Source organism: Bombina bombina, chromosome 1, assembly GCF_027579735.1.
Source record: "Bombina bombina isolate aBomBom1 chromosome 1, aBomBom1.pri, whole genome shotgun sequence".
Classification (NCBI taxonomy): domain Eukaryota; kingdom Metazoa; phylum Chordata; class Amphibia; order Anura; family Bombinatoridae; genus Bombina; species Bombina bombina.
In genome coordinates this window covers 272,040,333-272,184,511 of record NC_069499.1, presented here as the reverse complement: position 1 = coordinate 272,184,511, position 144,179 = coordinate 272,040,333, and the positions used below count along the sequence as shown (strand labels likewise).

The 144,179-nt window shown below is 38.9% G+C and overlaps 1 protein-coding gene across 2 annotated transcripts; it reads left to right on the top strand.

Annotated features, from left to right (window-relative positions):
- Positions 1–36,173: 36,173 nt before the first annotated feature.
- GPR176 (G protein-coupled receptor 176) lies at positions 36,174–137,977 on the top strand. 2 transcript variants are annotated; one of them, XM_053697983.1, is made up of 4 exons: positions 36,174–36,546; positions 86,187–86,223; positions 129,577–129,798; positions 136,788–137,977. In XM_053697983.1, exons 1-4 carry the CDS (start codon positions 36,348–36,350, stop codon positions 137,896–137,898), a joined length of 1,569 nt encoding a protein of 522 aa, XP_053553958.1. In that variant the 5' UTR covers positions 36,174–36,347; the 3' UTR covers positions 137,899–137,977. The 2 variants fall into 2 exon arrangements, with proteins under 2 accessions (XP_053553958.1, XP_053553957.1); XM_053697982.1 differs by lacking the exon at positions 86,187–86,223 and having other exon boundaries at positions 129,546–129,798.
- Positions 137,978–144,179: the final 6,202 nt, after the last annotated feature.

Sequence of the window (144,179 nt, the reverse complement as noted above, 5' to 3'; positions counted from 1 at the left end):
CTTAATCCTTATTTATTCCTATTTATTCAGTCCTCATTTTTTATAAATTCATAAAAACAAAAAAAATATTAAATAACAATTTTTTATTCAGTCCATTTGTGGATATCGTATTTAGGTTATATCCACTTTGACTAATTTTGTAAGAGTATTCTTCTATCAAGGTTGCCTCCTCTCACTCTAAAAATTCACCTGTTCTAGTCCAATATGTTTAAAAGTTTTTGTTAAAGAGTTATGATGTTCTTGGAAGTGTGTGGCTACAATTGATATACTTTTATTTTTAACCTTTTAACGCCGTTATGCCGTTCCATTCCGTCATAATTACACTGGGCTTTAGAGCCGTTATGACGGAATAGAACGGCATAACGGTTTTCAGCTCCTGTGCCCCCTCCGTTATTTTGTTTGTTGTGGATCCGGTTGGGGGATGTGCCTAGCACCTCTGGCACTCCCCCAGGATCCAATCAGCATGGAGGGGGTGTATCGATTGTCCCCTGTAACACTGTAGCAGCCAATGAGTGGAATCATTGGCTGTTACAAGTGTATCCGCTTCCTCTCTGCTCTCAGTGCGATCTGAGAGAGAGAGGAAGACAGTTTAGTGTTGGTGTGTGCTGCAGAAAGCTAGAGAGGGAGAAAAAATATAGTTACAAACAATATATATATTTTTTTTGCTGCTGATCACAGAGCTGCTACTGTGATCAGCCTAATATAACTTGCTTAGCCTGTTAGGGCTTTGATCAGTGTTGATCAAAAGCGTTGGGGGTTTATTTGTGGGGGTTACAAATATATATATATATATTGTTTTTGCTGCTGATCACTGAGCTGCTACTGTGATCAGCCTAATATCACAGTGATCAGCCTGTCAGGGCTTTGATCAGTGCCCAAAAGTTTATTTGTGGGGATCTTTAGTTATTATTAACCCCTTCCCTGCTGTTCCCAATCACTACCCTTCCCAGTTCCTTTTTTTTTTTAGTTTATAAAAAAAAAAAAAAAAAAAAAAATATATATATATAAAGAAAAAATCATAATTTAAAAAAAAAAAAAAAAAAAGGGAATAGGGTGGGTGGGAATAGGTGGGTGGTAATTGGGAGGTGGTAATTGGGGTGGTTTAGTGGGATTTTGGGGAAGGTGAAGTGGTAATTGGTGGTGGTGAAGTGGTACTTTGTACTGAAAAAAATCCCTTATGGCACGCTATTCAGCAGAAGAGGCTTATGCCATTCTTGCCGCAGATTCAGGGAGTGAAACCCTCTCTGCTCTGTCTGACAGCGCAACCCTTACGGCATCAGATATAGAGCCCCTGAGTGATACATCTGATGCTGGTGCTCCCTGCCCGCCACCTAAAAGGAGGCGTCGCACAAATGACCAAAATTGGATACCCCCAAATTTCACTGCCCCAGAAATGCCAGAATTTACTGAGACTCCTGGCATAACAAGTGATGTTCCAGTATGTGAGCCAATAAACTATATGTCACTGATTCTGACAGATGCTATGTTTGAGCATATAGTTGCTCAAACAAATTTATATGCCAGCCAGTATCTGTCCAAAAATCCCCAATCTCTGTATGTCAGAAAAAATACCTGGCATCCCACTGACATACCAGAGATTAAAAAGTTTTGGGCCCTGACATTAATAATGGGGATTGTGAAGAAACCCAGCATTCGTTCATACTGGAGCCAGAACCCCATCCTGGCTACCCCTCTTTTTCCAGGGGTTATGAAGAGGGACAGATATGAACAATTGCTGCGGTTTCTCCATTTTAATGATAATACCAAGTGCCCCCCCAAAAATGACCCCCTGCATGACAGGTTATATAAACTAAGGCCCCTGATAAGCCACCTGTCCCAAAAATTTAAAGAAGTTTACATACCTGAGCAGGACATTTGCATTGATGAGTCCCTCATGAAATTTAAGGGGAGATTGCTTTTCAAGCAATATATACCATCCAAGAGGTCCCGCTATGGGGTAAAATTTTATAAGCTCTGTGAATGCAGTACTGGGTATACCTGGGCATTTCGCATCTACCAGGGAAAGGATAGCCACTTGGATCCACCTGGCTGCCCAGATTCAGTTGGCACAAGTGGGAAAATTGTGTGGGATCTCCTACTACCCCTGCTAAATAAAGGGTACCATTTGTGGCTCGATAATTTTTACACCAGCACAGAGCTATTAAAATTTTTGTTTTATTTTGAAACCGTGGCCTGTGGCACAACAAGAAAAAATCGCAAAGGTTTCCCCCAGAAGCTGACATATGGAAAAAAAAGTAGGGGCACAACGTCAGCTTTACGCCACAATGAGCTACTGGCCCTTCGGTACACTGATAAAAAAGATGTGTACATGCTCTCCACAATGCACGATGAAGCTACAGTGCCAGTGTCTGTGAAGGGAAGATCTGCACAGATCCGAAAGCCAAAGTGCATTGTGGAGTACAACAAAAACATGGGGGGGGGGGTAGATTTAGCTGACCGGTGCCTGCAGCCATATCTAATTCAAAGAAAAACTAGAACTTGGTACAAAAAAGTAGCCTTTTATATTATGCAGATCGCAGTATATAATGCATATGTGCTGTACAAAAAAACAGGCACAGGGAAAACTTATACTTTTTTGGAATTTGTGTTAAATGTAACATCTGATATTTTGTTTAACCAGACCCCTAATCCTCCCACTGTTCAATCTGAAAATGTTGAGTGACTCTGTGGCAGGCATTTTCCCACTAGGATCCCCCCCACTGCCTGCAAATGAACACCCCAGAAAAGATGCAGAGTCTGCTATAAAAAAGGAGGGAGGAGGGATTCTAGTTACCATTGCCCTGACTGCCCCTCTCAACCTGGCCTCTGTATCACTGATTGCTTTCGAATATATCACACAGAGTTAAACTTTTAATTTGAAAGCAATCTGTATGTGTTCCTAATTTATTTTATTTTATTATTCTGTATTCCTAACTTCATAAATCCCCTGACCTTGTCCTGTCCCTTTATAAGTCAAGCCCATCCACTCTAAGGCCATTATAAGTTATACAAAACAACTAAAATACTCCTTTTAGAATATCCTGAGTTATCTACTTTTGCAAATGGTATGTCATGAGGGGGGTAATTTTCATTCCTGGGCTGCCATACTGTCTCAAAGGCAACATAGGGCCAGAAAATCAATGTGCCAAATTTCTATGCAGACCCTATATTGGGCCCTGTAACTTCCTAAAACCACATAAAACCTGTGCATAGGGGGTATTGTTGCACTCATGGGAGATCACTGAACACAGATATGGGTGTATTATAGCAGTAAAAAATATAATGATGTTGATCTAAATAGAAAACATGCAAAGTCTGTGTGAAAAAAGCAAATAAAAAAATATGACCACTAAATTTGACCAGGTTTTGTGACTAAGTGGCTACAAAAAAAGACTAAACATAGTCCTTTTTTAATACCCTGGGTTGTCTACTTTTGCAAATGGTATGCCATGGTGGGGTAATTTTCATTCCTGCGCTGCCATACTGTCTCAAAGGCAACAAAGGTCCATAAAATCAATATGCCCAATTTCCATGCAAATTGGCAGACCCTATATTGGGCACTGTAACTTCCTAAAACCACATAAAACCTGTACATAGGGGGTATTGTTGTACTCATGGGACATCGCTGAACACAAAGATGGGTGTATTATAGCAGTAAAACATAAAAGGATGATATAAACAGCAAAAAGGCAGTGTTTTTGTGATAAACTAAAACTGAAATATGAACATTACCTTTGGCCAGATGTTGTGACTAAGTGGCTACAAACAAAGACTAAACATAGTCCTTTTTCAATACCCTGGGTTGTCTACTTTTATAAATGGTATGCCACGATGGGGTAATTTTCATTCCTGGGCTGCTATAATGTCTCAAAGAGGACAAAGGCCCATAAAATGAATGTGCCAATTTTCTATGTAAATGGGCAGATCCCATATTTGGCCCTGTAACATCTGTAAACCCCATAAAACCTGTACATGGGGGGTACTGTTTTACTCTTAGGACATTGACAAACACAAATATGTGTGTTTTATAGCAGCAAAACATAAAAGGTTGATGACAGAAACAGCCAAAGGGCAGTGTTTGTGCAAAAAACGCATACAAAAAAAAGGAGCACTACATTTGGCCAGGTGTTGTGACTAAGGGGCTTCACAAAAATATGTGACATGGGCCTTTTGAAATACCCTAGGGTGTCTTCTTTTGAAAATGGTATGCCATGATGGGGTAATTTTCATTCCTGGGCTGCTATAATGTCTCAAAGAGGACATAGGCACAGAAAATTAAGGTGCCAAATTTCCATGCATAAAAACTGAAATGGGCAGACCCCATATTTGGCCCTGTAACTTCTGTAAACCCCATAAAACCTGTACATGGGGGGTACTGTTTTACTCGTAGGACCTTGACAAACACTAATATGTGTGTTTTATAGCAGCAAAACATAAAAGGTTGATGACAGAGACAGCCAAAGTGCAGTGTTTGTGCAAAAAACGCATGCAAAAAAAATCACCATTACATTTGGCCAGGTGTTGTGACTAAGGGGCTTCACAAAAATATGTGACATGGGCCTTTTGAAATACCCTAGGGTGTCTTCTTTTGAAAATGGTATGCCATGATGGGGTAATTTTCATTCCTGGGCTGCTATAACGTCTTAAAGAGGACATAGGCACAGAAAATTAAGGTGCCAAATTTCCATGCATAAAAACTGAAATGGGCAGACCCCATATTTGGCCCTGTAACTTCTGTAAACCCCATAAAACCTGTACATGGGGGGTACTGTTTTACTCGTAGGACCTTGACAAACACTAATATGTGTGTTTTATAGCTGCAAAACATAAAAGGTTGATGACAGAGACAGCCAAAGTGCAGTGTTTGTGCAAAAAACGCATGCAAAAAAAATCACCATTACATTTGGCCAGGTGTTGTGACTAAGGGGCTTCACAAAAATATGTGACATGGGCCTTTTGAAATACCCTAGGGTGTCTTCTTTTGAAAATGGTATGCCATGATGGGGTAATTTTCATTCCTGGGCTGCTATAACGTCTTAAAGAGGACATAGGCACAGAAAATTAAGGTGCCAAATTTCCATGCATAAAAACTGAAATGGGCAGACCCCATATTTGGCCCTGTAACTTCTGTAAACCCCATAAAACCTGTACATGGGGGGTACTGTTTTACTCGTAGGACCTTGACAAACACTAATATGTGTGTTTTATAGCAGCAAAACATAAAAGGTTGATGACAGAGACAGCCAAAGTGCAGTGTTTGTGCAAAAAACGCATGCAAAAAAAATCACCATTACATTTGGCCAGGTGTTGTGACTAAGGGGCTTCACAAAAATATGTGACATGGGCCTTTTGAAATACCCTAGGGTGTCTTCTTTTGAAAATGGTATGCCATGATGGGGTAATTTTCATTCCTGGGCTGCTATAATGTCTCAAAGAGGACATAGGCACAGAAAATTAAGGTGCCAAATTTCCATGCATAAAAACTGAAATGGGCAGACCCCATATTTGGCCCTGTAACTTCTGTAAACCCCATAAAACCTGTACATGGGGGGTACTATTTTACTCGTAGGACCTTGACAAACACTAATATGTGTGTTTTATAGCAGCAAAACATAAAAGGTTGATGACAGAGACAGCCAAAGTGCAGTGTTTGTGCAAAAAACGCATGCAAAAAAAATCACCATTACATTTGGCCAGGTGTTGTGACTAAGGGGCTTCACAAAAATATGTGACATGGGCCTTTTGAAATACCCTAGGGTGTCTTCTTTTGAAAATGGTATGCCATGATGGGGTAATTTTCATTCCTGGGCTGCTATAACGTCTTAAAGAGGACATAGGCACAGAAAATTAAGGTGCCAAATTTCCATGCATAAAAACTGAAATGGGCAGACCCCATATTTGGCCCTGTAACTTCTGTAAACCCCATAAAACCTGTACATGGGGGGTACTGTTTTACTCGTAGGACCTTGACAAACACTAATATGTGTGTTTTATAGCTGCAAAACATAAAAGGTTGATGACAGAGACAGCCAAAGTGCAGTGTTTGTGCAAAAAACGCATGCAAAAAAAATCACCATTACATTTGGCCAGGTGTTGTGACTAAGGGGCTTCACAAAAATATGTGACATGGGCCTTTTGGAATACCCTAGGGTGTCTTCTTTTGAAAATGGTATGCCATGATGGGGTAATTTTCATTCCTGGGCTGCTATAATGTCTCAAAGAGGACATAGGCACAGAAAATTAAGGTGCCAAATTTCCATGCATAAAGACTGAAATGGGCAGACCCCATATTTGGCCCAGTAACTCCTGTAAACCCCGTGAAACCTGTACATGGGGGGTACTGTTGTACTCGTAGGACATTGACAAACACAAATATGTGTGTTTTATAGCAGTAAAACATAAAAGCTTGATGACAGAAACAGCCAAAGTGCAGTGTTTGTGTAAAAAACGCATACAACAAAAATGACCACTACATTTGGCCAGGTGTTGTGACTAAGGGGCTTCACAAAAAGACGTGACATGGCCCTTTTGGAATACCCTAGGGTGTCTACTTTTGTAAATGGTATGCCATGATGGGGTCATTTTCATTCCTGGGCTGCTATAATGTATGAAAGGCAACTTAAGCCCAGAAAATGAATGTGCCAGATTTCTATGTAAATGGGTAGGCCGTATGTTGGGCCTTGTAAATTCCAGAAAACTCAGAAAACCTGTACATGGGGGGTATCGTTATACTCATGGGACATCGCTTAACACAAGTATGGGTGTTTTATTGCAGTAACATATATCAGGATGATGATATTCACAATAAAATCATTTGGAAAGCTTCAAATTTCTTAATTTCTCACACTTACTTTGATTTTTTTTATATAAAATTATAGTTGAGAAATAAATCTTTTATGCCAAAAGAAAGCCCTATCTGTCCTCTAAAAAACAATATATAATTAGTGTGGGTGCACTTAATGTGAAAGGGGTAAATTATGGTTGAAAAGACATATAGCTGAAATTCAAGGTTTCGTTTACGTTCAGAACTTGAACAATTGCCTATGTCATGAAAGGGTTAATATACCTTACATATTCTTAAAGAAATAATAAAACCATATTTTTTCATGATTCAGATAGAGCATATCATTTTATGAAATTTTCTAATTTGCTCCTATTATAAAAATGTTTTCGTTATCTTGGTATCTTTATTTAAAAAAGCAGTAATGGGGGGGCGGAGCCAACAGCCGAGGAAGGCAGACATGTGCAACCAGGGCTCCTGACTTACGAGCACAATAATGGAATATAATGCAAATTTATGAGAATGGTTATCTGCCTAATCCCTTTCATATGTCAAGCTGAACCTTCCAAGCGAGTAAAAACGCTACTCAAAAGACGCATACAGAACTTTAACCCTGTGAAGTTGCCACACGACATGAGCAGCTGCTCCGTATACTGGGCCTATTAGTTTGGTAACCTTTTCGCATAGAGGAACTGCCTAACTGTAATATCTTTTTTCATGGACCCTCAGACTGCCCTAACTTCTATATCGGCAAGGAGTAGATACTTATATACTGCCGGTTAGTTCCTGAGGAGTAATTTCGACATGGAGGCAGTGGAGGTGTGGGAACTCCGCGCTCAACAGCTTATCGATGCCCACTTTCTCACTCTTGAGACAAGCCTCACCTTGTTATTATCCTCCCTTGAGCAGCGACTGTTACCGGTGGAGGATTTCTTGGAGGAGGAACAAATTGCTGCAGAGAAGGTCACGGCTGTAGTTCTGTCACAGGAGATACGAGACGCTCCCTTAAGCAGCGCATGGCGGGAACCCTTACTGAACTCCGATGATCACAAGCAAGCCCGGCTGATTCCTATATTGATGCCTCTACGTAACTTACAAAATAGGGGCGCTCCGCATCATCTGGTCAGTCGGGACGTCTACCCTGCAAAGCTGGTAATAAACCTGCAGCTGGCACAAGAAAAGCCCTCAGCCTTGCGGTCCGGAGTCGGGTAAAAGATTCTCCTTCTTGGTATGCTGCGCCACGGCGGTATCCCTCATCCGGACTGCAAATTACTTAGCGAGATCATACGTGAAAACTGACACTGTACCTTAGCTACTCAAAACTGACTTAATAGTCTTTCACTATGGCTTCTCACTTGCAGAGAACTCTACACCTGTTTTTCTCCGGTTTGTGTGGTTAGCCTGTTTTGGGCACTAGATGTTAGGCCTTCCTGTTATACCTTACATATTTTGCATGTTGGTTGAGTCTGCTATTTGTTTTTAAAAATGTTCTCAGCTTGGCATCACTAATTACTGCATATGGTTCATTGCTTTTGTTCTAGTATATTAAGCCTGGCGCGGCAGCATAAATACATGATGTTCTCTACTTGTCCTTTTAGCATACCCCTACAGTATCTGGGCATAAATCTACAAATATAGACACTAGCAGGGTCTTCAGGTTTCCAGTACTCAAAACATCATAATTTAGCATTAGCATAGCGCAGAACCACTCCCTGTGCTATACTGGCTTTAAAAAGTTATGTCATTCAGTGTGGGCTCAATTGTATGTTATATTTCTATAACTAATAATGCAGGGCATAGGGCCCATGCCCTGAGGTAGACTCATTCTCTATTTGTCCACTCATGCCATCACGGATTAGACTCTCAGGGATTGTCTCATTTGCCTCTCTTTTGAACATTCTACATATGTGTCATGGTGTTTGAATTGATATATAGTCAAATATGTTGATCCCAACCATCTTAAATGCTCCTAAGGCTTGGGTGTCCGCGGCCGAGACACCTGAACCTTCTCATTCTTAGCCTCACAGCCGGGATTGACCACACATATATAGATAAGAGACCAAATAGTTAGAGGGGAAATATTATTATTCACCATCAGCTATATGCAAAAGTCCTTACAATTAGCCCCAGATTTTTGCTCACCTTCAAAATCTATACATCGCTATGTGTAACCTCATATCTAAGTATTTAATATATGCATTAAAGCAGGCTGGTCCTGCATGCTGCATAGTTGCCCTCCTCTTGGTCTCAGAGCTACACTACATAATTCTCACCAAACCCACTCATTAAGAGTTACTGGGCTCTGATATGTTGGGGTCTATATTGATCCAATGGGCACTTAGTCCTCTTTACCCATACAATAGCGACCCATGTGTTTAGATGACTCCTTACATAGATACGGTGCCTTGTTTCATTTAAGCATGCTTCCCTTGCATTTTGATATTACTGCTACCCTTGTCTCTCCTGGAAGATATGGCCTCTAGGCATATTTGGCTTATCCTACTTAATTAACCACCTCCTCCCCCCCCCCCCCCCTCTTAATACACCTCCCTAATTGGGAGAGTTAACTACGCGGTTTCTCTTACCTATACCGCACCCTAACTACCCTCTTTATGAGAATACCTTATAGCAGAATAGTCCAGTGACTTTATTTCCCCCTTCCCAATTCCAACTGCCAGACAAAATAACAAAAATTTTGAGGTTTCATCATTGAGATCCATAAGCGGTCTCCTCTAACTCAGATAGCCCTCTGTAAATCTCATTATACTACGTGATGTGGGGTCCTGGAGAGGCCTCCTTAATGAAGTAGAGGGCTTTGTTCTTTTTATTGGCATGTCCTTTTTAAATTGTTTGATTTTCTACAGCAAACCCATAATGTACTAACCTTATTCCTTATAGCCAGAATATATTGGTTACTGTGTATGTACCTATAATATGCAACTTAAAGGGACAGTTAACTCAAAAAATTTCTCCCCTTTAATTTGTTCACAATTATCCACTTTACCTGCTGGAGTGTATTAAATTGTTTACAAGTAGCTCCTTTACCCTTATATTGGCATTTGAAATTGTTGATTTAGTATGTGGTATCCCCACCTATTCAGAAAGTTTGTGGCCGCGCGTACCAGCTATAGATAAGCTTTGTAAACACAGCCAGCAGAAGAAATTACACTCCAAGTCGAATATAGCAGAGATAAGGTAATACAATGTTGATTTTCCTTTGTTCTCTCAACGTACTAGTGATTGTTTTAAGGACAGATATAAGATAAAGAAGCAGGTATATGTACACAATGTGATACAGTAATGAGATCTGATTATACCTACAAGCTCAACCCATTTTATTAGGTTGTGGCTTCAAAACACAAAATCAGAGCTTTAATATACACAAATAAGCCTTAAAAAGCTAATTTTCATACATTTTTTACTCTGCAGTTGGTAAAAAAAGCAATTGTAAACACATTAAGGGAAAAACTATTTTGCAGTGTACTGTCCCTTTAAGGTTAGCATTTGTGTTCCAATTATAACATATACCTTATTCTATGCATCCTTGGAATGCAACTGTATGATGCTGTAATGCTTATTATGTATGCCATTGTTCCTCAATAAAAATATAAAAAAAAAAAAAAAAGCAGTAATGAAAGCTTAGGAGCAGGACAAGTTTTGGTTCAGTACCCTGGATAGCATATGCTGATTGGTGGGTACATTTAGCCACCAATCAGCAAGCACTACCCAGGTGCTGAACCTAAAATGCTTTTCAAATAAATATATCAAGAGAATAAAAAAAAATTGATAATAGGAGTAAATTAGAAATTTGCATAAAATTAATTAATTACTATAAATCAGCACCCTTAGCGATCTATCCATTAGTGTCATTCCCTTTGACTCTTTCCAATTAAAATGTATTATTTAAATGGGACTAGACTTAGCCAAACAGAGGAGGAAAAGGATTGTAGTAATAGATAACAAGCTAAAGACGGGTGTACAATGCAGGGCAGCGGCTTCTAAGGCCAGTAAGTTACTATCAAGTATTAGAAGAGACATTGATGCAAGGGAGGAAAGCATAATTCTGTCACTATATAAATCCCTGGTAAGACCTCACCTTGAGTATGGAGTGCAGTTCTGGAGAACAATCTCAAAAAAAGATTGCGGACTTAGAAAAAGTTCACAGAAGGGCCACAAAGCAAATAAGGGGAATGGAGAATTTAAGCTATGAGGAGAGGTTAACCAAACTGGGTCTGTTTTCTCTAGAAAAAAGGCGATTGAGAGGTGACATGATTACTTTATATAAATATATTCGAGTCCTATATACAGAGATGGCAAGAAAATTGTTTGTAACAAGAAGTCTCACAATTTAAGACTGGAGGAAAAATGTAATCTCCTGCAAGGAAACATTTTTTCACTGTAAAAGCAATAAAATTGTGGAACTCATTACCAAAGGAGGTAGTGAATGCCAACACCTTAGATACATTTAAAAATGGATTGGATACCTTTCTCGCTAGAAACAGAATTCAGGTATATGATTGCTTGGGTTAAATGGGTCACCTTTAAATGTGATTAATTTAAAGAGATAGTAAGCCCAATTTTTTTATTTCATGATTCAGATAGAGCATGCAATTTTAAGCAACTTTCTAATTTACTCCTATTATGATTTTTCTTTGTTCTCTTGCTATCTTTATTTAAAAAGCAAGAATGTAAAGCTTTGAAGCCGGCCCATTTTTGGTTCAGAACCTGGGTTGCACTTGCTGATTGGTGGCTAAATGTAACTTACAAAAAATGCAGCAGCACCACTTCTCATCATCCAAAAAAGTTCCTTTATTGTCACATAGTGGGAGCAGGTTATAGAAAGAACAACGTTTCGGGTAATCAACCCTTAGTCATGTTCACATAGTGTTTTTATAGCCTAATCACCCTTACATACCTACAGGCAGGTAAGACCACACCTTTTCACTAAATTACCTAAACATATAGGTCTCATAATCTTTACTGACATCTAGTGGTCTAGACCTATATCAAAAAATAAAAATATATACAAAAAATACTTTTAATAAAAACACAGACACATTTGTTGAAAGTCAGATCTAAAAAAACAGAATACAAAATGCAATGCTAGAAAAGGAAATTTCATATGGTATTAATAGTCATCCATTTCTATAAAAATATACTCAAATCTAATTCCCTATTCATACCATTGGGGGATAAAGTATCTAATTTATTAATCCAAAATGCTTCACGTTTTTGAGAAGCAATTCCCTATTGCCCCCATGCCTAGGACTCTGTATGAGGTCTATTATCTGAAATCTTAATTGTGCAATAGAGTGGCCTTTACTTATAAAGTGGTGGGCAACTGGAGCATTCAGATCACTTGTTCTAATCTTAGATTTATGTTGGACTATTCTATCCCTAGCCCTCTGGGTCGTCTCTCCGATATAAATAAGCCCACACGGACACTTGATCAGATATATCACAAAATTAGCATTGCAATTAAAATAACCCTTAATCCTGAATTTCTGTCCCGTAAGGGGGTGGATAAATTCATCACCTTTTATCATATTATTGCAACTAGAGCAATTCAGGCAGGGAAAGCAGCCATTTTTCTCAGAAGTGATATATCCCAATTTAGATTTCTTTTTAGAGCCAACATCAGCCTTAACAATTTTATCTTTTAAACTAGGAAGTCTAGTATAGGCTGGCATCGGCGGTTGGCGGAATGCTAACACCCCTGGATTGCACTCTCTTAGGACATGCCAATGCTTCCTAACAATCCTTTGAATTTCTGTACTGCAGGCACTGTACTCAGACACAAAGTGTAGGAGGCTATTCCTATCAGTATCTTTTCTGTACAAATCAGTTTTTAACAGGGAACCCTCTTTATAAACTTTGGTATCAAGGAAATTAATTGACTCCTCGCTCCAAGAAATTGTGAATTTAATACATCTTGATGCCCTGTTTAATTCCCTCACAAACTGTTGTAGGGATCCAACGTCGCCCCACCAAATGCCAAATATATCATCTATGTAACGCCACCAGGTGGGGCCACATAGAATAAAAAGTTAATTTTCATATATAAATCTTTCTTCGAAAACATTCATGAAAATATTGGCATAGGTAGGAGCAACGTTGGACCCCATGGCAGTACCCTGTTTTTGTAAAAAATAGGAATCCTCAAAGAGAAAATAGTTGCAGTACAGTATAATTTCCATTAACTCAACAATAAACTGTTGTTGTATAGCAGTGAACCTATTACTCTTTCCAATGACATATTTAATAGAGTCTAACCCACTACTGTGGGGTATAGAGGTATAAAGGCTCACGATATCTAAACTACACTGTGTGCAGAATTATTAGGCAAATGAGTATTTTGACCACATCATCCTTTTTATGCATGTTGTCTTACTCCAAGCTGTATAGGCTCGAAAGCCTACTACCAATTAAGCATATTAGGTGATGTGCATCTCTGTAATGAGAAGGGGTGTGGTCTAATGACATCAACACCCTATATCAGGTGTGCATAATTATTAGGCAACTTCCTTTCCTTTGGCAAAATGGGTCAAAAGAAGGACTTGACAGGCTCAGAAAAGTCAAAAATAGTGAGATATCTTGCAGAGGGATGCAGCACTCTTAAAATTGCAAAGCTTCTGAAGCGTTATCATCGAACAATCAAGCGTTTCATTCAAAATAGTCAACAGGGTCGCAAGAAGTGTGTGGAAAAACCAAGGCGCAAAATAACTGCCCATGAACTGAGAAAAGTCAAGTGTGCAGCTGCCAAGATGCCACTTGCCACCAGTTTGGCCATATTTCAGAGCTGCAACATCACTGGAGTGCCCAAAAGCACAAGGTGTGCAATACTCAGAGACATGGCCAAGGTAAGAAAGGCTGAAAGACGACCACCACTGAACAAGACACACAAGCTGAAACGTCAAGACTGGGCCAATAAATATCTCAAGACTGATTTTTCTAAGGTTTTATGGACTGATGAAATGAGAGTGAGTCTTGATGGGCCAGATGGATGGGCCCGTGGCTGGATTGGTAAAGGGCAGAGAGCTCCAGTCCGACTCAGACGCCAGCAAAGTAGAGGTGGAGTACTGGTTTGGGCTGGTATCATCAAAGATGAGCTTGGGGGGCCTTTTCGGGTTGAGGATGGAGTCAAGTTCAACTCCCAGTCCTACTGCCAGTTTCTGGAAGACACCTTCTTCAAGCAGTGGTACAAGAAGAAGTCTGCATCCTTCAAGAAAAACATGATTTTCATGCAGGACAATGCTCCACAACACGCGTCCAAGTACTCCACAGCGTGGCTGGCAAGAAAGGGTATAAAAGAAGGAAATCTAATGACATGGCCTCCTTGTTCACCTGATCTGAACCCCATTGAGAACCTGTGGTCCATCATCAAATGTGAGATTTACAAGGAGGGAAAACAGTACACCTCTCTGAACAGTGTCTGGGAGGCTGTGGTTGCTGCTGCACGCAATGTTGATGGTGAACAGATCAAAACACTGACAGAATCCATGGATGGCAGGCTTTTGAGTGTCCTTGCAAAGAAAGGTGGCTATATTGGTCACTGATTTGTTTTTGTTTTGTTTTTGAATGTCAGAAATGTATATTTGTGAATGTTGAGATGTTATATTGGTTTCACTGGTAAAAATAAATAATTGAAATGGGTATATATTTGTTTTTTGTTAAGTTGCCTAATAATTATGCACAGTAATAGTCACCTGCACACACAGATATCCCCCTAAAATAGCTATAACTAAAAACAAACTAAAAACTACTTCCAAAAATATTCAGCTTTGATATTAATGAGTTTTTTGTGTTCATTGAGAACATGGTTGTTGTTCAATAATAAAATTAATCCTCAAAAATACAACTTGCCTAATAATTCTGCACTCCCTGTATACAAAATACATTTATCCATATTCCCCGACAGACCCTCAATCTTTGTCAAAAAATCATTAGTGTCCTTCATATATGACATAGCCTGAGCTACAAATGGCCTCAGGAGTCTAACAAGGTATATGGATATGTTGGTAAAAATAGAGTCAGTGCCCGCCACTATGGGACGCCCAGGTGGGGTCCCCAGGTTCTTATGGACCTTTGGGAGACTGTAAAACACTGGTATAGTAAATTCCTCTTTAATAAGATAGTTCCTAGTCTCATTGTCAATAATCCCATTCTGGAATGCTCTCTGTATACATCTCTTTATGTCACCTAAGATTTTAGAAGAGGGGTCATATGTTAAAGGCATATATACATCAGTATTGGCTAATTGGGATTTAATTTCATCAATATAGTAACCCCTATCCAAAATAACTGTAGCCCCGCCCTTGTCAGCTTGCTTGCAAATTAATTCTTTATTGTTGCAAAGTGCTTGTAAGGCTTGGCCATCTTTTTTTGACATATTAGGCAAAAAAACGTTGTTTCTTGTTACAATACTTTTTCTTTAAAGTATCTAGATCAGACTTAACCAATTTCATGAATACATCAATGCTAGAATCATATATAGTTGGAACAAATATGCTCTTATTCTTTAAACCTAAATTCTTAATTGCTAATACATTAGCCATGGTAGTCCCAAGATTAGATTGTGTTTTAAACCCACAGTTTAAATCGAAGAAAGATTTATATATGAAAATGAACTTTTAATTCTATGTGGCGCCCCCTGGTGGCGTTACATAGATGATATATTTGGCATTTGGTGGGGCGACGTTGGATCCCTACAAAAGTTTGTGAGGGAATTAAACATGGCATTAGATGTATTAAATTCACGATTTCTTGGAGCGAGGAGTCAATTAATTTCCTTGATACCAAAGTTTATAAAAAGGGTTCCCTTTTAAAAACTGATTTGTACAGAAAAGATACTGATAGGAATAGCCTCCTACACTTCTCTAGTGCCCATGCACCTGCTTTGGTGAAATCATTACCATATAGTCAGATGTTGAGAGTAAAGCGGATAGTAAAAGATGAAACTTTGGCTTTACAGAGACTTCAGGAGATGGGTAACAGATTTGTGCAGCGAGGCTATCCTCCTAACTTAATTCAGGAAACTATTGATAGGGTGGTACAGTTACCTGATGGCAGGGTCAATAGTGTAAATACCCATAAGAGAAAGGATCCTGACAGGATGGTATTTGTGTCTGAGTACAGTGCCTGTAGTACAGAAATTCAAAGGATTGTTAGGAAGCATTGGCATGTCCTAAGAGAGTGCAATCCTGGGGTGTTAGCATTCCGCCAACCGCCAATGCCAGCCTATACTAGACTTCCTAGTTTAAAAGAAAAAATTGTTAAGGCTGATGTTGGCTCTAAAAAGAAATCTAAATTGGGATATATCACTTCTGAGAAAAATGGTTGATTTTCCCTGCCTAAATTGCTCTAGTTGTAATAATATGATAAAAGGTGATGAATTTATCCACCCCCTTACGGGACAGAAATTCAGGATTAAGGGTTATTTTAATTGCAATGCTAATTTTGTGATATATCTGATCAAGTGTCTGTGTGGGCTTATTTATATCAGAGAGACGACCCAGAGGGCTAGGGATAGAATAGTCCAACATAAATCTAAGATTAGAACAAGTGATCTGAATGCTCCAGTTGCCCACCACTTTATAAGTAAAGGCCACTCTATTGCACAATTAAGATTTCAGATAATAGACCTCATACAGAGTCCTAGGCATGGGGGCAATAGGGAATTGCTTCTCAAAAACGTGAAGCATTTTGGATTAATAAATTAGATACTTTATCCCCCAATGGTATGAATAGGGAATTAGATTTGAGTATATTTTTATAGAAATGGATGACTATTAATACCATATGAAATTTCCTTTTCTAGCATTGCATTTTGTATTCTGTTTTTTTAGATCTGACTTTCAACAAATGTTTCTGTATTTTTATTAAAAGTATTTTTTGTATATATTTTTATTTTTTGATATAGGTCTAGACCACTAGATGTCAGTAGAGATTATGAGACCTATATGTTTAGGTAATTTAGTGAAAAGGTGTGGTCTTACCTGCCTGTAGGTATTTAAGGGTGATTAGGCTATACAAACACTATGTGAACATGACTAAGGGTTGATCACCCGAAACGTTGTTCTTTCTATAACCTGCTGCCACTATGCGACAATAAAGGAACTTTTTTGGATGATAAGAAGTGGTGCTGCTGCATTTTTTGTAAGTTACATATTCTTGGGATTGTTGCAGTGATCCTGTGACAGCGTGCACACACCTGGGTCTGAGAGCTGGATATTGACTGTGTTTATTTGGTGGCTAAATGTAGCCACCAAACAGCAAGCATTATCCAGGGTGCTGAGCCAAAATTGAGAAGGCTCCTTAGCTTAGATTCCTGCTTTCTAAAACAAAGATAGCAAGAGAACGAAGAAAATTTGATAATAGGAGTAAATTAGAAAGTTGCTTAAAATTGCATGCTCTATCTGAATCATGAAAGAAAAAGTTAGAGTTTACTAAGCCATTAAGCTCAACTGGAGCTTTTTTGTAAGTATATTAGATTTGAATAGGTTGAACTCAATGGACTTTAGTATTTTTTCAACCTCATCTACTATGTTACTATGTTACAGAGAAATAGTTTGATCCTAAATTATTAAAGTAACACAGAAACTTTTTAAATCCTAATCAGAATGAGTAAAGTCACAATATAAATATATTAAAATGTAAATGAGAAAGTGTTAAAGCTTAATTGCAATAATACTGAAAGAACCAAATCTGAAATGTATAGTAATATAAAATGTAAAGCATAAAGTGTAAGTATAATTGTAAGGCTTGTTTCTGCTTCACATAAATAAATGAAAGAGATCTCCCCGTGCTGGAGAGTTCCGCCCTTAATCTTTTGAAAATTCAGTGAGTTCAGACCTACAAACTACAATTTCTCTCCAAGCTGGAGAAGCTTTGAACATCAGGGCCTTTGTGTACTCTCTGATAAGGGGGCAAACGTAGTAATTTTGGGTGCAGATAGTTATAAAATACAGTACATAGTACTTTCTCCTCACAGTCCTTTAAGGCAATTTGATCAAATCTTTCCTCATGGTGTATAGAACAAACTCTTTTAATCCTTGAGCGCTGCTTTCTGTTTGGGAAAGTGTTCCGTGTAAATCACCCTTTAGTAAGAGAAACAAATACTGAATAGTGCAGCCTCAGCTTCAGTGGGCACTGTATAAAAGCATAATTCTCTCAGTGGTTCAACCCTTGAGGCAAGAGAGATCCGTTACACAGAAGTACGCTAAACATGCGCCTATGCTGGATACAGGTAGTCCGGATAGTTAAAATTGTATGCTCCTACTACGGGCACCAGATTTAATTTTTTTGTGCATTCCCTTAATGATGCCCCTCTGAACTTTAGGTTCACTTTGATAATGGATATTTCTAAGATCAATTTCTTAGACCTTAATATTTGCAAAATAAGTGGATCACTAGAGACAAGTGTCTTTCACAAACCCACTAATAGTTTAGTTAGAGCAGACAGTCCCAATTCTATACCCCTCAAGAGAGGTATTGCTGCTGGTTAATTACTAACAGCTAGATTACGAGTTGTGCGTTAAGGTAAAAGAGCAGCATTAAGAGGTCCTAGCGCTGCTTTTTTATGCCCACTGGTATTACGAGTCTTGCAGGTTTAGGGGCACCGCACACTTCTTTGGCCTTACCGCAAAACGACTTACGTAAACTTCGTAAAGTCTTTTTTCTATGGGACTTCCATAGCGCCAGTATAACGAGTCTGTACTGGGAGGCCAAAAAGTGAGCGGTACACCCTACCCCGTCAAGAGTCCTAACGCATTTAAAAGTCAGTAGTTAAGAGTTTTACACTACAACGCCGTAGCATATAACTCATAACTAAAGTGCTAAAAAGTACACTAAACACCCATAAACTACCTATTAACCCCTAAATCGAGGCCCTCCCGCATCGCAAACACTATAATAACATTTATGACCCATAATCTGCCGCTCCGGACATCGCTGCAACTATAATAAACATATTAACCCCTAAACCGTCGCACTCCCGCCTCACAAACACTAGTTAAGGTAGAAAAAATGAAGGCAGAAAAAATCCTATTGGCTGATGAAATCAGCCAATAAGATTGAGCTCACATTCTATTGGCTGATTGGAAAAGCCAATAGAATGCAAGCTCAATCCTATTGGCTGATTGCATCAGCCAATAGGATTTTTTCTACCTTAATTCCGATTGGCTGATATAATTCTATCAGTCAATCAGAATCTAAGGGACGCCATCTTGGATGATGTCACTTAAAGGAACCGTAATTCAGTAAGAAGACTTCGTTTGAAGAGGATGCTCCACGTCGGATGTCTTGAAGATGGACTTGCTCCGAGTCGGATGGATGAAGATAGAAGATGTCGTCTGGATGAAGACTTCTGCCCGTCTGGAGGACCACTTCGCCCGGCTTGGATGAAGACTTCTCCCAGCTTCGTTGAGGACTTCGGCCCGGTTGGATGAAGACTTCTGCCGCTTCCTTGAGGATGGATGTCCAGTCTTCAGAGCTGTAAGTCGATCTTCACAGGGTTAGTGTTAGTTTTTTTTAAGGGTGTATTGGGTGGGTTTTATTTTTTAGATTAGGGTTTGGGCCGCAAAAGAGCTAACTGCCCTTTTAAGGGCAATGCCCATCCAAATGCCCTTTTCAGGGCAATGGGGAGCTTAGGTTTTTTTAGATAGTATTTTATTTGGGGGTTGGTTGTGTGGGTGGTGGGTTTTACTGTTGGGGGGGTTGTTTGTATTTTTTTTTTACAGGTAAAAGAGCCGATTACTTTGGGGCAATGCCCTGCAAAAGGCCCTTTTAAGGGCTATTGATAGTTTAGTTTAGGCTAGGTTTGTTTTTTTTTGGGGGGGGGGGGCTTTTTTTTATTTTGATAGGGCTATTAGATTAGGTGTAATTAGTTTAAATATCTTGTAATTTGTTTATTATTTTCTGTAATTTAGTGTTTGTTTTTGTACTTTAGCTAATTTAATTTATTTAATTGTTGTTAATTTAGTTTATTTAATTATAGTGTAGTGTTAGGTGTTATTGTAACTTAGGTTAGATTTTATTTTACAGGTACTTTTGTATTTATTTTAGCTAGGTAGTTATTAAATAGTTAATAACTATTTAATAACTATTCTACCTAGTTAAAATAAATACAAACTTGCCTGTAAAATAAAATTAAACCCTAAGATAGCTATAATGTAACTATTAGTTATATTGTAGCTAGCTTAGGGTTTATTTTATAGGTAAGTATTTAGTTTTAAATAGGAATTATTTAGTTAATGATAGGAATTTTTATTTAGATTTATTGTAATTATATTTAAGTTAGGGGGTGTTAAGGTTAGGGTTAGACTTAGGTTTAGGGGTTAATACATTTAGTATAGTGGCGGCAACATTTGGGGCTGCGGATTAGAGGTTAATAAATGTAGGTAGGTGTTGGCGATGTTAGGGACGGCAGATTAGGGGTTAATAATATTTAACTAATGTTTGCGAGGCGGGAGTGCGGCGGTTTAGGGGTTAATGTGTTTAATTATAGTGGCGGCGACGTTGGGGGCAGCAGATTAGGGGTTAATAAGTGTAGGTAGGTTGTGGCGACATTGGGGGTGGCAGATTAGGGGTTAATAAATATAATGTAGGTGTCGGCGATGTTGGGGGCAGCAGATTAGGGGTTCATAAGTATAATGTAGATGTCGGCGGTGTACGGAGCGGCAGATTAGGGGTTAATAAATATAATGCTGGTGTCGGCGATGTCGGGGGCGGCAGATTAGGAATCAATGGGGCTGCGTTACTGACTTTTACGCTGCTTTTTTGCAGATGTTAGACTTTTTCTCAGCCGGCTCTCCCCGTTGATTCCTATGGGGAAATCGTGCACGAGCACGTACGACCAGCTCACGGCTGACTTAAGCAGCGCTGGTATTGGAGTGCGTTAAGGAGCAAAATTTTGCTCAACGCTCACTTCTTGCCTTTTAACGCCGGGTTTGTAAAAACCCGTAATACCAGCGCTGCAGGTAAGTGAGCGGTGAGGGAAAACTGCTCGTTAGCACCGCATAGCCTCTAACGCAAAACTCGTAATCTGGCCATTTAAATGCAAAGAACTGCAATGATGATAATGAATTTAAAATACACTCTACGGACTTGATCAAAAGGTTTAGGAATAGAGTATATAACAAGAAAGCTATTAACCAAGGATTTGAGAGACTACGTAATATGACACAAGCAGAGGTACTGTTCATTTTAATTCAGGATGGAGCTAGTATCAGACATACTCAACATAGGACCCTGGTGCGAAATGTATTTTGGTCCCCTCCAAAGGTAAATGAGTAATAAGCATTAGTAATAATATACATGCTTTTCTGTACAATTATTTTGAATATGTATAGATTGGTTTATATGGGCTCTCAGCACTTGCTGCACCTGCTGCACCAATGGTAGTTCTGCCCCTGGGTGGAGAAATATAAATAGTAATCTTAAAAAACGAAATCCTTCCTAATACTAAATTGGCAAATATACTAGGACCTTACCCACAAATGACTACCAGGAGGGCACCTAACTTAAAAGAAAAGCATGGCTGGCACAGAGACAGCAGTTGGCTCACAAAAGCCCAACAGGAACAGGGCTGCTATCCATGTAGAAACTGCAAAGCAAATAACTAAATTTAACATGCCAGGTACTTCTCAGGGGCAATTTATCTGACATAATGTAGCTACCCAATGACCTATGTAGGCAAAACTACCAGACCACTATGTGAATGAACTTTAGACTTTGTAAGGGGCATTGAAAATAAGAAAATAAAAAATATATATCATAAGTGTAACCAGGCACTATCAAGAACATAATAACTTAAAGCAGGCATGTCCAAAGTCCGGCCCGTGGGCCAATTGCGGCACGAGTACCGGACTGATATGGCCCCACATATAATTTTACAAATATACATTATACGGCCCCCCAGTGAGTCCCTCGCTCAGTTAAGTCCCAAACTGCCTTGAGTAGTGTTATTTCTGTCTCAGTGCATGGCAATTGGCCGTTGTCCGTCCTCTGACAGCACATGCCACAGGAAGCTCAGCCGTACTGAGCCACAGGAGTACTCCTCCATCATCTTGCTGATCTCTACGGAGTTTTTTTTGTTAAATCCTGTCGAACAGTGATTCCTACAAGGTAACCTCTTAAATAACTTTTGCTGCACTATAATTACTGCCATTATCGTAACCTTGTGAAGTGATTATGAATAACTTTTGCTGCACTACAATTACTGCCATTATCGTAACCTTGTGAAGTGAATAAGAACTGTCTTTAACGTAACCCTGTGAAGAGAACTTTCATATGCTTTAAGACAGTATTACGATATCAACATCTGACAAGCATTTAATTCCATTGTACATCATATAACTAATTGCTGGAACTACCTGTCCTATACCTTTTTCTGAATGATAATTCTAATACAATATATACAATATATACTCTTAATAGAGTTCCTTGTTATATATCCCTGCTGGGACACTTCATATACAAAAACATAATTTATGTAAGAACTTACCTGATAAATTCATTTCTTTCATATTGGCAATAGTCCATGAGCTAGTGACGTATGGGATATACAATCCTACCAGAAGGGGCAAAGTTTCCCAAACCTCAAAATGCCTATAAATACACCCCTCACCACACCCACAATTCAGTTTAACGAATAGCCAAGAAGTGGGGTGATAAGAAAGGAGCGAAAGCATCAACAAGGTATTGGAATAATTGTGCTTTATACAAAAAAATCATAACCACCACAAAAAAGGGTGGGCCTCATGGACTCTTGCCAATATGAAAGAAATGAATTTATCAGGTAAGTTCTTACATAAATTATGTTTTCTTTCATGTAAGTGGCAAGAGTCCATGAGCTAGTGACATATGGGATAGCAAATACCCAAGATGTGGAACTCCACACAAGAGTCACTAGAGACGGAGGGCTAAAAATAAAGACAGCCAATTCCGCTGAAAAAAGAATCCACAACCCAAATCAAAAAGTTTTAATCTTATAATTAAAAAAACTGAAATTATAAGCAGAATAATCAAACTGAAACAGCTGCCTGAAGAACTTTTCTACCAAAAACTGCTTCTGAAGAAGAGAAAACATCAAAATGGTAGAATTTAGTAAAAGTATGCAAAGAAGACCAAGTTGCTGCTTTGCAAATCTGATCAACAGAAGCTTCATTCTTAAAAGCCCACGAAGTAGAAACTGACCTAGTAGAATGAGCCGTAATCCTCTGAGGCGGGGATTTACCCGACTCCAAATAAGCATGATGAATCAAAAGCTTTAACCAAGAAGCCAAAGAAATGGCAGAAGCTTTCTGACCTTTCCTAGAACTAGAAAAGATAACAGACTAGAAGTCTTTCTGAAATCTTTAGTAGCTTCAACATAATATTTCAAAGCTCTTAAAACCAAATTAAGACTCCAAGGAGGAGAGATTGACTTAATGACAGGCTTGATATGAACCAAAGCCTGTACAAAACAACGAATGTCAAGAAGATTAGCAATTTTTCTGTGAAACAGAACAGAAAAAGCAGAGATTTGTCCTTTCAAGGAACTTGCAGACAAACCCTTTTCCAAACCATCCTGAAGAAACTGTAAAATTCTAGGAATTCTAAAAGAATGCCAAGAGAACTTATGAGAAGAACACCATGAAATGTAAGTCTTCCAAACTCGGTAATAAATCTTTCTAGACACAGATTTACGAGCCTGCAACATAGTATTGATCACTGAGTCAGAGAAACTTCTATGACTAAGCACTAAGCGTTCAATCTCCATACCTTCAAATTTAATGATTTGAGATCCTGTAGGAAAAACGTGCCTTGAGATAGAAGGTCTGACCTTAACGGAAGTGGCCAAGGTTGGCAACTGGACATCCGAACAAGATCCGCATACCAAAACCTGTGTGGCCAAGCACAAACTTACTTCACCACCTCCATAGGAGGCAAAGTTTGTAAAACTGAATTGTGGGTGTGGTGGGGGGTGTATTTATAGGCATTTTGAGGTTTGGGAAACTTTGCCCCTCCTGGTAGGAATGTATATCCCATACGTCACTAGCTCATGAACTCTTGCCAGTTACATGAAAGAAACACCTAATGTTGTTAATACTTCCTTATAGTGTTAACTTATAAAGGGTGTAACAAACACAATTGTGTTCCAGTATTTAATTCACTTTGAGTTTAAAATAAGAACTGTGAGTTTATACTAATCTACATTCAGATTTATATTTAAGTGTTATATAACATTACAGACGTCATCAGCCGGCACAGGAAGAAGGGGAAAGCCCAAATCTTGTGAGATCTCTGACACATAGGAATCTGGCCAATTTTCATAATAGCACCAAAACATCTCACAGGAATAAGCAAGAAGATATTTCAAGGTATAAAAAGTTCAATTTATGACATGTCATCCAATGTAAAAATGTAAAAGGCACAGCATACACAGCTTTTTCTTGGGAGAAACGTTATGAACATTCACATACCTACCCTGTGTACTTTAACCGCATTAGTGGGACTCTGAGGAGAGTAGTATTCACAGTTGCATATTTGGTTGCATACATAAGAGATCTATAATTACATACACATAGTTATATAATACTGGACTGTATCCAATTTTAATAATGGCAACTATAAATAAGAAAAGAAAAGTTGACAGTGAGGGACGCCGCTTCCAGGACGGGTGGAAAATTGAATATTTTTTCACTGAAATACAGAATCACTGTGTTTGTCTGATATGCCAAGGAATTCAATGTTAAGAGACACTACCAGTCGAGACATAGCACAAATTATGACAAGCTAACAGGGCGTGACCGCAGTGAAAAATTGAAGCAACTTGAAGCTGTTTTAATGTCACAACAGCGATTTTTTACAAAAGCCCGTGAGTCAAATGAAAATGCCACAAGGGCTAGCTACGAGGTGGCAATGTTAATTGCTAAAAATTGCAAATCTTTTGCTGAGGGTGACTTTATCAAAGAATGCGTTATGTAAATGGTGCAGAATATCTGTCCCGAGAAGAAGCAAGAGTTTTCCAAAATTTGCCTGGCTCGTAACACTGTAGCACGGAGAATTGAAGAAATTTCATCAGATATTAAGAGACAGTTAACGTCAAAAGGAGTTGAGTTTGACTTCTTTTCAATAGCCTGTGATGAAAGCACGGACCTCCCTTTTCTGAGAGCGGTGGACGATGAAATGAATATGACTGAAGAGCTACTTGACCTACAGAGCCTTAAATAAATAATTTCCTCTTGTTTGGTCCTTGTTTCTGTTAGTTCTGCCATAGATGACGTGAAAATGCCTTGGAACAAAGTTACTAGGATTATTACTGATGGGGCACCTGCCATGGCTGGTGAACGAAGTGGATTATCAACCCTAATCTGTAACAAGGTGATCGAAGAAGGAGGGAAAGCTATTAAACTTCATGGTATCATTCATCAACAAGTTCTCTATGCTAAACATCTCAAATATGATCATGTTAGGAAACCGGTGCAAAAGACCATTAATTTTATTCGCTCTAAAGCCCTGTGCCACCGCCAGTTTAAACAGTTTCTACTGGATATCCAGGCTGAATACGAAGATGTTTTATATCATAATGATGTAAGATGGCTCAGTCGGGGATCTGCACTGCAGCGTTTCTACGCTCTCAGAAAGGAAATTAGAGAATTCTTGGAAACAAAGGGACAACCAATGCGTGAACTATCTGATCCTATTTGGCTGGCTGATTTGGGGTTTCTAGTCGACATAACAAAGCATCTGAATGTACTGAACACGAGTCTTCAGGGCAAAGATGCGGCGGTGAACCAGCTTTATTCACACCTCAAAGCCTTTGGAACAAAGCTGCAACTTTTCCTAAGGCATTTGTCAGAAACAGAGCCAAATACCATTCATTTTTCAGCGTTGCAGGAAATAATGAACAGTTTTCCACATGATGATATCAGTGCGCAAACGAGCAGGTATGCAGCAGACATCACATCTCTGGCTGGGGAGTTTAAACGGCGCTTTCAAGATTTTGCAGCTATTGAAAAGGAGATCAGCCTTTTCTCCTCTCCATTCTCTGTTGACCCCAACGATGCTCCAGATCAGCTGCAGCTCGAGCTCATTGAGCTGCATTGTGACACCGAGTTATGCAGTCGTCACCAACAGCTCTCTCTTGTGAACTTATACCGCCAACTGGATAAGAGCCGGTTTCAAGAGATTCAAACATTGGCTAAGAAAATGCTGAGCTTGTTTGGCTCAACATATTTGTGTGAGAAGACATTCTCTGTTATGAACTTTAACAAGAACCGCGTGAGGACAAGACTAAGTGACTCTCACCTGCGTGACATTTTGCGCATCAAAACCACAGCCTTTGAACCAGACCTAGTCTATATGCTGCAGTCCAGATCTCAGTTTTACCCTTCACATTAGTGCAGGCAAGTTTGTTGTAAAATCTCAGTTAATGTCAGTTTAAATCAGTTATAAATATATTTGAACACATGTATACTTGGTGTTATGTTCCCGTTCACATTTTCTGAACTTAAAAGTTGACAGACAACCTTTATTAGTTTGTGTAATGTACTTTACAATGTTCCTGACATATTTCAGCTTCCTGTTTTTTTATATTAAAGGCCGAGTGATTTAACACCTGTTTAGATTTGTCAGCTAAGTCACAAAATGTAAAAGTATGCCATTTTCAATAAACTTTGCATAAAATAGTTAATTTGCATTTATTTTAAAATGGTTCAAAGAATGTCAGGCAAAATGGTCGGTCCTCGCACGTGTTCACTTCATGAAATCTGGCACTCTTCCAAAAAAGTTTGGACACCCCTGACTTAAAGGGACAGTCTAGTCCAAAACAAACTTTCATGTTTCCGATAGGGCATGTCGTTTTGAACCATTTCCAATTTACTTCTATCACCAATTTTGCTTTGTTCTTTTGGTATTCTAAGTTGAAAGCTAAACCTAGGAGGTTCATATGCTAATTTCTAAGCCCTTGAAGTCCACCTCTTATCTCAGAGCATTTTGACAGTTTTCACCACTAGAGGGTGTTAGTTCATGTGTTTCATATAGATAACACTGTGCTCATGCACATGGAGTTCCTAGGAGTCAGCACTGATTGGCTAAAATGCAAGTCGGTCAAAAGAACTGAAATAAGGGGCACTTTGCAGAGGCTTAGATACAAGATAATCACAGAGGTAAAAAGTGTATTAATATAACTGTGTTGGTTATGCAAAACTAGGGAATGTATAATAAAAGGGATTATCTATCTTTTAAAATAATACAAATTCTGGTGTAGACTGTCACTTTAATTTGGGAGTGGATTAGGCAACCTTGGTATAATACTTGGCACCCAGCAAGAGAATGCAGATTTTCAAGAAAGGATTTTTCATGATATATTTTTTTATTATAATTATATGGATTTTTTTTCTTTTCTTTTTTTTCTTTTTTTTTTCTTCAAACAAGCTTTATTGATAAAGAAAAATATATTTTACAATTGTAAAAGAAAGCCATTCTGACATGAGTATTGATGCACATAGGTGCCAGGTACATGGTATAATAAAAATGGGGTCACAACTGTCCAAGTATTAAGGCATCGTAGTCTATGATATCAAAGATGGAAAGGGATTTTCTTGAGAACAAAAGCTTGTGGGTTTTTTCTTTTTTCAGTAACAAAACATTAAATTTCAAAACATAGAAACTTTGTTACGCTTTTCTTTAACAAGGCATAATATTGAGGTGTATCATTCCACTCAAACATCTACGATTGCAAGATATCTTGTACCACATTTTTGTAATCACGCGGTGCAATTTAAAGGTATATAAAATCCTATGGTGTTATACAAAACTATATGATGGCACGTTACATCACACCATGCGACAAAACACGATACAAAAAGATATGATATGATGTGATATGAGGTGATATAAAATGATATGAGATATGAGGCAAATGATGGGAGATGAGGCACGGGCTCAGATCTGAACCTATAAGGTCTCGCTTTTCTGGTGAGTGATTTAGTGGGAAGGTAGTGTGTTGGGGTTACCTGTTTGGTGATGATTTCCGATGTCTGCATGGATATATGTTTCCCAATATAAGGACATTGCACAATAAAAATCCATCCTGCCAGTGTTGGTATCTTTCTAAGGACAAAAGGAATGTAACGTTTTGAGACCATTCTATCTTGGACGGGGTGCTACGTTGTTTCCACAGTCTTGGGACTAGTTGTTTTGCACTACTAAGCATGATATATAATAAAGTGGACTTGTACTTACACCTAATCTTGGGTGGTTTATTAAATAATATTGTTATGGGGTCAAAGGGAATTTCCTGCGAGAGGACTTTCTGGATTTCCCTATGAACATCCTGCCAGTATGGCTGGAGTATAGGACAGTCCCACCATATATGGTACAGCGTACCAACCTGTTTGCAGTCTCTCCAGCAGAGAGTGTCAGAATGTTGGTAAATCTTTTCTAACCTACTAGGATGTAGATACCACCTCCCCAACAGCTTCATATTTGTCTCTGTGATTCCCATTGAGGAGGGTGCTTTACCCATTTTTTGAAAGATAATGTCCCATGTTTCTGGAGGGACAGTGAAACCTAATTCCGATTCCCAAACCCTGGTGTATGATGGTAGACTTTTAGAATGTGCGGCTATTAATATTTTGTAAATCGCAGAGAGTGTGCCTCTAACTGCCTGTGGGGACTGACATAGTTGCTCAAAGGGGCTAAGACTCCTGACTAAGTTGGGCTTATCTCTGTGATGGGAGAGGTAGTGAGATAGCTGGAGGTAGTCAAACCATCTGTTAAAGTATGTAATATTTTTGTCTATCAAAGACTCTTTGGTCAAGATAGCACCTTTAACCATCACTAAATATAAGGGTAATCCTGCTGCGATAGTGTATGAGCCTCCCGCCCATAAATGCTTGAGTGGAGGGTAATCATTATGATGGAACAGGGGGGTTAATGGCGAGGGAATTGTGGATAAACCCCTTTGGGGTCTAACAAGGCTGTACCAAGTTGAAAATGTGTCCGTCATCAGTGAAGAAGTAAATGATAGCCTATTTCTGTGGTGTCTATATGTCCAGCATAGTGCCCCCAAGCTTTGTGAGTTAGCTAATTCGTGTTCCAGCCGTACCCATTCCTTATCGTGGGCATTTTTACACCAATCAATCACTCTTGTTATTTGTGCCGCTTGTTGATAAAATAGGAGGTTGGGTACTCCAAGGCCCCCTCTATCTCTACTTCTGTAAAGTATAGATTTTGCTATTCTATAGCGCTTGTGTGCCCATATAAAAGTGTTCACCAAGGTTTGTGCTGTGTTGATGTATTGCGGGGGAGGTTGAATGGGCACGGTCTGGAACAAATAGAGGAAACGAGGCAGAACACTCATCTTGAAGGCCTATATCCTGCCCAACCATGAAAGACATTTGTTCTGCCAGGTCTTTAATTCCGCTCTAACAGATTCTAAGAGGGTCTGATGATTTAGCAAATAAAGGGATTCCCTCGAGTTTGTTATATGTATCCCTAGATATTTTATGGATTTGTGTTTTGGCATAAATTGGTAATGTGTGGTAATCTGGTTAGCTATTTGGTCTGTGATCCTGATTCCCAGTAACTCCGATTTTGACATATTTATTTTAAAGTTAGAGAAGGAACTATTTATCTCTATTACCGGCATTAGTGCCGATAGGGACTGAAGGGGAGAGGTTAATGAAAACAGAATATCGTCTGCATATAACGTCTTGTATTGTGTGTTATCTACTTGGATCCCGCGTATTTCTTTATTTTTCCTAATATTTGACGGTAAGACTTCCATGGCCATAATAAACATTAAGGGGGAAAGAGGGCAGCCTTGCCTTGTTCTGTTCAGGATGGGGAAGGGATCTGATAAGGAGTCATTTAATTTGATGCAGGCTTTTGGCGTATGGTAAAGAGCAAAGATTTTCCCTTTAAGTTTCTCACCCATGCCAAACCGAGCTGATGTGAGTTTTAAAAATGTCCAATCTAACCTGTCGAAAGCCTTTTCGGCATCGACGGCCAGGAAAATTGAGGGGATATTGTGGGTTTGAGAATACTCGAGTAAATTTAGAATCTTAATGGTATTATCCCTCGCCTCTCTACGGGGTACAAAGCCTACCTGATTTAAATGAATTAGTTGTGGTAAGAACTTATTAAGTCTAGTGGCTATGAGTTTCACGTAGAGTTTGATGTCTACGTTTAATAACAAGATGGGGCGGAAATTAGAAGGGGTATCTGCTGATTTTCCAGGTTTGGGTATGACTGTAATGTGAGCCTCTAACATTGGAGATAAAAAAGGATGTTTCTGGTCTGCTATGTTAAATATAGAGCATAAGTGGGGCAGTAAGGTGGGTGCGAACTTCTTGTAGTAAGAGACGGTAAACCTGTCTGGGCCTGGACTTTTACCTGCAGGTAGTTGTTTAAGGGCGGCAAGGATTTCTACCATTGAAAAAGGTACTTCTAGTTCTGCTGCCTGTTTATCTGTAAGTTGAGGGAGGGGAGTGTCTGACAGGTATGCTTTGACGACATTTTCTGTGCCTATGAGGGGGTTATTTTTTGGGAGGTCATAAAGTTTAGAGTAGTATGTCAAAAATTGAGACATGATTTCCGGTGTGGTATTTACCTTCTGGTTTGTGGGAGTTTTTATTTCATGGATGAAAGTTTTAAGCTTTTTAAGTTTAAGAGAACGTGCAAGGAGCTTTCCCGCCCTATTACTTTCAAAGTAAAAATTCTGTTTAGTTTTTAAAGCCAGTGTGTTAGCTTCTTTGACTAGCTGCTCATGAACCGCTCTCCTAGCCCTTTCAAGATCTGCTAAGATATTTGGGGAGGTAGGGTTTCGCTTGTGTTCATACTCCAGTTTGGATAGAAGCTCAGTAGATGTTTTATATAGTAGTCTTGCTTTCTGTCTAATATGTGCTTGATATTTTATAAATTCCCCTCTAATAAAGCACTTGTGGGCCTCCCATACAACAAAGGGGTCTGTTTCAGGTAAGGAATTAAATTGGAAATACTCTGGGAGTAGTTTCTCTATTTTGCTTCTAAAGTCAGGGGAATTAAGCAAGTTGTCCTCAAGTTTCCACTGATAAGTGCTTTTTGGTGCCGAAGGCCAGTCTAGTTTCGTGAGTACTGCAGAATGATCTGACCATACTGTGTGTGAAAGTCTCGAGGACAAGACATTAGTGAGGCCCTTTTGGTTTGTGAGTTGGTAATCGATTCTGCTATAAGAGCGAGGTGGGGAGGAGAAAAAGGTATAGTCCCTTCTCTCAGTATGTTTAAATCTCCAAATATCAAACAGTGTCTGCTCATACATGAGTCTCCACAGTTGTTTAACCACGTATTTAGATGTTGTAGGTTTAGGATTTGTGGTGTCGAGGTTCGGTTGGAGGGGGATATTAAAATCCCCTCCCATATATAGTGCTCCTATTGCATGGTCTAGTATCTGCGCGAAAAGGGAAGCTGCTTGGTATTAGGAGCGTACAGGTTGACCAGCGTCACCGGGGTGCCGAACAGTAAACCTGTCACACAAAGGAACCTGCCTTCTGTGTCTGTGTGTATTTGTATAGGAGTAAAAGAAACATGTCTGCTTACCAGGATACTCACACCGTTACGTTTGTGATCAAATGAGCTATGGAGACATTGTGTATAATAACCTCCATAATATTTGGGTTCCTTAGTCTTTAAAAAGTGTGTCTCCTGTAAGAATAAGATGTCGCCCCCCCCTTCCTACGAAGATTTTGCATGGCTATAGAACGCTTCTGTGCAGAGTTCAGACCCCTAGTGTTCTGACTAATCAATGTGATTGCTTTATTGTTAGTGGCCATGATGTGTCTGTGTGGTAGTGCCTATTAAAGTGTGTATGGGGCTGAAAACCCTTCCTTTCTTAACAATCTTTTTTTGCATGTAAAATTCTGAATATGTCTCTGAACCTGTGCCTCTATTGCGTAACATCAGCACTGTAAACAACAATAACACTGTAAACAACAACAAAAAAAGTTGAAACATACAGCATAGATTAAATTTAACCAAAAAATATCTTAGAACTCTTAATGTCATATGACTTTAATTACACGAGAGGGGATAAAAACCAGCTCCCTCTTGAAATATTTACCATTAGGTCTAACTAACACCCAAAAAGCCCATTTATCTTAATGCTAACATTGGGGTATTTGCAACTCTTACTTTTGCTTTCCCCAAGGCATCTGTGCGAAAAACATTATTTTTGAAAGTAAACAGTAGTTGCTATAGTCCTTACTGTGGGCTATAAACATCAACAAATAGCAATTAAAACTGATAGAGCTGTACACTGGCATAAACATAAACATCAAATACAATACATTACCAAGATACAGTTCTCATTGGTCGCAGACTGTGTAGCTGCTCTTGGTTTTCAATTTAGGGAGGACCCAATGGGAAAAAAAGGTTCTCTAGGTTGTATTCTGGTCGATGGTTGGGCCTTTGACTTGGAGACTACCCGCTGCCAAATTCCAGGGACGGCTCTAGTAGATCTTTTCTTGGGAGGCTCCGAAGGTTCTTCTATGGATAAGCCCACCGGGGGATCAATTTCTAATGCAGTGCAGAAGTCGCTGATATCCTCCAGAGACTTACAGTTCAATTTCCTATTTCCGTGCAGAACATAGAGGTGAAAGGGGAATCCCCATCTGTAAAGAATTTTCTTTTGTCGGAGCAGTGCTGTTAAGGGTGCAAGATCCCTTCTCCTCTGCAATGTCCGTTGCGTCAAATCCTGATAAAATTGAAGTACAGTCCCCCTGAACTTCACCGGTTGATTTTTGTGTGAAAGATTTAAGAGTTCCTCTTTCTCTCCAAAATCTCTGAACTTCATAATAATGTCTCTTGGGGGTGCCGTGTCAGAGGGCTTTGGCCTGAGGGCCCTGTGGGCTCTGACCCAAGGGATGTCTGTGGAAGGAGGAATATTCTTGAGGTGTGCAAAAAGGGCCAGGAGATAGGTTGGAAAATCTTTGGGCAATACCGACTCAGGGACCCCTCGAATTCTGAGGTTTTTCCGACGACTTTGGTTTTCAAGGTCCTCTATTTTGTCGTGTAAATCAGTAAGGATTGTTGTATTATGGTTTGTAGCGTCCTGGACCACATTGATTTCTTCTTGCAGGGGATCAGAGAACTCTTCTTATGCCTCCACTTTATTGCCCGTGGAGTGCAGGTCCTGTTTTATTTCAGCTATCTCTTCACGTATGCATGAACGGATGATGTCTGCGATGTCCTGTATGGAAGCTACCGTGGAGAGTATAGCATTTGGTACTCGAGTACTCTCCTCTGGTCCCTCCATGTTTTTTTGTGGTGTTGGCGCCTTTTTTAGGGGTTATCTGCTGGTTACTTTGTTAGTTGTGGTCTTTAAAGGGACATGAAACCCACATTTTTTCTTTCATGATTTACAAAGAGCATGTCATTTTAAACAACTTTCTAATTTACTTCTATTATCTAATTTGCTTCATTCTCTTGATATCACTTGCTGAAAAGCATATCTAGATATGCTCAGAAGCTGCTTATTGGTTGCTGCACATAGAGGCCTCGTGTGATTGGCTCAGACATGTGCATTGCTATTTCTTCAACAAAGGATATCTAAAGAATTGAGCAAATTAGATAATAGAAGTAAATTGGAAAGTTGTTTAAAATTACACGCCCTATCTGAATCATGAAAGTTTAATTTTGACTAGACTGTCCCTTTAAGCCCGAGGGGGAGAAAAACTGTTCCACTAAGCTGTCTTTTTGACTGGAAAATTTTGGTAATTTATGAGGCTTAGCTGAGCGCTTGGTATTCATATTATCTTGTTGCCTTGGGTTCTGCAAGTGTACAGACTCTTCCCCTCTAGATTTGTTACGGTGTATAAGCTGATGTGCCAATTTACTGTTTTGGCATAACCAGACTCGTCTGATACGAATTCTGCAGGAAACTATTTGGCTAGTCTCAGTAAGAGCCCCTTGGGGTGGGTAAATTAAAATGTCCAACTTTCAGTAGCAGGTTTGCCTGAATAAGTCTCCAAGTGGAGAGAGGAAAGCAGGCCTTTTTTGTTAGGTGCCGTGTACAGTATAGTTATCAGGAAGCAGAACAATATGAGCTCATTAAGTATAATAGCCTCTCTCTGCAACCGCCACTATTTGCTTCCTTTTAATTAGTCCTTCAGTGGCTCTATGTTGTATCCTCCAAGCCACGCATTTAAAGAAAGTTCAGTGGCCACAGCGCAAAGTATCTCTTGCTTATTGCTAGCTGATACCAGTTAATGACGGCTCCAGTAGCGCCCGCCCTGAGAAGCAAGATGGCGTCTCCCAGCCTGGGTATAATGAGGTCGAATTATGTTTAAGGCTGGTACCTCTCTATTGGGGCAGGTGTTGGGGTAAGTGTTCTCCGCTCGCCTCCCCACCTTACCGTCAGTCCCTGAGTTAAGCGGTGCTATCTTTACTGATGTGCCTCTAGTCGGGTTCTCCTGCCTTCCGCAGCACTGGGGAATTTCTAGGTGCGACACAGGTCGCGATGACAGATGTGCTCGGTAGTGCAGCCAACAGTCGCCGGTCAAAGCTTTTCCTGCTTGAGTCCCATGGTTCTTTGTGGTGAACGCTTTCGTTTGCCCAAGTTTTGCAATTTTATTTATAAAAATTAGGGCTGTTTTAGGCGGTGATGTGGAGCTGGTTTGCGGAGCTCTGGTGTTACACAGCCCTTCATTATATGGATTTTTTTAATCATCTTGTCTTTTAATATAGTAGTATTGAAATATTATATCAATAGAGTGCAAAAACAAATACACATTGACTGGTCCTTTCTACTATCTACTTGTATTATAAATTTGGCTTCATTCTTTTGGAATCCTTTATTAAGAATAAACCCAGGTAGGCTCATAGGCCATCAGGCGTGTGCATATGTCTTCAGCACTCTATGGCAGAAGTATTTGCAACAATGTTTTGTATAGTGTTGCAAGCACTGCTGCCAAAGAGTGCTAAAGACATGTCCTATGAGCCTATGTCTACTCTTTAACGAAGGGTATCAAAATACCTATAATATAATGTAATTATAGAAGTAGTTGTTTAAATGGACATAAGACACCATTTTTTCTTTCATTATTTAGACAGAGCATATACATTATCCAATTCTATTATAACATTTCTTTGTAGGTAGGCTTAGGAGTGTTCACATGTCTAGAGCACTATATAGCACCGGTTTTGCATGAATACTTTTAACATCATGAACTCTAGATGTCAGAAATATTTGCTCTATGTAGTGCTCTAGACACATGCACGCTACCTACTTAGGTATGCTTGTCAATAAAGAATACCTTAAAGAATGAAGCACATTTGAGAGAAAAAATTTAATGCGCTATCTGATCAAGAAAGTTTATTTTTCAGTTTCGCATTTTTTAAGGTAGTATTTGCCACGGAGTAAATCAAATATTTCATCCATGTCTATCTATCTAATCTATATATATCAATTAATTAATCAATACATAAATTATCTATCGGCTCTGCAGAATCTGATGGCACTCTACAAATGATAATAATAATCTATAAGTGTCTAAAGGGACAGTGTACACCATTTTTTATAAAACTGCATATAATAGACACTACTATAAAGAAGAATAGGCACAGATACTGATCTAAAAATCCAGTTTAAAACCTATTAATTACTTACTTAGAAGCTCATAGTTTAGCACTTTTTCTGAGGCTAGGCTGGGACACCCACTGAAAGGGGCTAAGAAAGAAGAGCAGACACTCTCCTTCCCCCCTTTCCCTTCATATAAAAAGAACATTTAAACAAACAGGAGCAGCAGGAGTGTGTCTGATACTTTGGGGCTTGATTAGTTGTCAGAAAATCAGCACATTGTTGTTGAAAAAAAAAAAAAAAAAAGCAAAACCATAGATTGTTACAAAAACAGATGGGCTATATAAATCTACTAAACATTTATATAAATCTACTAAACATTTATGCGAATACAAATCTAGTGTACAATAGCAGAAGCTGGTAACACACAGCCGGTGTATCTGAACACTACACGTCTGAGTACAGAACAGATGTTCAGTGATTGCAGAACTCAGAATGTAAACCCCGGCATGGATCTGGCTGTGCGTGGCCGGGGTTATTTGCAGGATCTGTGGGAGCTGTCAGTATTTTGTGCTCAGGATTAGTTGCGTTTATTGGGAAGATATTATCATAAAGCTGTTTGTGTGACAGATCACTACTGGTGCTTCCCATTTAGTGACACACAGTGACAGGGAGAAGTCCCGAGAGGGACTATGGGAGCAATGAGATTCAGGGGCAGCCGTTCCTCCCTCTCATTTCCTTTCTCGCTTGACATGATGCTGTTTTGGGCTTATTCACTAAGGGTGGGTAGCGGAGACACGGAGTGCCCAAGCAAGACTGGCTGAGGATAACCAAACGATGCAGAGAGCAGAAGAAAACGTGACACCCGCAGAAGGTAATTACCATGAGCTGGGGCCGCACGGAGCGCAGGTGATGCAGTGACAGAGACATGGCTGTGCCGTAAAGAGTGCCCTACAGCTGCAGTACTAGAGCCGATGGCGGTGCCTTACAAAACACAGGAGCAGATGCTGTAGGAGAGGATTCATTATGGGTTACAATGGCAGCTGGATTTTTAGGAACAGGAGCGAGAGTGGCCTATTCCAGGCAGCAAACAGAGCGTTAGAGATCAGGAATGTGTCTCACTCACAGGTTGTATGGAGTAACCGGAGCATCAGCAGTGATGGGCTCAGTTACCGTCATTTCACCACCTGTGTGCAAGTGGTGATCTTCGTTGGATCTCTGCTGGGTGAGCCCTAGGTTTTTTATTTTCTTTATGTGTGTGGTTTGCTTTATAATGGGGAAAAAACACCAAGTTGCCAGTCTTCCTCAAAAGGTCACTTAGTAGATGAGATTGAGTTTATCTCACACAACAAGCTACAACATTTAATTCTTCAACCTCTTGAATATTTTATATTGATCCTGAGGACTTAAAATGATACATAATTACCTCTAAAAAAAACTTCCAGATTGCAGGGATTTCCCAGATTCGAGTTTGAATTCTGCTTAGTCAGCTTGATTTTAATTAACCATATGAGTTGCAAACCTATTTTTATTCCAGATATTATCCCCAATAGCTATACACACTTGTGCAACATTTAGATTTCTAGTTCTGCAAAGTATAGTTGTATTTCACATATAAAGGGGGCCAATATTAATAATTATCGACTAGATTACGAGTCTTGCGTGCAGCATTAGGCTTAAAAAGCAGCGTTGGCCGGTCCCAACGCTGCTTTTTAATGCCCACTGGTATTACGAGTCTTGAAGGTACAGGTGTACCGCTCACTTTTTTGGCCGGACTTGGAAATACCGCAAATCCACTTATGTAAATTGCGTATCCTATTTTTTCAATGGGACTTGCATAGCGCCGGTATTACGAGTCTGCAAAAAAGTGAGCGGTAGACACTCTCCTGTCAAGACTGGTACCGCATTTTAAAGTCAGTAGTTAAGAGTTTTACACTACAAATCCGTAGCATAAAACTCTTAACTAAAGTGCTAAAAAGTACACTAACACCCATAAACTACCTATTAACCCCTAAACCGAGGCCCTCCCACATTGCAAACACTAAAATAAATTTTTTAACCCCTAATCTGCCGAACCGGACATTGCCACCACTATAATAAATATATTAACCCCTAAACCGCCGCACTCCCGCCTCGCAAACATTAGTTAAATATTATTAACCCCTAATCTGCCGTCCCTAACATCGCCACCACCTACCTACATTTATTAACCCATAATCTGCCGCCCCCATACTAAAGTTATTAACCCCTAAATCTAAGTCTAACCCTAAACCCTAACCCCCCCTAACTTAAATATAATTTAAATAAATAAAATTACTATAATTAACTAAATTATTTCTATTTAAAACTAAATACTTACCTATAAAATAAACCCTAAACTAGCTACAATATAACTAGTAATTACATTATAGCTAGCGTATGGTTTATTTTTATTTTACAGGCAAGTTTGTATTTATTTTAACTAGGTAGAATAGTTACTAAATATTTATTAACTATTTAATAAACTACCTAGCTAAAATAAAAACAAATTGATCTGTAAAATAAAACCTAACCTAAGTTACAATTACACCTAACACTACACTATAATTAAATTAATTCCCTAAACTAAATACTATTAAATAAAATTAGCTAAAGTACAAAAACAAACAAACACTAAATTACAGAAAATAATAAACAAATTACAAGATTTTTAAACTAATTACACCTAATCTAATCCCACTAACAAAATAAAAAAGCCCCCCCCCAAAATAAAAAAAGCCCTACCCTACACTAAATTACACCTTTTGCGGGGCATTGCCCCAAAGTAACCAGCTCTTTAACCTGTAAAAAAAATTACAAATCCCCCCCCAACATTAAAACCCACCACCCACACAACCAACCCTAGTCTAAAACCCACCCAATACCCCCTTAAAAAAACCTAACACTAACCCCTTGAAGATCACCTTACCGGGAGAAGTCTTCACCCAACCGGGCCGAAGTCCTCAACGAATCCGGCAGAAGTGGTCCTCCAGACGGGCAGAAGTCTTCATCCAGATGGCATCTTCTATCTTCATCCATCCGGCGCGGAGCGGGTCCATCTTCAAGACATCCGACGTGGAGCATCCTCTTCTTTCTACGGCGACTAAAGAATGAAGGTTCCTTTAAGTGATGTCATCCAAGATGGCGTCCCTTAGATTCCGATTGGCTGATAGAATTCTATCAGTCAATCGGAATTAAGGTAGGAAAAATCCTATTGGCTGATGCAATCAGCCAATAGGATTGAACTTCAATCCTATTGGCTGATCCAATCAGCCAATAGGATTGAGCTGGCATTCTATTGGCTGTTCCAATCAGCCAATAGAATGCCATCTCAATCCTATTGGCTGATTGCATCAGCCAATAGGAATTTTTCTACCGTAATTCCGATTGGCTGATAGAATTCTATCAGCCAATCGGAATTGAAGGGACGCCATCTTGGATGACGTCACTTAAAGGTACCTTCATTCTTCAGTCGCCGTGGAAAGAAGAGGATGCTCCACGTCGGATGTCTTGAAGATGGACCTGCTCCGCGCCGGATGGATGAAGATAGAAGATGCCGAATTCTGCCTGTCTGGAAGACCACTTCTGCACGTCTGGAGGACCACTTCTGCCGGATTCATTGAGGACTTCGGCTCGGTTGGGTGAAGACTTCTCCCGGTAAGGTTTAGGGGTTAATACATTTAGTATAGTGGCGGCGACATTGGGGGCGGCAGATTAGAGGTTAATAAATGTAGGTAGGTGTTGGCGATGTTAGGGATGGCAGATTAGGGGTTAATAATATTTAATGTTTGCTAGGCGGGAGTGCGGTGGTTTAGGGGTTAATATGTTTAATTATAGTGGAGGCGACGTTGGGGGCAGCAGATTAGGGGTTAATAAGTGTAGGTAGGTTGTGGCGACATTGGGGGCGGCAGATTAGGGGTTAATAAATATAATGTAGGTGTCGGCGATGTTGGGGGCATCAGATTAGGGGTTCATAAGTATAATGTAGGTGGTGGCGGTGTCTGGAGCGGCAGATTAGTTAATAATATAATGTAGGTTGCGGCGGCAGATTAGGGGTTAATAAGTGTAAGATTAGGGGTGTTTAGACTCGGGGTTCATGTTAGGGTGTTAGGTTTAGACATAAATTTTATTTCCCCATAGGAATCAATGGGGCTGCGTTACTGAGTTTTACGCTGCTTTTTTGCAGGTGTTAGACTTTTTTCAGCCGGCTTTCCCCGTTGATTCCAATGGGGAAATCGTGCACGAGCACGTTACACCAGCTCACCGCTAGCGTAAGCAGCGCTGGAATTGGAGTGCGGTAAGGAGCAAAATTTTGCTCAACGCTCACTTCTTGTCTGGGTTGTAAAAACCCATAATACCAGCGCTGTCTGTGAGCGGTGAGCATAAACTGCTCGTTAGCACCGCATAGCCTCTAACGCAAAACTCGTAATCTAGGTGTATATTTTTAATGCTATTCTTCCTAGCAATTTAACTGAAATAACTTTTAGCTTATTTGTTGCTGCGTACGTTTTTTTGTTCTCTATATTACCAGCATTGTAAATTTCTCCCTCATTCTCTCTCTCTCTCTCTCTCTCTCTCTCTCTCTCTCTCTCTCTCTCTCTCTCTCTCTCTCTCTCTCTCTCTCTCTCTCTCTCTCTCTCTCTCTCTTTATCTAGTTTCCTTTCTCTCTATTTTGTACAGAACACAGCATTAGTAATCCTATGTACTTTACATGTGCTTACTGAAGTATTTTACCAACCTGTTACATTCTTCACTTTGCCATCTTATATTTTTTCCTATAAACTGTCTGTCTACTATAGAGACATCTAACACAGTGGTTATTTACAGATTGTTACATAAAGTGACAGCCATTATTAAACTTTCATGGTTCCGATAGAGCAGAGGTTTTCAAAGTCTTAGACTCCCCTTTGGCAAAACTTTCAAGATGACAGTGGGCCTCCCCCACATGCAGTAGATGTTTATTAAATTTAAGGCAGACTTACAAAAAGAAAAGAAGTTCAGAAGTTGTTTCCATGAATGTAGAAGAGAAACCACCTCCAATGTGGACTGCAAACAATATTGATTATCCTTTCTTAATACAGTACAAATGAAGACAAATTAAAGGGACACTAAACGCAATTTTTTTTCTTTAATGATTAAGATAGAGCATGCAATTTTAAGCAACTTTCTAATTTACTCCTATTATCAATCTTTCTTTGTTCTATCTTTATTTAAAAAGCAGGAATGTGATGCATAGGAGCCGGCCAATTTTTGGCTGAGAACCTGGGTTATGCTTGCTTATTGGTGGGTAAATGTCAGCCTCCAATATGCAAGCATTATCCATGGTGCTGAACCTAAAATGAGCTGGCTGCTAAGATTTACATTCATGATTTTCAAATAAAGATAGCGAGAGAACAAAGAAAATGTGATAATAGGAGTAAATTACAAAGCTGCATAAATTGCATGCACATCTGAATCATGAAAGAAACCATTTGGGTTCAGTGTCCCTTTAAAGACAAACTCGTACACAAACACACACACACAAACTCATACATACACACTCTCATACATATACACACACGCACACTCATACATACACATACACACACATAAACTCATACATACATGCACACACAAACACATACACGCAAACACAAACTCATACATACACACACACACATACTCATACATACACACACTCATACATACGTACACACACAAACTCATACATACACACTCTCATACATATACACACACGCACACTCATACATACACACACACACACACACATAAACTCATACATACATGCACACACACACACAAACACATACACGCAAACACAAACTCATACATACACACAAACTCATACATACACACACAAACTCATACATACATACATACATACATACACAAACTCATACACACACACATACACAAACTCATACATACACACATACACAAACTCATACATAGACACAAAACTCATACATGCGCACACACACAAACTCATAAATGCACACACACAAACTCATACATGCGCGCGCGCGCACACACACACACACAAACTCATACACACACACACACACAAACTCATACACACACACACACAAAAACTCATACATACACACACACACACAAACTGATACATACATGCACACACTCATACATACACACACTCACACAAACTGATACATACACACACGCACACACTCATACATACACCCACCCACACACACACATACATACCCACACACACACACTCATACATACACACACACAAACTCATACATACACAAACAAACTCATACATACACACACAAACTCATACATACATACACACACACACTCATACAAACTCATACATACACACACAAACTCATACACATACACACACGCACTGATACATACACACACAAACTCATACATACACACACACACACTCATACAAACTCATACATACACAAACTCATACATACACACACTCATACACACACTCATACATACACACACAAAAACACATATATACACACACACACACTCATTCATACACATACACACACACACACAAAAACACATACATACACACACAAAAACTCATGCATACAAACACACACACACACAACTCATTCACATACACACACACACAAACTCATACATACAGACACTTATACACACAAACAAACTCATACATACACACACAAAAACTCATACATACATACACACACACACACACAAACAAACTCATACATACACACACTTATACATAAACCCATACATACACACACACACACACACTAATACACACACAATAATAAGGGGCAAACACATATTTATATACATGTGAAGAGCTGTGATAAGAGTAGCAGCAGAGATTACTGCACGCACACTATAAATGTAGCTTTTTACTTTTAATTCCAGGGTTCAATTTTTATCAAACTCCAGAGCCTGCCAAGGCAGAAGTGTGCATAAGCTTTGTCACATTCTCCAGATGATCAGACCACCATCAGCCAGGCAATCAATATGCACAGACCAGGTAGCTACATATTCAGAGATCAATAACTTTTAAATCAATAGATTGCGTTTCAAGTTATAAAAGAAAAGTGGTGCCAGTGTTGCTCTCTACTACTTCATATGCAACTAAACACTCAAATGGCTTTTAATCATTATTTGCTGCATTGTTTCCCTACTTTTAAAGAGATGATAAATACAAGACATCTTCCATCATGTGTTTGAGTGACCAGCACATAAAACATATGTTTAGGGGGAAAAAGGAGCCTACCGTACAAGTCCTGCAAGTGCACATAGCTTCCTCTCTCAAAAAAGCCTTCAGTACTTCTCCTTACATCCGCTCTGATTTCTCTGTAAAAGCCTGTGCAGAGGTTTTTGGAGAGAGGATAGAGAGAACGTGCAAGGAGTAGTAGCTACTGCCAGCGGTTAAATTTTTTTAAAAAAATATTGTACTTACAAAACGCCACCCGCCGTGATCTGTTTAAAGACAAATTGCTGCTTTTGCTCCCGCACCTCCCCTGATCTGCTCCCGCTCTACCCGGGTAGGCTTGCCCCACAGTTTGAAAACCGCCGCGATAGAGCATGACATTTTAAAAAAACTTTTATGTTTACTTCTGCTATCAAATGTATTTGTTTTCATGGCATCCTTTGTTGAAAAGCATACTTAGGTATGGTTAAAGAGACAGTATACATTTATTTTTATATAACTTAATGTAATAGACAGTCACACTACCATAAAGAAGAATATGCACAGATATTAATCTAAAAATCCAATATAAAACCTTTTAAAAACGTACTTAGAAGCTCCCAATTTAGCACTGTTAATGAGGTGAGGCTGAGACACCCACTGAAATGGGCTGATAAAGCAGGAAGAGCAGACCCCCCCCCCCCCTCCCCCTGCACATGAAAAGACCCATTAGCACAAACAGGAGCAGCAGGAGTCTGTAGACATCAGTGTGTATATATATATATATATATATATATATATATATATATATATATTTATTTATACATATAAAACTTTGGAGTTTGGTTAGGAGTCTGAAAATCAGCACAATGTTATTTAAAAATAAGCAAAACTATACATTATTACAAAAACACTCCTAGACTAGGGCTATTTAAATGGACCATCTACAACACATTTATGCAAAGAAAAATCTAGTGTACAATGTCCCATTTGATAGCAGCAATGCACTACTGGGAGCTAGCTGGTTACTGGTGGATACACACATATGCCTCTTGTATTTGGCTCACCACTAATGCATTGCTCTCTGGAGCTGATCTTAACTATGTCTTTAACCCCTTTGCACATAGTTATATGCAATCAACAGCTAAATAATAACACAAAGCATTTTCTTTTTGCACTATGTCCCTTAAAGTTAAAACTTGCCCTTAAAGTATGTATAAATGGCTAGTTTAACAACCTCAGAATTGTGTGATTTATTGGCCTATTATTTCTAAAATGTTGCTAATATAATATTATCAGCACAACATGTATGATGTATGTGTTATTCCCTTTTCTTCACTGATAAGCTTTATGAAAGGTAAAGAAGATGGTATTAACTATGAGTAGTCACTGTAGGCACAGACCCTGTGACTAGCTGAATGTAATCATAATACAGAGAGCGTTTTCAATTATAAGTGTAAAGATGCAGAAGCTTATGCAATTCAATTCACTATTAGTCATCTATCCTTCCAGTGTCCTCAGTTACACTATGCAACCGTTCACTAAAGCTTCCAAATCTCTCACTTTTTTATTGAATGGATTCATGAAAGGAATATAGGAACTGGTGAGACTGGAGAAGCTGTTAGTGAATCTACCACACCCAAGGGCCTGTGTCTAGGGTAGCAGCATTTGAGTGGCAGCATCATTTGAGGGGTAATTCTATGAAATTACATCTTCCCCTGCCTATCCTCTGGAATTTATTCATTTTATTAAAATCAATTATTCTTGGTTATGAGGAGCAGGTGCATAAAACCCTTTTTTTAAACATAGCACACAAGTTTTTTAATGACGGAGTTGGGTTCAATTTTTTATTTTTTTTTAAATGGGTATTTTTTTTTAATGGCAGCTGAGCAGGGGTAGGAAAAGAGTAGGAAGAGTACAGCGCAGGCCAGGAACTTTAGGAACAGAAGAGAGATACTACAGAGAGCATGAAGGGAAGTTAGCTCCAGCACAATGGTTAGTAATACTGTGATCAATGTATGGAGCATTTGTTGGTTTCTGCTTGATTTCCTGGGTCCCACAGCAGTAGTTTGCAGGGACCTCGTTGTGCACAGAATGATATACAGGTACAGGTGGCCCTCGGTTTACAACGGTTCAATTTACACAGTTTCAGAATAACAACCTTTTTTGCCAGTCATGTGACTGCTATTGAAAAGCATTGAGAAGCAGTGCATTTTTTAAAATAGCCAGTAGGTGGAGCTGTCCGCAATGTTGCAACAAAGCCAAGCAAGCTGAAATTAATCGGTTTAAGCTGACCTGAGCTATCGAGAAGATATCAAAGGAACAAGATCTTCCTGTCTATAAATCAGTCCAGATTGGAATGCATAGAAAGAATTGTTTACAGAAAAATGCAAGTGGTCTGTGTGGTGTGATTATTATATTAGGTTTATAATGCTGCTTAGCAAATGTTTTTGTTCATTTAACTTAGTTTAATTATATATTCTGTTTTGTGTGATTATTTTATTAGGTTTATAATGCTGTTTAGAATTTAAAGTCTTCATTTCAAAGTTTTAAAAATAATGTATTAGGTGTTACTAAAGACAATTTTGAGAGGGGCCTGGAACCTATCTCCCTCACTTCCCATTGACTTACATTATAAACAGGGCTTCAATTTACAACGGTTTTGATTTACAACCATTCCTTCTGGAACCTAACCCCGGCGTAAACTGAGGGCAACCTGTATATATTATTAATTACATTTTCCATGACCTGGAGCCCTTCAACTTTTGTGGGACTGCTGTTTAAAGGTATGTGATGTACAATGGTAGTACCATCTGGGTTATGCTGCTATTACTCAATAAGGTTCAATGAGAAATGCTATTCTACCCTCAGCTATATACTACCATGTATGCACCCTCAGTTCCCTAGTTGCACCATTTACTGTTTATTAGCAGGAACACTGCTGATAAACAGTATAAGATTTTTTTCTTTTTTTTAACCACACGTTTCATTCCTGTATAAATAATGACATTGGGTTCTAATGATTTTAGAATAATCTGCAGGTAGTTAAAAAAAATCATAAAAATGGTGCAGTGTTTGTAGAGAAGAAAAACAGCATTTTTTGTGACTATTTTCATTTCTGAAATAATATACACACTCAGGAAAAAAAGTCCTGGCTACTAGATTTTAAATTTTGAACATATTTGTCACACACTGGGTTAGGAGTCCTGGACTGATCTAACACTGACTGGAGTTGGAGTGGAGCCTTAGAGCAGAAAGTCGAGCACATTAAGCACCTACAATATACACGTTGTTAACTCCCCTCACATACGGCTAGATTACAAGTTTTGCATTATGGTGCGGTATGGCTATACCACTGAAAAATTGGCCATTGCGCATTGAATGGCAGGTAACGCAAATTACAAGTCGCCGCGGTATATCTATACTGCAAGCATTTTAGCCTGTAACGCAACATCCATTCCGCACTCAAAAAATGACGTTTGAGTGCTGGATATTCCATAACGCCGTATTACAGGTTGTGCGGTCCGGCTTAAATGCTTGCATTACAGCCTATACCAACACAATCCCTTCCGCGATCTGAGACCAGTAGTTATGGATTTTGCGAAACAAAAATGTTTCCCAAAACTCATAACTAAAATGTTACAAAGTACACTAACACCCATAAACTACCTATTAACCCCTAAACCGCAACCCTCCAGCATTGCAAATACTTTATTAAACTTATTAACCCCTAATCCGCCGCCCACCCACATCGCCAACACTATATAAACATAATAACCCCCTAAACCTCTGGGCCTCCACATCGCCAACACTATAATAAAGTTATAAACCCTTAACCTCTAGCCACCCACATTGCAACTAATAAACTAAACCTATTAACCCCTAAACCGCCAGTCTCCCACATTGTAACTAATAAACTAAACCTATTAACCCGTAAAATGCCAGCCCCGACATTGTAACTAATAAACTATACTTATTAACCCCTAAACTGCCAGCCATCCACATCGCCAACCCCATTATAAAGTATTAACCCCTTAACCTCGAGCCCCCCAAATCGCAACTAATAAACTAAACCTATTAACCCCTAAACCACCAGCCCCCCACATCGTAACTAATAAACTAAACCTATTAACCCCTAAACCACTGGTCCCCCACATTGCAAAAAATGTAATTAAACTATTAACCCCTAAACCTAACAACCCCCTAACTTTAAATTAAAAGTTACAGTATAACTATCTTAAACTAAATATAAACTTACATGTGAAATAAAAAAAAATCCTAAAATTAACCTAACATATCTATTAATATCTATTATAAAAACCTAACTCTGCGAAAAAATAAAAATCCTAAATTACAAATTTAATCAAACTTAATACTATGAAAAAATGTAAAAAATCTAACATTACAAAAAAAAAAACTGCTAAAATTATAAAAAATAAAAAACAAAATTATTCAAAATAATAAAAATTACACCTAATCTAATAGCCCTATAAAAACAAAAAAGCCCCGCCAAAATAAAAACACCCCCTAACCTAACAATAAATTACCAATAGCTCTTAAGAGGACCATTTGTAGGGCATTACCCTAAGTTAAACAGCTCTTTCACCTAATAAAATTACAAAGTCCCCCCTAAAAGTAAAACCCCTCACCCAACCAACCCCCCAAAATAAAAAACCTAAGTCTAAAAAATTCCTAAGCTACTTATTGCCCCTAAAGGGGTATTTGTAGGGGCATTGTCCTTAAAAAGGCATTCAGCTCTTTTACTGCCCATCAAAACCCTAATCTTAAAAAGAAAACACCCCAAAAAATTAAGTCCAGACATCCATCTTCATCCAGGTGGTGAGAAGTCTTCATCCAGACGGCAACATCTTGATCCATCGCGGGGGCATCTTCTTTCTTCATCCCGGTGTCGCCGAGCTGTGGAGGTGCAGAGCATCTTTGCCTGCGACGCATACATCCTGCGTGGAGGATCCTCTTCATACGGTCACCGCCATACACTGAAGCGGTACCCGTTCAAATCAGCCAATAGGATGAGAGCTACTGAAATCCTATTGGCTGGTTTAAACCTTCTGCGGTCGCAGGTGTTAGTTTTTTTTTAACACTTTCTCCCAATTGATCTATGGGGGGGGGGGTAGCATGTACAAGCACGCAAACTCAGCCCTTGGCTTTTGTGCGGTATGGAGCTTAAAGCACCATAACGCACAGCACAAAGAGGTTTTTCAGTAACTCATAAAGGCAGCGCTATGAAAAGTGTGATACCGCTCATTTTTTTGTGTTCTTTACGCACCCAGTATAGCGCAAAACTCGTAATCTAGGTGATTGTTTGATCTGTATCTATCATGTTGTAAGTACTACTATCAAGTCCCAACCAGTACACAGTATTTAGTAATTATTTGTTTACGAGATTGTTGCTCTAACCTCTCCCTCCTCTCCTCCTGTACTTGGAAGCAAGCTAAACACATTACAAGACCTGACTAAACTTTAAAGAAGATACAGGCGGGTAAGTGCACATGTCAAAGGCTAACACCCAATTAATTGGCATCCCTGTACATAATGATGATATTACTCAATGCCCTATAAAAGCCTCTGAAACCCTTCACTCATCTCTTTCCCCAGCTCCCAGTTACCCGTTTAGGTGTTCCTTTGTCTCTCTTACCTGTTGCGGTCCCTGTGCCTTATACTGACTTTCAGCTCGTCAACCTCTGGTTTCCCATTGTGGCTCTGATTGTGTCTGCTTCATTCCGTTTGTTTTCTGTTTGGACTGATTCTGATCTGACCTTGACCTGGACTTTGGCCCTACATTTGCCTTCTGTTTATATAAAATAAACACAGCAGCGCATGTACTCTAAGTGCAGTATTTTAATGAAAATACTAGGGATGCACCGAAATTTCGGCCGCAGAAAGTTTCGGCCGAAAATGGCATTTTTGGCTATTTCGGTTTTCGTTATTTTAGCCTGTTATTTTCGGTAAAATTATTGTGTAGCATGTTTCAAATTTGATGCTAGCCTAGAGCTGCTGTTTAAGTTTATTACTTGACTTACTGTTTTGCATATAATGAGTTTTCTAGGACTATACTTTATTTGGATAATTAGTAAAAAAAAAACCAGTTAAATATGATTCTGTTACATAGAACTAAATGAAGAATAATACAGTATATTGATATTTATAATTGTTTTAAGTAGGGATGCACCAAAATTTTGGCCGAAAATGGCATTATTTTTTGCCTGTTTTTTTTTTTTTTCTTGGTAAAATTATTGTGTAGCATATTATTGTTTTAAGATATTTTTGTCCAATTTTAGTGAGTTACTTTCAATAAAAGTGTGGGATTTTTTTTATTGGCTCTAATTATGCAAAAAAAGCTAAAAAAAAAATACATTTTGAAAAAATACATTTTTGGTATCAGTTTCGGTTTTCGGCCAAGTGCATCCCGGATTTTCGGATTCGGTTTCGGTCAAGAATTTCCATTTCGGTGCATCACTAGAAAATACGTAAGAGCGCAAAAAGTAACACACTTACAAGAAATATAATAATGAAAGCAATTTCGTATAGATCGGTGCGTCTCACCGCATCCCAGTACAGTCTGCATAAGATGATTCATGATGTTGATGCAGGAACAGTTTGACCAACGGTGGTATACACACAATAAAAACAAATGAATATCTTGGTGAATGCAATAAAAACAAAGCTAAGTCCCTCAACGCGTTTCCTCTGGGCTCGGCCGGACTTTTTCAAGAAGTTGTTTAATGGATTCATTATACTTAAGCTTAAATAGCTGAATCCAACTTTGTGATTGGCTGGAACGACTGTCAATCACAATGCCGGTACTGACGTGAGTCAGTTACGTCACACCAAGTGTATTTATTGATTAGTTAGAAGTAAAAATCGTCTCTATGGCAATCGAATACTAATAACGGATTGTAAATGAAATTACAATAAATGAATATAGTGTCTAATGTTCCGTTATAATTAAATGCTTTTGGCAAACCACACAGAGGATGTGCATCAACATAATTTGGGCAGACTCGGTTTGTGTTTATACCAAAGCAGAAGTGATGAAATGTACTGAATACATTTATTTGCATGATAGGTACTGTGAAGTGTATAAAATCCAATCATTATCAGAGTTACATTGTTGTGACATATACTCAAAAGCTACATATGTATCAATGATACCGGTTTATACTACCATTGTTTATAACTCTTATTTCAAACAGTCATCTAAGTAAAACATATATATATATATATATATATATATATATATATATATATATATATATATATATATATATATATCAATAGCAGGGATGTGCACTCTCACTTAATAACAGCTGCCAGGGTGCTAGTAAAGATCCATATAGAAAGAAAAAGCAGACTTGCACTCACTAGTCTTTTTTGTGAAATAATTTACTGCAAAAAATGTGACGTTTCGAGGACAAAATCCCCTTCCTCAGACTGAGGAAGGGGATTTTGTCCTCGAAACGTCACATTTTTTGCAGTAAATTATTTCACAAAAAAGACCAGTGAGTGCAAGTCTGCTTTTTCTTTCTATATATATATATATATATATATCTACATGGTGAGTAAAATTTTATGAATCAGTAAGAACAATTTTGTAAAATCTAAATTATCCTTACTCTTTTAAAAGATTAAATACAAATTAGTACAAAATTTGTGAATCCTATTTAAAAACAAATACATATACTATAAATAAATAATATAAACTGCATATAAATAGAGGATAAAAAGTCTATCATTCTAACCTACATGAACGCTTGGAGATCCACCACTCATTACGGAGCTATTAGACAGAGTAAAAGAAGTATTAATCTTTTCCAGGATTGACCTTTGTGTGGCTTACAATTTAGTACGCATAAGAAAAGGTGATAAGTGGAAGACAGCATTTCGTACACATTATGACAATTTCAAATATTTGGTCATGCCATTTGGCCTATGCAATGCCTCAGCAACCTTTCAACACTTTTTAAACTATTTCTTCTGAGAACTTCTGGATACCTTTCTAATAGTATATTTTGATGACATCTTAGTGTTCTCCAATTCTCCAAAGCAACATGTCATTCATGTTAAAGGGACCTGAAACCCAAAATGTTTCTTTCATAATTCAGATAGAGAATACAATTTTAAACAACTTTCCAATTTACTTCTATTATTTAATGTGCTTCCTTCTCTTCTTATCCTTTGATTAAAGGTTTATCTAAGCAAGCTGAGGAGCAGCAGAGAACCTAGATTCTAGCTGTTGATAGGTAGCTGCATATATATACAGATTGTGATTGGCTCACCGATGTGTTCAGTTAGAAACCATTAGTGCATTGCTGCTCATTCAACAAATGATAACAAGAGAATGAAACAAATTAGATAATAGAAGTAAATTAGAAAGTTGTTTAAAATTGTATTCTCTATCTGAATCATGAAAGAAATTTTTTGGGTTTCATGTCCCTTTACGTCTGTTCTGCAACATTTTAGAGAACATAAGTTATGTGCCAAATTAAAAAAATGTCAATTCAATACCTCTTCAATTGAGTTTCCAGGATTTGTACTATCTTCTGGAAGAATTAAAATGGATCCTTAAAAAGTGAAAGCTATTGTTGAGTGGCCAGTACCAACTAATAAGAAAGCATCCAACTATTTATAGGATTCACTCATTTCTATAGAACATTCAATAGCAATTTCTCCCAAATATGTTCCTATCGCTAAACCCACAAAAAATCAAGAACTCTTAATTTGGGATGAGCAAGCTCAATCAGCCTTCATTAAACCGAAAAATATTTTCACGACTGCTTCTGTTTTAATTCAACCTAATATAAAAAAAAACATTCTTTCTGTAGGTTGATGCATCTGAGTATGCTATCAGAGCTATCTTATCTCAAAGAAAAGAAGAGAAAGAGAGCCTGCATTGTGTAGCCTTCTACTCTAGGAAACTTGCTCCAGCAGTGACAGAGAGCTGCTAAGCATTAAATGTGCTCTTGAATTGGAGGCATCTACTGGAGGGTTCTCTAATTGTTACTACCATTTACACCGATCAGAGATAACAGAAAGTAAGACCTTTTCAAGCTAGATAGGCCTTCTTTTTTGCCTGATTCAAGATTCTTATTAGATTCAAGATTCATATTACTTACCGTCCTGGAACTAAGAATCACAAAGCAGACACCGTATCTCATATGTTTAAGATTCCATAAAGAACACAATCTGAGCCTAACACAATCATTTAACCAGGATGCTTTTTGTCCACTCAGCATAAACTTCCTAACAAGATTCATCAAGATTCTTCTGTCTTCCAGCTCCTTAAAGGGACATTAAACCAAAAATGTTTATTTCATGATTCAGATAGAGAATACAATTTTAAACAACATTGCAATTTACTTCTATTATCTAATTTGCTTCATTACTTAGATATTCTTTGTTGAAGAAATAGCAATGCACATGGGTGAGCCAATCACATAAGGCATCTATGTGCAGCCACCAATCAACAGCTACTGAGCCTATCTAGATATGCTTTTCAGCAAAGAATATCAAGAAAATGAAGCAAATTAGAAAATATAAGTATATTAGAAAGTTGTTTAAAATTGTATGCTCCTTGAAAATCATGAAAGAAAAAAATTGGGTTTCATGTCCCTTTAACCTCTGGCTACCCATTACGACTCCTACCCATTACGATTGCGTCTACTCCATTCTATTTGTCGTTTGTTTGGACTGATCAGACCTTGGCCTTGATTTTAACCCTTTTTTTGCCTCCTGCCTTGGATTGTTGTCTATCGGACTGTCTAACTGTTGCTGACCTTGTACATCCTTGACCCTGCCTGCTGTTTTGCCCCTTCTCTGGACAGATTCTGTGGCTGATCTTGGATTACTCCTCACTCCAACTTCGGATTTCCCTCAGACATCTCTTCTAGCCCTCCTAACAGACAGAGGTGTATATGAGAGAGTGCTAAATATCTGCAAGTGGATTTCTACTCTGAAACTCTCGTAAATTACAACAGTAAGGGCCAGATTACAAGTGGAGAGCTAAATATTGCTTTCGTGAAAGCGATATTTGCGCTTCACTGAGTAATACCAGGGCATGTTAATGTGAGCTAGTATTACAAGTTTAGCGCAATTCGAACGAGAGCTCACGTTCGCATTGCTGGGAAGCATTGCACTCACCAGTGCACGCTTCCATAGGCTCCAATGGGAGCCTCGTTCTCATGACATGAGACACGACATGAGAAACAAGCACAGCGATGGGGGTAAGTCGTGCAGCGATGCCAGCAAATTTTGTAAATATATATGACTATATACATATATATTTATGTGTCAATATGGGTATTTACACATATTAACATATAAACATATTTGTATATAATCTAGCCCTAAATGAGTAATTAAATGTGTGTGTAAATGAGTATGTTTGTGTGAGTGTGTGTGTATAAATGTATGTGTGTGTTTGTATAAATATGTATTGTGTGAGTGGGGTTGTTAGGTTTTTTTTCCACTTTTTTTTCTCCATTGACTTCTAAGGGGGAATACGTGTAAGTTCGGCTTTTTGCATTCGTCAGGTTAGTGCGCAAGCGAAAACAGTTTACTTTCAACTCATAATACGAGTGCAACCCGACAAGCGTAAAAAGCTTACTTCTAGTGCAATTAAAGCTTAAGCTGGAGCATTAATTAGCGCTCCTCTTGCAATCTAGCCCTATATTTCCTCTCTCATCTCCAAATACTCCCCAACCTGCCCTCTTTGATCAACCTCTGACCTACAGCTCTACCCCAAGGCAGAACACTGTGTGATCTGCGTTATTATCGCAGAAAATGAAGGGTCTCTGCAGAAAGAACGGCAGTAGCAGTTAAAAAAAATGTTTGCCTGCACTTTTAATTTCTGCCTGCAGGTGTCACTGTTACGTTCTATCTCATCGGAAATATTTGCTACGTTCCTCTCTTTTCAATTTCTTCTCACTTCCTGATCTCCATTGCGGTACAGGGAACAGCACATTGCAGAAAAGGTGAGTCAGGGCTTAACACATGTATTCTAGGAGTGTAGGAGCCAACCAAAATACTTAGATTTATTTGTATTATTCTTTAATAAGTGTGTGTGTATATAGTGTGTGGGTGTATATGGTGTGTGTGTGTGTGTGTGTGTGTATATATGGTGTGTGTGTGTGTATATATATGGTGTGTGTGTGTGTGTATATATGGTGTGTGTGTGTATATGGTGTGTATGTGTGTGTATATGGTGTGTGTGTGTGTATATATTGTGTATATGGTGTGTGTGTGTATATGGTGTGTGTGTATATATGGTGTGTATGCGTGTGTGTATATGGTGTGTGTGTGTATATATGGTGTGTGTATATGGTGTGTGTGTGTATATGGTGTGTGTGTGTATATATGGTGTGTGTGTGTGTGTGTATGTATATATATATATATATATATATGGTGTGTTTATGCTGTTTGTGTGTGTGTATATGGTGTATGAGTGTGCATATGGTGTATGAGTTTATGAGTGTGTATGGTGTGTGTGTGTGTGATTTGTGTATATGTTGTGTGTGTGTATATGGTGTGTGTGTGTGTGTGTGTATATATGGTGTGTGTGTGTGTGTGTATATGGTGTGTGTGTGTATGGTGTGGGTGGGTGTGTGTGTTTATATGGTGTGTGTGTGTATGGTGTGGGTGGGTGTGTGTGTTTATGTTGTATACACTGGCTGTACATAAACCTGTCCTCATGCACACCGTGTAAGGGCAACAAACACAGCAACACCAGCTTCTTAAAGACACTGCAGAAAAATTTTCACTAAAAAAAATCTCATCACAGAAAATTGAAAAAAAGTTCTGCCTCTGGGCAGCTCTACACTTATTATATTTCTTCTTCCTTCTCTCACCTCCAAGACTTCTCACACACTGCTTCTATCCTCTGGAACTCTCTACCCTGCTCCATCAGACTGTATTTAGCTTCAGACACTCTTTAAAACCTACCTATTCAGAGAGACTTACAATCTCTTCTCTGTTTTTCATCCTACCCATAATAAAGCTTGAACTTCCTTGACTCACTGATGCAACTACAGTCCACATGACAATCTACCCCAAACCTTATGTCTCTGCACCCTTAAACTGTGGGACACTATACAAATAAATGATCATAGTAATTCAAATGAAGGGTCAGTATATTCAAATGAGGGGTCAGTTACTATTGGAGTTCCCCAGTGGTCAGTCCTTGGGACTGTTTTATTTAACATGTTTATCAGTGATATTGGAAGTGGGCTCCAGGGGCAGGTGTACGTGTGTGTGGATGATACAAAACTTTGTAAGTTCATGTTCCAGGAGGGGTGAATCAAAGCAGTGATATTATAAAAAATGAGGACAGGACAAATAAATGGGATCTAAAATGAAATATTACCAAGCGCAAAATTATGCATTTAGGATCAAAAACCCAAAAGCCAATTACAGACTCAATGGCACATTACTGGCTGTAACCGAGGAACATGACTTGGGAATTATTATGTCACATGATTTAAAATGTAATAAACAATACAATACTTGGTTGCATTTGGAGAGCAGAAGAAATAGCAAGATTATTATGCCGCTTTACAGATCATTAGTTAGGCCTCATCTGGAATACTGTGTACAGTTCTGCAGACCATATTCCCAGAACAATATAAATAAACTAGAAACTATCCAAAAGGAGGAGTACTAAAATGGTACATGGTTTAAAATATAAAAGTATAAAGAAAAGTCTCTATGATCTAATAATGCATAATTTAGAGGAGAGAAGGGAAAGTGGTGATGTGATAGAAACCTTCAAATATAAATGGAAATAATAAAGTTGAAGCTGAATTTTCCACAAAAAGAGAAATAAGAAAACAAGAGGTCATAATCTTAAGTTAGAGGGAAGCATGTGCACAAGATAAGTGAAGCAGTTTTTGTTTTTTTTACAGAAAGGGTGATGGATTCATGGAATAAACTTCCAATAGAGGTGGTACACACAAGTACTTTAAAAGAATTAAAAATGCCTGTACCACGCATAAGGCTATCCTAAGAAATAAGTAACATGTAATATGGGTAGACTTGATGGCCTTTCAGGTTCTTATCTACAGTCAGATTACATTTACTATTATTCCATTGAAATGTGCTTTTTTATTTTTTAAAACCGCATGAGTGAACCTGCAGCCAAGAATCAGACCGCTGCTTCTTAACCCACTTCGCCATCGTTATGTTCCATATCTCAATCCCCCTGGACTTTTCTGACTGGGGAGATTCACAGCACTTGCTTGCACGCGAACAGGAGGCGGTGTTGCTCACTAACCGTTAGATGCAGAGCCAGAAAGACAGGGGCGAAGATGTACGCCCCTGTCCGCATTACTTTGTTAAAATCTGGCCCTAAAAGTCCATGGTAAAGTGTGTTTACCAGAGATGGGTTAGCACAGCTGACTTCGCTCAAGTGAAACTTATACTTTCAAAATTAAAAGTTATAGTTTGCACTTGAGTGAAAGCTGAAACTGCACTAGAATATTTAGCAAGACTTCATACCTGAAGTAAACAGTAAGGGTTAAAAAAAAATTGCACAAAACAAATACAAAACACATTAAAATGAAGTATTACACACATATATACACTTTTTAATAATAAAAATGGGCCAGATTACAAGTGGCATGGCTGTTTCACTTGAGCGTTAACAAGTTGTCTTCAGGGCTTAGGATATCACAAGCGCTCTAACTTATTTTCCCTATAGACTTCAATGGAGAGTGCAGAAGAAAAAGAAAACTAAAACTTACTGCTTGCGCACTAACCTGACAGGAGTTATTAATATTTATTGAAATTTTTATTTTAAATATATATACACTGTGTGCAGAATTATTAGGCAAATGAGTATTTTGACCACATCATCCTCTTTATGCATGTTGTCTTACTCCAAGCTGTATAGGCTCGAAAGCCTACTACCAATTAAGCATATCAGGTGATGTGCATCTCTGTAATGAGAAGGGGTGTGGTCTAATGACATCAACACCCTATATCAGGTTTGCATAATTATTAGGCAACTTCCTTTCCTTTGGCAAAATGGGTCAAAAGAAGGACTTGACAGGCTCAGAAAAGTCAAAAATAGTGAGATATCTTGCAGAGGGATGCAGCACTCTTAAAATTGCAAAGCTTCTGAAGCGTGATCATCGAACAATCAATCGTTTCATTCAAAATAGTCAACAGGGTCGCAAGAAGCGTGTGGAAAAACAAAGGCGCAAAATAACTGCCCATGAACTGAGAAAAGTCAAGCGTGCAGCTGCCAAGATGCCACTTGCCACCAGTTTGGCCATATTTCAGAGCTGCAACATTACTGGAGTGCCCAAAAGCACAAGGTGTGCAATACTCAGAGACATGGCCAAGGTAAGAAAGGCTGAAAGACGACCACCACTGAACAAGACACACACGCTGAAACGTCAAGACTGGGCCAAGAAATATCTCAAGACTGATTTTTCTAAGGTTTTATGGACTGATGAAATGAGAGTGAGTCTTGATGGGCCAGATGGATGGGCCCGTGGCTGGATTGGTAAAGGGCAGAGAGCTCCAGTCCGACTCAGACGCCAGCAAGGTGGAGGTGGAGTACTGGTTTGGGCTGGTATCATCAAAGATGAGCTTGTGGGGCCTTTTCGGGTTGAGGATGGAGTCAAGCTCAACTCCCAGTCCTACTGCCAGTTTCTGGAAGACACCTTCTTCAAGCAGTGGTAAAGGAAGAAGTCTGCATCCTTCAAGAAAAACATGATTTTCATGCAGGACAATGCTCCATCACACACGTCCAAGTACTCCACAGCGTGGCTGGCAAGAAAGGGTATAAAAGAAGAAAATCTAATGGCATGGCCTCCTTGTTCACCTGATCTGAACCCCATTGAGTACCTGTGGTCCATCATCAAATGTGAGATTTACAAGGAGGGAAAACAGTACACCTCTCTGAACAGTGTCTGGGAGGCTGTGGTTGCTGCTGCATGCAATGTTGATGGTGAACAGATCAAAACACTGACAGAATCCATGGATGGCAGGCTTTTGAGTGTCCTTGCAAAGAAGGGTGGCTATATTGGTCACTGATTTGTTTTTGTTTTGTTTTTGAATGTCAGAAATGTATATTTGTGAATGTTGAGATGTTATATTGGTTTCACTGGTAAAAATAAATAATTGAAATGGGTATATATTTGTTTTTTGTTAAATTGCCTAATAATTATGCACAGTAATAGTCACCTGCACACACAGATATCCCCCTAAAATAGCTATAACTAAAAACAAACTAAAAACTACTTCCAAAACTATTCAGCTTCGATATTAATGAGTTTTTTGGGTTCATTGAGAACATGGTTGTTGTTCAATAATAAAATTAATCCTCAAAAATACAACTTGCCTAATAATTCTGCACTCCCTGTATATTTCTATATATATATATATATATATATATATATATATATATATATATATATATATATATATATATATATATATATATAACATTAACATTATCATATATATATATATATATATATATATATATATATATATATATATATATATATATATAAATATACATTAAAAATAAAAAGTAAAATTTTTCTATGTGAAGAACATTGGAATGTAAAATATGTGTAATGCACTTCCATTTTAGGAGCTTTAGTTCTAACGCGGTGTCGGGTTTAGCACACATGAAGAATTAGTTATCTTAAGGAGCATTATGTAAATATTAAATATAAAAATATTGAAAATTATTAATAATAATTATAGTTTCTGTAGAAAATTATATATATATATATATATATATATATATATATATATATATATATATATATATATATATATATATATATATGTATGTATATGTTATATGGCTTTTTTTTAGAATATTTAAGTACATCTATAAAAATTATTAACATTAATTATTAATATTTTTCAATATTTTATATTTAAAAATTACATAACGCACCTTAATATAACTCATGTTGGGTTAGCACACATAAATAATTTGTTTACTCCTGTTGGATTTGTGCACATAAGTCCGACAGGAGTACACTACTATAGTGCAGTTAGTCTAGCTTAGTGTCCGGTTAGCGCACAAATGATAGCTGTTAATTTTTTTCTTTAGTTTGCCCCATAGAAGTCTATGGGGAAAATATGTTAGCACGGTCGTGATATCCAAAGTACTGAAGTTATCAAGCATCGGTCTTTCGCTTACACACTAACATTTTACTTTCAACTTGTAATATGCATGCTAATGCGGCTGCAATATTTTATTACTTTGAGTGCAGTTAGCGTGCAAGTGAAATAATAAGGTAGCGCGTCACTTGTAATCTGGCTCATATTATTAACCCATCCAGAATCAGTAGAAGCACCTTTAATGGCCATTACTGCTGTGGTTGTTTTGGGGTAAGCCATTATCAGCTTAGCTCATCTAAATCCTACAATTTGTGACCATTTCTCTTTGCAAAATTGTTCAAGCTTTGTCAGGATAAATGAGGACTAATGCAGTAGAACAATGCTCAAGTCCTCTCAATTAGACTGAGGTTTAAACTTTGATTAGACCATTCTAAAACATTGAGGTTCTTGGTTGTAGCTTTGACTATGTGTTCATGGTTCATTACCCTGCTGGAAAGTCAAAAATTCTTCATAGTCTCAGGTGTCTTGCAGAGTAAAACTGGTTTTCCTCTAAAATTATCATGTATATGGCTCCATCCATCTTGTCCTCAACCCTGACCAGTTTCCCATTCCTTCCACTAAAAAAAGCATTTCAACATGATGCTACTGTCACTATGCTTCACTGGTGAGCTCATTGTTATAAGCATTGTTGGCTTTGTGCCACACAAAGCTCTGAGGGAAAAAGTTGTTTCCCACAACTGATGTATGGATACAATCACTAGGGGGCGCTCACACTATGTGAATAATATTTCTTTCATGTAATTAACAAGAGTCCATGAGCTAGTGACGTATGGGATATACATTCCTACCAGGAGGGGCAAAGTTTCCCAAACCTTAAAATGCCTATAAATACACCCCTCACCACACCCACAAATCAGTTTTACAAACTTTGCCTCCAAGGGAGGTGGTGAAGTAAGTTTGTGCTAGATTCTACGTTGATATGCGCTCCGCAGCAAGTTGGAGCCCGGTTTTCCTCTCAGCGTGCAGTGAATGTCAGAGGGATGTGAGGAGAGTATTGCCTATTGAATGCAGTGATCTCCTTCTACGGGGTCTATTTCATAAGGTTCTCTGTTATCGGTCGTAGAGATTCATCTCTTACCTCCCTTTTCAGATCGACGATATACTCTTATATTTACCATTTCCTCTACTGATTCTCGTTTCAGTACTGGTTTGGCTTTCTACAAACATGTAGATGAGTGTCCTGGGGTAAGTAAGTCTTATTTTCTGTGACACTCTAAGCTATGGTTGGGCACTTTATTTATAAAGTTCTAAATATATGTATTCAAACATTTATTTGCCTTGACTCAGAATGTTCAACTTTCCTTATTTCCAGACAGTCAGTTTCATATTTGGGATTATGCTTTAAATTATCATATTTTTTCTTACCTCAAAAATTTGACTTTTTTCCCTGTGGGCTGTTAGGCTCGCGGGGGCTGAAAATGCTTCATTTTATTGCGTCATTCTTGGCGCGGACTTTTTTGGCGCAAAAATTCTTTTCCGTTTCCGGCGTCATACGTGTCGCCGGAAGTTGCGTCATTTTTGACGTTATTTTGCGCCAAAAATGTCGGCGTTCCGGATGTGGCGTCATTTTTGGCGCCAAAAGCATTTAGGCGCCAAATAATGTGGGCGTCTTATTTGGCGCCAAAAAATATGGGCGTCGCTTTTGTCTCCACATTATTTCAGTCTCATTTTTTCATTTGCTTCTGGTTGCTAGAAGCTTGATGTTTGGCATTTTTTTCCCATTCCTGAAACTGTCTTATAAGGAATTTGATCTATTTTGCTTTATATGTTGTTTTTTCTCTTACATATTGCAAGATGTCTCACGTTGCATCTGAGCCAGAAGATACTACAGGAAAACCACTGCCTGCTGGATCTACCAAAGCTAAGTGTATCTGCTGTAAACTTTTGGTAGCTATTCCTCCAGCTGTTGTTTGTAATAATTGTCATGACAAACTTGTTAAAGCAGATAATATTTCCTTTAGTGATGTACCATTGCCTGTTGCAGTTCCCTCAACATCTAAGGTGCAGAATGTTCCTGATAACATAAGAGATTTTGTTTCTGAATCCATAAAGAAGGCTTTGTCTGTTATTTCTCCTTCTAGTAAACGTAAAAAGTCTTTTAAATCTTCTCTCTCTACAGATGAATTTTTAAATGAACACCATCATTCTGATTCTTTGGACTCTTCTGGTTCAGAGGATTCTGTCTCAGAGATTGATGCTGATAAATCTTCATATTTATTTAAGATGGAATTTATTCGCTCTTTACTTAAAGAAGTACTAATTGCTTTAGAAATAGAGGATTCTAGTCCTCTTGATACTAATTCTATACGTTTGGATAAGGTTTTTAAAGCTCCTGCGGTTATTCCAGAAGTCTTTCCTGTTCCTAATGCTATTTCTGCAGTAATTGCTAAGGAATGGGATAAATTGGGTAATTCATTTACTCCTTCTAAACGTTTTAAGCAATTATATCCTGTTCCGCCTGACAGGTTAGAATTTTGGGACAAAATCCCTAAAGTTGATGGGGCTATTTCTACCCTTGCTAAACGTACTACCATTCCTACGTCAGATGGTACCTCGTTTAAAGATCCTTTAGATAGAAAAATTGAATCTTTTCTAAGAAAAGCTTATCTATGTTCAGGTAATCTTCTTAGACCTGCTATATCATTGGCTGATGTTGCTGCAGCTTCAACTTTTTGGTTGGAAACTCTAGCGCAACAAGTAACAAATCGTGATTCTCATGATATTATTATTCTTCTCCAGCATGCTAATAATTTCATCTGTGATGCCATTTTTGATATTATTAGAGTTGATGTTAGATTTATGTCTCTGGCTATCTTAGCCAGAAGAGCTTTATGGCTTAAGACTTGGAATGCTGATATGGCTTCTAAATCAACTCTACTTTCCATTTCTTTCCAGGGAAACAAATTATTTGGTTCTCAGTTGGATTCTATTATTTCAACTGTTACTGGTGGGAAAGGAACTTTTTTACCACAGGATAAAAAGTCTAAAGGTAAAAACAGGGCTAACAATCGTTTTCGTTCCTTTCGTTTCAACAAAGAACAAAAGCCTGATCCTTCGTCCTCAGGAGCAGTTTCAGTTTGGAAACCATCTCCAGTCTGGAATAAATCCAAGCCTGCTAGAAAGGCAAAGCCTGCTTCTAAGTTCACATGAAGGTACGGCCCTCATTCCAGTTCAGCTGGTAGGGGGCAGGTTACGTTTTTTCAAAGAAATTTGGATCAATTCTGTTCACAATCTTTGGATTCAGAACATTGTTTCAGAAGGGTACAGAATTGGTTTCAAGATGAGACCTCCTGCAAAGAGATTTTTTCTTTCCCATGTCCCAGTAAATCCAGTGAAAGCTCAAGCATTTCTGAATTGTGTTTCAGATCTAGAGTTGGCTGGAGTAATTATGCCAGTTCCAGTTCCGGAACAGGGGATGGGGTTTTATTCAAATCTCTTCATTGTACCAAAGAAGGAGAATTCCTTCAGACCAGTTCTGGATCTAAAATTATTGAATCGTTATGTAAGGATACCAACGTTCAAGATGGTAACTGTAAGGACTATATTGCCTTTTGTTCAGCAAGGGAATTATATGTCCACAATAGATTTACAGGATGCATATCTGCATATTCCAATTCATCCAGATCATTATCAGTTCCTGAGATTCTCTTTTCTAGACAAGCATTACCAATTTGTGGCTCTACCGTTTGGCCTTGCTACAGCTCCAAGAATTTTCACAAAGATTCTCGGTGCCCTTCTGTCTGTAATCAGAGAACAGGGTATTGTGGTATTTCCTTATTTGGACGATATCTTGGTACTTGCTCCGTCTTTACATTTAGCAGAGTCTCATACGAATCGACTTGTGTTGTTTCTTCAAGATCATGGTTGGAGGATCAATTTACCAAAAAGTTCTTTGATTCCTCAAACAAGGGTAACCTTTCTGGGTTTCCAGATAGATTCAGTGTCCATGACTTTGTCTTTAACAGACAAGAGACGTCTAAAATTGATTACAGCCTGTCGAAACCTTCAGTCTCAATCATTTCCTTCGGTAGCCTTATGCATGGAAATTCTAGGTCTTATGACTGCTGCATCGGACGCGATCCCCTTTGCTCGTTTTCACATGCGACCTCTTCAGCTCTGTATGCTGAACCAATGGTGCAGGGATTACACGAAGATATATCAATTAATATCTTTAAAACCGATTGTTCGGCACTCTCTAACGTGGTGGACAGATCACCATCGTTTAATTCAGGGGGCTTCTTTTGTTCTTCCGACCTGGACTGTAATTTCAACAGATGCAAGTCTCACAGGTTGGGGAGCTGTGTGGGGATCTCTGATGGCACAAGGAGTTTGGGAATCTCAGGAGGTGAGATTACCGATCAATATCTTGGAACTCCGTGCAGTTTTCAGAGCTCTTCAGTTTTGGCCTCTTCTGAAGAGAGAATCGTTCATTTGTTTTCAGACAGACAATGTCACAACTGTGGCATACATCAATCATCAAGGAGGGACTCACAGTCCTCTGGCTATGAAAGAAGTATCTCGAATTTTGGTTTGGGCGGAATCCAGCTCCTGTCTAATCTCTGCGGTTCATATCCCAGGTGTAGACAATTGGGAAGCGGATTATCTCAAACGTTGCATCCGGGCGAATGGTCTCTTCACCCAGAGGTATTTCTTCAGATTGTTCAATTGTTGGGGCTCCCAGAGATAGATCTGATGGCCTCTCATCTAAACAAGAAACTTCCCAGGTATCTGTCCAGATCCCGGGATCCTCAGGCGGAGGCAGTGGATGCATTATCACTTCCTTGGAAGTATCATCCTGCCTATATCTTTCCGCCTCTAGTTCTTCTTCCAAGAGTAATCTCCAAGATTCTGAGGGAATGCTCGTTTGTTCTGCTAATAGCTCCGGCATGGCCTCACAGGTTTTGGTATGCGGATCTTGTCCGGATGGCATCTTGCCAGCCATGGACTCTTCCGTTAAGACCAGACCTTCTGTCACAAGGTCCTTTTTTCCATCCGGATCTGAAATCCTTAAATTTAAAGGTATGGAGATTGAACGCTTGATTCTTGGTCATAGAGGTTTCTCTGACTCCGTGATTAATACTATGTTACAGGCTCGTAAATCTGTATCTCGAGAGATATATTATAGAGTCTGGAAGACTTATATTTCTTGGTGTCTTTCTCATCATTTTTCTTGGCATTCTTTTAGAATACCGAGAATTTTACAGTTTCTTCAGGATGGTTTAGATAAGGGTTTGTCCGCAAGTTCTTTGAAAGGACAAATCTCCGCTCTTTCTGTTCTTTTTCACAGAAAGATTGCTATTCTTCCTGATATTCATTGTTTTGTACAAGCTTTGGTTCGTATAAAACCTGTCATTAAGTCAATTTCTCCTCCTTGGAGTTTGAATTTGGTTCTGGGAGCTCTTCAAGCTCCTCCGTTTGAACCTATGCATTCATTGGACATTAAATTACTTTCTTGGAAAGTTTTGTTCCTTTTGGCCATCTCTTCTGCTAGAAGAGTTTCTGAATTATCTGCTCTTTCGTGTGAGTCTCCTTTTCTGATTTTTCATTAGGATAAGGCGGTGTTGCGAACTTCTTTTGAATTTTTACCTAAAGTTGTGAATTCCAACAACATTAGTAGAGAAATTGTGGTTCCTTCATTATGTCCTAATCCTAAGAATTCTAAGGAGAAATCATTGCATTCTTTGGATGTTGTTAGAGCTTTGAAATATTATGTTGAAGCTACGAAATCTTTCCGTAAGACTTCTAGTCTATTTGTTATCTTTTCCGGTTCTAGGAAAGGCCAGAAAGCTTCTGCCATTTCTTTGGCATCTTGGTTGAAATCTTTAATTCATCTTGCCTATGTTGAGTCGGGTAAAATTCCGCCTCAAAGAATTACAGCTCATTCTACTAGGTCAGTATCTACTTCCTGGGCGTTTAGGAATGAAGCTTCGGTTGACCAGATCTGCAAAGCAGCAACTTGGTCCTCTTTGCATACTTTTACTAAATTCTACCATTTTGATGTATTTTCTTCTTCTGAAGCAGTTTTTGGTAGAAAAGTTCTTCAGGCAGCGGTTTCAGTTTGAATCTTCTGCTTATGTTTTTTGTTAAACTTTATTTTGGGTGTGGATTATTTTCAGCAGGAATTGGCTGTCTTTATTTTATCCCTCCCTCTCTAGTGACTCTTGTGTGGAAAGATCCACATCTTGGGTAGTCATTATCCCATACGTCACTAGCTCATGGACTCTTGTTAATTACATGAAAGAAAACATAATTTATGTAAGAACTTACCTGATAAATTCATTTCTTTCATATTAACAAGAGTCCATGAGGCCCACCCTTTTTTGTGGTGGTTATGATTTTTTTGTATAAAGCACAATTATTCCAATTCCTTATTTTATATGCTTCGCACTTTTTTTCTTATCACCCCACTTCTTGGCTATTCGTTAAACTGATTTGTGGGTGTGGTGAGGGGTGTATTTATAGGCATTTTAAGGTTTGGGAAACTTTGCCCCTCCTGGTAGGAATGTATATCCCATACGTCACTAGCTCATGGACTCTTGTTAATATGAAAGAAATTAATTTATCAGGTAAGTTCTTACATAAATTATGTTTTTACACTTATATTGTTACAATAACAAACAACTGTATTGTCACAATTTGTAACAACTCTTAATAAACCACTATAGTAGCAATATCAGTGAAGCTAAAAGTTATCCACATCATTCACAATCGTTCAGTCCAAAGAGTATCACCCTCAAAGTCACAGAACCACTAGTCCAATGTATAATATGTAGATGAAGATATCACATTAGAAATATGCTGCTCTTCTTCTTCCCACAAACAAACCGGTCACTCTGTAAAACATAACAAACGTGTGTTTCAATCAATCTTTCACATGATGAACAAACTAAAGTACAAGGTACTTACACAGTGATGCAGAACCCAAATGTGCTGTTGGACACATAGAAAATCTCAGTGTTCCAGCTCACTGTTCAAAGATGACAGGAACATAAGGAACTGAAACACTGGGTGTGTGTCTATGTCAGGATATACATCTCTGCCATATACACTATCCTTGGTTGTACTGTCCCTTTAAGGATCACTGCTTCTCATACCTGTCTCCACCCTATTTAAGGCACACCTGTTTCACTCATTCTTTGCTTAGTATTGATATACACTTCAATTGCCTAGCCAGTTTTGTCTGAACTCTGCTCACTCAAATTTGCTACCAGCAAGTTTTTCTTTGGATTCAAGTTTTCTCACGAACTTTGCTGCTGTTGCTTTTTACTTGCAACCTTCAGTTTCCTCTGAAACTCCTGTGATTTACTAACCTCCACTTCAATTGTTTTCTTACAATTACCTTGGACGCTACTGCTCCTGTCTCAGCACTTCCACGGAGCTCCGCAACTACCGCGGTGACGTCACACGCCAGCTGCTCTCTCTCTCGCTACTCAGCTCTAGCCTGCGCTTCCGACTACGCTGTAAGTGTTACTACTTCTGACTCTCAGCCTTGTTATGTGCCAGCACTATAACGCTTACCATTATAATATTCTCAAAATGCATATGTCTTCTTGTCAGTGTTCTTTTGTTTATTAACATTGTTCCAACCTTCGCATATATCTACTCTCATATGTGAAGCTCCAAGTTTACTTACTCAAGCCTGCTGACACTTCATATAATTACTGATCGTTCATTCTGACCATTTATCTCCTATAAATTTGGGTATTCTGATTAACATCTTACCGGAGGAACTGTGTTTCATGTTTTCACTGCAGACTAGAGTGTAGCCACTCTTTTCAGCCTGCAATAGGGTTAACATAGCGAATCTCCTCCTTTACATTAATTACAGCCTGCTGATACAGGAAAGCCGCCTTCACACATCCTGTGACTATTGTGGTTTTCAGTATCTTCTTGCTACATACACTCTCTATTGTTGCCACCTTCCATCTCAGCAGTTGTGATTCACCTGACCTGTTCAAAATACTGTGTCTTTATTTTAGATTTCCTAAACCAGTGTGACAGAATACTAAGCCATTTTAAAACCTATGGATCCAGCTGAGATTAACACTCACATGCAGGCATTAACACAAAGAGTAGATTTGTTAACAAATGGTTTAAACGCATTAAAAGTGGAGAATGATAACCTTAAAGCATACATTAGGGATGTAGTAGACAAAAGAACACCTATATATGAACCCCAGGTTAGTCCTCCAGATTGTTTCCATGGAGACAGGACTCTCTACAGAGAGTTTAAAAATGCATGCCTGTTATTGTTTGCTTTGAGACCTCATACCTACCCAAACGATAGGATTAGAGTACTCACGACCATATCTTACCTTAGAGGTGAACCCCGTACATGGGCAAACACTTACTTTGAGAATAATGAAGAGATATTGAATTCTTTGGATAATTTTTTTGTCTCAATGGATCAATTGTATGAGGATCCATACAAACAGCTTACAGCTGAAAACGCCATGCGTGGCCTTAAGCAAAAGAAGAGGGTAGTCGAAGACTACATCACAGAATTTAAAAAATGGGCAAAGGACTCTCAATGGAACAATCTGTCCCTTAGGAACCAGTTCAGACTCGGCCTCTCTGAGGGAATAAAAGACGAGTTGTCTCGCACAGATATCCCAGATACCTTAGAAGACCTCATGTCACTTAGTATTACAATAGATAGGCGCCTCAGGGAAAGGTACCAAGAAAAGACTGGGCATGACTCTAACCCTAGGAAAACTTCCTACCCCACACATGCCTCTTCCTTACACAAAAACACCCCTGAACCCATGGACATTGCCTTCATCAAAGGTCCTCTGTCTCCTCAAGAGAAGCTCAGACGTCGTTCCAATAATCTATGCCTGTACTGTGCCTCTGACGAACACACTGTGAAAGACTGCCCTTCTCTCCTAAAACAAAACAAGGGTAAGACCTTAACAGACTTTTATTGTTGTACTACTCAACAGAGTTCAGTTACTTACATAAAAATCCCTCTTCTGTTACAGTGGGAACAACTTCGTCTTCACGCCACCGCGATAATTGATTCTGGTGCCACGGCTTCTTATATAGATAAGGAATTTTGCACTGTAAATAAAATACCACTGATGCAGAAACAGTCTCCTGTTTATTTGAGAGGGATAGATGGAAAAAATATTTCTTCTGGGCCTGTTGAATTTCATACCATACCCCTACTTGTGGTCTCTCATGATCAGCATAGAGAATATCTCTCTTTCGATGTAATAAATTGCCCGGTCTCTCAGGTGGTTTTGGGGATGCAATGGTTGCATGCACACAACCCCCAGATAGACTGGTCCAATTCCACACTTAATTACAATTCATCATACTGCCAAAGTACTTGTCTCCCCAGTACAGTATTACAAATTTCTGACACTCCGGACATACCACCCATACCAGAGGTTTATAGCGATTTTTCTGATGTTTTTAGCAAAAAGGAGGCAGAGAGTCTGCCTCCACATAGAAAATACGACTGCCCCATAGACATACTCCCTGGGTCAGAGATCCCGATTGGGCACATATTTCCCTTATCTCATACTGAGCTAAAACACCTAAAGACATATTTAGAAGAGAACCTTAGAAAAGGGTTCATCCGACCCTCGACCTCGCCGGCTGGGGCCGGAATATTTTTTGTTAAAAACAAAGACGGCACTCTTAGACCTATAGTCGATTACCGTCAGCTAAATAAAATTACGGTAAAAAACCGCTACCCTTTACCCCTCATACCAGAGCTTATTGAGAGACTAGAGGGAGCTAAGTTTTTTACAAAATTGGATTTAAGGGGTGCTTACAACCTTCTCCGAATAAGATCAGGAGACGAATGGCTGACTGCGTTCCGAACCCGTTATGGTTTATTCGAGTACGTAGTCATGCCATTCGGGTTGTGTAATGCGCCTGCTGCTTTTCAGCACTTAATAAATGATCTTTTTAGAGACCTCCTTGATGTCAACATAGTCATATACTTAGATGATATTCTCATCTACTCTAAAACTTTAGAACAGCACATTCTACATGTGAGGCAAGTTCTTTCCCGGCTTAGAAGCAATTTCCTCTATGCAAAAGCTGAAAAATGTGTTTTCAATTCCCAGACCATATCTTTCCTTGGATATGAAATATCCCCTTCAGGAATTTTTATGGAGAATAAAAAAATTGAAGCAGTACTGAACTGGCCTACCCCAAAGACCAGACGCCAGGTTCAATCCTTTATGGGTTTCGCAAACTTCTACCGTAAGTTTATCAAAGATTTTTCTAAACTGGCAACTCCTCTAACCACACTCACAAAAGTCAAGATTCCATTCAAGTGGACTCAAGACTGTCAATCAGCTTTTAATACACTCAAACAGAAATTCACCAGTGCACCCATTCTACGTTTTCCTGACCCAAAACTTCAGTTCATTTTAGAGGTTGATGCATCCAACTTCGCAATTGGAGCAGTACTATCACAACGGGAGAATCTAGATAAACCTCTCCATCCTGTCGGTTTTTATTCCAGGACCTTAAACATCTCTGAACAAAACTATCCTATCGGGGATAAAGAACTACTTGCAATTAAACTATCCCTGGAACATTGGCGACATCTTTTAGAGGGTACTACCTACCCTACTCTCATCTATACTGATCACCGTAACCTTCAGTATTTAAAAACCTCCCGAACACTCACCTCCCGTCAAGTTAGATGGAATTTGTTTTTCTCACGTTTTAATTTCCTTATTACCTATCGACCTTCAACAAAAAATCAGAAAGCTGATGCACTTTCTCGCATACCACCTGAGTCCATCTCACAACCATCTCAACAAAGTATAATTCCTTCGGAAAATTTCCTCTGTTTCACATACGACACCAGGCCTATTATTCATACCGAACAACAGAAGGATTCTTTAAAACCACTACAGGAACTACAGTTGAAGTCCGATGGATGTTATTATCATGGCTCCCGTTTATACATTCCTCCCATACTCCGTCTACCTCTGCTGGAATCATTACATGACTCTCCACTCGCTGGTCACCCTGGTATAAAAAAGACCCTGGAATTAGCGAAAAGGAGTTATTGGTGGCCAAATATGACTGCCGATGTATCCCAACATGTCCACTCCTGCAGCATTTGTACCATATCAAAAAGGAATAAACAACCACCATATGGTCTTTTACTGCCTTTACCTACTCCTAAGACACCGTGGTCCGAAATTGCTCTCGATTTTATAGTCGACCTACCTCTTTCCTCAAGGAACAACACCATCATGGTTGTAGTGGATCTTTTCACAAAAATGTGTCATTTTATCCCGTACCATAAACTACCTACTTCAATAGAAACTGTTCAGCTTCTTATTTCTAATGTCATCAAGCTGCATGGCCTGCCAAAGACCGTTTTAAGTGACAGAGGCACTCAATTCTCCAGTAAACTCTGGTCGGAGTTCTGCAAACTCTTCCATATTGACAGGCGGCTTACAACCGCATACCATCCCCAGTCAAATGGACAGACCGAACGCTGTAACCAATGGCTGGAACAATTCCTAAGGTCTTTTTGTTCTTCTGAACAACATCTTTGGGCGGACTTACTACCATACGCTGAATTTTGCTATAACAACACCTTACATGCCACCACTAATCAAACTCCATTCTACTCAAATTACGGATTTCATCCAACATTCCAATTGTATCCTACTCAAGATTCTTCTTCTCCTTCAATCGCTGAGCTTTCCCAAAGCATTTCCTCGAATTTCACTCGTATTGAATCCTCCATTGAAAACGCAAAAAGGCTCTATAAACGGTACTACGACAGACGCAGGACAGCTCCTCCAAAATATGAAGTAGGTGACTTGGTATGGCTTTCTACAAAACATTTACGTATGAACACTCCATGCAGGAAGTTATCCCCACTCTTTGTTGGTCCTTATCCCATAGCTCATATCGTCAATGCCAATGCTGTTCGTCTCACCCTACCTCCTACTATGAAAATCCACCCGACATTTCATGTCTCCCTTCTGAAACCTTACCGGGCAGTGAGGGGTTCCGCCTCATCTTCTTCTCTTCCTCTGGTTTCTGTCGACCCTGATATCGAATATGAGGTTCAATCCATCAAAGATTCCCGCATGATGAATGGGGTTTTACAGTACCTGGTAAGCTGGAAGGGTTACCCACCTGATGAGGATTCTTGGGAACCCTCTGTTAACATCTCCGCACCCAGGTTGGTGTCTCGTTTTCATCAACGGAATCCCGACTCTCCTGGACCCTGAGCTCCGGAGTCGCTCTTTGAAGGGGGGATCCTGTCAGGATATACATCTCTGCCATATACACTATCCTTGGTTGTACTGTCCCTTTAAGGATCACTGCTTCTCATACCTGTCTCCACCCTATTTAAGGCACACCTGTTTCACTCATTCTTTGCTTAGTATTGATATACACTTCAATTGCCTAGCCAGTTTTGTCTGAACTCTGCTCACTCAAATTTGCTACCAGCAAGTTTTTCTTTGGATTCAAGTTTTCTCACGAACTTTGCTGCTGTTGCTTTTTACTTGCAACCTTCAGTTTCCTCTGAAACTCCTGTGATTTACTAACCTCCACTTCAATTGTTTTCTTACAATTACCTTGGACGCTACTGCTCCTGTCTCAGCACTTCCACGGAGCTCCGCAACTACCGCGGTGACGTCACACGCCAGCTGCTCTCTCTCTCGCTACTCAGCTCTAGCCTGCGCTTCCGACTACGCTGTAAGTGTTACTACTTCTGACTCTCAGCCTTGTTATGTGCCAGCACTATAACGCTTACCATTATAATATTCTCAAAATGCATATGTCTTCTTGTCAGTGTTCTTTTGTTTATTAACATTGTTCCAACCTTCGCATATATCTACTCTCATATGTGAAGCTCCAAGTTTACTTACTCAAGCCTGCTGACACTTCATATAATTACTGATCGTTCATTCTGACCATTTATCTCCTATAAATTTGGGTATTCTGATTAACATCTTACCGGAGGAACTGTGTTTCATGTTTTCACTGCAGACTAGAGTGTAGCCACTCTTTTCAGCCTGCAATAGGGTTAACATAGCGAATCTCCTCCTTTACATTAATTACAGCCTGCTGATACAGGAAAGCCGCCTTCACACATCCTGTGACTATTGTGGTTTTCAGTATCTTCTTGCTACATACACTCTCTATTGTTGCCACCTTCCATCTCAGCAGTTGTGATTCACCTGACCTGTTCAAAATACTGTGTCTTTATTTTAGATTTCCTAAACCAGTGTGACAGTCTAGAAAGACATCTGCTCAAAATCATAACAGTAGAAAGCTCAGGTGACTAAAATCAATGCAATGATTAATAAACACAATGTACAAACGTAACACTGGAGGGTTCAATAGCCAACCCCCAGCATGCAACACGTTTCTCGGGAAGGAACCGCAGTGACTTTTTCCAATTAAAAGTCATATGACATGTGAATCCACTTTCGTTGTTTATCTATTGTACTGTCAATGTGGGGTCCAATATGTTGGGCGCACTTGTAGAAAGGCAAAAAGGAGGTGGAGTGAACACGCGTACAACATTAAGAAAAAGTGTAATCTCATAGTGTGTCCCGACATTGTGCTCATGTACATAAAGGGAATAGAAATGAGAATATGATGAAAATTATTCCCATAGAACAAATTAGTAGATCACAACTTGATGCCTTCCTTACCCTTAGAGATAGGGAATCATTTTGGATCACCAAGTTAAGAACCCTTCAACCTGAAGGACTTAATGAGAACTTGGACATGGCTGCCTTTATATAGGATCTTATCATCATTATTCTATTTAACTTATCTACTGTTATCACATATATTCACATATAATATTTGTTTTAGGTCAGACAATGACATTAGTACATTTAGTTCCCACTAAGACACTCTATTAGTTAGAGGTCCTCTATATTGATATCCATTCCAGATGACATGATAGATCACCTACCATCACCAAAGTGAATTTGGAATACACCTATACATTTCTCTTCTTAGGATTTACTAATATAGTTTACATCACAATTCTGACTTAGATAACATACCAGGATTATCATGGTAATACTATCACGTTTACACATTAATCTTTATTTCATATATGTTTAGGGAACACCCCCTGTGTTTATCACTACATAATCACTTCCTGTTTATGTTACACCTACTAAGAGTATTCTAATAGTACACACAAATCATATTACATTTCTCACACACCACATATCACTTTATTCTTATCACATATTGCACTATTATTTCTGTTGTGGCATATCACATATATATTCGCTATCCACTCCTTTTATCATTGTATTATCTAGTTGAATTCTGTATACACTACTAGTATGATATATACCTCTTGCTATATAGGACTTAATGTCCATCTTTTTAGTATACACATGAACACTTTAATTAGGATTTTTCTTCACTGATGCTTTCTAGTTTAACACACCACTATTATGTTTTTAGGTACACAGTATTACAGTCAACATCACAAAACTTTACGCTCTTTGCTCTCATACGAGTAAAATATATGTAGTGGATGAGTTGTGGGCAGTACCCACTAGTGCACTTCCAGCACATTAGTATTTAGACACATTCTATTAAGTACAGATTAGGATTATTTAATTCCTTGGTGGCAATAAGTGACTTTATGATCGTTTGCTTATCTATCATGATGATAATCAGCAGTGTTACTTAAGCATAGTACGCTTCGCTTGTGTTACGTTTCATATTGAATAAAGTTTTTGCTACTCTAGGCTGTTGTCATCTGACACGGGCTAATAATGAATACCCAATGGCCAGCGCAATCTCTGACACACAAGTGTGGGCGGTCTTATGATACCCGGATGTTGGATAACAATTGCCGTCTTCTGTAATCAGGATTGAGTGAGATATACTGAGACCTCAAATGTACTAATATTTGAGCACATAGACCTGTGATAGGAAAATCAAGTACACATGGAAAAAGGTGCTCTCAGTGCAATAGGCACCCCGATGGCATTTTGCGATGTGCATATGGTTTCTGCTTTTACTACGGTCTATGAGGGAGGGGAGGGGGTGGGGTAATATGTATTAATCAGATCTTATGTTGATTTTTTGAACAATCTAAATTGTCATTTCTATTCAAATGTTATTTGTAATCTAATGTATGTTTGTGTGGCTAATTTGTGATTCACAATGTTCACATGGGGGGTATCCATAATGTGAAACTATTTATACAATGTATGACAAAGAAGGATGTATTGATACCTCATGGGTTAAATAAGACTGCATCACTGGTCAGTTTACCATGTATGTTTACCAGAGTATCCATAGCGACCATGTTAATTGGATTGGATACACATGTTTCCAATCAACATTTCACCTATCAGCTGTTTTTATGTGTTTTATATAGCAAGTGTATTTTCATTTTTATTCATTAGCCTGAGGAAACAGCCCTATAGAGGCTGAGAAACGCGTTGCTTTTAATAAAGTATATATTTTAATTTGATACACTTGCTGCTGTGTTTTATCTGGAGATATATCATATATCCCTGAATCCTGTCTGGGATTAACTTTGTTTGCTGAAATCCTTGGAATCAGTCAGCTGGGCGGCTGAGAAGCCCCAGCCTGTGGTTATTGCACCTGGAGGTGCTTTGAAATATGTAAGTGTGCCTAATCTCTATATACACACATTTTTGTTTAAATCTGTGCTGGGCTATGTTGGCTCTATATTCCCTCCTTTAGGAACACTGTGGATCCCACAGGCAAGAAATCACTCCTGGATATCCGGCTGCATCTATTCAGTTTGCTGTGCAACTGTGAGGTTCCAGTATGCTTTCCTGCACCCTAGGGTGCAGTTTTTAAGTATATTTCTTACAATCCTATTTCTACCTTGGTTTTGTGGTATTAGGCCATTGGGCGCCTCTGTGTTCTTCTTTTTCAATAAACACAATGTACAAATGTAACACTGGAGGGTTCAATAGCCAACCCCCAGCATGCAACACGTTTCTCGGGAAGGAACCGCAGTTTCATCAGGCATATACAACATAAAAACCAGAGCAAATATAACAAAGTTAACAGCCAATCAATAGCTATGTTACCTCAAATAAAGGGCATAAACCAATACAAAGATTATAACAAACGATCAGCTAGATTACAAATGTTACAGTACGGCTTTTAACTGTTACAGTACGGCTTTTAACGCAGAAAAAAAGGCCATTCTAGCAGAATGGCCAGGAACGCATATTACGAGTCGTGTTGGTATAGCTATACCGCAAGCATTTTAGTCTGTAACGCAAAGTCCATTCCCCACTCAAAAAATGATATTTTTGTGTGGGATTTTCATAGCGCCGGTATTACAGGTTGTGCGTTCAGGCTAAAATGCTTGCGTTGCAGCCTATACCGACACGATCCATACCACCATCTGAGAGCAGTAGTTATAGATTTTGGAAAACAAAAATATTTCACAAAACTCTTAACTAAAATGTTACAAAGTACACTAACACCCATAAACTACCTATTAACCCCTAAACCGCCCCCTCCTACATCGCAAACACTATTCAAAATGTATTAACCCCTAATCTGCCGCACACCCACATCACGACTATTAAATAAACCTAATAACCCCTAATTTGATGCCCACCCAAATCGCCAACACTATTTAAATATATTAACCCCTAATCCGCCGCTCCCCAACATTGCCGCCACTATAATAAAGTTTATTAACCCCTAAACCTCCGGCCTCCCACATCGCCGCCACTAAATAAACCTTTTAACCCCTAAACCACCGCCCCCCACATCGCAAAACACTAAATTAAACTATTAACCCCTAATTCTAACACCCCCCAAACTTTAAATTAAAATTACAATATAACTATATTTAAATAAATAAAAACTTACCTGTGAAATAAAAATAAACCTAACATTAAACTATAAATTAACCTAACATAACTATTCTATTAAAATAAAAAAATACTACAAATTAAAAAAATCTAAATTACAAATTTTAAAAAAACCTAACACTCTGAAAAAAAATAAAAAATCTAAAATTGCAAAAAATAATTAACACTAAATTACAAAAAATAAAAAACACTAAGCTTACAAAAAAAAATAAACGGAATGTTAAAAAATAAAAACAATTACACCTAATCTAATCGCCCTATAAAAATAAAAAAGCAAATAGGATTTCAGTAGCTCTCATCCTATTGGCTGATTTGAATTTGAAGAATCAAATCAGCCAATAGAAATGCAAGGTACGCCATTTTGAAACGGCTACCTTGCATTCAACTTAAAGGGACACTGAACAAAAAAATTTTCTTTCATGATTCAGATAGAGCATGCAATTTTAAGCAACTTTCTAATTTACTCCTATTATCAATTTTTCTTCGTTCTCTTGCTATCTTTATTTGAAATACAAGCCATCTAAGCTTTTTTGGATTAAGAACTCTGGACAGCACTTTTTGATTGGTGGATGGATTTTTTCCACCAATCAGCAAGGACAACCCAGGTTGTTCACCAAAATGGGCCGGCATCTAAACTTAGATTCTTGCATTTAAAATAAAGATACCAAGAGAATAAAGAAAATTTGAAAATAGGAGTAAATTAGAAAGTTGCTTAAAAATTCATGCTCTATCTGAATCACAAAAGAAAAATTTTGGGTACAGTGTCCCTTTAAGTGTACGGCGGTGACCGTATAAAGAGGATGCTCCACGCAGGATAGGATCGGCTTCCAGGATGGCTCCACTCCGCGCTGCTGGGATAAAGATAGAAGAGGTCCCCGAGATGGATGAAGGTGTCGCCGTCTGTAGGAAGACTTCTCACCGCCTGGATGAAGATGGATGTCCGGACTTCAGGAACCGTGATTAGATATTCTTGGGTTAGTGTTAGTTGTTTTTTTGTTTTTTTAGATTAGGGCTTTGAGATTTTGTAAAAGAGCTGAATGCCATTTTAACCCCTTAATGACTGAGGACGTGCAGGGTACGTCCTCTTAAAAAAAGTCACTTAACGACCAAGGACGTACCCTGCACGTCCTCGGTTTGGAAAGCAGCTGGAAGCGATCCTGATCACTAACAGCTGTTTTCCGGTTATTGCAGGATGCCTCGATATTGAGGCATCCTGCAATAAAAAATTTTACCCCTCCGGTGCAGAGAGAGCCACTCTGTGGCCCTCTCTGCACCGGAAATCGATGGCCGCATTCGTTGGTGGGTGGGAGCTGAAGTGGGAGGTGGGTGGGCGGCCATCGATGGCTTCTTAGTCAGAGAGGGGGGCGGGATCGGGGGGGTGCTGGGCGGGCGCGTGCACGGGGAGGGAGCGGGTGGGAACCACTTACACTACAGAAACAGTTTTTTATTATGGGGAGAAAGGAGGGATAAAATCCCTGATAAAAGTCATCTAAGGGATCTGGGAGGGGGTGGGGGATTAGTCTTGGGGGGGGGGAAGCTACACTGCAGAAAAACCAAAAATAAAAAAAAATAAAAACATTTTTATATGCAAACTGGGTACTGGCAGACAGCTGCCAGTACCCAAGATGGCCCCCAATAAGGCAGAGGGGGAGGGTTAGAGAGCTGTTTTGGGGGGGATCAGGGAGGTTGGGGGCTAAGGGGGGGAATCTTACACAGCAGCATATGTAAATATGCTATATAAAAAAAAGGATACCTTTTATTTTAGTACTGGCAGACTTTCTGCCAGTACTTAAGATGGCGGGACAATTTTTGGGGTGGGGGAGGAAAGAGAGCTCTTTGGGAGGGATCAGGGGGTCTGATGTGTCAGGTGGGAAGCTGATCTCTACACTAAAGCTAAAATTAACCCTGCAAACTCCCTACAAGCTACCTAATTAACCCCTTCATTGCTGGGCATAATTCACGTGTTGTGCGCAGTGGCATTTAGCGGCCTTCTAATTACCAAAAAGCAACACCAAATCCATATATGTCTGCTATTTTTGAACAAAGGAGACCCCAGAGAAGCATTTACAACCATTTGTGCCATAATTGCACAAAATGTTTGTAAATGATTTCAGTGAGAAATCTAAAATTTTGAAAAATGTAACGTTTTTCTTTATTTGATCGCATTTGGCGGTGAAATGGTGGCATGAAATATACCAAAATGGGCCTAGATCAATACTTTGGGTTGTCTACTACACTAAAGCTAAAATTACCCCAAAAAGCTCCCTACATGCTCCCTTATTAACCCCTTCCCTGCTGGGCATAATACACGCATGGTGCGCAGTGGCATTTAGCGGCCTTCTAATTACCAAAAAGCAACGTCAAAGCCATATATGTCTGCTATTTCTGAACAAAGGGGATTCCAGAGAAAAATGTACTACCATTTATGCCATAATTGCACAAGCTGTTTGTAAATAATTTCAGTAAGAATCCTAAAGTTTGTGAAAAAATTTGTGAAAAAGTGAACAATTTTTTTTATTTGATCGCATTTGGTGGTGAAATGGTGGCATGAAATATACCAAAATGGGCCTAGATCAATACTTTGGGATGTCTTCTAAAAAAACATATCTACATGTTAATGGATATTCAGGGATTCCTGAAAGATATCAGTGTTCTAATGTAACTAGCGCTAATTTTGAAAAAAAGTGGTTTGGAAATAGCAAAGTGCTACTTATATTTATTGCCCTATAACTTGCAAAAAAAAGCAAAGAACATGTAAACATTGGGTATTTCTAAACTCTGGACAAAATTTAGAAACTATTTAGCATGTGTGTTTTTTGGTGGTTGTATATGTGTAACAGATTTTGGGGGACAAAGTTAGAAAAAGTGTGTTTTTTTCAATTTTTTCCTCATATTTTATATTTTTTTTTATAGTAAATAATAAGATATGATGAAAATAATGGTATCTTTAGAAAGTCCATTTAATGGCGAGAAAAACTGTATATAATATGTGTGGGTACAGTAAAAGAGTAAGAGGAAAATTACAGCTAAACACAAACACTGCAAAAATGTAAAAATAGCCTTGGTCCCAAATGGACAGAAAATGGAAAAGTGCTGTGGTCATTAAGGGGTTAATGGCAATGCCCATACAAATTCCCCTTTAGGGGCAATGGGTAGCTTTTTTTTTTTTTTTTTTTTTTTTAGAGTTAGGTTTTTTATTTTGGGGGTTTTGTTGGGTGGTGGATTTTACTGTTGGGGGGACTTTGTATTTTTTTAAAGGTAAAAGAGCTGTTTAACTTAGGACAGTGCCCTACATAAGGCCCTTTAAAGGGATAGGAAAGTCAAAATTAAACTTGCATGATTCAGATAGAGCATGTCATTTTAAGACACTTTTAAATTCACTTCTATTTTCAAATGTGCTTCGTTCTCCAAGTATCCCTTGTTAAAAAAATGAATACGCACATATCATACACTAGTGGGAGCTGCTGCTAATTGGTGCCTGCACACATTTGTCTCTTGTGATTGGCTAAATAGATATTTTCAGCTTCCTGTCAGTAGTGCAATGCTGTCCCTTCAGCAATGGATAACAAGAGAATTAAGGAAATTTGATAATAGAATTAAATTGGAAAGTTGTTTAAATTTGTATGTTCTATCCCTTTAAGGGCTATTGGTAGTTTATTGTAGGCTAGCAGGTGTTTTTATTTTTATAGGGCTATTAGATTATGTGTAATTTTGTTTTTAATTTTGATCATTTCGTTTATTATTTTTTGTAAGCTTAGTGTTTTTTATTTTTTGTAATTTAGTGTTTATTATTTTTTGTAAGTTTAGATTTCTTTAATATTTTTCGTAGTGTTAGGTTTTTAAAAAATTGTAATTTAGGGGCGGAGCTAAGCCATGCAGGGCAATGGCCGCAAAATAAAAAAGCTCTGTGGTATCCATTCCTTGCAATGCAGACAACCTGGTGAAAAAACGATAAAATCCTCTCCAAAAGTTAGCCTAACACTCTAACAAGAAGCCAGTACTCTTCTGGATCCTCTCCGGTCGGATGGCTCCGCTTACACAAGCTCTCTGAGGCGGCCCCGGACACGCTCTACAGAACACACCACCGGGTGTACAACATAGCGTGACAGCGGAAGAGGCCTCAACTCCCACTGACCACAAGCATCAGGGAGCACCGCGGGGCGTGCTTGAGTCGCAAGTCTCACACCGGCACACGGAGAGGCGCTTCCGCTGCTGTAATAGCACAGACCAACAGGGACACCGTCCGCAAACTCTGCAAAAAGCACAGTGTGCCCCTAGAGAGGGACTACAAACAACGTACCTGTAAGTAACAGCCTCAGGGGCCATAACAGGGGAGAGATCAGGCCGAGGAATCTAAAGTAAACATATAATGGCCTTATTCAGGGGACACAGGAGAGCCTAGTTACTAATATAAACAAAGGTCTTACCTTCCCGCCTAGCAAAGGCCCGTCCCACACCATTTGACTGTGTACAAATCTATCTCTACACAGGGCTACGCACAGAACACTTTCCTAATAAACCAAAAAAGCAAAGAATAAAAAGTATAGTAAAAATAATAAGATCTAAGCTTAGAGTGAGCCAGGCCATGTGCGATTCAAAATAGATAAGAAACCTTACTCGCATTTCTACAAAGGACTTGTGGACACAGTAAAATTCAAAAACTGAGAAACCTGGTGAAATAAACCACTACCCAGGCGCTGTAGAACAACGTTTAACACAGGAAAGCTAACCTCTTCCAAGATTTAAACTAAAATAATCACTGAGCTTCACCAAAAGAATCTACACAAAGTTCTCAAAAAACAGTACAATAACTGGGCTACCAACCACAAGACTAATAAATACATAGTTCAATATCCCACTCTCATCCTTTCACATAAAAGCCCCTCTGTGGCTACTCCTACATATCACTGCACATTGGGATGCCTTGCAAAAAAAACCGCCAAAATGGAAAAATCACAGAAACCTGCAACAATAAACCAATTTTTAAAGCCACAGGAATTTTCTGGAAAAGAAAACCCAGACCCACAGGATACGCAAATAGCTACACAAATGCAAGATTCCCAACCCAATCCTATCATCACCAGAGAAGATTTAAAGAACCTATCCTCCAAGGATGACATTAAAGAGGTTATCAAAGAGGTTAAAGGCTTATTCGGGGAACTTAAAGGGACAGTCTACACCAGAATTGTTATTGTTTTAAAAGATAGATAATCCCTTTATTACCCATTCTCCAGTTTTGCATAACCAACAGTTATATTAATATACTTTTAACCTCTGTGATTATCTTGTATCTAAGCCTCTGCAAACTAACTCTTTATTTCAGTTCTTTTGACAGACTTACAGTTTAGCCAATCGGTGCCTGCTCCCAGATAACTTCACATGCACAACCACAGTGTTATCTATATGAAATACATGAACTAACACCCTCTAGTGGTGAAAAAACTGTTAAAATGCATTCTGAAAAGAGGTGGCCTTCAAGGTCTAAGAAATTAGCATATGAACCTCCTAGATTAAGCTTTCAACTAAGAATACCAAGAGAACAAAGCAAAATTGGTGATAAAAGTAAATTGGAAAATTGTTTAAAATTACATGCTCTATCTGAATCATTAAAGTTTATTTTGCCCTAGACTGTCCCTTTAAGAGACATTAACCAGGTCAAGGCAAAAATCTCTAATTTAGAGGAAATTCAAGCCTCAATGGGCGAAGATGTTTCATACTCAACCAAGAAACTACAGGATCACAACAAAACCATCTCTTTCCTACTTGACAAAGTGGAGGACCTGGACAATCGTAATAGGCGCAATAACATTAGGGTTAGGGCATACCGGAATCCATAGCTCCATCGGCCCATAATGGTTGCCTACAAAGCTTATTCCGCTCATTAAAAGGCACAACAACTGCACCAGATATGATCCTGGATCCTGGCTTTATGTCCCAAACCTTCCCCAAAAGCTCCTCCAAGAGATGTTATAATTCTATTCCTGAATTATCTAGACAAGGAGGAGATCCTAAAAAACGCCAGGGCAAAAGCACCCATCACACACGCCAGATGTCCTATACAAATATTCCCCGACATCAGCCCCACCACTCTCCAAAAACGTAAAGACCTCAAATTTATTACAGAAGTCTTCAGAGAGCACAAGATCCCTTATCGCTAGGGGTTCCCAGTTAGCATAATCGCTACCAGAAATGGAGAGACTTTAATATACCATTCTCTAGAGGACTTGAGCAGCATCAACAAATCATTTGGCCTGGACATTCCACTCCAAACCGACTTGATGCATCTACAAACTCCAACACCCCTTTGAAGAATGAAAAACCAGCCTGGGAAGGGGGACAGAGCAACTCAAGTTCCATCTACAAGCAACACCCCTCCTGCTGAGGCCCTCTGTGGCTATGGACAGATGAGTATATAATTTACAGAGAGCCAACTGTATCTTATGTTGTTTATCTGTCATGTATGCATATTCATGTTCAAATTCTTACCATTGGAGGCATAGGACCTCTGAGTTGTACACCCACAATATTGTACGCACTATGTTTTTTTTTTTTTTTTTAATAGGTTACTTCACTTTATAGTTTTGATACTGATTTAAGTAATATCTATAACAAAAGGATAAAATAAAAAAATAAATAAAAAAAATAATAATTTGCAAACATCCTAATTACATTGCAAAATGGATACACACCCTCCACCTGAGTACCACATGCCACACCGCAGTCAAGCGCTTTAGTGACTTTAGCAGGTACAAGTGTCATTCGACACAATCCTTATTCCCCTCCCCATATAAGACCCTCCCCACTACCCCATTTGTGGTTGCCTAAGACACCACAAACAATCCTGCAATGCGACATCCCATACCCTTATCTACCTTTGATAACAGTTATAAACCACAACCCGTCTCATACCCATCCACCTATCTCATTCCTATTCCCCACCCTCCACCATGAGGAATTTACAATTCCTAACTCTAAATGTAAAAGGTCTAAACACACCAGGAAAACGATCCATAGTATCCAGAGATTTGCACAGACAACACAGTGATATAGCATTCATGCAAGAAACCCACTTTAAAAAATCCAAAGAACCTAAATGGCATAATAAACTATTCCCATCAGTCTATTTTTCTTCAGCCCATCAAAAAAAAAAAAAACAGAGTTGGGATCCTAATCAGACAAAATATCCTTTTTCAGCTACAAAAGATGGAGAGATACAGAGGGCTGACTGCTAATACTGGTGGGAACTCTATACAGCAAACCAGTCACATTAGTTAACCTTTACCTCCCAAACACAAATCAACACATCTATTTAAAAAAAGCAATAGAAAAAATTCTCTGTATGAGAGGGATTCTGATAATTGGAGGAGACCTTAATACGCCTTTAGACCCAAAATTAGACACCTCTGGAGTCTCTTCTTCCATCCCCAAAAGGAACCTCAAAACCATTAACGCATTGCTACAGGGGATGTGCATCCATGATATTTGGAGGATTAATCAACTTAACACAAACATTTTAACTTTCTATTCAAACCCACATAACTCATACTCCCTCATTGATTATTTATTTATTGATCAGATGGGCTTGGCCTTGGTAAAATCCTCCAAAATCTTACCAATCACATGGTCTGATCATGCTCCGGTTCAATTCACCCTAGATTGGCCGGAAAAACCAACCAATCAATTTTGTTGGCGCTTAGACGACTTATTACTGAGCTACCCCCTGATCAAAGTGAAATTTGATAGATCCTTAAATGAATATTTTACACTGAATTCTTCTCCAGATCTGAAGAGCACTACTCTCTGGGAGGCGCACAAGTGCGTGATGAGAGGGGAACTCATTAAGGCAAAAGTTAATCTTGCAAAAAATACACGGGCCACATATGATAGACTAGTCAAAAAAATAATCGCTCTAGAACAACAACATAAATCAAAATCTAAAGACGCAATTATTAACACCTCACTACAACGCGCGAGAACTAAGCTCAAACAACACCTCATAAGCGAAGATCAAAAAATCGCATACAAACTAAAACAGCAATACTTTGAATGCAACAACAAGCCGGGTAACCCCTTAGCTCATCTGCTTCAGAGTAAGAGACTCAGATCACATATACATTCTATTATTGATTCCCAAGGAGAGATAAAGGCAGATAGTAAAGCGATAGCAGAAACTTTCCGCACATACTACGCCTCTCTTTATAACCTAAAACCCCCCATAACACAACGAGTGGCGGAGCCGGGTGATGACACTGCTTGCCCTTCCCACTTAGACTATTTTGCGAATCTAAACACCTAGACCCAACCGAATCAGACTCATTGGATGCTCCAATAACTGTAGAGGAGGTCCAGAGTAATCAAAGATCTTCCCTCAGGCAAGAGTCCAGGCCCGGACGGATTTAGTGCCAAGTATTATAAGACATATTCCAATATTCTATCCCCCAGACTCACCGATTTGTTTAACACTTTGGTGGAAACAAACGGTTTTCCAAACATGATATTAACAGCCCACATTGTGGTTCTGCCAAAGCCAGGGAAAACTCAGAACATCCCTGAAAACTTTCGCCCCATATCCCTCCTAAACATCGACATCAAATTATATGGGAAAATTTTAGCTAATCGCATTAACAAGTACTTGACTAAATTAATAGCCCCTGACCAAGTGGGCTTTATTCCTGAGAGGTAGGCAAGGGACAACACCCTAAAATTTTTACAACTAACTTCCTTTGCTCAAAACACAAATACCCCATTAGTATTAGTATCCACCGACGCAGAAAAAGCGTTCGATAGAGTGAGCTGGCAATTTCTCAAATCAACGCTACAACAAAAGCGCTTTAGCCAAAAATTCATTAATCGAATATTTTACTTATACTCCAACCCAACTGCACAAATCAGCGTCAATGGCATATTTTCAAACTCATTCCCCATCAGAAATGGAACTAGACAAGGTTGCCCTTTTGTCCCCTATACTGTTCGCGATATCCCTGGAACCCCTAGCACAAAAAATCAGAGACAACAAAAATATCCAAGGCATCCAAATACATAACAAAGAACACAAATTATCAATGTACGCGGAAGACATTCTGTTATCCCTCACAAATATCATTCACTCCTTTCAGGCCCTGACTCTAGAGTTTGAAAGATTTGGCAAAATTTAAAATTTTCATCTAAACCTACAGAACTCTTAAACATTTCCACGCCGAGAGAAACTATGAACCAATTTAGCTTGACATGTCCCCTCAGGATCCAAACACAAAAGATTAAATATTTGGGGATCTATCTCACAGAAAACAATATTAACTTATTTGAATATAATTACCAACCCCTCCTGAGGGAGATCACCCAAGATCTATCCTCTTGGAAAAGCAAGCCACTTTCATGGTTGGGACGCATAAGCATAATAAAAATGAATATACTCCCAAGAATATTATATATACTACAAGCGCTCCCCATCCCCCTACCACACACATACTTAATGAAACTACAAGCCTCCATGGAACAATTTATATGGCAAAATAATAAACCTTGAATCCCCAAAAATACAATGTATCTATCAAGGGAGGCTGGAGGATTGGGCGTTCCAAATCTGCACATATACAAATCTGCCATTTTATTACAAAGATTAATAGAGTGGCGCCACAATTCTTAACAAAAAACATGGGTCCAGATAGATGCAGATGTCTTGAATCCCTGCAATGTCGGAACCATGGCGTGGATCCCCTACCAGCAACGTACACCAAAAATACAGAACTATCCAATACTCTGAGAATTCTTCCAACAATGGGACAAGATACTTCACACCCTCACCAATGACACCCATAAAACACAACCCAGAAGTCCCCTTACTAACGCTTCAGGACGATTGCCTATACAGACAGCACATACGGGAATGCACTATCCAAATAATAATTAAAGACGGCAAACTTCTATCCATTACAGACCTAACCAAATTAAACATATTGGAACTGGCCCCGCGGTATAATGCTGTACGCTTTCAACATTACTTCAGCACTCTAAACCCCAAGCACAATATAATACGCCCCTCACACCTTTTGAATCATTGTGCACATTGCAAACCCCACCCAGACACACTATCTCCATCCTTAACAAACTTTTGATAAATAACTCCTTCACACCATCATATACCCAAAAATGGCACAGAGACCTAAACAGTAATCTTGATATGAAACAATGGCAAAAAATCTATCTCGACCACAAACATTCCTCAACCTCAGCCAGGATTCAAGAGATGAATCTCAAATTTCTCACAAGATGGTACCTCACGCCGGATAGACTCAAAAAAATATACAAACAAACTAGCGGAAAGTCTTGGAGGGACTGTGGGGGGCATGGCACTATCCTACATATCTGGTGGGATTGCCCAAATTTGGGTGGTGTCTGGGAGGAGATCACACGCTCCATGTCGGGGATTTTGGACACTGTAATCCCACTTAGCCCAGAACTACTGCTGTTTCATTCATTACCAAAAATTAAAGACACTGCTAAAAAATCACTAACAACTATGATTAACAGGGCTAAACTCCTAATCCCACCCCCCCCCCCCCAACCAAGGAGGACTGGAGAGCCCAGGTCTCTGACCTCCTTGGGCTGGAAAGATATCACTATCTGAAGGTGGGACAGCTAGACATACACAAGAATATACTGGAAATATGGAAACCTCTCAGCATTTGAAGTTCCTAGTACTAAAATCAGACCCTTATAATATTACCCCTCCTTCCCAATAATTAGGACTCTCCCCAACGCCCCCTCATGTCGCAGAGCTCAAATACAGACTTTTCTCTAGACCAAATGTTAACTTGATCTAGTAACTGATATTTTATGTTATATTCACTATTAATATTGTTTATGCTACATAATGCCATTTCCTCCTACTGGTTATAATGTTATCACCGTGGACTCTTGTTGACAGAATTATGGACAGAATGGAACTTACTCCACTTGCAGCAACAGCTGTCGTCAGATAAAATCCTAAATAATCCTACTATTGTTGGCAAGACACTGTTTGTTTCCTGTTAACTATGTCATGTAACACTTTGCTTTTATCTCTGTTCATGGTGAACAGCTTTCTGCATTTATGTATTGCATCATACTTTAATAAAGTAAATTTTAAAATTTAAAAAAAAAATTGTAATTCAGATTTTTTAATTGGTAGTAATAGGGGTTAATAGGTTTATTTAGTGTTTTGCGATGTTGGAGGCCGGAGGTTTAGGGGTTAATAGGTTTATTTAGTGGCGGCGATGTGGGAGGCCGGAGGTTTAGGGGTTAATAGGTTTATTTAGTGGCGGCGATGTGGGAGGCCAGAGGTTTAGGGGTTAATAACTTTATTATAGTGGTGGCTATGTCGGGGAGCGGCGGATTAGGGGTTAGGGTATAATAGCTTTTATTAGTGGCGGCGATGTCGGGGAGTGGTGGAATAGGGGTTAATAACTTTATAGTGTGGGTGATGTTGGAAAGCGGTGAAATAGGGGTTAATAACTTTATTATAGTGTCGGCGATGTTGGGGAGCGGTGGAATAGGGGTTAATAACTTTTATTACCGTCAGCGATGTCGGGAGCAGCAGATTAGAGGTTAATACATTTATTTATTTAAGATGTTTTTTAAAAAAAGTAAAAAACTTTATATGATATAGATTTAAAAATCAAGATAACAATAGATGGTGGTGAAATATATAAAAACAATCAAGTATTACACGTTCCTTGTTTCTCGGCATTAACCATGAGGAAACGGCGTGGTTAACGCGAGAAACGCGTAGCGTGTAATATTTGATTGTTTTTATATATTTCACCACCATCTATTGTTATCTTAATTTTTAAATCTATATCATATAAAGTTTTTTACTTTTTTTAAAAAACATCTTGAGTCTCCTGTTTTAATATGGCAAACAACGTCTATCAACAAAGGACACATTGGGAACTTTTGCATACGCCTTTGAGATCAATATGTGCACTGGGCCACTGTAATATACCCAGTAGGTGATACTTGCTCTATCGTGTGCGCTTCAAATTGTGAGTACCTTTACACCTGGGTTTCAAATACGGCGTATTTCTGCCATATTGCTCTGCACTAGGAGTCGCCCTTCTTATTTCCACTTTTTACAATAAGTAGTGTGCCTGTGTATATTATCACTGTCAGTCAGTTTCAGGCATCGAATCAGAGGCATGTAACTGTTTTTTTAGATCTTTCACTAGGAACTTGCCAAACCTCTTTTTACCACCTCAGGTCTCAGCAGAAAACCTCAAAAGAAAAGGCCAACAATAGTCCAATATAGCTTAGCAAACAGTCTGCATTAAAACGAACATACTCACAGGAATACTTGAAGAAAACACCGGAAGCATTGATTACAGTGATTTCCAGCTTTAATAAAATCCAATAAAACGATCAAAGTATGAATAAAAAAGCTCAACTGGTTTCGGCAGACACAGCTGCCTTTTTCAAGAGCAGTTAAAATCACTTTAATAAGAGCTATAAACCTATTTCAACCATCTTGCATATTATATGGTAAATTAACACCATCTACCCAATCCCTGCATTGATGACACCTGTGCAGGGAAAATGTTTACAAATAAGCAGTATATTCTACTATTCAGCATGGAAGACTATGATAGTGATTAATCAATCTGGAATTAAAACCAGTCAAAAGAATAAAACAAAATTAAAATTCCTACTAGTTAAATATTTTACAATCTATAATTATTTGTACATATATTAAAGGTATGATATTCCTAAACCAAGAATTATATTCGGCAAAAAAATTGATCACATGATAAGAGCGACCAATCACAGTGTAAATGCAGTAGTTCTCAAACCAGTAGTTTTAGACTACTAGTTCCCAATCAGGTAGACATCTAGAAACTGTCACATGGTATAGGTCATGTAAATAAGATGACCAATAAAAAACAATTCTACAATAAATCACAAGAGACAAATATGTGCAAGCACCAATCAGCAAATAGCTCCTACTAGTGTAGGATATGCTCTGTCTGAATCATGCAAGTTTAATTTTGACTTTCCTATGCTTTTAAAAAATTTTTTCCTGTTTTTTATATCATAACTTGGCTTTTATAAAGATGGTTTACTCTTGCTCAAAACACATTTTAATCAATATAATCATGTAGTATTTAAACAAAAAAATGTATAAATCAAATCAAATGTTTGCATTTTATAAGTTATACTCAACTCTGACAATCCCAAAACATGCGGGACAGTTGGGAGCTCACAGATAGTTTGCATTGTGCCACTGATTATTAATGAAGCTATAGGTAGCAATGAAAGCTTTAGACAGGAATTCTTTCCTGCTGTCCCTCCATCCAGTGGCCTCAAAGTTGCAGGTAGTTTTGTGGTCCTTGTTTGTAGCTGAACCTGCATGGGAGTACGGTCATGCTGGATGCGCCTAGTTCGGTTTTATATTTATACAACTTATATTCTTAATGGGGTTGAGTTAGAGCAATCTTTAAACGAGAGGGACTTGGGAGTTATTGGAAGATAACAGATTTTGTAACAAAGTGTAATGCCAGTTAGCAGTTGCAAAGACCGGCACAGTACGTTTATGTATAAAAAAGGTATGAAGTAATGTGATTAAACTATAACATTGCCCCTTTATAAATCAAATATGCAGTGCAATTTTAGGCACAGATCTGAAGAATGACTTTAAAAGTGCAAAGGTGGGTGAAGAAATTGATAAGGGGAATGGAAGATTTGCATTATGAAGAAAAGCTGGAAAGGCTACACAGTTATATATACACTGGGATAGAGGTGTCTCCAAAGGGATATGACTTCATTATACAAATATATACAGGGCCCCTAGAAGCAATTATCAGCTGACCAGTTTATCAATAGAATTGTACAAAGGACAAGAGATCATCTATTGAGACTTAAAGAACAGTGACTTCAGTTACAGCAAAGTAAGGTGTTCTTTACAGTAAGAACAAGGAGGATATGGAATTCTCTGCCTAATAATGTTTTTTATTTATACAATCAATTACAAAATATAGTATAATAGGCCTCCTAAGAACCCCTCTCACATTATTGATTTGGCACCCCAGATGGCTCCGTCCCTCATTCCCCCTCTTTCCCCCTCCTTTTCTAATACGAGCGGCTCTTGTCCGCTGAATTCTCTCCTCCCTTCTTTCGGCCACCCTGGCCTCAGAGCATCCAAACAAATACTGCCCCATGCTTACCTCCACCCTATTAGAATAAACAAACCTAAAAATTTCCCTCACGGTAAGGCGTGGGCCACATCTATTATATATATAATATAAAACTGAGGTTCCATTGTTTTATGTACAAACATAGATTCCGCTACTGACATCCCTGTTTTACTTGGGCAATCCTAGCAGTCTCATTCGTCTCTTGTCCATTTTTCTTTGGTTTATGACTATGTTTATGCTATAAGGATGTTTCTTTCAGAATTATGCTATCATTGTTATTGGATGAATATGTTGTGAAACTTTTATTATAACCTCAATAAAAAATTATTGGAAAAAAAAAATTACAAAATATAAAAAACATTTAAAATATCATATACAGATATATAAAAGTAATACAAATCACATCATATGACGCCAAATCTCCCTCTTAATATTTTTAATGTTGGTTTATTTTAATTTTTAAGCCACAATTTTAATATACTCTTCCTTGCTATGATAATCATATACATTTTTTACTTTATTTTGTATTAGTATTTTTTGGATTAAAGAAGGGAGATTTGGCTGCATTATTAATTAATTAATCATTGAACAAGACCATAAATAATGAGCTATATTAGGGGCAATATAATAACATTTCAAACAAATTGGTTCTATAGTTCCGTCCCATTATGCACATGTTGTTGAGATTAAATAATCCAAATGTAAAATTCTCAGATGTGATTCTCTAAATTCTATTTGGCAAAAACAGGATATACAGGGATATAGCAGTTAGTATTGACAGTATAATCGATTGTTGATCCAAGGAGAAATCTGATTGAAATTTTGGGGTCAAGAAGAAATGATTTTACCCTTTGAACCACAATTAGAAATCCCTTCAGTTTGTTTTGTTATTTTGCATTATTTTAGGCCAACAGTAGTAACAGGAATATGTGAGAGGTTGAACCCGTGTAACCAGTGCTATGGGCTAATTATACACCCCCCTCTCTTTTGCACTCTCTCCTCTCTCTCTTATGCTCTCTCTCCCCCCTCTTTTGTTCTCTCCCCCCTCTTTTGCTCTCTCCCCCCTCTTTTGCTCTTTCTCCCCCTCTTTTGCTCTTTCTCCCCCTCCTTTGCTCTCTCTCCCTCCTCATTTGCTCTCTCTCCCCTCTATTTTGCTTTCTCTCCCCTCTCTTTTGCTCTCTCTCCCCTCAATTTTGCTCTCTCTCCCCTCACTTTTGCTCTCTCTCCCCTCACTTTTGCTCTCTCTCCCCTCACTTTTGCTCTCTCCCCTCTCTTTTGCTCTCTCTCCCCCTCCTCTCTTTTGCACTCTCTCTACCCTCTCTTTGCTCTCTCTCCCCTCTCTTTTGCTCTCTCTCCCCTCTCTTTTGCTCTCTCTCCCCTCTCTTTTGCTCTCTCTCCCCTCTCTTTTGCTCTCTCTCCCTTCTCTTTTGCTCTCTCTCCCCTTCTCTTTTGCTCTCTCTCCCCTCTCTTTTGCTCTCTCTCCCCTCTCTTTTGCTCTCTCTCCCTTCTCTTTTGTTCTATCTCCCCTCTCTTTTGCTCTCTCTCCCCTCTCTTTTGCTCTCTCTCCCCCTATTTTGCTTTCTTTCCACCCTCTTTTGCTCTCTCTCCCCCCTCTTATGCTCTCTTTTCCCCCTCTTATGCTCTCTTTTCCCCCTCTTATGCTCTCTCTTCCCCCTCTTATGCCCTCTCTCCCCTTTCTTTTGCTCTCTCTCTGTCCCCTCTCTTTTGCTCTCCCCCCCTCTTTTGCTCTCTCTCCCCCCTCTTTTGCTCTCACTCCCCCCTCTTTTTGCTCTCTCTCCCACCTCTTTTGCTCTGCTCCCTCTCTTTTTCACTATCTCTTGACCACGCCCACTCTCGCCCGGCCACGCCCGTCCCGCCTGGTCACCTCCCCTCCAAGGACGCTCTCGTCAGCCACGCCCATCAGACACACATGGTCACGCCCCTCATTACGCCCATGGTCACGCCCCGATCCCGGCCACTCACCCTTTCTGCTTCTCAAGGCCAGGTATGTTTGTCCTCGTGCAGTCTCTACTGCGCATGACTGCATCTGACAAACGTATCTGGCCTTTTATTATATAAGATATTTTTTGTTTTTTCTTTATGTGATTGACTGAGGGATACATACCTTTTTTGCTTTTAACTTTTTAAGTGTTAATTGTATTTGGTCAATTTAGTTCTAGGCTGTGTGTAAGAAATATTTATTGTTATTAAAATTAATTATTTGGAAGACCTGTTAGCACTTCGATAGTTATGTTTTGTATCCTGCCACGTATCCCCCAATTTTTTGGTACCTGTTTCAATAAAATAAACCATGTACATGCCAAACCCCAGCAAGGAATGGCAACATCCTGTCATGTCCAAATCACATACCTGGCATGCAGGGCTCCACCTTGTACTTTGTAACTACCGACTCCACCCACAGGACACCCAGACATCCCCAATGATCTTCTCAGGCCAAAAAATACATTGGGGAGTTATGGCTTTAGGAAGGCCTAACAGAGTCTAGCAGGTTCACAATGAGATGCTAATTAGTAACTAAAGTGAGATGATCAGATCTTTGCTTTTTTATTGGAACTGTATCATTGTGAGACTTATTGCATTAGTTGTTTGTGAGTCACATACATTGTTTTTCTCTCAGCACGTAACAGCATATGATTGGTTTCATTTTGATCTCAGCCCTAGTGTACTCCCAGTAGGGGGTGGGAGATATTTGTACTAAAATGTTCATTTTTAATTGGACTTGCTTTTGTGTAATCAGACAGAGGCAAGATAAGGAGGCCATAGTGTGTATATAGAGATAAAAACTATAAGGATATCTGCTCTTCCTGCAAGATCAGCCAATTTATATTAGTTGCAGTTTCAACTAGAAAAAACAGCTACTTCAAATACAAAAATGAATCTACAGGGGCAATATCCCATGCATTTGATATTCTGTACTTGGTATAACAAGTTATTGGAAACACATTAAGGGGAAACCAATTTTTACAGTACACTGTCCCTTTAAACCTTAGTTCTGAGGACAAGTGGAGTTTATTCTGTTTCCATTTCTGAATAGATTGTTACTTGATATGTATATCTTATAATATTACATTTATTATATTTTAAAACATTTAAAAAAATGTCCAATGATAGCATTGCAGGATAATTAGCCTATTATATATTATCTAGTGGTGGGTGTACTTTTTGTGTTGGAAAATATGATTCCCTTACCCACATCAATATTAGCTCATATATTTTCCACAACCAGAGGCCAGAGATGCACTGAGGAGTCATACACCTCACTAACCCTCAGCCTAGCTAAACAAGTCTATTTCTCCTCCCTTGTGTTAACTCACGCATCCGTCGGTCTGCACTTCCACCCACTATCAAACTCACAGCTCAGATTATTGCTGATCACTTCAAAAATAAAATCGACACAATTAGAAAAAACATCTACCCCTCACACCCGGCAGACACAGCCCTCCTACCCACCCATTCTATTAACAAAACTCTCTGATACTTTCCTCCTGTAACAGAGGAAGAAGTCTCCATACTCCTATCTTTGACTTATATCACAACCTGCCTACTTAAAGGGACATGAAACCCAACATTTTTATTTCATGATTCAGATAGAGAATACAATTTTAAACAACTTTCCAATTTACTTCTATTATTTAATTTGCTTCCTTCTCTTGTTATCCTTTGCTGAAAGGATTATCTAGGCAAGCTCAGGTGCAGCAGAAAACCTAGGTTCTAGCTGTTGATTGGTGCTTGCATATATATATATATATATATATTGATTTTGATTGGCTCACCCATATGTTCAGTTAGAAACCAGTAGTGCATTGCTGCTCCTTCAACAAATGATTCCAAGAGAAAGAAACAGATTAGATAATAGAAGTAAAGTAGAAAGTTGCTTGAAATTGAATTCTCTATCTGAATCATGAAAGAACATTTCTGGGTTTCATGTCCCTTTAATTCTATTCCTTCACAACGTCTTCCCTCTCTCTCTCTGCTCCACTATCCTCTGCCCTAACTGCTCTCTTTAACCAGTCTTTCACAGCTAGCACATTTCCTGATACATTCAAGTTTGTGTCGATTGCACCAATCCTAAAAAAGCCCTCGCTTGATCCCTCTACCCCTTCTAGCTATCGGCCGGTCTCCTTACTTCCCTTCATTTCAAAATTATTGGAACGACTGGTCTATAATTGCCTAACTCAATTTCTCTCAAATAAATCCTTACTTGATCCACTGCAATCTGATTTCTGCCCTAAACACTCAACAGAAACCACTCTCACTAAAGTAACAAATGATCTGTTATCAGCTAAAGCAAAGGGACACTACTCCTTACTAATTTTCTGGACCTATATTTATTTAGCATCCAAGACACCACGTCTCATAGTTTGCCTTATATCTCTCAAACTGCTTGTTTTCAGTTTCCTTTAACAGCATATCCTCTGATCCTTTGCCTCTCTCAGTTGGAGTACTGCAAGACTCTGTCTTGGGTAAAAAAAATGCAAAAGATGTTGGATGCGCCAAAAATCAATATTGTTGTGGTAGAAACACTATATATGTGTAAATAAAAATAAAACAGTGATGATATCACCTAAAAAGAAATACAAAGCCTATAAAAAAATCAAACACTGGATAAGTGTAAAATTTGCAGTGAAATTGTTTTTAAATATATAACAAAACATAAGTGAGAGAAAAATCTCATATACAACTACATATACTTATGTAATAAGGAATGTGAAAAGTTCCAAAGTGTTCAAAGGATTCCAAAACTCTTCACAAACATAGTGGCAGTCCACTCCTTCCAAAACTTGATAGTAAGCCAAGTGAAATAAATCTAAAAGAAAGCAAAAGAAGAAAGCGCCACAATAGTGCCCCCTCGGTGTGATAGGTAACACACACACACAGATACCATCATACTTACAGAGTATCAAGCACTTGAGAAGGGCTACACCTGCCTACTGGACCCTTAAGAGCCGTCCAGATAGCTCTCCCTTCGGCAAAACACTCACTGGATCTGCTGGTCTCTGGTAGCAAACTCTTGAAGTGATATGTAATGCTCTGGTGGGGAAATCACATCAAGGCTCAACTGGAGAGAGCCTAGACAATAATATATCACAAAACTATATAGAGTGATATTAAAAGTTGTTATAAGGGGGGGGCGGAGTTAACTGCCAAAGCGACTAGATGCACATTGCAGAAGCTCCTGGATATAATACTGTTTTTTAGGGGCTTTGACCTCAACAGTGGACATACTGCTGATTTTTCATAAGGTCCCCTAACTAAGGGTAATTGCTACAGCCTTGGCAGGTTCAAGAATCAATTCTATATTCTTATTTTTATCCGGGTAGCTACCTACATGGCTCAACAGGCAGTAGCAGATCGGGTAGAAGAAGCTAATTTCGGCGACAAGATATGCCCACTACATCCCATTTTAATGGTAGTGGGAACACTTGAAGATAGACTTTGTGCCTTGGTGAAAGAACACTTTTCAGGGATATGCAACTCGCATACGCAGTGGTCAGATAACGTGGAAGTGCGACATACAATCCAAGATGGCGCCAGACCACAGCTCAGTAATATTGCCATGCCGGAACAGAACGACACTAATAAATGTGTCTACACTGAACGCGATGAAAATGTAAGGGTTCCTTCGGTACTACATATGCATCTACAAGAGCAACCTAAGCTCCAACACAGACTAGAATTTATCCTCCCAGACACAGCTGAGCCTCCCGACATACCGTCTCACAACAGCAGAGTGAAGCCGTCTCAGTGGGATGGAGAGAACGAGCCGCTTGTTAAGGGTATTACTTCTCCTTGGCCCCTAACCGCTACAGCGCCAGCATCTAAAAATTTTATAGCTACCCTTGAGACAGTAGCAGTGGGGAATATGGATGGGACTCTAGTCCAGAGTGTTCACACCCGTGATATTAGATAGATTTATCTGCAACATAAAGGTCCGACCCATATCTTTACCATTAGTGGGAATACCTCACGCAATTGTTTTATCCCCCAAAACCTTGGTGAACGAGTCTTACAACGGTACAAGTCCGGCATGGGGTAACAAGGTTTGCTTCAGACGGGAGGAAAATATAGCATGTGAGAGAAACTGCTCATCTTAGCTAGTGACCCGGAGAATTATGTTTATGATGTGTTAAATGTTCTGCTAACTGTTCAATATAGCCCATATGTATATACACAAATATGGACACATTAAGGACTTCTATTTGTTCAATCAGTTAGCCCTAATGACACAGTTATGTTGACTCGTTTTATACTTATACTCTGTTTATGTAGGTTAACTTTTTATCGCACACAGGTGCTGTTATTCAGCTTTTTGGGTTCCTGACAATGGAGTCGATGGATCCTTTTGCTGACTGTGCAATAACTATGATACTAACCCACTGCATTGTTTATGTGTTTGTCTACGATTAATCTGTTATTATATATTTTACTTTGACTTGCGTGTATGTGAATATTGAGCTGGGAAGTGCCTCACTATGGCTATGCAGCTTAACTGCGCTAATTCCCCACGAGAATTCTATACATAGTTATGCATTGATAGATGTGCTCAATAGATTGATAGTATTTTATGATAATATTCAACATTGCTTTAATCTGATACCATAGACTGGAGCTCAAGCAAAACCATAAACCTATACCTCAGGGTGTATGCTTTATTTATAAATTAAATTGTAAATTGTTTATTACCCATATGACATTTTGGATGCAATCCATACCTAATAGTTGGGATGTAGTATATCATCACATTAGCTGACACTGGGAACATAAAGGACAATATGTTTTAAGAAAGACAGACTACACTAAGGAGTTCATGTAGTAGCTACTCACAACACTCTAATATCTCCCTTAATAAGGTGGCGAGAAGTGACAAATGTTCAGTTATGCTCTATAAACAGTTGTGCCCATCCACATTATGTACACATGCTAGCGTGTTTTAACATTAGGACCATTGAACTTCTTACATTACCCTCTAACTTGATCATAAGAATGTGCTTACTTGTTACACATACCCGTCTCTGGGCATAGGGCCCATGCCTAGACGATAGGGTTATTTCATGATATTACAGACAGGTTTATAGGTTGCTTTATATCAAAGAAAGTCCTATTGCACTTTGTTGTCAGTGAGGCGGAGACAACTATATTAAAATATCTATGATCCCTAACACCTATACTACATAATTTTATATACCTCTAGTCTTACAGTGGTCCATGAACATTGACAGTTTTGTGACACTACACAGGTACACCAGTTGCTAATATTCCATAGTGCTCCCATCACTCAGAGTGTACTAGCTTCTTAACAGAGCATATGTTACCCCCGTATACTCCTATCGGCTTATTAGATAAGCAAAAGAAACTATATCTTATAGCAACCCCATTATATTTTTTCTATATCCCTCCTGAAAATCCTCTCATGATAAAGGCACTATTTTAAGGGCCCTTTGAGGACAGTAGCGTCTTATAAGAGGATGAAGGATCATAAACGACTACTATAACAGTATATATATTTTCATGTGACATAGTGTTCTCTTCTTAGTTTATTATTCCACTTTTCTTGTCACAATCATAGCTGATATATGTGTTAAAAATGAAAAACTGAGATTCATCAGTTGAGGTCCAAGAGTGGCCTCCTTCTGTTCGTGAATACCCTTTGTAAAGTCTTAAGGTTGTACTGAGAGACCCAAGAGTGGCCTCATAGAACATTCAGAGGGTAGATAATTTGATTGGCACATTAATTGTTCAATTCTTTTCATACGCAATATTGCTCAAATATGTTTAGGTTATTTTGTTCATCTCCCCACTTGTTCCTTATTTGAGAATGTATATGTTGAAAATTTGTATTTGAGTTGATTTCACTGTCATACACTGTATATCTGCCTCAAATTGAATCTCAATAAAAAATATTAAAAAAAAAAAAAAAAGTTGTTATAAAAAGTCTACTATAAAAATATAGACTTTATTAAATGTATAACACAACACGTTTCTCGGTCGTCAGTGACCATTTCTTCAGGTGTATATACAATAAAAAACACACACGACTTCTAAGCCCTGATCGGGGTCTCATAAAATGAAGGCACTTAATTTTATGAGATGCCGATCAGGGCTTAAAAATTATTGTCTGGGCTCTCTCCAGTCGAGCCTTGTTGTCATTTCACCACCAGAGCATTACACATCACTTCAAGAGGCTGCTACCAGAGATCTGCAGATCCAGTAAGGGTTTTCAGCTGATAGAGTGTTTTGCCAGAGGGAGAGCTATCTGGATGGCTCTTAAGGGTCCAGTAGGTGGGTGTAGCACTTTTCAAGTGCTTGATACTCTGTGAGTATGATGGTATCTGCATGTGTGTTACCTATCACACTGACAGTGCACTATTGTGGTGCATTCTTCTTTTGCTTTCTTTTAGATCTGTCTTGAGTCCCTTGCTTTTCTCTGTTTATATATCCTCCCTTGGAAAACTTATATTCTCCTTTGGGTTCATTCTGATGATACCCAAATCTTTTTTTTTTTCTCTCCTGATATCTTTTCCTCTTTACTCAATCAGATAACCAACTGTCTCTCTGCAATTTCCTCTTGGAAGTTATCTCACTACCTGCAACTCAATCTGTCCAAAACTGAACAGCTTCTTATTCCCCACTATTCGAGACATCCGAAACCTGACATTTTTTCTGACTATTGGAGACTCTAATCTCAACACCTCACCCCAGGTCCGCTGTCTTGGGGTCACACTTGACTCTGAACTCAAATTCAACCCACATATATAAGCGCTTACCAAATCCTGCCTGCAAACCTACGCAACATTTCCAAAATTTGTCCTTTCGTTACTCAAAAAGCTACAAAAATACTAATTCATTCCCTCATTTTGTCATGCATTGACTATTGCAATCTACTTCTAAATGGCCTTCCCAACACCACCTCCCCTCCCTCCCATCTATTATGAATTCTTCAGGTGGACTCATCCATCTAAGCCGCCGATCTACTTCAGATCCTCCACTCTGCCAGTCTCTACACTGGCTCCCCATACACTCCAGTCTCCAGAATACAATTTAAAGTATTAACCCTAACTTACAAAGTACTCAGCAGCCTCATTCCCAACAATATTTCCTTTGTCATCTTCAAATATTACCCGACCCATCCTCTTCAATCAATCTCTGACCTATGTCTCTCCACTCCTATTATCTCTACATCCCACTCAAACCTCCAAGACTTCTCATGTGCTGCTCCTGTCCTCTGGAACTCTCTACCCGCTGTCTCCAACCTTGTATAACTTCAGACGCTCCTCGAAAACATACCTATTCAGAGAGGCTTACCATCTCGCCTCTGTTTTTCATCCTAATCAAAATGATTTTTAAACTGGCTTGACTCACTGCTGCATCAATCCATGTGACAAGCTACCCCAAACCTTTATGTCTCTGCACGCTCAACCTGTAAACTGTAAGCTCTCTGGAGCCGGGCCCTCTTCCTCTTCTAATTGATTTGTTTAGTCTGTTATGTTTTTATATCTTATCACAAATCCTTGTCATTGTTTACTCCTATCTCTGTACCCGGCCATACGGAATTTTGCGGCACTATACAAATATATTGTAATAATAATAGATCACTGATATGCCATAAAATTAATAATTAAGTACATACGAGTGCGCATCATTTTATATAACGACACCTCACTATTTGCTGCCCCACCTTAATAATACAAATGGCTAGTTAGTCAAGGACATATTATGCTCCTGATATTACCTAACAATAAAACACTGTAATATGTTGCCAAATGATAAACATATATAGATTAACATATATATATATATATATATATATATATATATATATATATATATATATGTGTGATGGATAACTCTATAGAAGAGAAAAATGGAGCGTATCCATGATGTAAGTGCAGTATATAACAACAAAACTTAATTTATAATACATAAAACGATGTTACACTCACAAAGGTGCCCTCAAACTTATGAGGTATGTGTATGCCTTTAAGGAAGGTAAAAATCCCACTCCAGCTGTACAATTCCATTTTTGTTTCCACCCTGTACCTGCAGGAAGTATTGTCTCTGTCCAGATCTTACATATAGGGGGAACTAGTTAGTACTTAGCTATCAGGGATATAAGTGTATAAATAAACACTCAGTAATGGACATAGTATGATAACACTGTATAGGGTGAACCGGCTACAGTTCAATCCCTTCGGTGTTCACACTCACTTCTTCTTCAGTAGTTTATGGGCGTGGCCTTACGCGTTTCGCGGGCTCCTCCCTGTTTCATCAGAGGCTATGCCCTATGTGTCTTTACTCCTCCCTTTTCAAGTTGTCACTCGCTACACCCCCTACTGCTCATAGGGTCATGTTGGTGGGTGTGTGTGAAGAGGGAGTGCCTCATGTTCAGTCGGTTTCCTATCTGTGCCGTAACACCCCTTATTTCTTGTAGCGTGTCACTACCCAGCTTTACAATAACACTGTGTATTACTCAATTTGTACATAACGGTGTCTACTATTTGACAAAGAGACTTGTACATGTTAAATTGCATACTGCAATTTGGTGTTACGATACATCCTCAAGCTTACAATAGGACATACAGTTAGGATTACTTATTAAATACAAAGTATTAAATAATTCATATTAAAAAACTTAAAATAAATATATATATAACATACATATACTAATTGTATATCAATGCATAAATACAGAACCAAATATATATCTCTGTTTATACATCTATATCCTCAAAAGAGTGTATGATATACAACAATCCTTTTCATAGTTTTAACCCTTTCTAGTAAGTAATGGAATATATATGGGATTTATATAGTGAGTATTTTTGGGAGAGAGCTATTTACGAGTGTCTATCCATCTTTCCATTACTATAAAACTAGTGGTGATAACACCACCTGCAGGAAGTATTGTCTCTGTCCAGATCTTACATATAGGGGGAACTAGTTAGTACTTAGCTATCAGGGATATAAGTGTATAAATAAACACTCAGTAATGGACATAGTATGATAACACTGTATAGGGTGAACCGGCTACAGTTCAATCCCTTCGGTGTTCACACTCACTTCTTCTTCAGTAGTTTATGGGCGTGGCCTTACGCGTTTCGCGGGCTCCTCCCTGTTTCATCAGAGGCTATGCCCTATGTGTCTTTACTCCTCCCTTTTCAAGTTGTCACTCGCTACACCCCCTACTGCTCATAGGGTCATGTTGGTGGGTGTGTGTGAAGAGGGAGTGCCTCATGTTCAGTCGGTTTCCTATCTGTGCCGTAACACCCCTTATTTCTTGTAGCGTGTCACTACCCAGCTTTACAATAACACTGTGTATTACTCAATTTGTACATAACGGTGTCTACTATTTGACAAAGAGACTTGTACATGTTAAATTGCATACTGCAATTTGGTGTTACGATACATCCTCAAGCTTACAATAGGACATACAGTTAGGATTACTTATTAAATACAAAGTATTAAATAATTCATATTAAAAAACTTAAAATAAATATATATATAACATACATATACTAATTGTATATCAATGCATAAATACAGAACCAAATATATATCTCTGTTTATACATCTATATCCTCAAAAGAGTGTATGATATACAACAATCCTTTTCATAGTTTTAACCCTTTCTAGTAAGTAATGGAATATATATGGGATTTATATAGTGAGTATTTTTGGGAGAGAGCTATTTACGAGTGTCTATCCATCTTTCCATTACTATAAAACTAGTGGTGATAACACTTATAAGTTATATATATAGAAACCCAATATCTATATTAGATATCCAAAAATGCTGCCAAATCAATGTCCCGGTTGAGACCCCCCGGACCCATAGTATTCAACCTATGGATCCAGAAGGTCTCACATTGCCTAAGCTGTAAGAGGTGATCGCCTCCTCTCACAGTTCTCTTAACATGTTCATTGCCTATGACTGTCAGACCAACACCATCTTTATTGTGTACCTCTAAAAAGTGAGCTGATACTCCATGGGTGTCCAAGCCATGTCCAAGGTGCTAACTGAACCTCATCTTAATAGGGCGTTTGCATGTCATTAAACCCTTCATTTTGTAATTTCTGTCACCCTTGGTCATGCCAAAGTACTGGTTATTTGGGTCTATGTGGCTACAACATGTGCACCCTTTCCTTCCAGATCTGAAAAAACCCTGAGTATTTCTCTCAAGCCAGTTGTTATCTTTATTGGTTTGTTTTAGCATACTGGGGCTTATTCTATTCTTTAGGTTAATGTTCTTTTTAAAGTGTGTCTTTGAGGACAGGGTCTTGCATTAGAATTGGCCAATGTTTCCTTACGGCTCCCTCAATTTCTTTTGATGCCCTATTATATTTAGTGATTAATTATACCTTTCGTTTCCCCCCATTCTCATCTACTAGGATCTGCTCCCTAGGCTTTTTAATAAGTTCCTGTCTATCCATTTTTTCTACTTTTTCTTTTGTATCTATCAAGAGTTTATCTGGGTATCCTTTATATATATATATATATATATATATATATATATATATATATATATATTGCTCTTAATTTTAACATATATAGAACAAATAAAGAGCCACTACTTTTATATTTAGCGTGGCTGAGGACTCAGAGAGCAAAGCATGTGATAGACATATATTTATTAACATGTTATGTTGTCTGTTGGTTAGGCTAGGAGGAAGGCAACCTAATGGGAAAAAAATAGACTGACAAAGAAAATTACACACAACTTGTGGAAGTGAAGAACAGTTACCTTGGCAACTGAGCCACGATAGTGACAGTCTCGGGAGAAAGGAGGGGCTCTAAGCAGCATGAATCATCTATATATAGCTCTGGAGAAACTCCATAATTAGATAAGGGCTCTATTTTTAGGATTTGCGTTTATGGGGGCTTAGGTAATGTGTAACCAGTTATCAAAGAGAAGGGTACGTACAATTTAATTCAATATTTAATCTGTGTGTGAAAATATGGGCAGATGTTCTCATTTCTATAAAAGGTATGAGATTATGGATGAAAATAAATGAACAATATAATTGTATATATGGTATATTTACCTGTTAAGAAATATATTTGATGTACAACTTAATATTCATCTATACATTTTATGGATTTCATATACATATCTATTACCACAAATTATAATATATAATAATATAAGTAAGTAATTAAACTGATGATAAATCAGCATTTAAAAAAACGCTAGGATTTACCATCACTAAAATAAACTTTAATTGATGAGTTTCTAAAAAAAAAGGGTGTTAAACTCACCCTTTCTGTACCGCAGCTCCTTGCTAAAGTCAGCGCCTCTGGCCGCCCATGGCACATCACTCTTTCCTCAATGAGGTGACATTTCCAACTCTAAACCAATAGCCATGCTAGTCATCTGACAGTGTTCTGTATGCTAGCGTGGTTATTGGTTTAGAGTTGAAAACGTCACCTCATTGGTAATGAGGGACAGTAAATCATGAAAGTTAATTTTTTTTAAAAAAAGAAAAATTGTTTATTTGAGCTTATAACATACATGAGTCCGAAATGGAATAAACAATAACAGAATTGGGAGCACAGTTATTATTCCCATTAGGGAGATGAAGTCCAGTTGCAGCACACAAGAGTAAGTGCGTATGAAAGTTCAAGGGTATGCTGCTTTTAGGGCTCCATTATCCAGTAAACATGTAAAGTCCACTACATTCTGGGCTGTCGTTTTCCAGAATTTTTTTTATTTTACAACAAACAAAACTAATAACAATAAACAGCAAACAATTACAGTTTCCATGTTTTAGTCAAGATTTAAGTGTGTACACATATCTGTAGCTAAACAATATGTCATTGTATGATGTCATCTGATGCTATGAAAGTTAAATGTTTACTTTACTGTCTCTTTAACCCCTTAACGACCAAGGATGTGCAGGGTACGTCCTACAAAAAACGGTCATTAATGACCAATATGTACCCTGCACGTCCTCAGTTTTCAAGCGCTGGAAGTGATTGTGATCGCTTCCAGCGTCTTTCAGGGTATTGCAGTGATGCCTCGATATTGAGGCATCTTACAATACCCTTTTTTTTACCCACTGATGCAAAGAGGGCCACTCTGTGACCCTCTCTGCATAGGCCAGCAGTGGTGCCGATCGTTAGTGGGTGGGAGCCATAGCAGGGAGGCGGGTGCATGGCCCATTGCTGGAGGGAGTTCCGGATCATGTTCCTTACTGTGCCTAAGTGTGCGGGACATTAAGTCAAAGGAGGGGGGGGGAATGTTGGGAAAGAGATCTGGGAGGGGGGTAGGGTATTGAGGGGGGGCAGCTACACTACAGAAAATTGAGTTTTTATTTTTTATAAAAAAAAAGGGCAATTTTTTTAGTAAACTGGGTACTGGCAGACAGCTGCCAGTACCTAAGATGGCGGCCAATAGGTTGAGGGGGCGGCTTAGAGAGCTGTTTGGGGGAATCAGGGGGTTGGATCAGGTTGGGGGGGTAATGGGGGATCCTACACTTCAGATAAAATATCTAAAAACAAAAAAACACCTTTATTTTTATACTGGCAGACTTTCTGCCAGTACTTAAGATGGCAGTGACAATTGTGAGGTGGGGGAGGAAAGAGAGCTGTTTGAGGGGGGTAAGGGGGAGGCTGATCTCTACACTAAAGCTAAAATTAACCCTACAAGCTACCTAATTAACCCCTTAACTGCTGGGCATAATACAAGTGTGGTGCACAGAGGCATTTAGTGGCCTTCTAATTACAAAAAAGCAATGCTAAAGCCATATATGTCTGCTAATTCTGAACAAAGGGGATCACAGAGAAGCATTTACAACCATTTGTGCCATAATTGCACAACCTGTTTGTAAATCATTCCAGTGAGAAACCTAAAGTTTGTGAAAAAGTGAAATAATTTTTTTTTAATTTGATCGCATTTGGCGGTGAAATGGTGGCATGGAATATGGGCCTAGATCAATATTTTGGGTTGTCTACTAAAAAATACATATACATGTGAAGGGTTATTCATGGATTCCTGACAGATATCAGTGTTACAATGTAACTATCGCTAATTTTGAAACAAAAATGGTTTGGAAATAGCAAAGTGCTACTTGTACTTATTGCCCTATAACTTGGAAAAAAAAGAGCAAAGAACAAGTATTTCTAAACTCAGGACAAAATTTTGAAACTATGATGAAAAGTCCATTTAATGGCGAGGAAAACGGTATATAATATGTGTGGGTACACTAAATGAGTAAGAGGAAAATTACAACTAAACACAAACACCGCAGAAATGTAAAAATAACAGGTAAGAAAATTGAAAAATGGTCTGGTCACTAAGGGGTTAAGTACACCGGAAAGGATCAATGTTAACCCTTGTTTTTCAGGTGTTTGTAACTTTTGCATACAAAAACTTTTGAATGAGTTCTTAGACGTTTTGTGGGTACATTTAGAACATGTAATTTTAAGAGAACTGAGAATGGGCATGTTTTTTTGTGTGTGCATATACACGCACGCACGCACGCACACATACACATGCCTATTCTCAGTTCTCTTTAAAGAATGAGACAAATTTGCAGTGATGCAGCATATCTATAAAAAAATGATTAGAAAATATGAACCCAACTGTGTAAAAAAGGGAAGATATTTTACCTCAAGATTTAGTAAGTGTTCTGTGAGCAGTTGTTCTTCAGCTATTCTTTTTACTGTCACCTGCATGGTAAAAAAAACTATGCGGCACCAACGGTGCTGAGGTCACACTCTGCTATACGATCTTGTGACATTTCACCATAATCTTGTGAGATATCATAGGAAACTTCCTTAGCAAGTAGGGAAATAAAGTGACTGTGCCTGCACATGCCAGATGCATTCCTTCTTGCAAGTCCAAGGACAAGAATGCAAATTGGATGTTTGAATTCCCTTTACAATCTTTGTTTTGCAATATCTTTGGCCTAGATTTAGAGTTGGGCGGTAGCCGTCAAAACCAGCGTTAGAGGCTCCTAACGCTGGTTTTTACCACCCTCTGGTATTTGGAGCCAGTCATTAAAGGGTCTAACGCTCACTTTCCAGCCGCGACTTTTCCATACCGCAGATCCCTTTACGTCAATTGCGTATCCTATCTTTTCAATGGGATCTTTCTAACGCCGGTATTTAGAGTCTTGGCTGAAGTGAACATTAGAAATCTAACGACAAAACTCCAGCCGCAGAAAAAAGTCAGTAGTTAAGAGCTTTCTGGGCTAATGCCGGTTTATAAAGCTCTTAACTACTGTGCTCTAAAGTACACTAACACCCATAAACTACCTATGTACCCCTAAACCGAGGACCCCCCACATCGCCGCCACTCTATTAAAATGTTTTAACCCCTAATCTGCCGACCGCACGCCGCTGCCACCTACGTTATCCCTATGAACCCTTAATCTGCTGCCCCTAACACCGCCGACCCCTATATTATATTTATTAACCCCTAATCTGCCCCCTCACCGTCGCCTCCACCTGCCTACACTTATTAACCCCTAATCTGCCGAGTGGACCGCACCGCTACTATAATAAAGTTATTAACCCCTAATCCGCCTCACTCCCGCCTCAATAACCCTATAATAAATAGTATTAACCCCTAATCTGCCCTCCCTAACATCGCCGACACCTAACTTCAAGTATTAACCCCTAATCTGCCGATCGGAGCTCACCGCTACTCTAATAAATTTTTTAACCCCTAAAGCTAATTCTAACCCTAACACCCCCCTAAATTAAATATAATTTTATTCTAACTAAATAAATTAACTCTTATTAAATAAATTATTCCTATTTAAAGCTAAATACTTACCTGTAAAATAAACCCTGAACCCTGAATAATAATAATAATCTGCTGACCGGACCTGAGAGCTACTATAATAAATGTATTAACCCCTAATCCGCCTCACTCCCGCCTCAATAACCCTATAATAAATAGTATTAACCCCTAATCTGCCCTCCCTAACATTGCCGACACCTAACTTCAAGTATTAACCCCTAATCTGCCGACAGGAGCTCACCGCTACTCTAATAAATTTATTAACCCCTAAAGCTAAGTCTAACTTTAACCCTAACACCCCTCTAAATTAAATATAATTTAAATCTAACGAAATAAATTAACTCTTATTAAATAAATTATTCCTATTTAAAGCTAAATACTTACCTGTAAAATAAACCCTAATATAGCTACAATATAAATTATAATTATATTGTAGCTATTTTAGGATTAATATTTATTTTACAGGCAACTTTGTATTTATTTTAACCAGGTACAATAGCTATTAAATAGTTAATAACTATTTAATAGTTACCTAGTTAAAATAATTACATAATGACCTGTAAAATAAATCCTAACCTAAGTTACAATTAAACCTAACACTACACTATCAATAAATTAATTAAATAAAATACCTACAATTATCTACAATTAAACCTAACACTACACTATCAATAAATAAATTAAATACAATTCCTACAAATAAATACAATTAAATAAACTAACTAAAGTACAAAAAATAAAAAAGAACTAAGTTACAAAAAATATTTACAAACATTAGAAAAATATTACAACAATTTTAAACTAATTACACCTACTCTAAGCCCCCTAATAAAATAACAAAGACCCCCAAAATAAAAAAATGCCCTACCCTATTCTAAATTACAAAAGTTCAAAGCTCTTTTACCTTACCAGCCCTTAAAAGGGCCCTTTGCGGGGCATGCCCCAAAGAATTCAGCTCTTTTGCCTGTAAAAAAAAACCATACAATACCCCCCCACACATTACAACGCACCACCCACATACCCCTAATCTAACCCAAACCCCCCTTAAATAAACCTAACACTAAGCCCCTGAAGATCTCCCTACCTTGTCTTCACCATGCCAGGTTCATCGATCGGTCCAGAAGAGGGTCCGAAGTCTTGATCCAAGCCCAAGCGGGGGGGCTTAAGAGTGACGTCCATCCTCGGGCTGAAGTCTGGATCCAAGCGGCGGCTGAAGAAATCCATCATCGGGCTGAAGTCTTGATCCAAGCGGGCGCTGAAGAAGTCCATCATCGGGATGAAGTCTTCTATGAAGCAGCATCTTCAATCTTCTTTCTTCCGGAGCCATCATCTTCCAGCCGACGCGGAACATCCTCTTCTATCGACGCCTACTCGCCGAATGACGGTTCCTTTAAATGACGTCATCCAAGATGACGTCCATCGAATTCCGATTGGCTGATAGGATCAGCCAATCGGAATTAAGGTAGGAAAATTCTGATGGCTGATGGAATCAGCCAATCAGATTCAAGTTCAATCCGATTGGCTGATCCGATCAGCCAATCAGATTGAGCTCGCATTCTATTGGCTGATCGGAACGTCGGTAGAAGAGGATGTTCCGCGTCGGCTGGAAGATGATGGCTCCGGAAGAAAGAAGATTGAAGATGCTGCTTCATAGAAGACTTCATCCCGATGATGGATTTCTTCAGCGCCCGCTTGGATCAAGACTTCAGCCCGAGGATGGACGTCACTCTTCAGCCCCCCGCTTGGGCTTGGATCAAGACTTCGGACCCTCTTCTGGACCGATCGGTGAACCTGGCATGGTGAAGACAAGGTAGGGAGATCTTCAGGGGCTTAGTGTTAGGTTTATTTAAGGGGGGTTTGGGTTAGATTAGGGGTATGTGGGTGGTGGGTTGTAATATGGGGGGGGGTATTGTATGGGGGTTTTTTTACAGGCAAAAGAGCTGAATTCTTTGGGGCATGCCCCGCAAAGGGCCCTTTTAAGGGCTGGTAAGGAAAAGAGCTTTGAACTTTTGTAATTTAGAATAGGGTAGGGCATTTTTTTATTTTGGGGCTCTTTGTTATTTTATTAGGGGGCTTAGAGTAGGTGTAATTAGTTTAAAATTGTTGTAATTTTTTTCTAATGTTTGTAAATATTTTTTGATTTTTTGTAACAGTTCTTTTTTATTTTTTGTACTTTAGTTAGTTTATTTAATTGTATTTATTTGTAGGAATTGTATTTAATTTATTTATTGATAGTGTAGTGTTAGGTTTAATTGTAGATAATTGTAGGTATTTTATTTAATTAATTTATTGATAGTGTAGTGTTAGGTTTAATTGTAACTTAGGTTAGGATTTATTTTACAGGTAATTTTGTAATTATTTTAACTAGGTAACTATTAAATAGTTATTAACTATTTAATAGCTATTGTACCTGGTTAAAATAATTACAAAGTTGCCTGTAAAATAAATATGAATCCTAAAATAGCTACAATATAATTATAATTTATATTGTAGCTATATTAGGGTTTATTTTACAGGTAAGTATTTAGCTTTAAATAGGAATAATTTATTTAATAAGAGTTAATTTATTTCGTTAGATTTAAATTATATTTAATTTAGAGGGGTGTTAGGGTTAAAGTTAGACTTAGCTTTAGGGGTTAATAAATTTATTAGAGTAGCGGTGAGCTCCTGTCGGCAGATTAGGGGTTAATACTTGAAGTTAGGTGTCGGCAATGTTAGGGAGGGCAGATTAGGGGTTAATACTATTTATTATAGGGTTATTGAGGCGGGAGTGAGGCGGATTAGGGGTTAATACATTTATTATAGTAGCTGTCAGGTCCGGTCAGCAGATTAGGGGTTAATAAGTGTAGTTAGGTGGAGGCGACGTTGGGGGCAGCAGATTAGGGGTTAATAAATATAATATAGGGGTCGGCGATGTTAGGGCAGCAGATTAGGGGTACATAGGGATAATGTAGGTGGCGGGGGTGTACGGAGCGTCAGATTAGGGGTTAAAAATAATATGCAAGGGTCAGCGATAGCGGGGCGGCAGATTAGGGGTTAATAAGTGTAAGGTTAGGGGTGTTTAGACTCGGGGTACATGTTAGGGTGTTAGGTGCAGACATAGGAAGTGTTTCCCCATAGGAAACAATGGGGCTGCGTTAGGAGCTGAACGCGGCTTTTTTGCAGGTGTTAGGTTTTTTTTCAGCTCAAACAGCCCCATTGTTTTCTATGGGGGAATCGTGCACGAGCACGTTTTTGAAGCTGGCCGCGTCCGTAAGCACCGCTGGTATCGAGAGTTGCAGTGGCGTTAAATTATGCTCTACGCTACCTTTTTGGAGCCTAACGCACTGAAAACGCAGCCATTCTGTGAACTCTAAATACCAGCGGTATTTAAAAGGTGCGGGGGGAAAAAGCACGCGTAGCTAACGCACCCCTTTGGCCGCCAAACTCTAAATCTAGCCGTTTGTTTTTTACATAAATTTTCTAGTCTGTTTTTTACAGATATGCTTTATCTCTTTCAAGTGATTCACTCCTTTTACGTCAATTACCAGAGTGCCAAGCAATAATCATATAGATAAAAAATTGAAAGGATTTTATAATCTAAACATGTTTCTTAATTGTGACTTTTCAGGGCTTGAACCCCTTTCTCAGAGAAAAGAGTATGAACTCAAAATGCCACAATAAAGAAAATTTTTAGATTCTAAAATCCAGAGTGTGATGATCCTTTCAATTTTGTGCGCTTTTGTACATGTGCCCATGTGTCTGTGTGCATGTTTGTGCGTGCGTGTGTTTATGTACATATATGTGTGTGTATTTAGATTATTTTCATCTCCCCCCCAAAGAAAAATAAATTATAGGGATGGGCTATTTATTTAACACTCAAATCTATACTGACAATTCTGTTGTTTTTAGATTTTATTACAAAAAAAGCTATATGAAAGCACCAGTTGCATGGACAATACAATAAAATATGCATGTTAGATAATATGAAGCTGATGCATAGGATATTAGGTAGATAATAAAGAAAAATATAAAACTATTCTCATATACAGTACATAGAAGGTAAACTGAGCACAAAATTAATAAAACTGATAGGAACAGTAACATAGAATAAACAAGTTTGCAGATTATCTCCTAGATCATTCATTGCTTATCAGAATCTACCAGACCTATTTCTTTCTTGCCATTAGACATTGGATCAATACCCTTCATTTCTTTTGATGCTTATCAAGTGTTTTAAGAAGAATTAGATAAGAACCCCAATACCAATCAACTCAACCAAGTTCATCTTTTGTTTTTTTATCCCATTAATACCAATAATAAAAACTAGATGGTCTGTCATCGCATATAACTGTAATGCACAACATGTAACCATTGTGAAAAACATGTTTTCTTTGTAACAGCAGAGGTAAGTTTAAAGAATTGTGTAATATATCTAGAGTGGGTCAAATCTTCTAATTAACAAAATTACTGCTCTGAGACAGGAAGCCTCATCCATCCTAGACAATAATATTATATTAATTATAAAAATATTATATGTCGTGCTTTGAACTAGATGGATACTAATGCCTTGCTAATCTGTAATGTGTCTGCAAAAGGATTACACAAGAGTATTAGGGAAATTTATTTTTCAATTAATTAAACTAGTAGCATGACAGCATCCAATTTTCTATTTGAGACAAATAAGTAAGGAATGATTTGCTATGTATAGCAGCACATACAGAGTGGAAAAGTACAAAAACTATCAAATGTATTAAATAAGTGTGAAAGAACTCTGGAGATAACACCACAAGTGTCACCTCAAAGCTGGAAATGTGTCACCTATAAAGATGAGTTGAAGTTAAATGTTAAATTTCTCAAATTAAAGATTTCATGCTAAAGGTATTCTCCAGTTTTGCATAACCAGCACGGTTATATTAATACACTTTTTACCTCTGTGATTACCTTGTATCTAAGCCTCTGCAGACTGCCCCATTATTTTAGTTCTTTTGACAGACTGGCATTTTAGCCAATTAGTGCTTACTCGTAAAGAACTCCACGGGAGTGAGCACAATGATATCTATATGGCACACATAAACTAACGTTGCCTAGCTGTGAAAAACTGTCAAAATGCACTGAGATAAGAGGAAGCCTTTAAGGACTTAAAAATGAACATATGAGCCGAAGTTTAGTTTCAACAAAGAATACCAAGAGAACAAAGAAAATTTGATGAAAAAAGTAAATTGGAAAGTTGTTTTAAATTGCATGCTCTATCTGAATCCTGCAAGTTTAATTTTGACTAGACTGTCCCTTTAAAGGAAAATAAGTCTTTCTTTATGTCAAACAAAACAAAGGTTCCGTATAAGTGAGACTAGAGCAGGTTGGATAAAATATAATGTTCCTTCTTCCTCCTGCTACCTTTTAAAAGGTGATTCAGATAGAGCATGCAATTTTACTTCTAGTTCTATTATAAAATGTTATTTGTTCCTTGGCAAAAGCAGGGGACCTAAGCTCAGCCTCGTACACTAGTCTGGAGCACTATTTCCTGCCATGAAGTGCTCCAGACACCTACCTAGGTTTCTCTTCAACAAAGAATAACATGGGAACAAAGAAAATGTGATAATAGAATTAAATTGGAAACTTTTTTTTAGATTGTATGTTCTGCCTGTATCACAAAATATTTTTTTGGGGGTTTCATATCCTTTTAATGTAAATTAAAAAGTGTGGTTCTAATTTGTTAACCCTTCCAATTATTAGTTAATAAATATATAACAATAAATTGTCTGCAGACGCTCAGTACTCACCTGAATGGTATTGGAGTCAGGTACTGACATATAAAGTCAATACCAGTGGTGAGCGTATTCTTTTGTGCTGATGGCCTTCATCAAGGTTAAACAAAATGAGGTCACCAATAAATGCTTGTGGGATTAAATATCTTCCTGGAAGGTAGCGCTGAAAGCACGAGGAAACATTATAAGCCAAATAATATGACACCAACTCATTTTATGAATAGTTTTGTTATTTTTTGCTGTTTTTCTTGATAATAAAACACACATCAGGACTCAGTGTATTCTGCATAATACAGCAACAGTCTTGCTAAGCCTGTCTACAGTGACAAGAATAGTGTCATCTATAGTATCATAGTGAAAGTCCAAGGAAACTTAAAGGGACATTCCGGTCAAAATTGAAATGCACATAGATTAATTAGATCTTTGAATAGAAACATATTTGCAGTATACATGTATTTGCAAAAATACTTCTTGTAGAAGTTATCACTGTTTTAGTGTTAACATTTTTCTCTGCACGTGCATGTGAAGCATAGCTAAATATTCTCAGTGCAACAGCATTTTAAATGCAAGTTCAGAATGGAGGCGCCTAATAGTGTGATAACGTCAGTCCTAAATACATACATGGGGACTGACAAGTGAGAACTCACAAGGATGTTGGCACACACCGTGCTATCATCGGCAGGCCGAGACCTCTCAGTCGCTCGGCAGACTCACTCCCGGAAACACACAAGCCAGTCATGTGATACGACGCCAATCGGAATGAACCTCTCCAGCTGCATCGGATAGAATGTCCGGGGAAATCAACCAATCCGTTAGCCCAAATAGAGCAAAGTATGGAGTCCGGGGATTCACCCCGATCAAATACTCAGAGCAGAGCAGGGATATTGACAACTTACTTTGCTCTATTTGGGCTCATGGATTGACTGATTCTCCCGGACATTCTATCCGACGCGGCTGGAGAGGTTCATTCCGATTGGCGGACGTACCATCATGTGACCGGCTGTGTGTTTCTGGGAGTGAGTCTGCCGAACGACTGAGAAGTCACGACCTGCCGATGATAGCACTGTGTGTGCCAACATCCTTGTGAGTTCTTACTTGTCTGTCCCCCTGTATGTATTTAGGACTGACGTTATCACACTATTAGGCGCCTCTGTTCTGTCTTTCAGAACTTGCATTACGATCTTCTATTTGGGAGTGCTGCCTAAACCTTTGGATTTGGAAGAACGCATCCAGGACTTCCATATTTTATTATTTTATATTTTATGTTTGTTTCCTCTTTTTGGTTTGCTATGTGAGCGCACCTCTTAAAGGTTCTATCACCCTTGTTTTTAGCATTTTAAATACTGCAGCTGCTCAAAGCACCAGTGGAGCTTGTATCATGTCTGCATTTAACAAATTGAGTCATTACTAGATGATACAAGCACCATAGGCTCTCTGAGCGAGTGCTGTGTGTAAAATGCTGGTGCACGGTGCATACTTAAATACATTTTTCAAACATCTATAGCTTTTATTAGAAGCATTTTTGCTCATACATGTTTATTACAAAAAAGCTTCTGTTCAAAACTGAAATGTATCCATGGGGATTCCATTTTTTGGCTGGAATGTCACTTTCAGTCAAATTTCATCTGGGTATATGAAGCTAACTCAAAAGTGCTGTCAAATGTTGACAGTATTTGGCTTGTGCAAAAAACAGGCAAAAAAGGAACATATTAGGTGACAGACCTATAAGTGCTCAATAGTTTCCGAATGACTGGTAAAGGAGCAAGCAAAATTTCAGTTAGTCCAGACAAGTAATCATCTGAACTCTGAGATGTTATCATTAAAGTTAATGTTTCAATGCAGTCTTAGCAGATGGCTATATCATATAGATTAAATTAGAGGGCATTTTACCATCTTTAGCAGCCAGTATTAAAGCCAACCTGTGATTCCAATATGTTTTGCACTTCACTGTGCCTGCAGTGCCAGGGAACAAAACAGTCACTGGGTGTAAGGGAGCTTTACTGCCTCAGGATAAGAAATCTAAGGGTAAGCTCAGATGTACAGGGCGTTTTTGTATCTTTTGTTAGTCTAAGGCTCAGAAAGATTCCCCCTCTGCCCAGAGTTCTGGCTACTTCAAATCCCAACTCTTCTTGGTCCAAAAACAAACTGACCATGAAGTCTACCCCATCTCCCAAGACAGCATGAATGTGCAGCCCCCAGACCAGACCAGTTTCTGGTGGGGGGCAGATTGAGTCTCTCTCGGGAGGGTTGGAAAAAATCTGTTCAAATCCCTATGTATTGCAAATAAGTTTCCAGGGGTATTGAACAAGTTTTTGTTCAAGGACTCCTCGGCCAGTGTGGATAGAACAGATGTCAGCCTGTTAGGTTGGTGTGTAGTCTAGGGGTCTTGGAGAGTGCAAGGAGTTTGGTCTTCACAGGAGGTAAGGTTACCAATACATATTCTGGAACTCCATGCAATCTTGAGGGCTCTCCAAACACAAATCTTTTCTGAGATTTCAGTCAGACATTTCAATCATCAGGGAGGAACTTGCAGTTCCATAGCAATAAGGGAAGTGTCCCATATCATCAGTTGGGCAGAATGCTATCATTGTAGGATTTCTGCCATCGACATTCCTGGTGTGAACAATTAGGAGTAGACTTTCTCAGTTGCCAGTCTCTTCACCCAGGGGAAGGGTCTATAAATCAGGAAGTTTTCAAGCAAAATGTTATTCAACAGGGGCCTCTCATTTGAATCACAAACTACCTCAATATTGTGCCAGGTCTCGGGACCCCCGGGTGAGTCTGGTAGAGGCCCTTGTGGTTTCTCAGTAGTTCATTCTGATTTACATTTTTCTTCTTAAATGGGAAGAGTCCACAGCTGCATTCATTACTTTTGGGAATTCAGAACTTGGCCACCAGGAGGAGGCAAAGACACCCCAGCCATAGGCTTAAAGGGACACTGAACCCAGTTTTTTTCTTTTGTGATTCACATAGAGCATGCAATTTTAAGCAATTTTCTAATTTACTCCTATTATAATTTTTTCTTCATTCTCTTGCTATCTTTATTTGAAAAAGAAGGCATCTAAGCTTTGTATTTTGGTTCAGAACTGTGGACATCACTTTTTTATTGGTGGATGAATGTATCCACCAATCAGCAAGAACAACCCAGGTTGTTCACCAAAAATGGGCCAGCATCTAAACTTACATTCTTGCATTTCAAATAAAGATACCAAGAAAATTAAGAAAATGTGATAATAGTAGTAAATTAGAAAGTTGCTTAAAATTGCATGCTCTATCTGAATCACCTATGAAAAAATTTGGGTTCAGTGTCCCTTTAAATACCTCCCCCACTTCCCTCATCCCCCAGTCATTTTTTGCCTTTCGTCACAGGAGGTTGGCAGAGAAGTGTTGGAAAATTAAAGATAGTCTCTTATGGAGGGTACTACTCTTCCAAATGGTACTGGAGTTTTAAGTAATCCTGTCAGCCTCTCAGTGAGAGCATGGATGAAGGTTAAAGTCCGGAGATGTAGGGAGAGTATTTCTGCGAAACCATCCCGACTCATGTTAACAGCTCCTTAGCAATTAGCGTTGATGAGTTTCGCTGCCTGCTTTTTTTCTCAAGTCATGTCAGAAGCGAGGCTACTATCTGTCCCACTTGAAGGGCTGTGTTCCTGTTCCACGGCGTTGATTCCGGTAAGATCATTTCATTTTACTTCGATGATGTGAAAAAGTAATGTAAACGAAGAAGTCAGGGTCTCAGTGGGACTCCTTTATCTTTATAAGGAATCAAGGGTTAACATCTCCTGAGGGGGGTTATTGAACAGGAAGGGGGTTTTAATCATGTTTGTTATGTGATTCTGTCTGCTAATGTGTAGTGTTATTTTGGCTCGCAGCTAGATCAGAACATAACAACCTATTTTTGTCAGGCTGCACAGCCCTTGTAGGCTGCACGGTGCACCTTGTGACGAGGCGTGGTCACGCTTCTGTGCTCCATTTCCGTATTCCTGACTGCGTGGCGACGGAGGGAGTCTGTTTCGCTAGCTGTCTGGGTCTCAGGAGGTGGTGAGTGCCCCAAGCAGGTGTCCCTAATGCCGTTACCCCTTCTCCGGAAGGTGGCTTGTTTCCTCCAGAGGTTACGACACGGTTCCGCATGGCCATATCTATGGCCCTGGAACATTTACATCTTCCAGAGGAGGTGTTGCTGGGATACTGTCCGTGTTATGTTAACCAGGGCTTGTCAGGCGTGGGATCGTCTGGGTCAGATCAGTCATCTGGGGAAGCGGTCTCCTCTGAAGCTTCAGGGGCCCAACCCTCGGGGTCGGGGTCATCAATTGACCCAGCGGAGATAAGTCTTGCTTTTCGTTATAGACTGGCGTGCCTTCGTGTCCTGCTACGGCATGTTGTGGCGGTGCTGAAGGATCCCAGTACTAATAGGCTAAGGGATCCTCTGTCTTCTGTTCCAGACAGCAAGCTGGGTTAGACATGTGGGGATGAGGTTAATCTCCTGGTCGTCTTAACTTTTCCTTTCTTTTTGGAGATCTTATTCCAGTTCTGAGCTGTGGAAGAATGGGGTCTCTGATTGGCTGGTCCCATTGGTGTACCCATTCTTCTTGGGCGTTCACCTACGGGTGCTGCTCTTCTTTTATTTGATCCGGTTAGGATGTATTTTATTTATTTTTTAATAAGCTCAGGTCTGTTATGATTTCCCAGTTGGGAAATATTTCTTCTCTGGAATTTGATACTAGCGATTTAGTGGTCGCTTGGGCACTTCCACGGAAGTCGCATGTTAAGGTGTTACTACTTTATGTCTTTAAATCCTTTTATCGAGTCCTCGTGGGGGTCTCAAATTTTCTGTGGTGTGGTTCAGTTTGGAGTGCCCAATGTAGCAGGCTTGTCCTGATGGGGCGCTATTTCTGTTCCTTACGGTCTATATCATCCACGTGGTGACGGTGTAACTGGCTGACCTGGCTGGGTGGTGAGTTGCTCTCTCGGATGAGGAGTTTATTATTCTTGGTGTCTCTTCAGATCAAATAATCTTTGCTTTTTGCTAAGTGTTTTCGTGAAGTGAACCTTTTGAGGCTCTGCCCCCCCCCCCCCTGCAGGGCTAAAACATGGTAGAGGAAGCCTTAGTTCCCAAACGTCAGGCTGGTTCTCGTTCTGCCTTTGGGTGGGGTATCAGGGGATTGTACTCAGTCCTCACTGTCTTGTTCCTCGTGGGCGGGGGTCCAGGGCAGATCCTACTAGGGATCAATCTGGGCGATTTCCCTTGTCTTCTGTTTTGAGGTTCTCCTCTCGGAATCTGTTTTCCTATATGACGGTCTCTCTTCCTTTGGGTTGAGGTTGATGGGCCTTTTGTCTCCTTCCTTGGGGTTGGCTTCGGGTCATCTGTTTCTGGAAGTTAAATCCTTTTGGTATTCTACTTCGGGAGCTCATCTGCTTCCATATTTTTGGGAGAGGTACAGATTAGATTGTCTCCCCTCTTTCCTGTGTCGCCCCCGCTTAGGCGTTTGTGGGTTTTCTCACCGCCAGAGGCCAGGATACATGCTCCTTCTTCAATCCTCAAGCTGTAGGGGTGTCTGGGAAGTAGATCCTGAGGATCTTGGAGACTTTTGTTAGCTTCTCTACCCAGTTTCTAAGGGAGATGCGGCGTGGTGGTTAGCTCCACCGCACCAGAGGCAGGAGGTTGTGGGCTTGAACCTAGGTAAAGTTCCTGTTTTTTCTCATCAGTCTTGTGGTTCTGGTGACAGCTAGCATTCCTAAGCAGAATTTTCTCATATGTTACTTGGACTTAGTGGAAATTGTCCCTAGAGCCGTAAGGCCTTCCAGAGTGGCTGTGTGGCTTTACCATTGCCTATCGCCCTTTATGTTGGGAGTTGTATCCTGCTGCGGATGTCCTAAACTCTCGGTGGATGGGACATTTAGTTAAAGTTCAGTGTCCAAGGTGTCTTGGATATGACTGTGAATGCATCGCCTCTGGTGCAAAGTCTACTCCGGATGGGGTAACCTAGTGGTTCCTCAGGGGTCATTAAATATTTAAGCCGGCTCCGAGTTCTGGGTGCCCGGGTTTGTTTGTCCTGTCTTTTACTGGCATTTTGGGGGTTTGTATCCAGATCCCTTAGGACTGTTCAGGACAGCCAAGTTTCCTGGTTCCTGGATGTCTTCTGTTCCTACTGGTGTATTTTTTCTCTCTTGCAGGGAGATTTAGACTTCTTACTGGGCCGGCCTAAGTGTTCGGAAGGTTTTTCTTTCGGTAATGTCCTTTTGAGCTCGTCTACAGCTTCACGCTTTAGCCCCACTGTAGTAAGCCTGATGGTTAGCTTAGCTGTCTAATGAATGGACGGTTTTCAGTTTAGGTCCAACTGCAGACATTTGTACCTTGATTGTGTGCTAGCAAGCTGTTAAGTTCTGGCTTTGCTTCCCTCCCTTTGGGGGTGAATTTGACATTCCATAGAATCCGACTGGTGCTTGGAGGTATTTTTTATTCCTCTGTTTAGTAGGGTTGTTCCCCCTGCCTTGCGTGCGGGATGTCAGTGTGTAGGGATGGATTTCTTGTGCCATGCCTCTACTGTAGTTACAGTAGAGGGTCTTCCTTTAGGAGTGCCCTTTGTCTTCAGGAAGAGGGCTGTATCTGGGTTATGGAACCCGAGCTCTTTGGGGGGGGGGCTGGATCCCTCCCCTTTTCCCTTCCTGCAGGTTCTGATGATTCCGGGGTACTTTTAATCTTTATGCATTTCGGACATTATCAGTCACTTTAGTGCTGGGTCCATTGCCGGAGCGAGAGTCAGAGATCTGTCTGATCTGTTGATCTTAGCCGCGTATCACAGTTATTGTGAACCTTCTTAAGATAGAGAGCTTGTGGTCAGCTACAGCTCCTGGTTCTTTTTAAGAGAGGCTCCTCCTTGGCAGGTAGTTTTCTCTACCTTTTTCTGGGTTTGGTTCCTTCCTTTCCTGTCCCTTTTTGGGAAGGTCCTGTCCTGCACTGTTTCGAAGTTCTTCTTCTGAAGAAGGTCCTGTGCGGTCTTATACCTGTGGTCGCTAAGTCCTTATTTGTAGCAGGACACCTATGGCTTGGAGGAGCATATTTAGATATCTGATGCTGTTTTTCAGTGGCTTCCAGGGACGGTTGGTCTTTCGGTTGCTCTATTCTGGGTGCGAGTGAGCGCTATGTGTAAGGGAAAGGGATTTTTCTTTACTCCTTTTAAGTTCTTAGGACTTGTCTTGGTCCTTTGTTTGAGGTAGAGGGGCCTTTACAAGCCCTACCTTTTGCCTTGCTGGGTCGGCAGGGTCTTTTCATAGGTGCCCCGTTCCTCCTTGTTCTCTCTCTTGGAGTTCCGTTTCTTGGTCCTAGTCCCTTTGGGTTCTGAGGGTCCTTTCGGACTCGTTTAGTTGAGTCTCTTTTCTTCCCTGCTGGGGGAATGTGGATGTTTCCCCTTTCTTTTGACCGGGGTGAGTTTACTTTTGTGGGCTGCGTGCCTGCGGGACTTTGTCTCCTCAGAGGCTTTTGGCTTCGGTCGATTCTAATAACCTGAGCGGTCTCTAACAAGGGCCTTGCTGGTTTTAACTGTTGGGCAGTTCTCTAGTTTTTTTCCTTTTTGTCCTTTGACTTCTTGGGAAGCAGTTTTTTCTGTCGGGAGTTTTGGGTTTTAGGCTGTGGTGCCCTCAGAAGGGGCCGCCTTTTGTACCCACCCATTTTGCATTCAGTGTCCTTTTTAGCTTAGTTATTGTTTTCCCAAAAGTAATGAATGCAGTTGTGGACGTTTACGAAGAAAAATTTAAATTATGCTTACCTGATAATTTTCTTTACTTCTGATGGGAAGAGTCCACAGCTCCACTTTTTCACCCTGATATTTCTCCTACTGTTCCTTGTTCCCTCAGCAGAATGACTGGGGGATGAGGGAAGTGGGGTAGGTATTTAAGCCTTTGGCTGGGGGTGTCTTTGCCTCCTCCTGATGGGCAGGTTCTGAATTCCCAAAAGTAATGAATGCAGCTGTGGACTCTGCCCGTCAGAAGAAAAGAAAATTATCAGGTAAGCATAATTTAAGTTTTTCCTCTGTTTGTGTTGCTATCCAGAGTGATAGCCGAATCAACCAGGAACAAGCCTTTAGAAATAGTAAATACTCTGATGTGGCTTAGCAGGATATGGTTTGCTGGTCTGGTTCAGATGAACCCATGTCTGCCTCGGAGGCTTCTTCTAAGAAAGTATCTTCTCTCTCTAGGCCCTTTCTTTTAGCAAGATCTCAAAACTCGGAATTTGATGACAGGGCAATTAAACACTTATTTCTGTCTCAGAGAGTTTTTTTCTGACAAGGTTATTGATACCTTGATTCAGGTTAGGAAACGTGTTACCAGACGTATTTATCATAAGGTCTGGAAACTATTTTGCTGCATGGTACTCTCGCAAAAGGTTTTCATTGGAATTCTTTTAGAATTTCTAGAGTTCTTGAGTTTCTGCAGGAAAGCTTAGATCAAGGTTTGTCAACACGTTTACTGAAGGGTCAGATGTAATCTCTTTCTGTTTTGTTAGATACATTTTTTTTTCTAAAACTTTCAGGGCTTTATTCAGGCTGTGATCAGAATTAAACCGTCAATTCATCCAGTTTCTCCTTGTTGGAATCTTAATATGGGTTTGAGGGTTCTTCAGACTACTCCTTTAGAACCAATGCATGGTTTAGACCTTCAGCTTTTATCCTGGAAGGTTCTTTTTCTTCAAGCTATTTCTTCAGCTAGAAGGTTCTCTGAGCTTTAAGCTTTGTCATGCAAACCTCCTTTTCTGATTTATCATGAGGATAAGGCTGTTCTTCACACTAGCTATTATTTTCTTCCTACGGTGGTAACTTCAGATACTATTAATCAGGAAGTTGTGGTTCCTACTTTTTGTCCAGCTCCTAAGAATTCTAAGGAGTGTCTTCTCCACAATTTGGATGTTGTTAAAGTTCTCAAATATTATGTAGAAACCACAAAAGATTTCTGAAGTTCTTTTTCCATTTTTGTATATTTTCTGGGTTTCCCAAAGGTCAGGAAGTTACAGCTGTAACTTTAGCAGCTTGGTTTAAAGCTTTAATTTGCATGGATTACTTAGTCACTATTTGCCCTCCCCCCCCCTGTTTTATGGTGGCCTTGTGGACTCCACTCCTTGGATATTAATTTTCACATGTAGTGACTCATGGACTCTCACCATCTGATGAAAGAAAATTACATTTATGCTTACCTGATAATTTAGTTGCATGATGATGATAGTCCATGAGCCCACCCTTTCTTTTTGATCAGGTGTTGGCAGTACTTGTTTAGCATTTTTTTTAGCATTTTTTTACCTGCTTTATCTTTCCTGTTTTTGTGTATAACTGAGCATCATGGAAAGTGGGAGATATTTAACGCTCTGGTGTGTTGGGGTGTCTTTTTCCTCCTCCTAGTGGTTAGGAGGGGAATTTCCCACACATGATGACTCGTGGACTCTTAATTATTGTCAGGTAAGCATAATGTGTTTTTTTTATTACAGACAAGTACATATATACAGTGTGTGTATTTATTATTAAAGCAGCCGATAAAGGTGGGGCTACGGTAGTAATGGATACCTTAAAATATAAAGAGGAGGTGTATAGACAACTCAATGATACAGAGGTATATAAGGAACTTGTGGTTGATCCACTTCCCAGATTTATGTCTAGGGTCAGGGAAGTTTTGGGTAAGGCATTGGAATTGATAATAATTTCAGAACAAATGTTTGATTTTCTATATTTGCAGAGATCTAAAACTTCCAATTTTTATATTTTACCCAAAGTCCATAAGGATTTATTCAACCCATAGTGACCTCTATTGATTCTTTATTCAGTCCTATTTCTAGGTTCTTAGAAAAAGTACTTGCACCCCTTGTGAGACAGGGCAGGTCTTTTTTTACGGATACTAGTGACTTCCTATTCAAATTGAAAAATTTGTCTGATTTGCCGGAGAATGTAATCTTAGCTACATGGGATGTATGTAGTTTATATACTATCATCCCTTACATGGATGGATTAAATAATGTTTGGATGGCTCTAACCAAATCAGACAAATGTTTTGAACGACAGATTCATTTTTTTATGGAGTTATTAGAATTGGTTTTAACTCACAATTATTTTGCCTTTGATAGCTTATTTTTGCAGCTGTGGGGCACCCCAATGGTTTCTAATGTTGCTTCTGCCTATGCTTGCCTTTACATGGACAGATTAGAGGAACAAGTGGTATATAATGATCCTGAGTGATTCCATAATTGCTTGGCGTGGTGGCGATATATAGATGACTTGTTCATTGTGTGGTGGGGCAACATTGAATCCATTGAGGCGTTCCATGAGAGGATATAAGGTAAGGTACCGGTTGTTTAGTTCACAACCAAATATCATCAGAGTAGAATTGAATTTCTGGATACAGTGGTTATGCATGCTGATGATCACTTTGATACAGACATATATAAAAAGCCAACCGATAAAAATACCCTTTTATCTCTTCAGAGCCATCATCCCCCTAGAGTATTTAAGAGCGTGTCTAAGTCACATCTCTTGAGGGTAAAGAGAATAGTTTCCAATTCTTCTGCCTGTCAAATGCACTTAGATGAGATGCGCAACAGGTTTCAAGAGAGAGGTTATTCCTCGGAAGAATTGGAGTCTATTAATCTTGAACCTCAACAGAAAACTTTTAATACTAAAAAATTAGCTTTTGTTTCCAATTACAATAGCACTAGTGTTAAATTGCATAAAATCATTTGTAAACATTGGTTAATGTTGGGTCACTCTATGCCAGAGGTTGAGGAATTTAAACAACCCCCTTTTTCAGCCTTTAGGAAAGGTAATTCTCTTGGAAAACAATTGGTTAGGGCTAAAAATGACGCCCTCTAAACTCAAACAGAGAGTATTCAAACCGGTGGAAAATGGGACATTCCCATGTCTAAATTGCTCCCACTGTAAAAGTATTATTAGGGGTAATTCCATTAGTCACCCTTTCTTAGGGAAGAAATTCAGCATTAAGGAGCATTACTCTTGCCAGTCGACTTATGTGGTATATGCGCTCAAATGCTCAAATGCCTATGTGGTTTATTAAACATAGGGCAGACTTCCCAGACAATAAAAGATTGCATAACCCAACATAAATCGACTATTAGAAACCCTAAGATGAGACACCTACCGGTCCCTACTCAATATTAATTTGGCCCCATTCATTCATTCTAAGATGTGTAACTATTTGATCTATATAGGCACTCACAAGATAAATAAAAATACAAGCATGCATTGTCCAGTGTAGACTCCCATTGTGCACTGCTTGAATAAATGTCACTTTTTATACAGTTATATATACACTGTATATGTCTATTGTGGGCTACAACTCCTGCCATGCACTACTACTTGGGTAAATGTTACTTCCAGAGAACTCACTCTGTTCAAGTGTCCCCTATGGGAGAAGAACACTGGCCAATGGCCCCCGGATACAATGAGCTTGATACCCCTGCTCTAATCCAACCCCTTAATGTTTTTTTGGTTATTTGTAGGTAAGAGTGATGCAGCTAATCAGACTAAGCAGAGCAGTGCTAGACAAGCTCCTGAAAGTTGTTAAAGGGACATTAATCTGTTAGAGACATCTTCAACAAACCATTCTCAAATTTTTAAGCCAGGTGCAATTGGTAAAGCTTTGCATTTTGTTGCTGGGTGCCACCATCTTGGAGCTCTCATATAATGCAAAACTTACCACTGTAGGTATTACCCACAACCTCCAAGTGCAAGAATACCTAAGCTCTAAGATAGCAGCACCCAGTAAAGGCAAAGATACTGGCTTTTACGAGAGCTGAAAATACATGGGGGAAACAACAGCATAGTGAGAAGAAACCATGCTATTATATTTGTGGCCAGTAGTTGAATCTTCATTTAAAGCAGGACTCAACATATTTGTCCAAAATCTAGGAGCCAGCCCATAAATTTAGGAGCAAAAAACATTTGGCCATCTCTGTAATTTTATATATAGAAAATCAGTTAACTTTATTTAATAACCCAATAAAATTTGTATTTCACTGCCTAGAAAGGATATCTCTTTTAACCCCCCCTTTCTCTCTACTTCTGTTTTCTCTCTTTCAATCTCTTCTAACTATTTTTTCTTTCGTTGTCTGTTTTTCTCTCTTTCATCTGTCTTGTCTTTCTTCACTCTCTCTCCTCTGTTCCTCTTCTCTCTCATCTCATCTCCTTTCCCTCTCTCTTCTCTTTCTTTCTTTCTTTCTTTCTCTTCTCTCTGCCCTCCGTCTCTTCAGAAAAAAATCTAGACACCCTGGCTAGAACAAATTCTGATGACGTTATTGGATGTTAATAAGCAGCAAATTGCAATTAACATAGACGCTTGCTGCTTCAGTCGGCAAATATTACAGAAGTGGTATGTCCACAATTTTGGCAGTAGCTATGGGCATACAAATAATACATAGTCAATATCATTGAAAGTATTTGTACGATTTTCATAATATAAATAGTTACAAACACTCTGGGGACATCTAAATACTACTGGCAAAAAAAGGTTTCATAGTCACTATTATTGTACGGATTTGTTTGAATAAATGAGTGAACGTTTTTCATAAAAAATATATATATAAATAATTACAAACATTCCTTTTCATGATGATAGTGACTATGAATCTTTTTTTTTGCCAGTGGTATTTAGATGTCCACAGAGTGTTTGTAACTATTTATATTATGAAAATCATACAAATCCTTTCAATGATATTGACTATGAATCCTTTTTTTACCACTATTATTTGTATGCCCCCAGCTAGTGCCAAATTGTGGAGTTACCACTTCTGTAATATTTGCCGACTGGGGCAGTGAGCACATTGCAATTGTATTGTTATCGTGTTCTGTAAAGCGTGCACAACTGTCTTTGCAAGTATTTGCAAGTATTTTGTAGGCGTGGCTGGAGGTAGGGAAACGTAACAAAGTCTGAAAATAATACAGAACACTGGCCCTGCTTGGAGCTATGGCTTTCTAGTTCCTAGGATTTCACTTGCCCTGGACTGTATAGAAAGGTCAAAATTGGTAGATTTTTTGGTAATTAATAAATGTTATAACTGTTTCAGCAGCCTACGCACATATGCTACATGTGACTATAGCATCAGGATTTAAACACCATACCTGCTCATAGCGCTTGTGGTGGTGTGTATTGCATCAGTGAAGATTTAGGGCTAGATTACAAGTGGAGCGCTAATTTATCGCGCATCCATAAACACGCAAATTCACTCGTTTACGGGCAAACGATAAATAACCAGCCATTACAAGTGGCTGGTTATTGCTACCGTGAGCTTGCAGTAGCAATTAGTGCTCATCAAATTAACCAGATTGCACTTTACTTGTAATACTACTGCACATTTACCTGCGCTGAAAGTAATTATTATTATTATCAGGTATTTGTAGTAAGCAATATTTTGTGCTCCACTCTTAATCTGGCCCTTAATTTATGTCATACAAACCACTGCTGACTCTCTGAGAAGGTATGGTGTTTGAATGCTGGTGCACGGGCACTCACAGCATAAGTGATTTTTTTTTAATCTGTTACACTGGTCTTGATTTTACAACATGATTTTGTATAACAGCATCCATGACTACTACATGACTAAAGGGATCCCCTAATTCACACATCTCTTTTGTTCAGCGATAAGATGCACAGTTCTAACCCAATATGTGAGAATGATATTTAGAGTGATTATATGGAGCAGTAAAATGCATTATGTAGACCTAATATTTAGGATTATATGTAATTACAGCTGTTCTGATAAGATGTTGCATGGAGAAAAAGGAGATATGGACTGTCAATAATAGGTTACATTGAGCAATTTATTGATGTTTTATGGAACATTAACAGCTGAGAGGTCATATAGACTTGACCCCTTAGTGCTACTTTCAAGGTCTTTTATTACAGTCACTGTACCGCCATTCAGCAGTGAAACCTGCAGCCATAAGAAAATGCTCTCCTCATAAGCTGCATAGTTACAACTGGTTGCAGCAAATTGCATGAGCACTGCAGGTACTGACAAGGTGATGGGCTGAAAAGGGGGTTAGAAACAGAAAAACAAAACAAGATAAAAAAAAAAAGCAAAGAAATGCAAAAAGTGGAAAAAGTATAATATAAAGAAATACTGGATATTAAAATGAGCTGAAGAAGAGAAACGTTGGACCATGAGAAACAAGAAAAGAGGACATAGAAGGTGAGGAAAAAAATGTGAGAAATGAGGAAAGAAAGAATAGTACAACTAATGCTGCAAAATATTTTACTCTGGTCGTAAGTAGCTAGAATAGCTGGAGTTCTATACAGAACATAGAATTTGACGGTAGATAAGAACCAAAAAGGCCCATCAAGTCTACCCATACTACATGTTACTTTTTTCTTAGGATAGCCTTATGCATGTCCCAGGCATTTTTGAATTCCTTTACAGTCTTCGGGGACGATTTATTAAGGGTTGAATGTGCCCTAATGCTGCTGTTTAACAGGAGTTATAAAGCAGCGGTCTTAAGGCTGCTGCTCCTTAACTCATACACCTCTGAGGCTGTGGACAGCAATCCGCCCAATCGTGTACGATCGGGTTGATTGACACCCCCTGCTAGCGGTCGATTGGCCGCAAATCTGCAGAGGATGGCATTGAACAAGCAGTTCACCAGAACTGCTTGTGCAATGTTAAATGCGTATGCTGTCGGCATTCAGCAATGTCTGGCGGACATGATCCGCCCCCCCCCCCCTTTGTGTTTAGCACCTCAATTGCAAGTTTATATGAATCCACCACCCTTTCTGTAAAAAAAATTCTTCCTTACATTTCTCCTAAATCTGCTACCCTCTAACTTAAGATTGTGACCTCTTGTTTTACCATTTGATTTTGTGGAAAATGCTTATAGCTTCCACTTTATTAAGTCATATATTTGAAGGTTTCTATTGTGTCACCTCTTTCCCTTCTCTCCTCTAAACTATACATATTTAAGTCACAGTCTTTCTTTGTATGTTTTATATTTTAGACTGTGTACCATTTTAGTAGCCCTACTTTGGACATTTTCTAGTTTATTTATATCCTTCTGAAGATATGGGGTAGATTTAAGAACAGTCGAGCGGACATAATTAGCTGTAGCAAATCATGTCCACTCGACCTCGCTAAATGCCGACAGTATACGCAGTTGGTATTTAACATTGAACAAGCATAAAAGGTGGTGGGCAAGTTAAGGAGCAGTGATCTTACGACCGTAGCTACTTAACTTCCGTTTCAGACGGACCTGAAATGATGGGGCTTGGAAGGAGCATCCGCTGCTTCATAAATGGAGCCCATGGTCTCCTGTACTGTATTGCAGATGAGGCAATTTTTTGGATATACACTACAAGACAGTAGCCTATTTTCCTTTATTTTGTTTTATTTTGTGATATTCAGGTTAGGTCTTCAGACCATTTAAGCTAACTGCCCAAGGACAATGTACTTTGAGGCCATCTTTTTTGTATATTGTGCAATTGATATATATATATATATATATGAAGAAGGCCATGTTCCTCCCAGAAACATGACTTTAAAGTTGTTTGCAGTTTATTGAACATCCCATTCCAAAACCATTGGGAATTAATATGGAGTTGCCCTCCCTATTATGACTATAACAGCTAATACTCTTCTGGGAAGGCTTTCTATAAGATTTTGGAGTGTGAAATTGTGCCAATGTAGCTAAAAAAGCATTTGTGAGTTCAGTCACTGATGTTGGATGAGAAGGTCTGGCTCACAATCAGTACCAATTCGTTGAGATCTTCTGATTGTACAGCCCATGTTTGTCTATGGAGATATCATGGCTATGTGCTAAATGTTATACACCTGTTAACAATGCGTGTAGCTGAAACACTTGAATTCAATAACTATTAAAGGAGTCCAAATACTTTTGGGCACAGTTACTTTCCCAGGAAGTTTCATCTTGCATATGAGCTGACCGCACATCATTTTGAAACTGGAGGCCTATAGATACTCAGGTGGGTGCTAATGCTTAGATAGCTATAAAGTGCAAAATTCAGGTGGGATAGTGTACTGCAGCACAATACTGATTTTATAATGTCTTTTGTAAGCCTCTTCTTTTGCTGCATATTTATACTTGTGTAAAGCGACAAATGCAACACGTCCTCCTGCTTTGTCATATGCATGGGTGCTCACTTAGCAAATGCATTGCAGTTTAAGGAGTATTACGTTAAAGGGACACTGAACACAAATGTTTTCTTTCATGATTCAGATAGAGCATGAAATTTTAAGCAGCTTTCTAATTTACTCCTATTATCAATTTGTTTTCGTTCGCTTGCTATTTTTATTTTAAAAGAGGAATGTAAATCTTAGCAGCAAGCCCATTTTAGGTTCAGCACCACGGATAGCGCTTGCTTATTTGATGCTTTCATTTACCCTCCAATAAGCAAGCATAACCCAGGTTCTCAACCAAAAATGGGCCGGCTCCTATGCATCATATTCCTGATTTTTAAATAAAGATATCAAGAGAACAAAGAAAATTTGATAGTAATAGTAAATTAGAAAGTTGCTTAAAATTGCATGCTCTATCTGAATCATGAAAGAAAAAATTTCGGTTTAATGTCCCTTTAATGTGTTAAGTGTTTGTGTCCATAGAAATTTGTATTTCCCTATAATATTTAAATATATATATATATATATATATATATATATATATATATATATATATATATATATATATATATATATATATATATATATGTGTGTGTGTGTATATATATATAAATGTTTGTGTGCATTTAAACAAAATAGGTTTGTACATATTTTTTATCATAATAATGTATGCTGTGATATGCTGATAACGTCAAGGCGCTACTGTGGAAGCATCATGGCGATATTTTGATATGATTAAGTGTAAAGATGTTCTCCTCTTTAATGTGAATCCAATTGTTTACAAATAGCTCCTTTACCATTATTAGTTTTGCCTGTTAAAGCCACCACCTATACTGAAAATATGAATATGTCTAAGAGATTAGATAAGGAGGCATGTATATATAGAGATATAGAAAAAATAGGATATCTGTACTTTCTGAAAGCAGCTATTTCACATACAAAATAAACCTAAACAAGCAATTTATAATACATGATATGCTCTGTAGCTGGTATAATAAGTCAATGGAAGCACATTAAGGGGGAACCAGTTTTACAGTACAATCCCTTTAAGTTAAACTCACGTGCAATTATAATACGGTTCTAAAGAAATTATTAAAAAAAATGATAGCACTCTATATATCCTTACCTTCTACAGAATTAGAATATTCTGAAATAACCATTTGTGCTTGTGGTAATCTCTTATCCTTCCTTATCTATTTCTCATTTTCTGATTCCAGGGAATTTCGTAGTACTTTGGTCGACATGCAGAACATCTGTCCTTAAAACAGTTACCAACCGATTCATGATGAACTTGGCATGCTCTGGTATCTGTGCCAGCCTGGTGTGTGTGCCTTTTGACATTTTGCTCAGCGCTAGCCCACACTGTTGTTGGTGGGTCTATACCTTATTGTTCTGTAAGACTATCAAGTTCCTGCACAAAGTCTTCTGCTCAGTGACCATCCTCAGCTTTGCTGCCATTGCCTTGGATAGGTGAGAATACCACCATTAAAATGCACTTTATTACATCATTCATTGTCCACTATGATTTTTACTTTAGATGTGTTAATATATATGTTAATTCAAAGTAAACATAAAAAGAAACATACAGCTAGATTACGAGTTTTGAGCGCTATAGGGATTTTAACGACCGCCACAAAAGCGGCGTTATTTCACCTCCCTGTAGCGCTGCTATTACAAATTTTAAAAAAGCAGGCTTGTGCAGGCGAAATGGTTGCGTTGAGCTCCATATCACACCGAAATAAAGCGCTGCTTTGACGTGATTGTGCACCATTTCCCCATAGACATTAATGGGGAGAGCCGGCAAAAAAAAGCCTTACAGCTGTGATCGCGGAATGAAAAGCTCAGTAACGCAGCCCCATTGATGTCTATGGGGAAATAAAAAGTTTAAACCTAACACCCTAACATAAACCCCAAGTCTGCCAACCCCGACATTGCCGCCACCTACATACAGTTATTAACCCCTAATCTGCCACCCCCGATATCGCTGCCACCTACATACAGTTATTGACCCCTAATCTGCCGCCCCCGATATCGCCGCCACCTACATACAGTTATTAACCCCTAATCTGCCACCCCCCAACATCGCCGCCACCTACATAAAACTATTAATCCCTAATCTGCCACTCCCGATGTTGCCGCCACTATACTAAAGTTATTAACTCCTAAACCTCTGGCCTCACACATCACTACCACTAAATAAATCCATTAACCCCTTAACCTAATCAATAGTGGGGAAGATATTTGAAGGGGTTATATTGATGAGCATATTCGTGTAAACATGATTATGAGTTCTAATCAGCATGGTTTTAGGAGAAATAGATCATGTCAAACTAATCTAATTAGATTCTACGAGGAAGTAAGTAAAAATATAGATAAAGGGTAATCAGTTGAGGTGATATACTTAGATTTTGCTAAGGCATTTGATACAGTACTACATGAGAGATTAATGCACAAAATTAAGGGACTGGGAATATCTGAAAATGTTAGCTCATGGATATAATAATTGGATAAAAGATAGGGAACAACGAGTAGTAGTAAATGGATCATACTTAGATTGGACAAAGGTAATCAGTGGAGTCCTCCAGGGATCAGTACTGGGCCCTGTTCTTTTTAATATTTTTATAAATGACTTGGAGCAAGGGTTAAATAGCGACATCTCTATTTTTGCAGAAGATAAGTTAAGTAAGGTCATTAGGTCAGAGCAGGATGAACTTTCATTACAAAGAGATCTGCAAAAATTAGAAGTATGGGCAAGTAAATGGAAAATTAGATTTAATAAGGGAAAATGCAAGGTTCTACATTTTGGAAGTAAAAATAAGCAGGCAACGTATTTTTAAATGGGATAAGACTTAGCCAAACAGAGGAGGAAAGGGATTTGGGAGAGTAGTAATATAAAGCAAGCTAAAGATGGGTGCACAATGCAGGGCAGCTGCTTCAAAGGCTAATAAGATACTAGCATGTATTTAAAGAGGCATTGATTCAAGGGAGGAAAGCATAATTCTGTCACTATATAAAGCCCTAGTAAGACCTCACCTTGAGTATGGAGTGAAGTTCTGGGGACCGATCGCAAAAAAAATATATCGCAGGACTAGAAAAAGTTCAGAGAAGGGCCACAAAGCTAATAAGGGGATTGGAGAATTTAACCTATGAGGAGAGGCTAGCCAAACTGGGTCTGTTTTCTTTAGAAAAAAGGCGCTTGAGAGATGACATGATTACTTTATATAAATATATTCAAGGCCCATATACAGAGATGGCAGAAGCGCTGTTTATTCCAAGAAAATAGTTTCTGACAAGAGGTCACAATTTAAGGTTGGAGGAAAGGAGATTTAATCTCCTGCAACGGAAACGTTTTTTCACTGTAAGAGCAATAAAATTGTGGAACTCATTACCAAAGGAGGCAGTGAATGCCAATACCCTAAATACATTTTAAACTAGTATGGATACATTTCTGTATATAAGCAAAATTCATGGATATGATTGCTAGTATTAAATGGGTCACCTTTTAGTGGGGTTATTTAAGCTTAACTGGAGCTTTTTGTAAGTATTTTAGATTTGTATAGGTTGAACTCGATGGACTTCGGTCTTTTTTCAACCTTATCTATTATGTTACTATGTATGTTACTAACCCTAACGTAACTCTAAGCCTAACACCCCCTAACTTTAATATAATTAAAATACAGCTAAACTAAAGTTACAATTATGAACTAAATAATAACTATTTTAAACTAAATACAAACTTACCTGTATTATAAAACCCAAGCTAGCTACAATATAACTAATAGTTATATTGTAGCTAGCTAATGTTTTATTTTTATTTCACATGTAAGTTTGTATTTATTTTACCAACTACCTAGTTAAAATAAATACAAACTTACCTGTGAAATAAAACCTAACCTGCCTTACACTAAAACCTAACATTACAAAAAAAAATAAACACTAAAACTACTAAAAAATAAAAATAACTAAATTACATAAAAAAACAAACACTAAATTACAAAAAAAGAAACAAATTATCAAAAATAAAAAAGAATTACACCTAATCTAATAGCCCTATCAAAATAAAAAAGCCCCCCAAAATAAATAAAAAACCCTAGCCTACAATAAACTACCAATGGCCCTTAAAAGGGCATTTTGTGGGGCATTGCCCCAAAGATAACAGCTCTTTTGCCTGTAAAAAAGAATACAAACACCCCCCCCAACAGTAAAACCCACCACCCCCACAACCACCACCCCAAATAAAATTACTATCTAAAAAAACTAAGCTCCCCATTGCCCTGAAAAGGGCATTTGTATGGGCATTGCCCTTAAAAGGGCATTCAGCTCTTTTACATGCCCAGACCCTAAGCTAAAAATAAAACCCACCCAAAAAAAACCTAAAAAAAAAATAACACTAACCCCTGACAATCCACTTACAGTTCTTGAAGTCCCGTTTGAAGGATCCATCCAGCTGGTGAAGTCATCGTCCATGCGGCAAGTAGTCTTCATCCAGGTGGCCTCTTCCATCTTCATCCAGCTGGCGAAGTCCTCATCCAGGCGGCAAGAAGTCTTCATCCAGACGGCATCTTCTATCTTCATCCATCCGGCGCAGAGCAAGTCCATCCTGAAGACATCCAGCGCAGAGCATCCTCTTCATTCGGTCTCCACCGTACACTGGAACTTCAATGCAAGTGACGTCATCAAAGATAGGATTTTAGCAGCTCTAATCCTATTGACTAATTGAAATCTTTCAGCCAATAGGAATGCAAGGGACGCCATCTTGGATGACGTCACTTGCATTGAAGTTCCAGTGTATGGCGGAGACCGTATGAAGAGGATGCTCCGTGACGGATGTTTTCAAGATGGACCCGCTACACGCCAGATGAATGAAGATAGAAGATGCCGTCTGGATGAAGACTTCTTGCCGCCTGGATGAGGACTTTATCGGCTGGATGAAGATCGAAGAGGCCCCCTGGATGAAGACTTCTTGCCGCATAGATGATGACTTCGCCGGCTGGATGGATCCTTCAAGCGGGACTTCAAGAACTGTAAGTGGATCGTCAGGGGTTAGTGTTAGGTTTTTTAAGGGTTTTTTAGTTGGGTTTTATTTTTAGTTTAGGGTCTGGGCATGTAAAAGAGCTAAATGCCATTGGTAAGGGCCATTGTTAGTTTATTGTAGGCTAGGGTTTATTTTATTTTGGGGGGCTTTTTTATTTTGATGGCGCTATTAGATTAGGTGTAATTCTTTTTTATTTTTGATAATTTGTTTCTTGTTTTTTGGAAAATTATTGTTTGTTTTTGTAATTTAGGTATTTTTAATTTTATGGGAATTATATACTTAGTGTTAGGATTTTTTTTAATGGGTAGTTTAATTTAATTGTTAGTTAGTTTAATTGTAGTTTAATAATTATCTTAGTTTAATTGTTAGTTTAAAATTAATTTATTTAATTTGACAGGTAAGTTTTAATTTAATTTAAGATAGGAAAATTGTAATTTTAATATAAAGTTAGGGGGGCGCTAGGTTTAGGGGTTAATAGTTTATTTTAGTATATTTAGTTGTGGGGGGCTTTCAGTTTAGGGGTTAATAGTTTATTTTAGTATATTTTGTTGTGGGGGCTTGCAGTTTAGGGGTTAATAGGTTTATTATAGCGGCGGTGTGGGCGGACGGCAGATTAGGGGTTAATTATATTTAAATAGTGTTTGCGATGCGGGAGGGCGGTGGTTTAGGGGTTCATAGGTTTACTATAGTGGCGACGATGTTGGGGAGCGGCAGATTAGGGGTTAATGCATTTATTATAGTGTTTGCGATGCGGGAGGGACTCGGTTTAGGGGTTAATAGGTAGTTTATGGGTGTTAGTGTACTTTTTAACACTTTTGTTATGAGTTTTATGGTACAGCTTTGTAACGTAAAACTTATAACTACTGACTTTAGATGGCGTTACGGATCTTGTGGTTATAGAGTGTCCGCTCACTTTTTGGCCTCCCAGGCAAACTCGTAATAACAACGCTAGGGGAGTCCCATTGAAAAAGGACTTTTTTAAAAGCGCGGTACTGACGTTGCGTGACTGGCTAAAAGGTGTGCAGTACACCTATACCGACAAGACTTGTTATAGCAGCATTAGGGAAAATGCCATAACGCTTCTTTTTCACAAAAAACACAAAACTCGTAGTCTAGCTGATAGTGGAGTACAAAATATTGATTAAGCAAGCTCAAAATTTGTGCAAATGTGCGCTGGTATTACAAATCGCGTTCGCATTGCATGGAATTTTGCACTCACAAGAGAGTGCTTCCATAAACTCCAATGGGAGTCTCGTTCTTATGCCGTCAGAAAAGGTTGAGAACCTAGAGCAAGTAAGGGGGCAAGTTGCACAGCGATGGGCAGCAGATTTTAAATATATATGTATATGAATACATATATATTTATGTGTTTATATGTGTGACTACACGACACTTTTGGTGTTATTTTATTTTTAACACCACACACCCGCTCAATTAAAGCCCTAAAAATGCTTTGTGCAGTATTTTTAAAAAATAAAAATGCTAATATTTTTTTATTTTAAAAACTCACACTATACTTAATTTAGGGGGCAATTGGGGCACATTTTGAAATTAACCAGAGATATGATCTCTAGTTCATTTTCGGAGTGCTAATTCTGCAAGCTCGCAGTAGCATTAACCAGCCACTTATATTGGCTGACTATTTATCGTGTGCCGTAAACAGGCAAATTTGGTGCGTGATAAATTAGCGATCCACTTGTAATCTAGCCCTTTGTGTAAAAAATAAATCAGCAAATAACTTACTTGTTTTCTTGCAAAATGAGCACTTCTCTGCGTAGCCATTGCCTATAGGTACTTAAGGAAGCTGACATGCAAACTCAAAGTTGAATTCTGCCCCTTATGAGCATGGACAAGAAACTGACTTCCTGTTTCTCTAGACTTTACTGAACAGTAGACCAGCTCATGTTGCTCTAGAAGGTTTATGAGATCAGGCTAGGTATGCCTTCCTCTAGAAACCCCAGACCCCTTAAGAGGCTGTGACACAAAGTAATGGACTCTGCACAAATTAAGTTAATAAAAGGTAAAATCATTTTAAAATGATAAATAACACATATTGCAATGATTTCTATTAATTATAAGCCCCCTGCTTAATGTTTTTATATAACATCCTATGAAATAGACTGTTTTATATAGCGCGTTAAGCAAATACAAATCAAATGGCATTGTTTTCTTGACTTCTAGTTTCAAATATGTCTTAACTATCATTTAAATAAGTGCATTGTGTATTTTGAGTCAAACTTGATATCTTACAAGACCTGCAGAAATAAATATTTTATATATTAATATGATGAGGCCTGTGAAAAAATGCCCTTTTTAACCCATAAATATGATTTTTGTTATTTTGTGCATAAATTAAATTCACATTGTGCTGCATACTTTTAAAACAAAACAAATGTTAGTGTGCATTATTAAACCATTTTAAATATGTACCATTTTTCTCATTTTTACTTCGTTGTTTCAAAACTATTTAACATTGCATGTGAGCGCTACTTTGCCCCCAGCCAATCATTCACGAGCAGGAGCTGTCAATCACCCCAGTCATACAAGACCAGGGAGATTGAAATTCTCACCTAAGAGGGGAGAACAGGGTAGGGAAGCAGCGGTCTGATGACCGCTGCTTGATAAATCCTGACTACAGGTTCTCTTGTGCGAACCTGCAGTAAAAAGGAGGAGAAGTGTTTGATAAATCGTGCACATTCTGTTGAGCATTAGGGGTCAATTTACTAAGTGCCGGGCGGACATGATTCACTGTAGCGAATCATGTCCGCTCGGCATCGCTAAAAATGCTTGTGCAATGCCGCCTTCTGCACATTCACGGCCAATTGGCTGCTAGCATTGGGTGTCAATCATCCCGATCATATCTGATCAGGATGATTGCAGTCCGCCACCTAAAAGGTGGCAGACAAGTTAAGGAGCAGCGGTCTTACAACCGCTGCTTCTTAACTTCAGTTTCCAGATCGCCGGAAATTACGGACGGAGAAAGCAGAATCCACTGCTTATTAAATCTTCCCCTTAGAATGTGTCTGCCCTTCACATATAGAAAATAGGGAATGCCCCTCCCTTGGTGAGCTACACAGCTATCAAGATAAAATTTATCTTTGTAGAATCCTGATAGCACTAATGAATCCCGCCTGAGCAGAAATCTTTAGAAAAGCTGGCCAACTATTACAGTATTCAGAGACCATATAGTCCTTTTTTCAGACTTCCAAACTCTATAATAATATAACCAGTTTCAACTAATTAATATGTGAAAAGTATTGTGTGTTTTTTCTGCCTCCTTCTAGATATTTATTTGCTGTACCAAGCCTGTAATATAAGGATAAATAAGTGATTATTCAATGCAATATTAACTCATTGTAGCCAGACTTTTTTGTAAATAACCAATGCATTTGATTTTGAGGTGGCTTTTGTTTTTTCATTACAGGTACTACTCAGTGCTGTATCCTCTAGAAAGGAAGATTTCGGACTCCAAGGCCAGGGATTTGTTAATCTACATCTGGGCTCATGCTGTGGTGGCCAGTGTCCCTGTATTTGCTGTGACTAATGTGACTGATGTTTACGCCATGTCTACCTGCTCGCCATCATGGGGATACTCCTTGGGCCACTTGGTATATGTCTTGGTGTACAATTTCACCACAGTACTGGTGCCAGTGGCTGTTGTGTTCCTTTTCATGGTCCTGATCCGCAGAGCTCTGAGTGCCAGTCAGAAAAAGAAGGTGATTATAGCAGCTCTGAGGACCCCACAGAACTCAATCTCTATCCCATATGTTTCACAGAAAGAGTCAGAGCTTCATGCAATGCTGCTCTCCATGGTCCTGATTTTCATTTTCTGTAGCGTCCCTTATGTGACTCTGGTCATATATCGCACTGTGCTTAATGTATCCCACATATCTGACTTTCTTATGCTCACTGCCATTTGGCTACCTAAGGTATCCTTGGTCACCAACCCCCTGCTCTTCCTGACTGTTAACAAGTCTGTGCGTAAGTGTGTGCTAGGTACCATTATACAACTGCACAGGAAGTATAGCCGAAGGAATGTAGTCAATTTAGGATCTGTGGCAGAGGTAAACTTAGAGCCCAGTGTACGATCTGGAAGCCAGCTTTTAGAGATGTTCCATATAGGACAGCAGCAGATCTTCAAGTCAGTAGAAGACGAAGATGACAATGAAATCAAGTCAGAATCGTCTAGAAACTACAAACTCAAGGAAGCACTCCCTAGTACCAGCCTAGAGGAAGAGCAAACTCTTGTGCAGAAATTAATTCCACAGAGTGCAGAGTCTACTGCACAAGTTGCCCCTGTTATGCCTGGAGAGACTGAGGTACTCAATGACAAGTACTCCATGCAGTTTGGTTTTGGTCCATTTGAGCTTCCTCCACAGTGGCTCTCGGATAAACGGAACAGCAAGAAACGGCTTTTGCCACCTTTGGGGAATACCCCAGAGGAACTGATCCAAACTAAGCAACCGAAGTGCAGAGCTGAAAGAAAGATCAGTCGAAACAATAAAGTCTGTATTTTTCCTAAAGTTGATTCTTAGCACTATTTGTTTCCAGAATCAGAGATCCTATGGATCTGAACCCAAGGTTTGTTACAGGTGCCAAATAATGTACAGAACTGAATGGAGACGCACAATCAAAGTGTTCCTTACCTAATGGATAATGAATATGCTGTGGACCTACTCTTGGGTGCTCTCTGTGAAACTCTGAAATGTTATTTATTATTTCTCACTAGTTCTGGTAGAACATAGAATGGTAACAGAGCAGTCAAATTGTCAAAGTCTTAGTGATTCTGACCTCATTTTAACTCTGCACAGGATTCATCATGGTGTGTTGGGAAAATTTAAAGTTAATAATGAGCTGATTATTTGTAAATGATACAAGGAATTATTTTCATTAATTAATATTTTCAAAAATATCACCAGATGTCAAGCTATATATACAGTTTTATATAATGCTATAGGAATAAAGAAACAGATGTGCAGACATTTAGATACTTACATTTGCCCGTTTTTCATAGAAGGGCAATTTAAATAACCTGCCTATCTCCAATATCTTTGATGGCTACTGTTTATGCTCTATAAAATGAAACGACACTAATCTTACATTGTGAGCACTCTTTGCTGTTTTTAGTATCACAATATGACATTTTCCTCTGTTCCTTCATCACTGAACCCTGACAAATCTCACTTCTCCCATTTTCACTCATGTTGCATAAATAATTGGGACTTTCTTAAAGGGACATTAAACCCAAATATTTTCTATCATTATTCAGAAAGAGAATACAATTTTTAAAAAGTTTCCAATTTACTTATTTTATCAAAAATGTTTCATTCTAATGTTATTCTTTGTTAAAGAGATACCTAGGTAGGTAGCGTGCACATGCCTGAAGCACTACAGGACAGGAAATAGTGCTGCCATCTAGTGCTACTGCTAATGTATAACATTGTTATATTGTGCTATATATTGCGCTGCTGAAACGTTCACACTCCTGAGCTTACATTTCTGCTTTTCAAATAAGGATAACAAGAAAAACGAAGAAAATTTGATAACAGAAGTAAATTAGAAAGTTGTTAAAATTTTTATGTTCTATCTAAATGATGAATGAAAAAAAAATGGGTTTTACGTCCCTTTAAAATCACTTAGGTGCTCAGTACACATCTCTCACAATTTGGGCTCAGTTTGGATTTCTGTTTCTTAACAGAAATAAGACACTTTACCAGTTGAATTTACATTGCTGTCATTTTTGCTTTGTTTCAAAACTGACTCCTGGGGGCCGATTTATGTAAGTGCGAGCGGACATGATACGATGAAGCGTATCATGTCCGCTGCACATCGATAAATGCCGACAGCATACGCTGTCGGCATTTATCATTGCACAAGCAGTTCTTGTGAGCTGCTTGTGCAATGCCGCCCCCTGCAGATTCGCGGCCAATCGTCTGCTAGCGGGGGTATCAATCAACCTGATCATATAGGATCGGGTGGATTGATGTCCGCAGCCTCAGAGCAGACTGACCAGTTATGAAGCAGCAGTCTTTAGACCGCTGCTTCATAACTGCTGTTTCCGGTGAGCCTGAAGGTTCGCACGGAAACAGGGGCATCAAGCCTCCATTCGGAGCTTGATAATTCGACCCCTTGATGTGAAGTTGATATACAGCTTCCATAAATGTATTGATCTGCCCTTATTTTCCCAGCAGACAAGATTCTGAAGTTCATTTTCTTTTGTGATCTATAAGTCCTATATCCATTTCATGTGCAAGAAATCTAGCTTTTGCAAGGACTTAATGACCAGTGCATATCTTGGTCATGAGACAAGAGAGCTTGGGCCAATACCTTAGTGCACTTATGTTACTTGTTCCATTCATGTTAGATATCCGTTAGTTATGCACCAGCAATATCTTTTCATGTATTCTCTATAACTTTTGCTATATGTGTCTTGCTTTATAAATACCGTATTTGACAGTCCATTTTTTATAAACAGAATGATCTGTGTAACTTTGTATTTTTTTATAACCAGTGGTAGAATATTCTATAGATTATTGACCGATCCTCTGTAAATCCGTAAGATGGGGCTGAGGTAACTCTGCATGGTTATTGGGCCTGTCCCTGTATACAAATGCTGGTCCTCTCTGCAGCACTGTGAAATATGAACCAAGCATGACAAATTATACATCTGCTTTAAACAAGTTATGTGTCTGTCTCTAATGGTATTTGTCTTGTGACAAGCTTACTACACACTATATATATATAGTAAAAATAATTATGAACATAAATCATGGTGACATCTCTGACAAGAATTCCTTAGTTTAGGAGCTGGTTATATTAAGGTATGGGTGTACTTGAGATAACGCTCTAGTTTCGTAAGTTTTATCTGAAACACCTTGTTATAATGCTGTAGGCAACTGCAAGACGTTACAAACATTGTTCCTGATAATTAATTCCACAAGGAAAAAGGCTACTTATATCTGTCTAGCGGAACTAGAATAATAGGGATATTAGGGAAGATTAATGGTTCTCTGGATGCATTTAGCCATATAGATATCTAATCTGTATTATCATACAATACAAAATAAAATACAAAATGTAATTGAGAGGACTTTTATATTAAATAAATGTCAAAGAACATTAATATGCCTTTGACACCTGTAGTGTGTGTTGTGTATGACGACACAATGCAAACCAGATTGCTACCGTTTTAGGAGAGACTGAGGCTGGAAGCAACTTCCATTCAGGGGAATAGGCTATAACATCATGCAATTACATCATGCAAATGAGCATTGAACACATGATTTGATGAACAAATATGCAGTCCTGATGTATGGCTAGTCCCTAAAAGGGACATTAAACTGCTGGGTACAACTACAGTTGCATGCTATTGTTTTTTCCCCTGTGCCTGCAGTTCCCTTCAAATCGTTTCTCTGATTATAACCCTTCAAAAGTGCTGGTTAGTGAAGTTCTGCATCTTCACACTGGGCGCTGCCATCTTGGAATGTATGTTTTCTTATACTTTGTGGCAGAAGTGTTGCACAGAACAGTGATATTGTTGTCTTCTTGACAAGCTGTATTATGCATTAACGTACAATTTTTGCAGTGGCTACATTTCTCTATATTATTCATGAGTGACTTTTTTTTTAAATTTGTTATGCAATTTTTAAACTTTAAAAAAACTGCAAAAAATGTAACTCTTCTAATGTAAAATAGTCAGCAACGTCACTGATCTGTGAAAGTGTTGTTCTTCTGTCAGAGAATGCAACAATATGTGCGTACCAAGATGTCTGCCCTCAGTTTTACCAACTGGCTTCTCTTATGGGTTTAAGTAATAGAATGGCTTTAAAGAAAGCCACAGGTACAGGTTCCATTCGTTCTCACTTTTTTTGTCCACAAGCAACACATAACTCACAACTTGTAATAACCATTGAAAGTATAGGGCGCACTAAAGAGATGTAGGCCACGCTAAAGATTCTCTGGTAATTCTGTATTACCTTATGCATGTAATACCAGATTGTGTGCTATTTGGAGTGTGGGCCTGTGATATTGATAGCACTCCACTAGGCCTAAGAGCTTCCTAGTTCTATAGCAAAGACAATCAATCTAGTATCCATGAAAGACTAGGCAGTTCCATGTAATCCTATCAGCTGCCTGCCACCACTCTGATAACATCTTTATTGCTGATCATGCCTGGTACCAAATGTTTTAGGCAAAACCTGATGGCATTTAGATGATTAGAAAATTATATTAAAAAGGTATTTTGGTCAATTACATAATTATCATATTATTAAGTAATTATTATTAAGTATTTAGTTTTGGTGATGAGCTAGCAGTTTACGCCAAAATAGTTCAGCAAACATCACCAGGCAAATGCAAGCATGAGATCCACCAGGCCTCAGCATTTACAAGCTCTTATAATCAGGGTCGGCTCCAGAACAAATGAAATGGGGGGGCGTTTTTTTTTCACAAGGGGGCACACGTTTACACACACATGCACAGTTATACATACACTCGTATACACATTTATACACACATATACACATATATATTCTTGCTATCTTGAATATTATAAATGTAGGGGCGAGAATAACTCTCAAGGTTCAAGATCATGGCTTTTGTAAATTCCAAAAGGAGCATCTTAGAAAGGTGATCTCTTTTAGCCCAAAACCTAACTAATAGAGTTAAACATCAAATGTGAAATGTGTCAGACAGTCAGACTCAGTTGTATATAAAGCCCTTCTTTAGCTCCCTACTTATAATAAGTAGCAAAAGAAGAGCTTTATATACAACTGAGTCTGACTTTCTGACACATTTCATTGGATGTTTAACTCTAAATTTAGAGTATTCTGTCTAAAAACAAACTAAAGTCTGACTGTCTGAAGAGATGACTTGCCACTTCCAGTTCGGGCCGGCAGCCCACCAGCTCCTTCACTTGCCGTCTAAGACCCACCTCGCCCAGTCAGTGCCAGTGCTGCCTCAAACACGAACTGCTATGTGCGCCTCAGACAGCCTGCTGCAATACCGCGGCTGCCTCCTCAAATGTGCAGTTAAAATTGTGTGCGCATGGCGTGCCGCATGTGGTTGGTTGGAGCTTCAGCTGAGCAGCCACCCGCCAGGAGTCACTCAGGAGACAAGGAGGTGATCATCATAATATGTGGACCGGATTCAGGATTTATACACAGTCCCCCGGTCCACATATTGCAGGGCAGCAGTGCAGCACTCTGGTCTGCCAGTGCCAAGCCTTTAAGTCAGCCTGAGCCTGGGGTCTGGAGCCAGTGTATTGTCAGTCAGTGTCACTTGTGTGATTGAATTTGACAGCTCACTAACTTACCAGCTTCTTCCCCTTCTCCAAGTCTTCACGCTGAGGCTGGCTGAGCTTATTTTGATGGCCACACGCACTGCAGTCATGCACTAAGTTAAAATTAGTGTAAAAAATATTTTTCTTCATTTTGCCTCACCTGCCGAGGGGAGGGGGCACAGCATTCCCCCTCCCCCCCCCCCCCCTTGGAGCCGACCCTGCTTATAATGAAAGATAAATTAACATTAACAGTATATGCAGATTCTAGTAAAGGGTAATATTTCAGATTGGTATATTGTTTAGAAATGTTGCTAAGCAACACCAGTTTTATCTTTATATGTGCCAAGGTTTGACTATAACAATTTTTATGTCAATGCATTTGTTGCTTGAGAGGGAATATCGCTATTTCCTAAACACAACCTTGTTAATATATAATGTTAATTATAATATATGAAAGGTTTTGCTGTTTCAAAATCAAATAATTTCTATGCAATTTGCATTTTTGTTTGTTCTTCTGTCCAGTAGCTCGTCAATAAGGACAAAAACAGAAATAGAGGAGCATAGACCGGGTGGTATGCAGGTAAAACGATTTATTTCAAATTAGCGCCATAGCGCGACATGAGTGAAGTCAAATAAACAAAATGCACAAAAAATGTGGAGGGGATAAACACCCCGGGTTAAACACGGAAAAATATATACACAGTAGGGCTGGAAAATATCAGGTAAACACGTTTCAGCGTGTAGCCTTACTCATTACCTGTCTTCAATCCCTTTCTCTAGTTTTAAAATCTACTACAAAGAAATTAAAAAAAACAAAAGGATGGAAAATAATGTGTAGCTAACAACAGCAGTAGACTATTCACAGCTTAATGCAGTTTAATTTGTCCCAACAGTTAAAAGACTCTTTACTCGTGTGAGATGTCATAAAGACATAATTTATCATTCAGCATGTTAACTAAGATGTTTTCTTGTTTGGTTGTTTTGAAGGTTTTTTTGTTATATTTTTAAAAAAAAATTCTGCAGCTCAAAAGCAGGATGACTCCAGAAAATAAAAGAAGAACAGTCTCAAATAAAAGAAACAAGCGGGCGCCAAGTGAGCATGACAAGAGACAGATACAATATCCAGTAAACTAGCTATGGGTCAGCACCAGGAGGTCAGGCAACAGCACTGTAATGTACCAGGCAGGTGGCAACGGTAGAGTTTGGGAGACTAACCAACAGGTCACAACCAAGAGGTTAGCTAGCAGCATGGGACATGACAATACCAGGCAGTTGACTGATAATAGAGGGCAATAGACTAGCCAAAGTCCAACACCAGGAGGTCAGGCTTGAGCTTGGCAAGGTACCAGAAGATCAACCAAGTCAGTACCAGGAGGTTAGGCAGCAGCAGGGTTAGTTTCCAAACAGGTGACAGATACAGAATCCAGTAGACTGCCCAACGGTAAGCACCAGGACATCAGGTAGCAACAGGGTAGAGTACCAGGCAGGTGATGGATTCAAGAGAATAGTCAAGTGTCAGCACCACAAGATCCAGCT

Coding starts and splice junctions, on each gene's coding strand:
- GPR176 (XM_053697983.1), top strand. CDS start 36,348: ATGGGTTACAATGGCAGCTGGATTTTTAGGAACAGGAGCGAGAGTGGC. Junction 86,224..129,576: donor GAAACCTCTCAGCATTTGAA/GTTCCTAGTACT, acceptor GTCGACATGCAG/AACATCTGTCCTTAAAACAG. Junction 129,799..136,787: donor GCTGCCATTGCCTTGGATAG/GTGAGAATACCA, acceptor TTTTCATTACAG/GTACTACTCAGTGCTGTATC.